This window comes from Acanthochromis polyacanthus, chromosome 5, assembly GCF_021347895.1.
Source record: "Acanthochromis polyacanthus isolate Apoly-LR-REF ecotype Palm Island chromosome 5, KAUST_Apoly_ChrSc, whole genome shotgun sequence".
NCBI lineage: Eukaryota > Metazoa > Chordata > Actinopteri > Pomacentridae > Acanthochromis > Acanthochromis polyacanthus.
Genome location: NC_067117.1, coordinates 33,615,218 through 33,759,396, shown reverse-complemented (window position 1 = coordinate 33,759,396; position 144,179 = coordinate 33,615,218). Strand labels below are relative to the sequence as shown.

At 39.2% G+C, this 144,179-nt stretch overlaps 7 protein-coding genes, 1 long non-coding RNA gene and 1 pseudogene across 11 annotated transcripts in view; 4 read left to right on the top strand and 5 right to left on the bottom strand.

Moving 5' to 3' along the window:
• Nucleotides 1-24,433, bottom strand: part of LOC127533992 (transcription factor HES-5-like) — a 44,301-nt gene extending 19,868 nt beyond the window's left edge. The window contains exons 1-2 of the mRNA XM_051948157.1: nucleotides 24,311-24,433; nucleotides 23,667-24,201 (exon numbers count right to left, since the gene is read on the bottom strand). Coding sequence (XP_051804117.1) covers nucleotides 23,779-24,201; nucleotides 24,311-24,433 — 546 coding nt within the window. The 3' untranslated portion in view covers nucleotides 23,667-23,778. The remainder of the gene's footprint in view (nucleotides 1-23,666; nucleotides 24,202-24,310) is intronic.
• Nucleotides 1-36,518, bottom strand: part of LOC127533991 (transcription factor HES-5-like) — a 42,851-nt gene extending 6,333 nt beyond the window's left edge. Inside the window, exons 1-2 of one of the 3 annotated variants that reach the window (XR_007941895.1) lie at nucleotides 30,297-30,586; nucleotides 29,653-30,187 (exon numbers count right to left, since the gene is read on the bottom strand). Coding sequence is in view for 2 of the 3 variants with exons in the window: in XM_051948155.1 (XP_051804115.1) it covers nucleotides 29,765-30,187; nucleotides 30,297-30,419 (546 nt within the window). In the remaining variant the exon portion in view is untranslated. Of the gene's footprint in view, nucleotides 1-28,801; nucleotides 30,188-30,296; nucleotides 30,587-36,410 lie in introns of those variants that run through there. The other 2 variants (XM_051948156.1, XM_051948155.1) reach the window with 2 other exon arrangements.
• Nucleotides 1-40,063, top strand: part of LOC127534000 (uncharacterized) — a 49,711-nt gene extending 9,648 nt beyond the window's left edge. Inside the window, exons 2-7 of one of the 2 annotated variants that reach the window (XR_007941903.1) lie at nucleotides 14,444-14,567; nucleotides 26,171-26,294; nucleotides 32,156-32,279; nucleotides 38,692-38,855; nucleotides 39,056-39,170; nucleotides 39,631-40,063. This is a non-coding gene — a long non-coding RNA (uncharacterized LOC127534000). Of the gene's footprint in view, nucleotides 1-14,443; nucleotides 14,568-26,170; nucleotides 26,295-32,155; nucleotides 32,280-38,691; nucleotides 38,856-39,055 lie in introns of both variants that reach the window. The other variant, XR_007941902.1, reaches the window with a different exon arrangement.
• LOC127533995 (transcription factor HES-5-like) lies at nucleotides 6,292-6,905 on the bottom strand (annotated as a pseudogene).
• Nucleotides 11,109-12,821, bottom strand: LOC127533994 (transcription factor HES-1-like). The gene is made up of 2 exons (XM_051948163.1): nucleotides 12,586-12,821; nucleotides 11,109-12,476 (listed from the first exon to the last, which is right to left on the bottom strand). The coding sequence occupies exons 1-2, from the start codon at nucleotides 12,706-12,708 to the stop codon at nucleotides 12,144-12,146; spliced, it is 456 nt and encodes a 151-aa protein (XP_051804123.1). The 5' UTR covers nucleotides 12,709-12,821; the 3' UTR covers nucleotides 11,109-12,143.
• Nucleotides 34,775-42,524, bottom strand: LOC127533988 (protein hairy-like). Its single transcript, XM_051948151.1, has 3 exons — nucleotides 42,085-42,524; nucleotides 41,284-41,975; nucleotides 34,775-35,856 (listed from the first exon to the last, which is right to left on the bottom strand). The coding sequence occupies exons 1-2, from the start codon at nucleotides 42,205-42,207 to the stop codon at nucleotides 41,502-41,504; spliced, it is 597 nt and encodes a 198-aa protein (XP_051804111.1). The 5' UTR covers nucleotides 42,208-42,524; the 3' UTR covers nucleotides 34,775-35,856; nucleotides 41,284-41,501.
• Nucleotides 42,525-48,772: 6,248 nt separating this feature from the next.
• On the top strand, nucleotides 48,773-51,217 carry LOC127533987 (uncharacterized). The gene is made up of 6 exons (XM_051948150.1): nucleotides 48,773-48,999; nucleotides 49,144-49,555; nucleotides 49,642-49,752; nucleotides 49,837-49,920; nucleotides 50,041-50,213; nucleotides 50,365-51,217. The coding sequence occupies exons 2-6, from the start codon at nucleotides 49,499-49,501 to the stop codon at nucleotides 50,663-50,665; spliced, it is 726 nt and encodes a 241-aa protein (XP_051804110.1). The 5' UTR covers nucleotides 48,773-48,999; nucleotides 49,144-49,498; the 3' UTR covers nucleotides 50,666-51,217.
• Nucleotides 51,218-60,140: 8,923 nt separating this feature from the next.
• nol8 (nucleolar protein 8) lies at nucleotides 60,141-97,140 on the top strand. The gene is given in 19 exon segments (XM_051948139.1): nucleotides 60,141-60,233; nucleotides 61,098-61,254; nucleotides 62,580-62,642; nucleotides 64,434-64,512; nucleotides 66,421-66,577; nucleotides 70,284-70,458; nucleotides 70,461-70,581; nucleotides 76,860-77,086; nucleotides 81,435-82,783; nucleotides 83,591-83,776; nucleotides 83,847-83,951; nucleotides 84,992-85,082; nucleotides 87,514-87,652; nucleotides 87,734-87,817; nucleotides 89,496-89,776; nucleotides 91,738-91,885; nucleotides 92,230-92,291; nucleotides 94,436-94,518; nucleotides 96,386-97,140. Coding segments are annotated over 18 exon segments (3,531 nt in total). The 5' UTR covers nucleotides 60,141-60,233; nucleotides 61,098-61,133; the 3' UTR covers nucleotides 96,446-97,140.
• A 1,157-nt stretch (nucleotides 97,141-98,297) lies between these two features.
• Nucleotides 98,298-107,893, top strand: gpr37l1a (G protein-coupled receptor 37 like 1a). Its single transcript, XM_022218691.2, has 2 exons — nucleotides 98,298-99,033; nucleotides 103,918-107,893. Exons 1-2 carry the CDS (start codon nucleotides 98,431-98,433, stop codon nucleotides 104,929-104,931), a joined length of 1,617 nt encoding a protein of 538 aa, XP_022074383.1. The 5' UTR covers nucleotides 98,298-98,430; the 3' UTR covers nucleotides 104,932-107,893.
• The last annotated feature ends 36,286 nt before the right edge of the window (nucleotides 107,894-144,179 follow it).

Below are 144,179 nucleotides of genomic sequence, written 5' to 3'. Positions count from 1 at the left end.
TACACTGTCAGTGTGGCATCAGTTGTTGAAAACACCTGAGTGCTGAACTCACTGTGGTTTATCTCTCGAGCTGAAGGGGGAATTTCTCTGCGAATTTTATTGAGTGTCCCAAGAATGGTAGTTTTCCGGCTGCGTAATTTTCTTGCAAGTGAAATTGATGTGAAAAAATTGTCCGTCGTGACAGTTCTGCCCTGATCGAGAAATGGTCCCATCAACTTCATTACCACACTCTCAGACAGTCTCTCCTCTTTGGGACGGCCGGGTTCTTTGCCAACATATGGAAAGACATTGCAGATATACTTTGATTTGAGATCGCAAGCCACCCAAAACTTCATCCCAAATTTATCTGGTTTTGTAGCAATATATTGCAGAAAAGGGCAACGTGTCTTTGATGGGTAAAGCTGTTCATCAATTGTGATGTGCCGACCAGGTCTGTAGAATGTGACGCAGTTCTGTCGAAATGATTCCCATAATTCAGAAATAGCTGCAAACTTGTCTGTCTGCACTCGCTCAGCCCGTGTATTCTTGCTATCAAAACGTAGGTGCCGCATGATGTCTTTGAAGCGGTCTCTAGACATTGTTGCCATAGTCCATTTGTTTCCATACATCTCTGACCAGTTGTCAGACAATGACGGAACCTAAGTCACCCCTCGCCAGATGATAACTGCAATGAAAGCCATTAGTTCTGGAACAGCCATGAACCAATTCACAGTCCCTGTTTCCCTTGCATGCTCAATTGTGCATGCTTGAATGGTACGAAGCATCTGGAGAGTGAGAAAACAGAGGAAGCTTTGAAGGCGAGTTTTGATCCTTTTTCTGGCTTCATGTGTTGGCTCTCCTTCTGCAGCGTAAGGTTCAATAGCAGTGAATTTCAGACATCGTCCAACCTCTTCCTTGCACCACACTGTGCCATCTTTTGCGGTCTCTGTTAGTGCGGTATCCAGCCGACTTTTCTTCTTCTGGGGAGGGGGCGCGTCTTCCTCTGCAAATTGAACAAATTTATATCGTTAGCAAAGAGAAATGTACCAATGTAGTAATGAGTCAAATTATATCACATCTTTTCATTGTTCTGTTTGTCTTTATTCTGAACTCTGTCAGTATTGTGGCCTTTGGTTCAGAAGTTCACATTTTTCGGGCTCCTTCTGTGAAAACATTGATGCCCTCTGATCTAAAATGTATCATTTTTTATCTAGAAATTTGTAAAAATCTTGAAGCAAAAAAATATTCCCCAAAAGAACAAAATCTTTGAAATTAAATGTGAAGTATTCTGAAACAGAAATTTGATGTTTGAGAAATCTTACCCGAAGACTGCTCCGAGTCAGAATCTGCCTGAAGGTCTATGTCCTCTCCATCAAAGTCAAAAGGGCTTGTTTCAGTCAGAAGCATTTGTAAAGCCTGCTCAGTAGTGAATCTCCTCTGCATCTTTTTTTTGGAGAGGTCTTGGAGCAGATGATGAACTGGCAGGTTGTCCACTGGGATCTTGTATTGCATGAGCAATGACCAGAATAGTGTTTTTCAAACTTTTTATACCATTCCCCCATGGGAAGAGGGAGCATATTTCCTCTCACCCCCCACCCACCCCCCGCCCACACACACCTTTCACACCTTCCATTGTTCTCCCAGCAAGAAGCTGCCACATAATTAGCATACTGGTGAGCCCACATTCCAGAGCAGGAGCAGAAGCAGAGCAGGGCAGGAGGATCAAATGATCCCCCTTCAGTCCTTAAAGGAGTACACTAAAGCCTAGTCTTGCTAGCTCTGGTTTCCCACACTCTGTCCTTTCACTGCAGGAACAATAGAAGTGTGCCTCATTATGCATCACATTAGATGCAATGTGTGACCTCTTTTAGGTCGGGGTGGGGGGATGATTAACTTTGACATTTTTACCATAGAAGCACCTGAAACTGATAATTGTACCAAAATCACTGAACAGAAATGGAGTCTTTGAACTAAACGTTTGATGAGATGATTGACTCCATATGAACAGAGTGATAACAGAGCCGGGTTCTGCTCGAGGTTTCTTCCCTGTTAAAAGGGTGTTTTTCCTTGCCACTGTCGCCTTTGGGCTTGCTCTGGGGGTCAGGCATTTGGGTTCTGTAAAGCGTCTTGAGACGAGTTGACTGTAATTGACGCTATATAAATAAAATTGAATTGAATTGAATTGAATAACACTGATAATGCTTAATCATCAAAAATCTTAATAGAACCATGTTACTGTTCTTTGTTCAACACTAAACATGCATAATTGTAAATAAAAATATAAACATTTTGTAATTATATGTCAATCAAATCTAAGAATAATACCAGAAATGTTAATCAATTAACTGATTAACTAGTTTTTTTTACTTCCTCTGCAGCAACCACTCGTACTGTTACTGGCAGCAGGTCTGTCACTGCACATAATCTGCTGCTTTCACCCACCTTTGCTGTGGTTTTTCTTTCTCTTGCTCTTTTTTTAATGTGCTGGTCTTTGCCCACCTAATAGCCCCTGAGGATAAATAAAGTTTTTTTCTGATTCTGAAAATGAAGAACTTATTTTGATCATTATGGAGAGGATAAATTGCACATCATTTCCCCAAATTTCATTTTAAAACAGTGGAGGTTTTTTTTGGTGCTGCATACCACCAGTGGTTAAGGATGCTAATCAAACTCACTTACCACTCAGATCTCCACCTCTCAGACGCTCTGTCCACTCAGAGAATATGTGTGACGTATTAACCCTCCTGTCGTGTTCGGGTCAAATCAGACCGATTTACAACTTAAAACCTTCATAAAAATTGTGTTTTACATCTGATTGCCTCAAGGCCTCATGATATCCTCCATACTATGCAATTAAACACATAAAAAGGATTTTCACCACTTTCATTGAATTTTGAGTGTTTTAATCAACCTTGTTACACCTGTTGTGTTCCCGGTCAAAAGTGACCGCCATAAGAAATGAATGGGTAACCAGAATATATTCGTCCATCAGACAGAAAATATTTCCATAAACCACTCACTAACTCACTCACTCACTCACTCACTCTTCAGGCCAAACAATGTCTTTTGTGGGTACACATCTCTTTCCCGTGCTTATGTGCCGTTCCTCCAACGTGAACCGAAGCAATGAATCAAATCTTCGCACAGACTAGACAGCTGTCTGTTATGTGAACCCATCTCTTTCCCGCGCCTTTGTGCCTAACCCCCACGTGAACCACACCTTCCAGACTAATCAATGTATCAATCAGTGTATCAAAACATTGGCATCAATGTATCATCTTCAAACAGATCCCATATATATAGCTTGATGTCTGCCTTGCACTCCTTTTACTCTGAGCACAATGAGTAGGCGGCTGACCAAGAGGTTCTCTGTAGAAGAGGTTCTGGTCCAGATTTTTGGACAGGATGAAGATGGCACTGAAATTGAGCCAGAGATAGAGGAGGATGTCTCAGAAGAGGAAGACAACATGTATTTTGGTCCAGACTTTGAGGAGACAGACCAGTCAACCGATGGAGAGGGAGAGGCATCTGAAGATCAGACACCTGAGGAGACTTTCCGGTTCAAGAGTGGACACTTGCTCTGGTCTTCAGTCCACCAGGAAAGAGGAAGTGGAGCGAGAGTGGAAAATATCATAAAGATGACGCCAGGGCCAACTTGCTATGCAACATCTCGTGTGGATGACATCAAGTCCAGCTTCTAACTCTTTTTACCAGAGTCCACTGAGGGAATTATAAACAAGCCTGAGATGCTGCAAATGTGATGCCTACATTTGCAAGGCCCACTCTAACCTGAGTGTCACATGCCGCTCATGTGTATGAATTCATGTACCCCCCCCCCCACACACACACACACACACACACACACACACACACACACAAGCACACAAACACAACTTCATGTTGAGTTTCATCTTTGGTTTTAAATTTTTTTTTACAGTACACGTTCATAATTGTAATTTTAATGCAGTTGTTTTATGTCTATTTCCATAAATTCATATTAAATGTCACTTGTTCACAGTTAAAGAATGTTGAATAAAAGTTTTCTGGTGAAAAATTATTTTTGTGCTAGTTTAAAAGCTGTTAAAACAGACCGGTCAATTTTGACCGGGAACACGAAAGTAAGGGGCAGGAGGTGAACACGACAGGAGAGTTAAACAGGATTGTCCAATTTCAATAGTTTTTCCTTTTGACCTTTTAGAGATTGTTGTTGAAAATGTACCAACAATTGATGAGTATCAACAAAATGATCCTTCATCTGATTGAATAATCTGAGTTGTCAGCATCAACCTGCACTCACTGGAAAGAACAACATCTTAGTGCTCTACTGATATTCACTACAAACAATCCTCTTCTTTTATTGACTGGTCTTTTGTTCATTCTAGACAAATTCAGAGAGAGTTTCTGAATCACCTCAGTGACAGGGAAGCTCCTTCATTTGGACTCCAACCAGCAATGAAGGGTTTTAGTAAGACTGAATGTCTTTGTTGGAAAATATCAGATGATTATTAAATGTGACTAGTGATGTAAAAATACTCAGTGTGATGGTTTCTGTGGTTTCCACTTTTCTTCTTCTCGTGTCTTCAAATCTTGTCATTGGTTCCACTCCACAAATTAAATATTCTCAAACATCTTATGGTAAATATCTTGATTCAAGGTTCACAAAATGAAATGACAATGTTCAAAAAGTGATGGTTCTTTATAAAATTGAGGAACAACCAACAGCATGATGGAGGAAAAGTTTTTGGAGTCGGATTCCTTCTAAACCTCTGTCCCTTCAGGGCAAAGGTCTGGATGGATTGTTCCACAGGGGCTCTGTGAGTGAGTTTAATCTGGTTTCCCACACTCTGTCCTTCCACTGCTTTCACTGCAGGAACAATAGAAGTGTGCCTCATTATGCATCACATTAGATGCAATGTGTGACCCTTTTAAGAGGAGGATGATTAACTTCACAATTGTTTACAATAAAAACAACTGAAACAGATAATCTTACCAAAATCACTGTGCAGCAATAGGGTTTAAACTATAAAACTTCACATTGTCTATTTGACAACAGATTGAGTGACAGAATGACGTAACGTCAAAAACACCTCTTGATTAAACTGTTAATTGAATGATGCTGCAATGCTTTGTTTAAAGTACACCTTTATAATAATATATTATTATATATTATATAGTTTAAAATTAGATGTAAATCAAATATAAGAATGATGGTGTTTATCAATGAAATGAAAATGAAAGAAAATGGAGAACACCTGTCATCATTATAATGAGGAGAACTACAATATATGACAACAGGAAGGACAGTTTTCAGCTGACACTGTTTGTTTATTGAACAAGACTCAATGAGCCCCTTGAAGGATGAAGCTCCAACAACAGGTGATGATACATCACAACCAGAACTTGTAGATTTCTACAAGACACAGTGTACTCATACAGAGTAAAGGAACAACTGTCTTTATAAAGACACAAAACTTACAGTGTTTGGGGACAGAACTCACTGTCCTTTGACATTTGTTTTTCTCACTCGAGTTAAAAAAAAACTGACCTTAAAACAGGTCATCATTCCTGATAAACATTAAATTCAGTGATTCACATTAAACTAACTTTCTACAGGAAAAGGATAAAATGTTAATCTTAAAAACAGATAATTTTATAACAGTCACATTAATTGTGGATAAGTTTCAACAAACTGTCTATAAAAGAGACAAAGATGTTTGATCAAAATGGTAGATATTTTGGAAGAGATAATGCACGGTAAATGATTAAAGTGAAAATATTATGATAAACCTTTTAGAAGAACAGGTTTAACATTTGGATCCTCTAACAGATCAGGTTTTCATTCATGTTGACAATGTGCCCATTAAACAGACATGATTTTTTTAAAAATCGCAGTTATCAGTAACAACCAACAAACAGCAAATGGTTATCATAGAAACACCAGACATGAAGTACCACGAGAACTAAAAATAATTGCAGATACAATTCAGATTAGGTTCATGCAACATGCATGATGAGATGTTTTCTTTCTTAATTTGAAAGAATATTGTTGCTGTCATTCTCAAACAATGTTGTCTTCCACAAAGAACAAAAAACAGTAAAGCTTCTGCACATGCAGAAAAACATGTTGATGAAATTCATAGAATTCAGTCCAGTAATCTTTGACCAATGTGGTCTATTCAGCTTGTCTTGCTGCATGACAACATGTTTTCTTTCTTATCTTGAAAAGATATGTTGCTGTCATTTCCTCAGGAAATGTTGTTTTACACAAAGATAAAAACAAATCAAACCTTCTGTACATAGAAGAAGAACAAGTTCATGAATTTCATAGAATCAGTCCAGTAATCTTTGACCAATGTGGTCATTAGATGCTGTCTGGTAGTAAGTCCAGTGTGCAGGTGTCTACCACGGCCTCCAGAGGGCGCTGTTGACTGGACTCTTGTCTTTGGTGATGCTGCTCTGGACTGTGGAGCTGAGAGGAGAGAAGTCAGCCTCTGTCAGGTTGTTTTCAGAGGAAGGCTGCAGCTTGTTGATGTGCTTGAGCAGTGTTCTCTGCTGTTGGTTCTGCTGCTGCATGTGTGTCAGGACACAACTGTCATCTCCAGGATGTCTGCTTTCTCCATCTTGGAGTCTGGCTGCTGTTGAGGAACTCTGGACCCAGGAGAGACTTGAGCTGCTCAATGCTGCTGTTGATTCGCTCTCTGCGGAGCTTCTCCACCAGAGGTTTTCTGAGCTGCAGAGAGAAGAACAAAGTCATGAATGAAAGTGTTCAGGACTGCATAGTGTTCAGCATATAAAGCTGTCATGAATGATGTTAAAGTGTCCATGAATGTCCAATTTACCTTGTGGGTCAGAGTCAGATGTTCCTGAGAATTGGTCATTGCTGCAGTGATTGTAGGTGCCATGGTTGGATGTGTGAGCTGTAGAGGTCTGTGTAGAGAGAATGTGATGTGTGCTGGTTTCATCCCTCCTATTTATAGTCCCACATCTCCATATGAATGTGTGGGTCTTGGTCTGGTTGAGGTTTCCCACAGTGTGAGCCAATCAGAGAGCTCTGTGAGACAATGAGACATGTGGAGCAGCAACATGCTGTCATTAATGCCTGGGGACAATAGTTAGATCTCAGGGGAACAGGTGGAGGACTGGAGGGAGATGGAGGGAGACTGACTGAGCTCTGTGTGGATCTGAGAAAGTGGTGACCCTGTGGAGAGATCAGATGTGCTGCCTGATGCTGGGATCAATGACTTTGACTGAGCACACACTTATAGTCTGATCACACACGTGGAACAAATAACTGTCTATCAATTATGTTCATGACTTTAAGGGTTCTGTGGAAAATTGTATATTTGGTACAAATATTTATGCACAGCTTTGTTGGTGTAATATTAAACATATTCTAAGTAATTAGACATTTCACTTCATGACCTTAGAGCATATATAGAATCTATGGAACATCTATGCAAGATACTGTACTTTGATATGTTAAAAGCATTTTGTATACAGACATCTCATGTGTATAATTTCCACAAATTTTACTTCATATTATCAGTCCTAAACTGTTTTCTTGGTGCTGCATACCACAGGAGAACAGCGTGACATTTCCATGGTGTTTTGTATTTGTGTTTAATTAGACAACGTCATCTTGTCCAGATGCAGCAGGTGTGTCCTCTGTCTTGTGCTCCATCGTTGGTGTGAGTAGAAAGTTGCTCTGAGTTTCCCACACTTAGTGTGTGAATGAAGTGGTCAGTGCAGCACAAAAGGGCTTTGAAAGGAGCTTTTGTGACGGATGCTGGTGGTGTGCTTTAACACAGACACAACCTGACGTCACCAACCATCTGGAGGGAAACTACATGATTGGTTGTTCAATCATTTGATGAAACTTTCAAATCGAGTCAAAACTACATGGGTTGTCAATAATAATAATACTATGTCTGCACCTCCGTATTAAAGCCACGGCAGTGGAAAGTAAATATACTGTAGCTGAACATTCCAGTTTTATGAATGAGGAGGAGAGGTTGAGACAGCTGGTTGTGAAGTGTGCCAAATCCCACTGGACAACAGTCTGCTGCTGTAGTGGTTAAGGATGCTAATCAGACTCACTTACCACTCAGATCTCCACCTCTCAGACGCTCTGTCCACTCAGAGAATATGTGTGACGTATTAAACAGGATTGTCCAATTTCAATAGTTTTTCCTTTTGACCTTTTAGAGATTGTTGTTGAAAATGTACCAACAATTGATGAGTATCAACAAAATGATCCTTCATCTGATTGAATAATCTGAGTTGTCAGCATCAACCTGCACTCACTGGAAAGAACAACATCTTAGTGCTCTACTGATATTCACTACAAACAATCCTTTTATTGACTGGTCTTTTGTTCATTTTAGACAAATTCAGAGAGAGTTTCTGAATCACCTCAGTGACAGGGAAGCTCCTTCATTTGGACTCCAACCAGCAATGAAGGGTTTTAATAAGACTGAATGTCTTTGTTGGAAAATAACAGACGATTATTAAGTCTGATTAGTGATGTAAAAATACTCACTGTGATGGTTTCTGTGGTTTTCAGAAGATTGCTTTTGTCTTGCAGGATGTTTCTTGTCATTTCTTCACATCTTGTCATTGGTTCCACTCCACAAATTAAATATTCTCAAACATCTTATGGTAAATATTTTGATTCAAGGTTCACAAAATGAAATGACAATGTTCAAAAAAGTGATGGTTCTTTATAAAATTGAGGAACAACCAACAGCATGATGGAGGAGAAGTTTTTGGAGTCGGATTCCTTTTAAGCCTCTGTCCCTTCAGGGCAAAGGTCTGGATGGATTGTTCCACAGGGGCTCTGTGAGTGAGTTTAATCTGGTTTCCCACACTCTGTCCTTCCACTGCTTTCACTGCAGGAACAATAGAAGTGTGCCTCATTATGCATCACATTAGATGCAATGTGTGACCTCTTTTAGGTCGGGGTGGGGGGATGATTAACTTTGACATTTTTACCATAGAAGCACCTGAAACTGATAATTGTACCAAAATCACTGAACAGAAATGGAGTCTTTGAACTAAACGTTTGATGAGATGATTGACTCCATATGAACAGAGTGATAACACTGATAATGCTTAATCATCAAAAATCTTAATAGAACCATGTTACTGTTCTTTGTTCAACACTAAACATGCATAATTGTAAATAAAAATATAAACATTTTGTAATTATATGTCAATCAAATCTAAGAATAATACCAGAAATGTTAATCAATTAACTGATTAACTAGTTTTTTTACTTCCTCTGCAGCAACCACTCGTACTGTTACTGGCAGCAGGTCTGTCACTGCACATAATCTGCTGCTTTCACCCACCTTTGCTGTGGTTTTTCTTTCTCTTGCTCTTTTTTAATGTGCTGCTCTTTGCCCACCTAATAGCCCCTGGGGATAAATAATTTTTTTTCTTATTCTGAAAATAAAGAACTTCTTTTGATCATTATGGAGAGGATAAATTGCACATCATTTCCCCAAATTTCATTTCAAAACAGTGGAGTTTTTTTTTGGTGCTGCATACCACCAGTGGTTAAGGATGCTAATCAAACTCACTTACCACTCAGATCTCCACCTCTCAGACGCTCTGTCCACTCAGTGAATATGTGTGACGTATTAAACAGGATTGTCCAATTTCAATAGTTTTTCCTTTTGACCTTTTAGAGATTGTTGTTGAAAATGTACCAACAATTGATGAGTATCAACAAAATGATCTTTCATCTGATTGAATAATCTGAGTTGTCAGCATCAACCTGCACTCACTGGAAAGAACAACATCTTAGTGCTCTACTGATATTCACTACAAACAATCCTTTTATTGACTGGTCTTTTATGAAGATTCACTCTGATGATTCTGTAGTTGTCAGAAGCATGCATTTATTTGTTCTGTTGATCATGTTATGTAATGTTCCAGAGCACTGTGATTAGTTATTTAGTTCCTGAACTTCCCTCTGTGTTCCATGATTAATTTTCATCATTTCCACAGCTGGTGATGTTGTTTGATAGTGGTTGAGTAGAGTTTTAACGTTACCAACGAGCAGAATCCCTGCATGTTCCCTCTCACTCTGTGCGTCTTCAGGACAGAGGTCAGCATCTATTGTCCCTCAGCGGCTCTGTGAATGAGTTTCCTCTGGTTTCCACTCTGTCCTTTTAATGCTGTCATTAGATGAACAATAGAAGTGTGCCTGATCATACATCACATTAGCTGTGAGGTCAGAGGTCTTTAAAGAAGGAAATGATTCAAGTTAACTATTTCACTTTACAGCAGCTAAAAGTGACATTGAGTCTTCTCATGTAAGGTTGTAGCAAAATTTGAAATGTAAATTTTTCTGTAACGGGGAGACAGTTTGATCTGCTGCATTTATGTAGAGCACCACAAGATTTCTAACATGTTATCAAATGTCCTGATAGACCTGCTTCAGAGTCTACCTTGCTTAGATGAGGGATGGATAGGTAGTCAGTGGCAACCTTTTGACACCTGTCAACCTGGTTTAAAACAAGGTTTAATTTGACAAATATGCGAAGAGTTCATTTGCAAAAACACAAAATTCCGTTTTATAAATTTTCAGAAAACTCACTTTTTTATTGTTTACTTGCGATAACAATAATAACACTAATAATGTATTTTTTCTCTATTTTGTCATGTATTTTTCTACTGAGTCAAATCCACTCAACTTCAGTTTGATTGATATTATCTCAAGTAAACAATTAAAAAATGTTTTCAGAAAATTTATCAAAACAGAGTTACCTGTTTTTGCAAATGAACTCTTCATGTGTTGAAAGTTGGGGAAATTCACGAAAACACAAACTTTACGCTTGATAGACTTTATTGAACGAGGCACAGTGAGCCACATCAAGTATGAAGCTCCAACAACAGGTGATGATAAGTCATAATGATAACTTGGTAACATTTCAGAAATGCTGAAAGAACAATCATCTTTACAAACATGAGATTATTTGTCATTCATGTTAAAATGATGATAAATAGTGAGTCACTGCAGCACTCTTAGCTCTGAGAGAAATACTCTGAAGAGAACATGCAGAAATGATTCTGTCATTGTGACACAAGTGTTCAAGAGAAAAAATGACTTTTGAACAGAAAAATGTATTTGACTTCATTGATTTCTTTATTGAGATCAAATCAGTGTGAATGTTTTAGAAAGTGACTGCTGGAGGCAGATAGATGTGATGATCCATCACAACAGTAACTTGGAAACACCTCCAAGACACTGAACTCAAACTGAGTTGAGGAAGAGTTGTCTTTGCAAAAGACACAAACATTCTGAGATGAATCATTATTCAGTCTCACATAAAACATATTTCAAACGAGCAGAATCTGCACTTCATAGCAGAAAACAAACTGACCTTCAAACAGATCAAAGTTAAATCATCACCAAGTGATGTGAGCAAGATAACACCAAGAAAGGTCAACACATTTTCTGAAAAAACAAAGTTAAGTGGCTTGACAAAAAATAATGTGAATAAAATATCCTTTTAGAACAAAGGAAGTATGTGTATTCTGATCTGAAAACAGATCAGGGCTGAATGTTTAAAGGGATTAAAGCATCTAAAAGATGTCCAGATACAGGACAGTTAAATGTTTATAAAATGATACAAGTCAGGAACTAACAAACTTTCTTTCATCGTGTATCACCACAAAGTGATGCACAGTTTTACACAGAGTGGTAGTAAATGAAGATTTGCATAGTTGTTGATTTCACTGATACACCAACAATGACAAATTGTCTTTTTCAATATGAAGAAAATTTTGCCCTGGTTGACTATTTGCATATGAAATATTTATCTCCATGAAATGTGAAATACACATAGATAAATGAATAACCTTCTGTACATACAGAAGAAAAAGTTATTCAGTTTCACAGAATTCAGTTGTAATGATCTTTGACCAATATGGTCTATTCAGCTTGACTGTTGCATGACATGTTTTCTTTCTTATCTTGAAAGATATTGTTGCTGTCATTTCCTCAGGAAATGTTGTTTTACACAAAGAATAAAAACAAATCAACCTTCTGTACATAGAGAAGAACAAGGTCATGAAATTCATAGAATTCAGTCCAGTAATCTTTGACCAATGTGGTCATTAGATGCTGTCTGGTAGTAAGTCCAGTGTGCAGGTGTCTACCACGGCCTCCAGAGGGCGCTGTTGACTGGACTCTTGTCTTTGGTGATGCTGCTCTGGACTGTGGAGCTGAGAGGAGAGAAGTCAGCCTCTGTCAGGTTGTTTTCAGAGGAAGGCTGCAGCTTGTTGATGTTCTTGAGCAGTGTTCTCTGCTGTTGGTTCTGCTGCTGCATGTGTGTCAGGACACAAACTGTCATCTCCAGGATGTCTGCTTTCTCCATCTTGGAGTCTGGCTGCTGTTTGAGGAACTCTGGACCCAGGAGAGACTTGAGCTGTTCAATGCTGCTGTTGATTCGCTCTCTGCGGAGCTTCTCCACCAGAGGTTTTCTGAGCTGCAGAGAGAAGAACAAAGTCATGAATGAAAGTGTTCAGGACTGCATAGTGTTCAGCATATAAAGCTGTCATGAATGATGTTAAAGTGTCCATGAATGTCCAATTTACCTTGTGGGTCAGAGTCAGATGTTCCTGAGAATTGGTCATTGCTGCAGTGATTGTAGATGCCATGGTTGGATGTGTGAGCTGTAGAGGTCTGTGTAGAGAGAATGTGATGTGTGCTGGTTTCATCCCTCCTATTTATAGTCCCACATCTCCATATGAATGTGTGGGTCTTGGTCTGGTTGAGGTTTCCCACAGTGTGAGCCAATCAGAGAGCTCTGTGAGACAATGAGACATGTGGAGCAGCAACTTGCTGTCATTAATGCCTGGGGGACAATAGTTAGATCTCAGGGGAACAGGTGGAGGACTGGGGGAGATGGAGGGAGACTGACTGAGCTCTGTGTGGATCTGAGAAAGTGGTGACCCTGTGGAGAGATCAGATGTGCTGCCTGATGCTGGGATCAATGACTTTGACTGAGCACACACTTATAGTCTGATCACACACGTGGGAGAATATCTTCTCTGATGGAATAACTTGGCAACAAACATATCCAGAATAAATGAAATTTGTATTTTCAGGTTTGTTCTGTGTTTCTCTTGCGGTAAACTTAAAATTTCACTGGTGACATGAAATGTTTGAAGGTGAATAATTTAATCAAATTTTAGATTTTTCACAATTTGCTTTTTAAAACAATATTGTTACCTCATAAACACACAACTTTCTAATTTAATATTATGAGCTGATGTTTATTGTTGGCTTGTCAAATAACTTCAGACAATAATCCTGCTGCTGTCCAGATGCAGTCGAGTCTTTTGACACGTGTCTTGTCGTCAGTGTGAGTAGGAGCTTGATCTGAGTTTCCCACACTGACTCCCTGTGCTGTGGTCAATGAACAACAAAGGGACTTGTGTGACAGATGCTGGCTGTGTGTTGTTATAGAAACAGAGCATTACATCACCACCCATCTGGAGGGAAACGATCCCATTGGCTGGTTCTGACAATTTGTAAAATGTTGAATTTGTTGTGGTTTTCTTTTCTTGAAATAAGATCAAAATGATCTGGCCTGTTGTATTTTTCATTTGTGATCACTGTTGTACATTTTAAACCTCTGGTTGTGATCGTGACTGATTTGTGACCATCAGCTGGTTCCACATTTCAGCTCTGAGGGTGGGAGGATTCCTGGGAGGACAGCAGCTTCCTGAAGTGTGCCAATTCTCTTTGGAGAATTAAGTGTCTGCTGGTGGAGTCTGTGTCATTTCCAGTCATCTCTGTTCTCCAGAGTTTTCCCACACTTGTTGTATTAACATAAAATAGACATGTGCCGCTTTGCAAACTGACTGGAAGGTCCAGTTTGGCACAGGCAGTGAGTGACCTTTGTTAACATTAAAAAGTGGATACACAAGCTCCATGTGAAATTTTCACTTAAGTAATTCATACTTAAAGATCAAATATCATGTTTGGTTCTCTAGTTTAAAACTTTAGATCCCAATGAGTCCATGTTGTTGTCCATTCAGGTCAGAGTTAGTGTGACAGAATGTGGACGTCACACTACGACAGAATGCAGTTGGCTAAGTAAAGCCAGTCATTAGAGTTAGGAGATGGTTCTCTAAACCTTTTATTGCTCTCAGTCAGGAATACAGTGGCCAGATATGACATCATCTGAATCATCCCCAGTTATCACATGTAACGTTTAATAGTGTTGATTTTTGACAACAGGCAGAAGAACAGAGATTGAATCTCTAAACCTCAGATTGTTTTCTCAGATATGTTCCATGTCCTACATGTCAGCATATGTAGTGGAACACTTCAACATTCCATCATCATATCTGTCACACATTTTGGAACATCAGGGACCTTGTGTGCTTTTGTTTTGTGAAAGACATGAAGACATCACATCACGTGTGTTTTGTTTCTCTGTTTCAGACAATCTTGGACAATGTACCTGTGGAGGAGAACTGATCCTAAATTGAGCTCAAGAGCAACAGTGACTCTGCAATCTGAACAGAGGAAAAGAATACAGAGCTGAGAACGAGTGAGAAGGAAAGCTGTAAGTGAACTCCAAGTTTCCCATAATTAGATTTAGAGAAAGTTTTGCATTGCTGCCTGAAGAGTCGTCTGGTGCGCTTTACATCAGACATTTGATTACATCAATGTTTAGGTTGAGATTTACAAGAAATATTTTAGCTGCTACAGAGTGAACAGAATACTGCTGTTAAAAAGCACTTTATTTGTTTCAAGTGTTTGCAAATCAAATGTAAATTATTTTTTGTTCATGTAGCAGTACTTTTAAATCAAAATGCAGAATACACTACGTTTTAAGTTCATTATTTAATTTTACGCACAATAATTAATTGTAGAAAAATCATGCAATTAATCACGTTGGAGATTTTTAATCGTTTCCCAGCAACAATATATATATATATATATATATATATATATATATATATATATATATATATATATATATTCATATTCTATTGAGACATGTTAAAAGCATTTTGTCTGCAGGCATCTCATGTGTATAATTTAAACAACTTTTTCTTAAAAGCAGTCAGTTTTTTTGTTATTTTTTTGGTGCTGCATACCACAGGAGAACAGCGTGGCATTTCCATGGTGTTTTTGTATTTGTGTTTAAATTAGACAACGTCATCTTGTCCAGATGCAGCAGGTGTGTCCTCTGTCTTGTGCTCCATCGTTGGTGTGAGTAGAAAGTTGCTCTGAGTTTCCCACACTTAGTGTGTGAATGAAGTGGTCAGTGCAGCACAAAAGGGCTTTGAAAGGAGCTTTTGTGACGGATGCTGGTGGTGTGCTTTAACACAGACACAACCTGACGTCACCAACCATCTGGAGGGAAACTACATGATTGGTTGTTCAACCATTTGATGAAACTTTCAAATCGAGTCAAAACTACATGGGTTGTCAATAATAATAATACTATGTCTGCACCTCCGTATTAAAGCCACGGCAGTGGAAAGTAAATATACTGTAGCTGAACATTCCAGTTTTATGAATGAGGAGGAGAGGTTGAGACAGCTGGTTGTGAAGTGTGCCAAATCCCACTGGACAACAGTCTGCTGCTGTAGTGGTTAAGGATGCTAATCAGACTCACTTACCACTCAGATCTCCACCTCTCAGACGCTCTGTCCACTCAGAGAATATGTGTGACGTATTAAACAGGATTGTCCAATTTCAATAGTTTTTCCTTTTGACCTTTTAGAGATTGTTGTTGAAAATGTACCAACAATTGATGAGTATCAACAAAATGATCCTTCATCTGATTAAATAATCTGAGTTGTCAGCATCAACCTGCACTCACTGGAAAGAACAACATCTTAGTGCTCTACTGATATTCACTACAAACAATCCTCTTCTTTTATTGACTGCTCTTTTGTTCATTCTAGACAAATTCAGAGAGAGTTTCTGAATCACCTCAGTGACAGGGAAGCTCCTTCATTTGGACTCCAACCAGCAATGAAGGGTTTTAGTAAGACTGAACGTCTTTGTTGGAAAATATCAGATGATTATTAAATCTGACGAGTGATGTAAAAATACTCAGTGTGATGGTTTCTGTGGTTTCCACTTTTCTTCCTCTCATTTCTTCAGATCTTGTCATTGGTTCCACTCCACAAATTAAATAATCTCAAACATCTTATGGTAAATATCTTGATTCAAGGTTCACAAAATGAAATGACAATGTTCAAAAAAGTGATGATTCTTTATAAAATTGAGGAACAACCAACAGCATGATGGAGGAGAAGTTTTTGGAGTCGGATTCCTTTTAAGCCTCTGTCCCTTCAGGGCAAAGGTCTGGATGGATTGTTCCACAGGGGCTCTGTGAGTGAGTTTGATCTGGTTTCCCACACTCTGTCCTTCCACTGCTTTCACTGCAGGAACAATAGAAGTGTGCCTCATTATGCATCACATTAGATGCAACGTGTGACCTCTTTGAGGAGGGAGATCATTGCCTTTCAAATGTTTACAAAAAGCACCTGAAACTGATAAATATATGAAATGAACTGAGCAGCAGTAGAGTCTTCAAAATACACTACCAGTCAACAGTTTAGACACACTTTCTTATTCAGTGTTTTTATTTATTTGTATTATTTTCTGCATTGTAGATTTATCCTGAAGATTAACACTTTTTTTGTTTACAACATAGTTCCATCTGTATTCTTTGATAGTTTTGATGTCTTCAGTATTATTTATTTATTTATTTCAGACACAGTAACGGTCCATATAAAAACAAACAAAACACCAACAGACAAAAACCAACAACAATTATAATCCATATAAGCAGTCTCTCCAGTGACTCCAGAGCTCAGAACTGTACATGACACTGCTCCGCTTTAGATTTATAAAAACATTTATAATTTCATTTTGAGAAACCATCAGTCTTGTTATAAATCTGTGAATAAAATTTCTTATAACAGCGTTTAATGTAGTCACATTATTTAGCACAAAAAGGAAACTGGCACTGTTCCAGCGAGGAACCTTCAATCGGAGCCTAAAAGCATCATTGTTGGCAACACGCAGCTTGTTGTATTTAGCTTTAGTGTAGCAGCACCACAAGTGCACAGTGTAAAGTGGTGTGCAGAAAGCTTTAAACAATGCAATTTTACAATTTTCTGTGCAGAATCCAAACTTTCGCGCCAGCATATTTGCTTGAGCATACAGTTTACAATACTGCCTCTAGATGTCATCATCATCGGAGAGGTCACTCCTGATGATGTGACCCAGGTATTTCACCTTATCCGCCACAGCCAACGGCCCTCCTGACAAGGAGAACTCAGGAAACACTGTCTTTATCTGTTCTTTAGTCTTCACGACCATCACAACGCTCTTATTGGAGTTAAACTTGATATCATACTGCTCCCCGTATTCAGAGCAGACTGTGAGCAACTGCTGCAGGCATGCAGAGTAGGGTGACATAATAACCAAGTCATCTGCATAAAGCAGGTGGTTTAAAAGTCTCTCCCCCATCATGCAGCCTGTCTTACAACTCTTTAATCTATGTGAGAGATCGTCCATGTAAAGGTTAAAGAGCATACACACGTGGACAAAATTGTTGGTACCCCTCAGTTAAAGAAGGAAAAACCCACAATTCTCACTGAAATCACTTGAAACTCACAAAAGTAACAATAAATAAAAATTTATTGAAAATTAAATAATCAAAATCAGCCATCACTTTTGAATTGTTGATTAACATAATTATTTAAAAAAAACAAACTAATGAAATAGGGCTGGACAAAAATGATGGTACCCATAACTTAATATTTTGTTGCACAACCTTTTGAGGCAATCACTGCAATTAAACGATTTCTGTATTTGTCAATGAGCGTTCTGCAGCTGTCAACAGGTATTTTGGCCCACTCCTCATGAGCAAACAGCTCCAGTTGTCTCAGGTTTGATGGGTGTCTTCTCCAAATGGCATGTTTCAGCTCCTTCCACATATGTTCAATGGGATTCAGATCTGGGCTCATAGAAGGCCACTTTAGAATAGTCCAACGCTTTTCTCTCAGCCATTCTTGGGTGTTTTTGGCTGTGTGTTTTGGATCGTTGTCCTGTTGGAAGACCCATGACCTGCAACTGAGACCAAGCTTTCTGACACTCGGCAGCACATTTCTCTCCAGAATGCCTTGATAGTCTTCAGATTTCATCGTACCTTGCACACTTTCAAGACACCCTGTGCCAGATGCAGCAAAGCAGCCCCAAAACATTACTGAGCCTCCTCCATGTTTCACCGTAGGGACAGTGTTCTTTTCTTCGTATGCTTGGTTTTTGAGTCTACGAACATAGAGTTGATGTGCCTTACCAAAAAGCTCCAGTTTGGTCTCATCTGTCCAAAGGACATTCTCCCAGAAGCTTTGTGGCTTGTCAACATGCATTTTTGCAAATTCCAGTCTGGCTTTTTTATGAGTTTTTTTCAGCAGTGGTGTCCTCCTTGGTCGTCTACCATGAAGTCCACTTTGGCTCAAACAACGACGAATGGTGCGATCTGACACTGATGTACCTTGGCCTTGGAGTTCACCTTTAATTTCTTTGGAGGTTGCTCTGGGCTCTTTGGATACAATTCCAACGATCCGTCTCTTCAATTTGTCCTCAATTTTCCTCTTGCGGCCACGTCCAGGGAGGTTGGCTACTGTCCCGTGGGTCTTGAACTTCTGAATAATAGGAGCCACTGTTGTCACAGGAACTTCAAGCTGTTTAGAGATGGTCTTATAGCCTTTACCTTTAAGATGTTTGTCTATAATTTTTTTCGGATGTCCTGGGACAATTCTCTCCTTCGCTTTCTGTTGTCCATGTTCAGTGTGGTACACACCTTTTCACCAAACAGCAGGGTGACTACTTGTCTCCCTTTAAATAGGCAGACTGACTGATTATGAGTTTGGAAACACCTGTGATGTCAATTAAATGACACACCTGAGTTAATCATGTCACTCTGGTCAAATAGTTTTCAATCTTTTATAGAGGTACCATCATTTTTGTCCAGGCCTGTTTCATTAGTTTGTGTTTTTAAATAATTATGTTAATCAACAATTCAAAAGTAATGGCTGTTTTTGATTATTTAATTTTCAATAAATTTTTATTTATTGTTACTTTTGTGAGTTTCAAGTGATTTCAGTGAGAATTGAGGGTTTTTTCCTTCTTTAACTGAGGGGTACCAACAATTTTGTCCACGTGTGTAGGTGACAAAATCCCACCCTGCCTCACCCCATTTGTGACAGAAAAAGGGCTGGATGTTACTCCACCCCATCTGACCTGCATTGTTTGATGTGTGTACCAAAAATGCAGGACCCGGATTAGGTAGGGAGGAACCCCTCAACGCTGTAATTTAGTGAACAGTTTGCCATGGTTAATGCGGTCAAAAGCCTTGGAGGCATCAAGGAAGCACAGAAACATGGTGGAATTTTGCCTTCTGTACTTCCTTACTGCCTCCTTCAGGGCATAAATGCACAAATCAGTCCCATGTTTCCTTTTGAAGCTGAACTGCTCATCAGTAGTAGTACAAAAGCTCTGAAATTTATTCATTAATATAATTTCAAAAACTTTGGATATTACACTGGCCAGGGCGATGGGCCTCTAGTTGTCAATACTAGAGATTTTCCCAGTTTTATCTTTGACTACAGGGACAAGCAGAACAGACAGCATAGAACTGGGCAAAGTACCATGAATTAACATTGCAGTAAAACTCAAAGCAAGTAATACTACAACTCTGTGACTAGCGAATTTTAAGTGCTCTGCTGTAATCTGATCCAAGCCACAAGATTTATTTAATGACAAAGTCTCAATGGCATCAGACACCTCCTCTGTCGTGATGACTACATTGTCAGAGGGGAGATTACCAATAGCAAACTGTTCACTTTTAACACAGTTAAAAAGATCACTATAATGCTTTCTCCAAAGCTCAACTACATTGTCTGGCCCAGACACTCCATCTATAGTGGAGGGCAGTGGAACTTTAGATGCATTCATCACCTGAACTTCTCTCCAGAAATCTTTCACCTCATATTTCAACAATTTTGGGGCCAGAGAATCAGCCCTAAAATTGTTTTCAGATCTCTTAACATATCGCAGCACATATTTAAACTGTTTATCAGCCTGTTTTTTAAGTTCAAATGCTGGACCAGTCCTTGGTTTACCTACAGCAACCCAATTTATAAATGCCTCTATAGCATGTAGATGATGTTTCCTCACATGCTCATTCCATCCTGGTTGGATATTTTGTTGTCTAAGCCTTATTTTACAAAATGGGATACTTGAATCCCTTAGTCCAGCAGCAATTAGATCATACATATTGCACAGATCTTTGCTATGGTTAGGACTACCACAGTTAATATTACCACACATTAAAGCATCATATGGGATAGGGATACTACCCAAGCTCATTTCTGTTAGGTTATGATAATACTGTAGGTCACACTCAGTGAGCTTGGACCACTCCACTTTTCCTTCTCTTGTATGATTCTCAACATGTGTTTGTTTGGGAAGACTCTCAACATTCAGTGTAATACCAACTGGTATGTGGTCTGCTGTTGCCATCCCATACATAATCTCAACCTCTTCTATAGCCTCATGAGCATCTGCAGTACAAATGCAGTGATCCAGCCATGAGGTTGTATTCCAGGCTTCACTGACATAAGTGTCACTGTCACTTGGTAGGAAAACCTTAGTTGACAGATTCAGCTTATTGTCCAAACAAAACTGAATCAAATGTTGACCAAAGAAAGACTTATCATCTGAAATATCTGCATTAAAATCACCCATAACATATATACTTGTACAGTCACTTTCTTCAATAAAAGAACCAATAAAAGCAAGTCTTTGCAAATATTCAGCCTCATTATCATGACATTCAAATGGAGTATAAACATTCAGAATAATATAAGCATTATTATTGCGAGCAACTTTAACACCTATACACCAATCAACATTCAGTCTAATCACATCAATAAAAGGATCATATTTTTTATGCCACATAATGGCCACACCTCCAGGTATTCTACCGTGCACAATCCCCAAACTCAAGTCTGTTGTAGACTCCCCTGCCCCATGGAAGTCAACATTCACAGAGTTCAGATTGCCCAGGTCCTGTTTCGAAAGAAAGGTCTCCTGGATACACAGAACGTCCACGCTCTCTAACAGCTGGTCAACAACGTGCCGTCGGACTTTATCTGCTGTTGTCTGACCCAGGCGCAATCCTCGAAAGTTATATGATGTAACTTTCATTATTTCATTGTCATTCACATCCCAGGTGCATTTAGCATTGTATTTCTTGGAACTGCTTTTGGTTTACGCATCTCATAGAAACGCCGCACAAACGCGCCTTCTGGCCACAAAGCCGGATCGTACATTTCTTTAATATCATCACACTCTGCAGTAATTTTAAACGAGCTATATCGGCTCTGTGCTGTCACAATCTTTGAGCACATAACTTCACGCCCAAGTTTGTCTTTCAAGTAAAGTGACAGTGCGCTCGCTTCTAGTTCAGGCGTAAACTTTGGAGCAAAAACACTCACCATTTTAGTCCGCACAGTTCGAATATTGTTACCCGGGCCAGTACCGACAACAACGCTTCTCTTTTCCCGCTGCATTGGCCTGTTCAACCGGGGTTTGGGTCTCTCCAGCGTAGTAGCAGCCAGTGGTCTGTGGCGTTTTGCCACAGTGGACCAAGTAGCTGCTGTAGCCGCTGCGTTAGCATCCTCCTCAGCCAACCATTCCGTTGTAGGACCATCACGCACGGAACTGCTCCCACTCGGGAGCCCATGCTGAGCGTGTACATCAGACGTGCACTCCGTGTCCACCGCCGGCGTGTCGCCATGGCAGGAGACATGTGGGGCGGCCGGTAACACTGTGAAGCCGGTAGCCTTGCCCGGAGACAGGTCACGCTGCTCCACCACGCTCAGACGCCGGCGTAGGACCTCAGAAGCCGTACAGAGATCAGCAGAAACTTTCACCTGCCCATTCATTCCTTGCTTCAAAGCAGTCACATCCGCACTCAGCTTCTCAATTTTGGCGAGTAAACACGAAACATCAATGCTATTAAATGACACAGGAGGCAACTCATCCAGATGATGCGACACAAAGCGGGGAATGTTGTCACCAAGTTCGTTTAGCAAAGCAAGGCAACTCTTGACATTACTTGCGTCTTTTTGTTCCCCTCTGTGCTGAATATTGCGCTGTGTAGACCCAGGACAGAGTTCAAACAGAGTTCTCTTTGAGTTCGCAATCCATTCAGATGAAAAGTGACTTGTTGTTAAAAGCACCAATTCATCTTGTGCCATTGTCTTCATTTTAACCACTAAAAAATTCAACATCACATCTTCCACAATGCTTTTGCCATCAGCAGTGGTGTATATTTCAGGTTTAATTTTAGCCAAAGACAGAGGCTCTCCACCCTGCTTGTCTCGGCCTGCCGCCATATTGCAGTCATATTAATCTACAATGTAGAAAATAACTAAATAACAACCACTGAATGAGACGGTGTGTCCAAACTTTTGACAGGTAGTGTACATGTGTGATGACTTCACATACTTCATGTGAGCAGAGTGAAATGACATTGATAATACCTGCTCATCAAAAGTCTGAACTGAACCATGTTACAATTATGTGTTTTACACTAAACTTTTATAACTGTATGTTAAAATGTGACACATTTTATAACAACATGTAAGCCAAATATTGAAATAATGATGGAGATTGTTATCAATGAACTGAAAATTCATATTAGGAAGACAATCAGTTTTTCATCATTATTTCAAAGGTAATTACAACTTAAAATGACACGAGAACAGACATTTTTCTGCTGACATTCTTTGTTTATTGAACAAGACTCAATGAGCCACTTGAAGGATGAAGCTCCAACAACAGGTGATGATACATCACAACCAGAACTTGTAGATTTCTACAAGACACAGTGTACTCATACAGAGTAAAGGAACAACTGTCTTTATAAAAGACAAAGAACTCCCAGCATTTGTTTTTTTTCTCCCAAATGGAGAAAAAAAAAACTCATATTGAGCGACTGACCCTAAAACATGTCGTCATTCTCAATAGGAAAGAATTTGAATTGACTTTTAAAATGTCAAAAAATCCATTGTCACTGCATAACTGTGACAGTTTAACATTAAACTAATCTTTTGCAGGAACTGGATAAAATGACTAATCTTAAAACAGATCATTTTCTCATCCCATACAACAGGAAAAGTTTCAACAACTGATTAAAAAGACAACGATGTGTTTAGATCACTATGATCAATATTTAACAAGAGTTAAGAAATATCACAACTGTATAATGCACAGCAAAGCACAAAAGTAGGAACATTTTGACATGAAGCAAACCTTTTAGAATTAAAGGATAAACATGTGGATCTTACAATAGATCAGCTTTTTGTTCATTTTGACAATTTGTCCTTCCAGCAGAAAGAAATAGTTTTATCACAGCGATCAATAACTATTAAAAGATGGCAAAGGTCACCATACAATTACCAACAAATGAAATATGACAGGAGCTAGTAATTGCAAATGCAATCAGATTAGGTTCATGCAACATACATGACAACATGTTTTCTTTCTTATCTTGATAGATATTGTTGCTGTCGTTTCCTCAGGAAATGTTGTTTTACACAAAGAACAAAAACAAATCAACCTTCTGTACATAGAGAAGAACAAGTTCATGAAATTCATAGAATTCAGTCCAGTAATCTTTGACCAATGTGGTCATTAGATGCTGTCTGGTAGTAAGTCCAGTGTGCAGGTGTCTACCACGGCCTCCAGAGGGCGCTGTTGACTGGACTCTTGTCTTTGGTGATGCTGCTCTGGACTGTGGAGCTGAGAGGAGAGAAGTCAGCCTCTGTCAGGTTGTTTTCAGAGGACGGCTGCAGCTTGCTGAAGTGGTTCAACAGTCTTCTCTGGGACTGTGTCTTCACCTCCTCCTTGGACAGGAAATTCATCACCTCTCTGACACAGCTGGAGTAGCCCTGATCCACAACTGCTGTGTTGACTGCTTGATGCTGCTGCAGCAGTCTTCTCAGGAAGCAAACTGTCATCTCCAGGATGTCTGCTTTCTCCATCTTGGAGTCTGGCTGCTGTTTGAGGAACTCTGGACCCAGGAGAGACTTGAGCTGCTCAATGCTGCTGTTGATTCGCTCTCTGCGGAGCTTCTCCACCAGAGGTTTTCTGAGCTGCAGAGAGAAGAACAAAGTCATGAATGAAAGTGTTCAGGACTGCATAGTGTTCAGCATATAAAGCTGTCATGAATGATGTTAAAGTGTCCATGAATGTCCAATTTACCTTGTGGGTCAGAGTCAGATGTTCCTGAGAATTGGTCATTGCTGCAGTGATTGTAGGTGCCATGGTTGGATGTGTGAGCTGTAGAGGTCTGTGTAGAGAGAATGTGATGTGTGCTGGTTTCATCCCTCCTATTTATAGTCCCACATCTCCATATGAATGTGTGGGTCTTGGTCTGGTTGAGGTTTCCCACAGTGTGAGCCAATCAGAGAGCTCTGTGAGACAATGAGACATGTGGAGCAGCAACATGCTGTCATTAATGCCTGGGGGACAATAGTTAGATCTCAGGGGAACAGGTGGAGGACTGGGGGGGAGATGGAGGGAGACTGACTGAGCTCTGTGTGGATCTGAGAAAGTGGTGACCCTGTGGAGAGATCAGATGTGCTGCCTGATGCTGGGATCAATGACTTTGACTGAGCACACACTTATAGTCTGATCACACACGTGGGAGAATATCTTCTCTGATGGAATAACTTGGCAACAAACATATCCAGAATAAATGAAATTTGTATTTTCAGGTTTGTTCTGTGTTTCTCTTGCGGTAAACTTAAAATTTCACTGGTGACATGAAATGTTTGAAGGTGAATAATTTAATCAAATTTTAGATTTTTCACAATTTGCTTTTTAAAACAATATTGTTACCTCATAAACACACAACTTTTTAATTTAATATTATGAGCTGATGTTTATTGTTGGCTTGTCAAATAACTTCAGACAATAATCCTGCTGCTGTCCAGATGCAGTCGAGTCTTTTGACACGTGTCTTGTCGTCAGTGTGAGTAGGAGCTTGATCTGAGTTTCCCACACTGACTCCCTGTGCTGTGGTCAATGAACAACAAAGGGACTTGTGTGACAGATGCTGGCTGTGTGTTGTTATAGAAACAGAGCATTACATCACCACCCATCTGGAGGGAAACGATCCCATTGGCTGGTTCTGACAATTTGTAAAATGTTGAATTTGTTGTGGTTTTCTTGTCTTGAAATAAGATCAAAATGATCTGGCCTGTTGTATTTTTCATTTGTGATCACTGTTGTACATTTTAAACCTCTGGTTGTGATCGTGACTGATTTGTGACCATCAGCTGGTTCCACATTTCAGCTCTGAGGGTGGGAGGATTCCTGGGAGGACAGCAGCTTCCTGAAGTGTGCCAATTCTCTTTGGAGAATTAAGTGTCTGCTGGTGGAGTCTGTGTCATTTCCAGTCATCTCTGTTCTCCAGAGTTTTCCCACACTTGTTGTATTAACATAAAATAGACATGTGCCGCTTTGCAAACTGACTGGAAGGTCCAGTTTGGCACAGGCAGTGAGTGACCTTTGTTAACATTAAAAAATGGATACACAAGCTCCATGTGAAATTTTCACTTAAGTAATTCATACTTAAAGATCAAATATCATGTTTGGTTCTCTAGTTTAAAACTTTAGATCCCAATGAGTCCATGTTGTTGTCCATTCAGGTCAGAGTTAGTGTGACAGAATGTGGACGTCACACTACGAGAGAATGCAGTTGGCTAAGTAAAGACAGTCATTAGAGTTAGGAGATGGTTCTCTAAACCTTTTATTGCTCTCAGTCAGGAATACAGTGGCCAGATATGACATCGTCTGAATCATCCCCAGTTATCACATGTAACGTTTAATAGTGTTGATTTTTGACAACAGGCAGAAGAACAGAGATTGAATCTCTAAACCTCAGATTGTTTTCTCAGATATGTTCCATGTCCTACATGTCAGCATATGTAGTGGAACACTTCAACATTCCATCATCATATCTGTCACACATTTTGGAACATCAGGGACCTTGTGTGCTTTTGTTTTGTGAAAGACATGAAGACATCACATCACGTGTGTTTTGTTTCTCTGTTTCAGACAATCTTGGACAATGTACCTGTGGAGGAGAACTGATCCTAAATTGAGCTCAAGAGCAACAGTGACTCTGCAATCTGAACAGAGGAAAAGAATACAGAGCTGAGAACGAGTGAGAAGGAAAGCTGTAAGTGAACTCCAAGTTTCCCATAATTAGATTTAGAGAAAGTTTTGCATTGCTGCCTGAAGAGTCGTCTGGTGCGCTTTACATCAGACATTTGATTACATCAATGTTTAGGTTGAGATTTACAAGAAATATTTTAGCTGCTACAGAGTGAACAGAATACTGCTGTTAAAAAGCACTTTATTTGTTTCAAGTGTTTGCAAATCAAATGTAAATTATTTTTTGTTCATGTAGCAGTACTTTTAAATCAAAATGCAGAATACACTACGTTTTAAGTTCATTATTTAATTTTACGCACAATAATTAATTGTAGAAAAATCATGCAATTAATCACATTGGAGATTTTTAATCGTTTCCCAGCAACTATATATATATATATATATATATATATATATATATATATATATATATATATATTCATATTCTATTGAGACATGTTAAAAGCATTTTGTCTGCAGGCATCTCATGTGTATAATTTAAACAACTTTTTCTTAAAAGCAGTCAGTTTTTTTGTTATTTTTTTGGTGCTGCATACCACAGGAGAACAGCGTGGCATTTCCATGGTGTTTTTGTATTTGTGTTTAAATTAGACAATGTCATCTTGTCCAGATGCAGCAGGTGTGTCCTCTGTCTTGTGCTCCATCGTTGGTGTGAGTAGAAAGTTGCTCTGAGTTTCCCACACTTAGTGTGTGAATGAAGTGGTCAGTGCAGCACAAAAGGGCTTTGAAAGGAGCTTTTGTGACGGATGCTGGTGGTGTGCTTTAACACAGACACAACCTGACGTCACCAACCATCTGGAGGGAAACTACATGATTGGTTGTTCAACCATTTGATGAAACTTTCAAATCGAGTCAAAACTACATGGGTTGTCAATAATAATAATACTATGTCTGCACCTCCGTATTAAAGCCACGGCAGTGGAAAGTAAATATACTGTAGCTGAACATTCCAGTTTTATGAATGAGGAGGAGAGGTTGAGACAGCTGGTTGTGAAGTGTGCCAAATCCCACTGGACAACAGTCTGCTGCTGTAGTGGTTAAGGATGCTAATCAGACTCACTTACCACTCAGATCTCCACCTCTCAGACGCTCTGTCCACTCAGAGAATATGTGTGACGTATTAAACAGGATTGTCCAATTTCAATAGTTTTCCTTTTGACCTTTTAGAGATTGTTGTTGAAAATGTACCAACAATTGATGAGTATCAACAAAATGATCCTTCATCTGATTAAATAATCTGAGTTGTCAGCATCAACCTGCACTCACTGGAAAGAACAACATCTTAGTGCTCTACTGATATTCACTACAAACAATCCTCTTCTTTTATTGACTGCTCTTTTGTTCATTCTAGACAAATTCAGAGAGAGTTTCTGAATCACCTCAGTGACAGGGAAGCTCCTTTGTTTGGACTCCAACCAGCAATGAAGGGTTTTAATAAGACTGAATGTCTTTGTTGGAAAATATCAGATGATTATTAAATCTGACTAGTGATGTAAAAATACTCAGTGTGATGGTTTCTGTGGTTTCCACTTTTCTTCCTCTCATTTCTTCAGATCTTGTCATTGGTTCCACTCCACAAATTAAATATTCTCAAACATCTTATGGTAAATATTTTGATTCAAGGTTCACAAAATGAAATGACAATGTTCAAAAAAGTGATGATTCTTTACAAAATTGAGGAACAACCAACAGCATGATGGAGGAGAAGTTTTTGGAGTCGGATTCCTTCTAAACCTCTGTCCCTTCAGGGCAAAGGTCTGGATGGATTGTTCCACAGGGGCTCTGTGAGTGAGTTTAATCTGGTTTCCCACACTCTGTCCTTCCACTGCTTTCACTGCAGGAACAATAGAAGTGTGCCTCATTATGCATCACATTAGATGCAACGTGTGACCTCTTTGAGGAGGGAGATCATTGCCTTTCAAATGTTTACAAAAAGCACCTGAAACTGATAAATATATGAAATGAACTGAGCAGCAGTAGAGTCTTCAAAATACACTACCAGTCAACAGTTTAGACACACTTTCTTATTCAGTGTTTTTATTTATTTGTATTATTTTCTGCATTGTAGATTTATCCTGAAGATTAACACTTTTTTTGTTTACAACATAGTTCCATCTGTATTCTTTGATAGTTTTGATGTCTTCAGTATTAATCTACAATGTAGAAAATAACTAAATAACAACCACTGAATGAGATGGTGTGTCCAAACTTTTGACAGGTAGTGTACATGTGTGATGACTTCACATACTTCATGTGAGCAGAGTGAAATGACATTGATAATACCTGCTCATCAAAAGTCTGAAATGAACCATGTTACAATTCTGTGTTTTACACTAAACTTTTATAACTGTATGTTAAAATGTGACACATTTTATAACAACATGTAAGCCAAATATTGAAATAATGATGGAGATTGTTATCAATGAACTGAAAATTCATATTAGGAAGACAATCAGTTTTTCATCATTATTTCAAAGGTAATTACAACTTAAAATGACACGAGAACAGACATTTTTCTGCTGACATTCTTTGTTTATTGAACAAGACTCAATGAGCCACTTGAAGGATGAAGCTCCAACAACAGGTGATGATACATCACAACCAGAACTTGTAGATTTCTACAAGACACAGTGTACTCATACAGAGTAAAGGAACAACTGTCTTTACAAAAGACAAAGAACTCACAGCATTTGTTTTTTTTCTCCCAAATGGAGAAAAAAAAACTCATATTGAGCGACTGACCCTAAAACATGTCGTCATTCTCAATAGGAAAGAATTTGAATTGACTTTTAAAATGTCAAAAAAATCCATTGTCACTGCATAACTGTGACAGTTTAACATTAAACTAACCTTTTGCAGGAACTGGATAAAATGACTAATCTTAAAACAGATCATTTTCTCATCCCATACAACAGGAAAAGTTTCAACAACTGATTAAAAAGACAACGATGTGTTTAGATCACTATGATCAATATTTAACAAGAGTTAAGAAATATCACAACTGTATAATGCACAGCAAAGCACAAATGTAGGAACATTTTGACATGAAGCAAACCTTTTAGAATTAAAGGATAAACATGTGGATCTTACAATAGATCAGCTTTTTGTTCATTTTGACAATTTGTCCTTCCAGCAGAAAGAAATAGTTTTATCACAGTGATCAATAACTATTAAAAGATGGCAAAGGTCACCATACAATTACCAACAAATGAAATATGACAGGAGCTAGTAATTGCAAATGCAATCAGATTAGGTTCATGCAACATGCATGACAACATGTTTTCTTTCTTATCTTGATAGATATTGTTGCTGTCGTTTCCTCAGGAAATGTTGTTTTACACAAAGAATAAAAACAAATCAACCTTCTGTACATAGAGAAGAACAAGTTCATGAAATTCATAGAATTCAGTCCAGTAATCTTTGACCAATGTGGTCATTAGATGCTGTCTGGTAGTAAGTCCAGTGTGCAGGTGTCTACCACGGCCTCCAGAGGGCGCTGTTGACTGGACTCTTGTCTTTGGTGATGCTGCTCTGGACTGTGGAGCTGAGAGGAGAGAAGTCAGCCTCTGTCAGGTTGTTTTCAGAGGACGGCTGCAGCTTGCTGAAGTGGTTCAACAGTCTTCTCTGGGACTGTGTCTTCACCTCCTCCTTGGACAGGAAGTTCATCACCTCTCTGACACAGCTGGAGTAGCCCTGATCCACAACTGCTGTGTTGACTGCTTGATGCTGCTGCAGCAGTCTTCTCAGGAAGCAAACTGTCATCTCCAGGATGTCTGCTTTCTCCATCTTGGAGTCTGGCTGCTGTTTGAGGAACTCTGGACCCAGGAGAGACTTGAGCTGCTCAATGCTGCTGTTGATTCGCTCTCTGCGGAGCTTCTCCACCAGAGGTTTTCTGAGCTGCAGAGAGAAGAACAAAGTCATGAATGAAAGTGTTCAGGACTGCATAGTGTTCAGCATATAAAGCTGTCATGAATGATGTTAAAGTGTCCATGAATGTCCAATTTACCTTGTGGGTCAGAGTCAGATGTTCCTGAGAATTGGTCATTGCTGCAGTGATTGTAGATGCCATGGTTGGATGTGTGAGCTGTAGAGGTCTGTGTAGAGAGAATGTGATGTGTGCTGGTTTCATCCCTCCTATTTATAGTCCCACATCTCCATATGAATGTGTGGGTCTTGGTCTGGTTGAGGTTTCCCACAGTGTGAGCCAATCAGAGAGCTCTGTGAGACAATGAGACATGTGGAGCAGCAACATGCTGTCATTAATGCCTGGGGGACAATAGTTAGATCTCAGGGGAACAGGTGGAGGACTGGGGGGAGATGGAGGGAGACTGACTGAGCTCTGTGTGGATCTGAGAAAGTGGTGACCCTGTGGAGAGATCAGATGTGCTGCCTGATGCTGGGATCAATGACTTTGACTGAGCACACACTTACAGTCTGATCACACACGTGGGAGAATATCTTCTCTGATGGAATAACTTGGCAACAAACATATCCAGAATAAATGAAATTTGTATTTTCAGGTTTGTTCTGTGTTTCTCTTGCGGTAAACTTAAAATTTCACTGGTGACATGAAATGTTTGAAGGTGAATAATTTAATCAATTTTTTGATTTTTCACAATTTGCTTTTTAAAACAATATTGTTACCTCATAAACACACAACTTTCTAATTTATTATTATGAGCTGATGTTTATTGTTGGCTTGTCAAATAACTTCAGACAATAATCCTGCTGCTGTCCAGATGCAGTCGAGTCTTTTGACACGTGTCTTGTCGTCAGTGTGAGTAGGAGGTTGATCTGAGTTTCCCACACTGACTCCCTGTGCTGTGGTCAATGAACAACAAAGGGACTTGTGTGACAGATGCTGGCTGTGTGTTGTTATAGAAACAGAGCATTACATCACCACCCATCTGGAGGGAAACGATCCCATTGGCTGGTTCTGACAATTTGTAAAATGTTGAATTTGTTGTGGTTTTCTTGTCTTGAAATAAGATCAAAATGATCTGGCCTGTTGTATTTTTCATTTGTGATCACTGTTGTACATTTTAAACCTCTGGTTGTGATCGTGACTGATTTGTGACCATCAGCTGGTTCCACATTTCAGCTCTGAGGGTGGGAGGATTCCTGGGAGGACAGCAGCTTCCTGAAGTGTGCCAATTCTCTTTGGAGAATTAAGTGTCTGCTGGTGGAGTCTGTGTCATTTCCAGTCATCTCTGTTCTCCAGAGTTTTCCCACACTTGTTGTATTAACATAAAATAGACATGTGCCGCTTTGCAAACTGACTGGAAGGTCCAGTTTGGCACAGGCAGTGAGTGACCTTTGTTAACATTAAAAAATGGATACACAAGCTCCATGTGAAATTTTCACTTAAGTAATTCATACTTAAAGATCAAATATCATGTTTGGTTCTCTAGTTTAAAACTTTAGATCCCAATGAGTCCATGTTGTTGTCCATTCAGGTCAGAGTTAGTGTGACAGAATGTGGACGTCACACTACGACAGAATGCAGTTGGCTAAGTAAAGCCAGTCATTAGAGTTAGGAGATGGTTCTCTAAACCTTTTATTGCTCTCAGTCAGGAATACAGTGGCCAGATATGACATCATCTGAATCATCCCCAGTTATCACATGTAACGTTTAATAGTGTTGATTTTTGACAACAGGCAGAAGAACAGAGATTGAATCTCTAAACCTCAGATTGTTTTCTCAGATATGTTCCATGTCCTACATGTCAGCATATGTAGTGGAACACTTCAACATTCCATCATCATTTCTGTAACACATTTTGGAACATCAGGGACCTTGTGTGCTTTTGTTTTGTGAAAGACATGAAGACATCACATCACGTGTGTTTTGTTTCTCTGTTTCAGACAATCTTGGACAATGTACCTGTGGAGGAGAACTGATCCTAAATTGAGCTCAAGAGCAACAGTGACTCTGCAATCTGAACAGAGGAAAAGAATACAGAGCTGAGAACGAGTGAGAAGGAAAGCTGTAAGTGAACTCCAAGTTTCCCATAATTAGATTTAGAGAAAGTTTTGCATTGCTGCCTGAAGAGTCGTCTGGTGCGCTTTACATCAGACATTTGATTACATCAATGTTTAGGTTGAGATTTACAAGAAATATTTTAGCTGCTACAGAGTGAACAGAATACTGCTGTTAAAAAGCACTTTATTTGTTTCAAGTGTTTGCAAATCAAATGTAAATTATTTTTTGTTCATGTAGCAGTACTTTTAAATCAAAATGCAGAATACACTACGTTTTAAGTTCATTATTTAATTTTACGCACAATAATTAATTGTAGAAAAATCATGCAATTAATCACATTGGAGATTTTTAATCGTTTCCCAGCAACTATATATATATATATATATATATATATATATATATATATATTCATATTCTATTGAGACATGTTAAAAGCATTTTGTCTGCAGGCATCTCATGTGTATAATTTAAACAACTTTTTCTTAAAAGCAGTCAGTTTTTTTGTTATTTTTTTGGTGCTGCATACCACAGGAGAACAGCGTGGCATTTCCATGGTGTTTTTGTATTTGTGTTTAAATTAGACAATGTCATCTTGTCCAGATGCAGCAGGTGTGTCCTCTGTCTTGTGCTCCATCGTTGGTGTGAGTAGAAAGTTGCTCTGAGTTTCCCACACTTAGTGTGTGAATGAAGTGGTCAGTGCAGCACAAAAGGGCTTTGAAAGGAGCTTTTGTGACGGATGCTGGTGGTGTGCTTTAACACAGACACAACCTGACGTCACCAACCATCTGGAGGGAAACTACATGATTGGTTGTTCAACCATTTGATGAAACTTTCAAATCGAGTCAAAACTACATGGGTTGTCAATAATAATAATACTATGTCTGCACCTCCGTATTAAAGCCACGGCAGTGGAAAGTAAATATACTGTAGCTGAACATTCCAGTTTTATGAATGAGGAGGAGAGGTTGAGACAGCTGGTTGTGAAGTGTGCCAAATCCCACTGGACAACAGTCTGCTGCTGTAGTGGTTAAGGATGCTAATCAGACTCACTTACCACTCAGATCTCCACCTCTCAGACACTCTGTCCACTCAGAGAATATGTGTGACGTATTAAACAGGATTGTCCAATTTCAATAGTTTTTCCTTTTGACCTTTTAGAGATTGTTGTTGAAAATGTACCAACAATTGATGAGTATCAACAAAATGATCCTTCATCTGATTGAATAATCTGAGTTGTCAGCATCAACCTGCACTCACTGGAAAGAACAACATCTTAGTGCTCTACTGATATTCACTACAAACAATCCTCTTCTTTTATTGACTGCTCTTTTGTTCATTCTAGACAAATTCAGAGAGAGTTTCTGAATCACCTCAGTGACAGGGAAGCTCCTTCGTTTGGACTCCAACCAGCAATGAAGGGTTTTAATAAGACTGAATGTCTTTGTTGGAAAATATCAGATGATTATTAAATCTGACTAGTGATGTAAAAATACTCAGTGTGATGGTTTCTGTGGTTTCCACTTTTCTTCCTCTCATTTCTTCAGATCTTGTCATTGGTTCCACTCCACAAATTAAATATTCTCAAACATCTTATGGTAAATATTTTGATTCAAGGTTCACAAAATGAAATGACAATGTTCAAAAAAGTGATGGTTCTTTATAAAATTGAGGAACAACCAACAGCATGATGGAGGAGAAGTTTTTGGAGTCGGATTCCTTCTAAACCTCTGTCCCTTCAGGGCAAAGGTCTGGATGGATTGTTCCACAGGGGCTCTGTGAGTGAGTTTAATCTGGTTTCCCACACTCTGTCCTTCCACTGCTTTCACTGCAGGAACAATAGAAGTGTGCCTCATTATGCATCACATTAGATGCAACGTGTGACCTCTTTGAGGAGGGAGATCATTGCCTTTCAAATGTTTACAAAAAGCACCTGAAACTGATAAATATATGAAATGAACTGAGCAGCAGTAGAGTCTTCAAAATACACTACCAGTCAACAGTTTAGACACACTTTCTTATTCAGTGTTTTTATTTATTTGTATTATTTTCTACATTGTAGATTTATCCTGAAGATTAACACTTTTTTGTTTACAACATAGTTCCATCTGTATTCTTTGATAGTTTTGATGTCTTCAGTATTAATCTACAATGTAGAAAATAACTAAATAACAACCACTGAATGAGACGGTGTGTCCAAACTTTTGACAGGTAGTGTACATGTGTGATGACTTCACATACTTCATGTGAGCAGAGTGAAATGACATTGATAATACCTGCTCATCAAAAGTCTGAAATGAACCATGTTACAATTCTGTGTTTTACACTAAACTTTTATAACTGTATGTTAAAATGTGACACATTTTATAACAACATGTAAGCCAAATATTGAAATAATGATGGAGATTGTTATCAATGAACTGAAAATTCATATTAGGAAGACAATCAGTTTTTCATCATTATTTCAAAGGTAATTACAACTTAAAATGACACGAGAACAGACATTTTTCTGCTGACATTCTTTGTTTATTGAACAAGACTCAATGAGCCACTTGAAGGATGAAGCTCCAACAACAGGTGATGATACATCACAACCAGAACTTGTAGATTTCTACAAGACACAGTGTACTCATACAGAGTAAAGGAACAACTGTCTTTATAAAAGACACAAAACTTACAGAATTTGGGGACAGAACTCACTGTCACTTTTTCCAGTAAAATGATAAAAAATATTGATCTTTAAACAGATCATTTGAAAGTAATCACATCAGGTGGGAAGTTCTGACAGCATATACATGAAAAAGACAAAGATGTTTGATCAAACTGATCAACAGATAAATAATGTGACACCAAGGTAATGCACAATAAAGCATAAAAAATGAGAAGATTGTGAAATGAAGCTAACCTTTTACAAAAAGGATTATTAGATTAATCATTAAACTGATCAACGTTTCATTCATTTTTAGAATTTGTCTCTCAATTAGAAACTAATTTAATCACTTTGATCAAAAGTAATCAAACAACAAGAATTGTGACCATATAAATACCAGTACATGAAGTACAGTAAGAACTAGTAATAAGTGAGTGATATTAAGCAAACCTTTCAGAGAAAAGGAATAAACATTTGGATGTTAAAACACATCACTTTTAAGGAATGACACACACAACAGTGTAGAATGACAAAATATTGTAACAAATCAAATGATAATAGATGATTAATATAATTATCAGTACATGAAGTACAGTAAGAACTAAAACATAATTGCAGATGCAATCAGATTAGGTTCATGCAACATACTTGAAGAGATGTTTACTCTCTGTTTTTTTCTTTCTTATCTTGAAAGATACTGTTGCTGTCGTTTCCTCAGGAAATGTTTTCAAAACACAAAAACAAATGTGTAAACCTTTCTATACATACAGAAAAACATGTTGATGAAATTTCATGGAATTCAGTCCAGTAATCTTTGACCAATATGGTCTATTCAGCTTGTCTGCTGCATGACAACATGTTTACTTTCTCAACTTGAAAGATATTGTTGCTGTCGTTTCCTCAGGAAGTATTATCTTGCATGAAGAACAAATCAACCTTCTGTACATAGAGAAGAACAAGTTCATGAATTTCATAGAATTTAGTCCAGTAATCTTTGACCAATGTGGTCATTAGATGCTGTTTGGTAGTAAGTCCAGTGTGCAGGTGTCTACCACGGCCTCCAGAGGGCGCTGTTGACTGGACTCTTGTCTTTGGTGATGCTGCTCTGGACTGTGGAGCTGAGAGGAGAGAAGTCAGCCTCTGTCAGGTTGTTTTCAGAGGAAGGCTGCAGCTTGTTGATGTGCTTGAGCAGTGTTCTCTGCTGTTGGTTCTGCTGCTGCATGTGTGTCAGGACACAAACTGTCATCTCCAGGATGTCTGCTTTCTCCATCTTGGAGTCTGGCTGCTGTTTGAGGAACTCTGGACCCAGGAGAGACTTGAGCTGCTCAATGCTGCTGTTGATTCGCTCTCTGCGGAGCTTCTCCACCAGAGGTTTTCTGAGCTGCAGAGAGAAGAATAAAGTCATGAATGAAAGTGTTCAGGACTGCATAGTGTTCAGCATATAAAGCTGTCATGAATGATGTTAAAGTGTTCATGAATGTCCAATTTACCTTGTGGGTCAGAGTCAGATGCTCCTGAGAATTGGTCATTGCTGCAGTGATTGTAGGTGCCATGGTTGGATGTGTGAGCTGTAGAGGTCTGTGTAGAGAGAATGTGATGTGTGCTGGTTTCATCCCTCCTATTTATAGTCCCACATCTCCATATGAATGTGTGGGTCTTGGTCTGGTTGAGGTTTCCCACAGTGTGAGCCAATCAGAGAGCTCTGTGAGACAATGAGACATGTGGAGCAGCAACATGCTGTCATTAATGCCTGGGGGACAATAGTTAGATCTCAGGGGAACAGGTGGAGGACTGGGGGGAGATGGAGGGAGACTGACTGAGCTCTGTGTGGATCTGAGAAAGTGGTGACCCTGTGGAGAGATCAGATGTGCTGCCTGATGCTGGGATCAATGACTTTGACTGAGCACACACTTATAGTCTGATCACACACGTGGGAGAATAACTTCTCTGATGGAATAACTCAGGAAAAATATGTTGACCCAGTGTTAATTGTATTGTCATGTTTGCTTCTGTTTGCTTCAACTGAGGTTAAACCTAAAATGTTTCTGGTGAAATCAATATGTTTTGAATTAGTAACTTCTTTTATGGAATATAAGGACAAAACTGTCTGAAATGTCAGAAGTGAAATCAGTGTTTCTAGTTGGCTAATGTAGTGAGATGTTGTGTTTTATATATTTCGAGATTTTTCTGAAAAAATATATTGCCAAACGCTACTATTAGACAGTAGAGTTAGGTGGCCATTAACAGCATGTCAAATAACTTCAGAAAATAATCCTGCTGCTGTCCAGATGCAGTCGAGTCTTTTGACACGTGTCTTGTCGTCAGTGTGAGTAGGAGGTTGATCTGAGTTTCCCACACTGACTCCCTGTGCTGTGGTCAATGAACAACAAAGGGACTTGTGTGACAGATGCTGGCTGTGTGTTGTTATAGAAACAGAGCATTACATCACCACCCATCTGGAGGGAAACGATCCCATTGGCTGGTTCTGACAATTTGTAAAATGTTGAATTTGTTGTGGTTTTCTTTTCTTGAAATAAGATCAAAATGATCTGGCCTGTTGTATTTTTCATTTGTGATCACTGTTGTACATTTTAAACCTCTGGTTGTAATCATGACTGATTTGTGACCATCAGCTGGTTCCACATTTCAGCTCTGAGGGTGGGAGGATTCCTGGGAGGACAGCAGCTTCCTGAAGTGTGCCAATTCTCTTTGGAGAATTAAGTGTCTGCTGGTGGAGTCTGTGTCGTTTCCAGTCATCTCTGTTCTCCAGAGTTTTCCCACACTTGTTGTATTAACATAAAATAGCCATGTGCCGCTTTGCAAACTGACTGGAGGATCCAGTGTGACCAACCTCTTGAAAGTATTTTACTATTAAATTCAAATTTGTATGCAAAAGCTTTATGTGAAAATGAAAATAAAACAATTTAAAATGTGCTTCAAGCCAGATGTTTGGTTCCACGATTGTGTCAGATTCAGATTAAAATTGTTTCAGGAGAAGGAAAACCGGCATCACTCTGTGGCAGAATTCTGTTTCCTAATTTCAGCCCAAAATATAAAGTGGAAGTGATTGTAAAAACGGGTCTTTTCTCAAAGTCAGGAATATGGAGGGCAGATATTGTAACATCTGAAGATGTACTTGGGACTCCAGCAGTTGTAATCACTGAGGAAATAAAGCAGCAGTGATGCCAACACCTTGCAGGTTAATAGCAAATGATGGTCAGGTGCAGGCTGTCAAACCAATTTTTCCATCCCTTTTGGACTCCTAACATTGTGCACAGTAATTTCGAAATAACTCCGAAAAGTCTCGTTTTGTATTATCTAGAACAATGGTTCTCAACCCTGTTCCTCAGGACCCACTATCCTGCATGTTTTAGATGCTTCCCTGCTCCAACACACCTGACTCAAATGATCAGCTCGTCCTCAGGCTTCTGCAGAGGCTTGATGACGAGCTGATCATTTGAATCAGGTGTGTTGGAGCAGGGAAGCATCTAAAACATGCAGGATAGTGGGTCTTGAGGAACAGGGTTGAGAACCACTGATCTAGAATGTTATAGGGCTGCACAGTGTATCAGTGGTTAGCTCCATCATCTTGCAAAGGAAAGATCCCTGGTTCGTGTCCCGGCCTGGGATCTTTCTGGATGGAGTTTGCATGTTCTCCCTGTGCATTGGGGGGTTTTCTCCAGGTTCTCCGGCTTCCTCCCACAGTCCATTGATGATTCTAAATTGTCGGTAGGTGTGAATGTGAGTGTGATTGTTTTTCTCTATGTGTAGCCCTGTGATAGACTGGTGACCTGTCCAGGGTGTCCCTTGCCTTCACCCTAAAGTCAGCTGGGATAGACTCCATTCTCCCCGACCCTAATGAGGATTATGCAGTGTACAGATAATGGGTGGGACAAAACGTTATACTGTTTATTTACACAGCAGAAGGCAAAAAGGTATGTGAATCTCATAATTGTAATTCTTGTGTTTTAATACATCAAATAGGATAATATGTAACTGTTACCAATATCCATCATCAAAAATCTCCTTCTATTAGACATTTTAGAAAAGTTTTCCCTTTGTGTGCAAAATTATTTCCCATGAAAGGTAGGAAGACAATATTTGATATGTTTTGTGTTTATTTTTTCTGTTTCAGACCTGTTTGAATGAAGTCCCTGTGAGTTTGAGCAGATTTTGAAATGAGGTCAGGAGCACCAGTGAACAGAGGCCAAGAAATCAGACCCGAGGACGACTGAGAAGAAAAGCTGTTGGTAAACTCTTAGGATTCCCACAATTTTGTCTGAAAGTAGTTCTGCATGAATGCTTGAAGAGTGAGAGGATCTTGCATTGTTCACTTTGGACTGAATTCACAGATAGTTTGTAAATGACCTGTGTGATAGGAAAGCTCCTTTGTTCTGGCTCCGATCTACAACAGATTGTTTATAATATACTAGATCTCTTCCTGTAGGAAACTAAGAGAGAAAAAATATGACCGGTTATATAAAAAATATACCAAATGTAAGACTTTTGGAGGTTTCCACTGTTTTGAAGAAAGTTATTTTTCTCTCTCATGACCTTTCTTCTTCTCGTATCTTCAGATTGTATCTTTGACTTAAGTCCTCAAATGAAACTTGTCAAACTTCCGATACTAAAGATATTGGTTGTAGGTTAACAAGATGCAGTATCACTGTTCTGAAAAAAGTGACAATGTCTGTTTTTTTAATGATGGAGGAACCAACAGCATGATGGAGAAGAAAGTTTTGCAGTCGGGTTCCTTCTAAACCTCTGTCCCTTCAGGGCAAAGGTCTGGATGGATTGTTCCACAGGGGCTCTGTGAGTGAGTTTAATCTGGTTTCCCACACTCTGTCCTTCCACTGCTTTCACTGCAGGAACAATAGAAGTGTGCCTCATTATGCATCACATTAAATCCAATGTGTGACCTCTTTTAGGTCGGGGTGGGGGGATGATTAACTTTGACATTTTTACCATAGAAGCACCTGAAACTGATAATTGTACCAAAATCACTGAACAGAAATGGAGTCTTTGAACTAAACGTTTGATGAGATGATTGACTCCATATGAACAGAGTGATAACACTGATAATGCTTAATCATCAAAAATCTTAATAGAACCATGTTACTGTTCTTTGTTCAACACTAAACATGCATAATTGTAAATAAAAATATAAACATTTTGTAATTATATGTCAATCAAATCTAAGAATAATACCAGAAATGTTAATCAGTTAACTGATTAACTTTTTTTTTTTTACTTCCTCTGCAGCAACCACTCGTACTGTTACTGGCAGCAGGTCTGTCACTGCACATAATCTGCTGCTTTCACCCACCTTTGCTGTGGTTTTTCTTTCTCTTGCTCTTTTTTAATGTGCTGCTCTTTGCCCACCTAATAGCCCCTGGGGATAAATAAAGTTTTTTCTGATTCTTAAAATGAAGAACTTCTTTTGATCATTATGGAGAGGGTAACTACAACATTTAATGACACGAGAACAGACATTTTTCAGCTGACAATGTTTGTTTATTGAACAAGACTCAATGAGCCACTTGAAGGCTGAAGCTCCAACAACAGGTGATGATACATCACAACCAGAACTTGTAGATTTCTACAAGACACAGTGTACTCATACAGAGTAAAGGAACAACTGTCTTTACAAAAGACAAAGAACTCACAGCATTTGTTTTTTTTTCTCCCAAATGGAGAAAAAAAAAAAACTCAAACTCACAGAAGTAAACTTAAGACCGGCCCTAAAACATGTCGTCATTCTCAATAGAAAAGAATTTGAATGGACTTTTAAAACGTAAAAAAAAAAATCCATTGTCACTGCATAACTGTGACAGTTTAACATTAAACTAATCTTTTGCAGGAACTGGATAAAATGACTAATCTTAAAACAGATCATTTTCTCATCCCATACAACAGGAAAAGTTTCAACAACTGATTAAAAAGACAACAATGTGTTTAGATCACTATGATCAATATTTAACAAGAGTTAAGAAATATCACAACTGTATAAAGCACAGCAAAGCACAAATGTAGGAACATTTTGACATGAAGCAAACCTTTTAGAATTAAAGGATAAACATGTGGATCTTACAATAGATCAGCTTTTTGTTCATTTTGACAATTTGTCCTTCCAGCAGAAAGAAATAGTTTTATCACAGCGATCAATAACTATTAAAAGATGGCAAAGGTCACCATACAATTACCAACAAATGAAATATGACAGGAGCTAGTAATTGCAAATGCAATCAGATTAGGTTCATGCAACATGCATGACAACATGTTTTCTTTCTTATCTTTAAAGATATTGTTGCTGTCGTTTCCTCAGGAAATGTTGTTTTACACAAAGAATAAAAACAAATCAACCTTCTGTACATAGAGAAGAACAAGTTCATGAAATTCATAGAATTCAGTCCAGTAATCTTTGACCAATGTGGTCATTAGATGCTGTCTGGTAGTAAGTCCAGTGTGCAGGTGTCTACCACGGCCTCCAGAGGGCGCTGTTGACTGGACTCTTGTCTTTGGTGATGCTGCTCTGGACTGTGGAGCTGAGAGGAGAGAAGTCAGCCTCTGTCAGGTTGTTTTCAGAGGAAGGCTGCAGCTTGCTGAAGTGGTTCAACAGTCTTCTCTGGGACTGTGTCTTCACCTCCTCTTTGGACAGGAAGTTCATCACCTCTCTGACACCGCTGGAGTAGCCCTGATCCACAACTGCTGTGTTCACAGCTTGATGCTGCTGCTGCAGTCTTCTCAGGAAGCAAACTCTTGTCTTTGGTGATGCTGCTCTGGACTGTGGAGCTGAGAGGAGAGAAGTCAGCCTCTGTCAGGTTGTTTTCAGAGGAAGGCTGCAGCTTGTTGATGTCCTTGAGCAGTGTTCTCTGCTGTTGGTTCTGCTGCTGCATGTGTGTCAGGACACAAACTGTCATCTCCAGGATGTCTGCTTTCTCCATCTTGGAGTCTGGCTGCTGTTTGAGGAACTCTGGACCCAGGAGAGACTTGAGCTGTTCAATGCTGCTGTTAATTCGCTCTCTGCGGAGCTTCTCCACCAGAGGTTTTCTGAGCTGCAGAGAGAAGAACAAAGTCATGAATGAAAGTGTTCAGGACTGCATAGTGTTCAGCATATAAAGCTGTCATGAATGATGTTAAAGTGTCCATGAATGTCCAATTTACCTTGTGGGTCAGAGTCAGATGTTCCTGAGAATTGGTCATTGCTGCAGTGATTGTAGATGCCATGGTTGGATGTGTGAGCTGTAGAGGTCTGTGTAGAGAGAATGTGATGTGTGCTGGTTTCATCCCTCCTATTTATAGTCCCACATCTCCATATGAATGTGTGGGTCTTGGTCTGGTTGAGGTTTCCCACAGTGTGAGCCAATCAGAGAGCTCTGTGAGACAATGAGACATGTGGAGCAGCAACATGCTGTCATTAATGCCTGGGGGACAATAGTTAGATCTCAGGGGAACAGGTGGAGGACTGGGGGGAGATGGAGGGAGACTGACTGAGCTCTGTGTGGATCTGAGAAAGTGGTGACCCTGTGGAGAGATCAGATGTGCTGCCTGATGCTGGGATCAATGACTTTGACTGAGCACACACTTATAGTCTGATCACACACGTGGGAGAATATCTTCTCTGATGGAATAACTTGGCAACAAACATATCCAGAATAAATGAAATTTGTATTTTCAGGTTTGTTCTGTGTTTCTCTTGCGGTAAACTTAAAATTTCACTGGTGACATGAAATGTTTGAAGGTGAATAATTTAATCAAATTTTAGATTTTTCACAATTTGCTTTTTAAAAAAATATTGTTTCCTCATAAACACACAACTTTCTAAGACAATATTGTGAGTATATGTTTATTGTTGGCATGTCAAATAACTTCAGAAAATAATCCTGCTGCTGTCCAGATGCAGTCGAGTCTTTTGACACGTGTCTTGTCGTCAGTGTGAGTAGGAGGTTGATCTGAGTTTCCCACACTGACTCCCTGTGCTGTGGTCAATGAACAACAAAGGGACTTGTGTGACAGATGCTGGCTGTGTGTTGTTATAGAAACAGAGCATTACATCACCACCCATCTGGAGGGAAACGATCCCATTGGCTGGTTCTGACAGTTTGTAACATTTAAATTTCTTCTGATTTTTGTTTTTTGTTTTAGCTTGAAGTGGTTTTACTTGTCATATTTCAGTTTGCAGTCACTCTAATACATCAGGAGCATTTAATGATTATGATGACTGATTTCTCAGCATTAGATGCATCAAAATGTCTTCTTTGAGGTTGGGAGGGGACTCAGGGGACTGGACCTCCTTGAAGTGTGCCAATTCCCTCTAGAGAATTAGGTGCTCTGCTCTCTGTTTTCCCACACTCCGTTTTTTCAGAGAAATTAAGCATGTGCCCCGATGTAACATTTCTTTATAGGGCCTTTTTTTGCTGCAATCACTTGGTTGACCCTGTTCAAAACTATTTACCCATTCACTTAAAATGTATGTACTTAAAAATATGGGAAATTAAAAATCAATAACTCAAGAAAGTATTACGTTTGTGTAGTTTCTCTTATTCACAATCCTCAGCCAGAATATCTGCTTGCATGCTTTTGTCCATTCAGGTCATAATTCATGACAGAATTTTGATACTGTAGATCACTCTCCACACCAATATTCTGCTACTAACCTTGTCTCTGTGCAGCTCTGTCTTGCCATTTTTAACCTGATGCCAGCCTTATTTACAGCCTGACTTCTGTTGACTCCAGAGTCTTAGAATCTCGTGACAAGTGGAAGCAGCCTGCTAACTCAGTTTCCACTAGCTTTACTGGTCATTTTGCATAATTTTCTGGTAATTTTCTATCACTTTCTGATCATATTGTGTCACTTTCTGGTGATTTTTACCACTTTATGGTCATTTTTGCATAATTTTCTAGTCATTTTGCATTACTTTCTGGTGATTTTGCATCACTTTCTGGTAAATTTCCATCACTTTCTGGTCATTTTGTGTCACTTTGTGGTAAATTTCCATCACTTTCTGATTATTTTGCAGAATTTTCTGGTCATTTTGCACCACTTTTTGGTCATTTTGCACCATGTTCTGATTCTTTTACAGTTTTTAGCCATTCTGCATACATTTCCGGTCATTTTGCATCACTTTCTGGTGATTTTTTTTTTTTTTTTACCACTTTCTGGTCATTTTTGCATCATTTTCTGGACATTTTGTGTCACTTTATGGTCAATTTGCAAAATTTTCTGGTCATTTTGCAACATGTTCTGATTCTTTTACATTTTTTCGAAATTTTCATCCCTTTCCAGTCATTTTGCATCCCTTTCTGGTGACTTTTTTTTAACCATTTTCTGGTCATTTTGCACCTCTTTACATAATCTGATTAGAGCAAACTGTTTACTTTGGGAAATTTTTAATTGACACGTGTTGATAGAAGTGAAATATCATTGATTCTAAGCTTTCTGATGGAGCGGTGCCTCTCAAATGATTAAATGATACTTTTATTTTGGTGATTTTTTTAAACTATAACATGCCTTTCAAACCTGATGGTGAGTTTTGGGGTTAAGAGGGTGAACGGAAAAAAAACATCTCAAAGTAAGTTACAGGCACAAAATCAGCACTAAAACTGGTAAATCTTTCCTCAGATCTCCTGGTTGATCACTGTCTTGTACTTGGAGGAGACTTGTCAGATTGCTTTGCAACAAACAATGAAATGAGCCACATTAAATCTAAACAGTCCTCTCAACTGAATTTTCCCTTAGTGTAAATGATCATAAAATATCAAACACTTGTGGAAAAAATGCTGTCATTTTAAAGACAGAAAACCTCAGAGGTTGCTGTTGTCCGCAGCACAGACATGACTTAATGCTGCCGGACACAGTTTGTCCCTCTGAGGTTTCTGGGGTTTGTTTTGATGTCTGACTGGAGGATTCGACTATCAGGAAGTTTACTATAATCTGAAGAAGCTGCTTCAATCCAAACCGTGCAGGAAACCATTGATCTTTGTCGCCCTCTGCTGTCTAAAAACACGTTCATCCTGAATGAGCACTCAGTTGATCCCTTATCTTCAATAACTTCAGTGTATTTAATGAAAACATGCAAAGTTTAACCTTCATATTACGAATATTTTCAGTTAGAAACCCTTAAAATAACTAAAAGTGGCTGCAAAATTTGTTCGTTTTAATCCTTTTTCCATCATTTCTTAGCCTCGGAATCTCATCATTACAGCAGATAGACACATGAAGACATTTTCAGGGATGAAAAAGAATTTTTTTTGCCAAGAATCGTGTCCAGAAAATGATCCTGGTATCAAACAAGAATGCTCCTTTCATTGTCTAGAACTTGTTCTGACCAACCACCTATCACACATATGAGGCTTGAAAGTTTACAAAGAACGCACCTTTTCCCCTAAATGTGTCCAGAATGACACAAAAGTTCTGCAAAGTGACTCAAAAGATGTTCAAAATACCCCAAAAACGCACCCAAAATGATCAGAAATGTCTCCTAAATTGCTCAAATTTGCCCAAAATGATAAAAGTACATATCTATGGAAACAACCAGCACAATAAACACTTATCTTTCAACTCGGCTTTGGCCACAGCTCTTAAAGATTTGAAGCTAAAATTCAACTTGAAAGATAAACAAAGGACAGCACTTAAGTGTTTCATTGAGAAGAAAGACGTATTTGGACTTATGCCGACGGGATATGGCAAATCCTTAATATACCAGTTGGCTCCGCGGCTCCGCTGGTTGGGAAGCTAATGGGACTTAGCCACACAATCCGCCGGTGCTCTCGGAACCACGTCAGCCTATTCGTTGCTTTGATTGGTTGTATACCTACCCAATTGCTGCAGAGGGATTTGATAGACAACCTTTTAGCCCGCCTCCCTCCCTGTCGAGCTTCCCTCGACCCTTGTGCCGTCAGAAACATGGGATCTAGCATGGCTAGGCTAAGAAGCTGCCAAAATACAACCTAAATATAGAAGATCTTTGTACCCACAGCCATCAGGCTTTATAATTCTACAGCAAATAGCAGATGAGTTGACAGACAAATGCATTTCCCTTTTGGGATGAATAAAGCAATCTGAATCTTTAATTAATTCAAACAATATATCATGTGGATTATAATAAGGTCGAATAGCACTTCCACCATGGGGCACACATATATTAAGTTCATAACTTGGCCAAGGAGAATCATACACACGTAACAAAGGTACCTCTGCACTGAGGGAGACGACAGGAACAGGACCACATGCTGGGGGAACATAGCGCCACCTAGTGGATCACAACTAAAATCACTGGACTTGTGGGAGACAAACCCCCCCCAGCCAGAATCACAAAGCAGCTGCCATCAGAAAGACACTGCCCAACAGCTGCTGTCCAACTCACAGGTCATCACATCTGCGCTTAATGTAGTCAAAGTACTCATGGAAAATTCCAAGAGAGTGTAAATTTTTTTTAATAAACACGTAAATAGAATCAAAACAAGTTATAAATCTTTAAAGTAATATAAAACAAGTACCAAATCGTGTCAACATTTATTAAATATATTATTGTTATACAAAACATATATGTACACAAAAATATTAAATGTTACTAAACACAGGTTCAAAATCATTAGAATAGTTGAAAACAAACTGAAATAATCGAAGCAGTATTTTAAAGAATTAGGAGCCGTTTTAATTCAAGTAAGAAAAATCATGTAAATGATATTAAAATCTCGTTACGGGCCATTCAAACACAAGTCAAAAATCATGTCTTGTATCATTAGAAAAGCAAAAATAGATTACAAAAGACCAATTGACATAGAGATACAGAACAAAAAGCAGTCTTGTATCACCAGAAAAGCAAAAGTAGCTTACAACAGGCCAAGCAACATAGAAATACACAATAAAAAAAGCAGTCTTGTATCATTAGAAAAGCAAAAATAGCTTACAACAGGCCACGTGCCATAAAAATACACAATAAAAAGCAGTCTTGTATCATTATAAAAGCAAAAAATAGTCAATAACAGACCAATTGTCATAGAAACGCATAACAAAAAGCAGTCTTGCATCATTATAAAAGCAAAAATTATCTTATAACAGGCCATCTGCCATAGAAATACACAATAAAAAGCAGTTTTGTATCATTATAAAACCCTAACCCTCTACATAAACAATTGATGCCTCCATGTTAAATGACTGAGTTTTGTCTAAATGCTAAAGATCAGACAGCTGCAGCCAGTTCTACAGTTAGTGCAGCAGCAGCACGATATACACACATGGACAAAATTGTTGGTACCCCTCAGTTAAAGAAGGAAAAACCCACAATTCTCACTGAAATCACTTGAAACTCACAAAAGTAACAATAAATAAAAATTTATTGAAAATTAAATAATCAAAATCAGCCATCACTTTTGAATTGTTGATTAACATAATTATTTAAAAAAACAAACTAATGAAATAGGGCTGGACAAAAATGATGGTACCCATAACTTAATATTTTGTTGCACAACCTTTTGAGGCAATCACTGCAATTAAACGATTTCTGTATTTGTCAATGAGCGTTCTGCAGCTGTCAACAGGTATTTTGGCCCACTCCTCATGAGCAAACAGCTCCAGTTGTCTCAGGTTTGATGGGTGTCTTCTCCAAATGGCATGTTTCAGCTCCTTCCACATATGTTCAATGGGATTCAGATCTGGGCTCATAGAAGGCCACTTTAGAATAGTCCAACGCTTTTCTCTCAGCCATTCTTGGGTGTTTTTGGCTGTGTGTTTTGGATCGTTGTCCTGTTGGAAGACCCATGACCTGCGACTGAGACCAAGCTTTCTGACACTAGGCAGCACATTTCTCTCCAGAATGCCTTGATAGTCTTCAGATTTCATCGTACCTTGCACACTTTCAAGACACCCTGTGCCAGATGCAGCAAAGCAGCCCCAAAACATTACTGAGCCTCCTCCATGTTTCACCGTAGGGACAGTGTTCTTTTCTTCGTATGCTTGGTTTTTGAGTCTATGAACATAGAGTTGATGTGCCTTACCAAAAAGCTCCAGTTTGGTCTCATCTGTCCAAAGGACATTCTCCCAGAAGCTTTGTGGCTTGTCAACATGTATTTTTGCAAATTCCAGTCTCGCTTTTTTATGAGTTTTTTTCAGCAGTGGTGTCCTCCTTGGTCGTCTCCCATGAAGTCCACTTTGGCTCAAACAACGACGAATGGTGCGATCTGACACTGATGTACCTTGGCCTTGGAGTTCACCTTTAATTTCTTTGGAGGTTGCTCTGGGCTCTTTGGATACAATTCCAACGATCCGTCTCTTCAATTTGTCATCAATTTTCCTCTTGCGGCCACGTCCAGGGAGGTTGGCTACTGTCCCGTGGGTCTTGAACTTCTGAATAATATGAGCCACTGTTGTCACAGGAACTTCAAGCTGTTTAGAGATGGTCTTATGGCCTTTACCTTTAAGATGTTTGTCTATCATTTTTTTTCGGATGTCCTGGGACAATTCTCTCCTTCGCTTTCTGTTGTCCATGTTCAGTGTGGTACACACCTTTTCACCAAACAGCAGGGTGACTACTTGTCTCCCTTTAAATAGGCAGACTGACTGATTATGAGTTTGGAAACACCTGTGATGTCAATTAAATGACACACCTGAGTTAATCATGTCACTCTGGTCAAATAGTTTTCAATCTTTTATAGAGGTACCATCATTTTTGTCCAGGCCTGTTTCATTAGTTTGTTTTTTTAAATAATTATGTTAATCAACAATTCAAAAGTAATGGCTGTTTTTGATTATTTAATTTTCAATAAATTTTTATTTATTGTTACTTTTGTGAGTTTCAAGTGATTTCAGTGAGAATTGTGGGTTTTTCCTTCTTTAACTGAGGGGTACCAACAATTTTGTCCACGTGTGTATATATTATGTCTCCACAGGCGAAAATCCTGAAAAAGCTCATGAGCCACAACTCAAAGGAGTCCAACATCATTGAGTACAAAGGAGACGTCTTCTTAGAAAATACTCGGCTCCTGGTGTTTGAAAAGTTAGACATCACCCTGTGGGACTATGTGGAGAATTTACCACAGCCGATGCGACTGGAACACGTCCGTACAGTTATTCAGCAGGTGTGACCTTCTATTGTCTCCTTATATTTCTCTCCTTCAGTGGTGCTAGAATCAACATCGGTGGTTCAGGAACCTTTACAACTTCTACTTTAATTGTCATGTGACAGATTTCTTTAACAAACTCCTGATAAATGTTACTTGCAGCTGGCTGTAGCTTTGAATGCAACAAAGAGTGCTGGCATAATCCACACTGATGTGAAGATTGATAACATCATGATGGTGGATCGCGTGAAGCAGCCCTTCAAGGTCAAGATCATTGACTTTGGTTTGGCCAAGTACAGGTCCAAAGCCAGGGCAGGAAAGCTATGCCAAGGACTTGCATATAGGTAGGAAATGCTGATACTTTTTAAACATTGAGAAATCTTTAATTCAGCGCTGTCTCCTTACTGTCCACTGTGTCACATCTTCATTTGATGTTTTTTCCACATTCAGAGCTCCAGAAATCATCCTGGGCCGGCCGTATTCAGAGGCCATCGACGTTTGGTCATTAGGCTGCGTGATGGCCAGGATGATGACTCAAGATAGTTTCATCGGATCAGACTCAGAATACTGGACAGTGAGTAAATTACTGCAGCTGAAACACATTAGAAGCTGTCACAGGATTAGCTTCAGGTCTAACATGGTGTTATGTTTTGTCTGCAGCTCCGACACATGATCCATATGCTGGATCTGCTGCCGCAACATCTCATCGATGCTGGCCGGAGATCACGATTATTTTTTGAGAGAATGCCAAATGGTTGGTGGCGGCTGAAGGTACAATACTTCTACTGTGATTTTACCTCTGACTCACTCAATAAGATAAAGACTTTAGTAAGCATCATTGTTTTCTTCTTTCAGACACCCATAGGTTATTTTGGGACCGATCTCGTCCACTCCAACCCCACAGTTTACAAGTTCGACTCTCTGGATGAAATGAAAACAGTAGGTAGTTTAGGAAGCAGCAGCTAGTTGCTGAAAAGTCCCGTTCATGTATGGTATTCATATTTCACGGTGGAAGGTGATTTGACCACTGTTGGACTTTCAAAATGTTTTCTGCACCAGATGTGCTCTGAGACGGACAACCCAGCAGAGGCTGATGAGAGGAGGGAGTGCATCGAGCTGCTGAAGGCGATGCTTCAGTGGGATGATGACGACAGAATCACCCCCAGTGGTATCCTCAAGCATCCCTTTATCACCAAAAGCTACCTCAGCAGCAGCTCCCCCACCAGCAGTTGGTAAGTGTGTTTCTATTTACTTTGTACACAGGTTGTGAGACATTAGCAGCCCAGCAGGTGACAAAAGACTGATATGGACTTTTGCTGATTTCCATGTTTACATTCTCTGCTTGTCGGATGTAAACCCAACAGTGTATGTTTCCTTTTTTAGCGATGAACCTAGACCCTCCACCAGCCTGTCCATCATGGTTAGTCCTGCTGACCCTGAAAACAGAATTAACCTGACAGGGTTGCTTGATGAGGATAGTGACCTGAAGAGCAGTGAGTATGAGGACAGTGATGATACTGACACTGCTGAAGACGCTGAGGACAGCAAGGATAGTAATGATGATGAAGAAACTGAGGTCAATGAGATGGAGCAGAGGAAAACAAAGAAAAAGAAGAAGAACTGCTTCCAACGCGTCTTCTCTTGGATAAGAAGACGTTTTGCTGCTGCTGTGTGTCCGATGTAATGAACTGAGCAGCACTGTCAAGTGTCTTTCACTGTCACAGTTTTTCACTGTGAAGCGTCTTTAATGCATGGCTTCCCACACTTGAAGAGGAAGGACTGGTCTTTGCAACATGATTCCACTCTTTTCATTTTTATTTAATTCCATAAAATGAAACAGTAGCAGTAGTGATGGCAGTAGTGATACAGCAGTGATGTTGTGATGTAGCGATGTCTCCAAGTACAAATCCAAAGGATTTGTTGGGATTGTGTTTGTTGTTCTCTTGTGCTTTGTCTGTCTGTTTCCTATCTACTATGCTCTTCTCTCTCTCCTTACCCCTCACCCCAACCGGTCGAGGCAGATGGCCGCCCTGTCTGAGCCTGGTTCTGCCGGAGGGTTCTTCCTGAAAAAGGGAGTTTTACCTCCCCACTGTCGCCAAGTGCTTGCTCAGACAGGGAATCCAAAGGAAACTTTGGATTTGTTGGATTTCTCTCTATAATTTTGTCTTTACTTTTCTAATTGAAGTGTCTTGAGATGACACATTTGAACTGCTAATAAAAAGTTATTGAAAATGAATTGAAAGGTTCACCCAAAAAGTGTCTGGATTTTGGTCACATGGTTGATGCTCACAACTGGCCTGAGTCAGTCATGGCTTCTCAGTTGAATTCTTTGGTTTTATACAACTTTCAATAAGTGCAAAACACATAATTTTTTAACATTTTGAATAAAGTGACGACAATGAAATATGACAATTTTAAGCTCATTTATATAAATCAGTTATATTGGTTTATTCCACCCAACTACTTCCTATCGAATTTTGTAAAATTTTAAGTTTTTTTTCCCCTAAAATGCCTTTTTAAGTCTATATAATTTAAAGGTTTATTCCACCAAATATACAATTTTCTCTCCAAGTACTGAAGTGCTGACGATTTATAGGTTATTGCACCTAAAAGAAAGTACTTTCTGTCTTAACAACTAAAGGTTTAAAAAGTTTATTCTGCGCAAAATACTACATTCTTTCCAAGTATGTAAAGTTTTAAAGTTTTTTCTACCGACTACTTGGACTACTTTCTGTCCAGCAGTTTAACTTAGATTGGACTTGCATGTGGGCAGTTTGTGTAATTAGCTTAATTAGTTCATTATAAGGTAAAACAATGATAAAGTCACACTATGGCCTTTGTAGTAAGTAGATTCAAACAGATATATGAAAGGTTGGAGAGGCAAGATAAGTCACACTAGTGAGAATGCTGTGGACTTACTTAATAGATTCACCCTATGGAGACAACGACCAACTGCAAAATTCATTGATATCTTGTTCTTGTAATAGTCTAAAAGTTAAAATAGGGATGAATGGACCCAAATAACATCACCATCCATTAACTGATAAAATTATTAAAAACACTTCTACAGGAATGCATGTATTTTAAATACCAAACAGGCATTAAGTGACATTTTCTTTCTTTCTTATGGCTTTCATCTGAACCTGGGAAAGGCAGTCAGATCAAGGAATGACGTTGTTCCGTTATCTTTTAGCTTCTTGTGCTTTAATTCCCCAAAAAGAGAAGGTACACCTGCAGAAAGTATCAAACAGCAAGACAACAAACGGCGACTCTCTGATGTCCCACTTAAAACGTCTGACTGTGAAAGCAAACAACGTGACAGCTGCTGCGGGTTCAGGAGGGTCAGGATCAGGAAGAGCAGGATTCAAAATTTATGAAAGGACTGCAGAGAGAAGGGGAGGCAGCTTGTGAATGAGCAAAAACATTGAAAAATACTAAGCTAAGATGTGGATGTAGCACGTAACTCCCACTGAAACTGAAAATAGTTGGTTTTATGTTTCTGTCTGCGCATAGATTGAACAAATTAGACATAAATAAGGATGCAAGATATTGGATTAGCAAAATTTCAAAACATTGTTGATGTCCTCATCAAAAAGTCATTTCTACAGTGGAAAGTTACTATAAATTCAAGTAATTTAGAAGTTCCATGCAATTAAAATGAAGATGCGCTAAATCACTGGAAATCAAGAGGAAGGAGAGACAGATGGAATTCCCACAAAAGTCACATTAATTCATGAATCTGTGAAATAAATCTGATTTGCTCACTCATGTTGGATACCATGGCTGTTTCTGCAACATATAAGACCAAATATACTCTTTATTTTTAATAGACATTTGCTGATTACATGTGAAAATGTATCCAATCTAAGCAGAAGGTGAGAAAACCTTTGCAATGGGTCACTTCTGTTGACAAGAACTTGTCCAGCTGATGATGCTCATTCATCTTCATTGACATAGTCCAAGTAATTCACAAGTCTTCTTTGAGCATCAATCTGAAATCAAACCTTCATAAGGCTTGAGTTATTATTGAGTTTAGTCCTGGAGTAGCTCTAACCTCGCTTCAGAAAATCTGATTGTTTAGTCAAGGACTAGACCTATTTCAGGTCTGGGAAACCAACTGTATGTCTGATACTAAAGACAGACAATGACAACCAAAGTTCAGACTTAAAGCAGATGCGGGAAAGCAGCACCAGTCCGAGAAAAGTTTGCTCAGGCCTCTGGCTGGGAAAGTTAATTTAATAAAGATCTACACATAATCAGTCGTGACTTCATTCGAGTTGGAGGAGTCCTGTGCTGCTCACTGGAACATCACGACCTCACAGCAGAGGCTTCATTTGTTTGCTCGTAGCTCCAGGAGAGACTCCTGTGCATGACCAGGAATCCCGCTTCCATATGATCCCATCGATGAAAGCTTCATCAGCAAAGAAACACAAATTACACATTCAAAAGTGCATGACTAAAGAGCAGATCATTAACTGTACTGAACACAAGCAGAATAACAGTGTGAATTCTTACATTAATAGGAATTATTTTGGATTTCTTTTTTGCTGAACAGTTGCAATGATATGTTTGCCCTTCGACCAGTTAAAAACGCAGAACAATGCTACAGCTGATTAAAAAATTAGCACGTTTCTATTGGCTGATGAGAAATTAATTATGCATTGCATTTGCTTAAAGTTAGAAAACTGATTTTTTTTAAAGAAAGAAAAGAGCAGACTTTATATAAAAAAGAGCTGCATTTAAACTAAAGTAAACATGAATTCAGTTATCTTTAATTAGTAAAACTTCTAGTCTCGGTATTTGTTCATTTGTATGCTTGCCTGTTGGCATATTTCTCTGCATGACTTACTGCACACTGATTATTCTACACATGAATAAAATTCTAATCACATTTCTTGATCCTTCCATGAACTTTCTTATGACTTTAGTTACAAAACAGTTCAATCTGATCAGTCTTTGTCAGGATATAAGTTGCTGTATAGACCAACAAGTGTAATTTTTTACATAAGACAAACCTTATTTTGGAAGTTTTGTGCACTTCCTAAAAGTTTTTTCCCCACTGTTCTGGGCTAGGATAACCACTTTAGGTTGATTTAATTTGATAATAAGCTGTATAATGTACAAAACAGGAAAATAAATCCACCATAACTTTTTTTTTTATTTTAAAAGCATTAGTGTACACTGACCAAAACCATAAATGCATCAAGTTCAAAAGCTCATTTATACAATTTATGTTTAGTTTTTGAAAAGGGGGTTAAATTCAACCAATTGTGCACAAGACGTTTTTTAGATGTACATTTCTGGCCAATTCTCTACCACTCAGGTAATCTCCACATGGGCTGAGTATGGCTTTAAAAGACAGCGATCAGATAAAATGACCAGTGCATAGACACTCCTTTGACAAGTAAATATAAAGGAACACCTTAAAATGCAGCTTTATTCAAGTGTCATGACCCGATGGATGACAAAATAAATACAAGAACCATTTGTTGGCTGCTGCATTCTATGTCTGTTTGGACCAAAAAAGACACTTGAATGTCCACAACTTCACCATTTTTTTTAAATCTAAGAAATAGTTTTAGACATCATGGTGGAAGAGACAATCTGCTCTAGAACTACAAATTTTGAGTCACCACGCAGGTCCAGGATTGTTTCATCCATCTGAAAAAGTTGTTAGTGCGCATAACCAGAGAATATGTGCTCAGACTTTGTAGAATGGCCTGAGGGAGGCTAGCCTGTGATCTCTTTTCCCACACTAAAACCTTGATCTAATAGCAGAACAGTATAATCCACTCCCGTCGGCAACTCCTCACATTCATTGGACACTGGCAAGATGGAGGAAGGTCCTTTCCACTCCTGAATCTTGTTTTCAGTGTACAGAGCAGATAGAAGGTTTCAGAGTTTACCAGGAAAATACCAAAGCACAGACACAAAGATGGGAGGCAGGTTTAGGAAAAGGAATTACATCACCGCTGACATTCATCTGGGTTTGTCTCCGTTACCACCCATAATCATCCAATTATCCAATCCTAACTTTCCACACAGTTTGAAACCAAGCTCTTGGAAAACCTATTAGTGTGGCTTTTTTGAGAGTCCAGCGTTTGTGTTGGTGGAGCAGAAGAGTGAGAAGTTTACCTTGGTGTAAAAGTTATCGTAGCATTTCAGGATTAGAAGGGAGCCTCTTTTGCCGTCAGTGTCAGCAGCAGGAATGGACTGAGTATTTCCTTGTTGGAGTTTCCCAAGACTTGAAGCCATGGCCAAGCTTTTGCTGACTTACTGGTTCTGTGAGTACCTGGTGTAAATACTGTCCATACTAACACTGTGGAGTTGTTGCATTGTGCTGAGAAATGCATTTGAGTTGTTCAATAGTTGATTTCCTGGTTTGGCTTTTGGTGTTAAAAGATCCACTGTAAAATGTGAAGCGGATTCTTGAACTGTGATTTTAGTTGTTTGGAACAAACTGGAGCTGAACTGTGTGGGAAACTGACTTTTACCTGACTGGATTGGACTCAGAATTGTAACACACACATTCACCCATTCCTATTTCTTGCTGGTTTGTAAGTATACTTTCTCACTGAACTGAGTCGTGAGGCCTGTGTCACGAAGCAGGTTTAGTGAAAACTCTGAGTTTCTTAACCCTGAAATGAGGAAAACTCAGAGTTTTCCGTTTCACGAAGCGAGGTAACTCTAACCAGGGAATGCGGGGTAACTCTAGCCTGTTTCACAAAGAAGGGTAACTTAAACTCTCGGTCAGTTACCGCAGTAACAGACTCTATGACTCTAACCTGGTCGCCAGCAGGTTTATCTCGCAAAACCTCGAGTTTCTCTCTGTCTCCGCCCTCTTTTAGCCACACACGATGTTTGATTTCCTCATTCATTCAGTCAGTAAGCGAGCGAGTTTTGGCGTAGAACAGCTTTTATTAACGATCCAGTGGAAAAAGGAGCAGCATTACTGCACAGATAATTAAATATTCGTCGGTAGATTGTTATCAGACCGAGCATAAATGTTCTCGCATTTCCGAACAATTATCGGTTTGAGCGGCACCGTTTCGTAATCGTTTCAAGTCCATAATCTACATAAACAACCTAATCCGTCCTTACATTTACATTAACAACCGCAGCCATGCTCTCACATCCAGCAGATATTGTGTGTTGCGCTGCGGTTCTTTGCAAATGAAAGTTTTTATATAATGTCGGAGATGCAGAGCACTACAGTAAGACAACTGTATGCAGGACAATCAGAAAGGTTTTCCTGGCTCTGAAACGACTTTTACTCATCATTGTGGACACAAACCTGTCAGAACATCAAGAGGAGTTCCACAGGATTACAAGTGAATGATGTAGAGATCTGTTAAATTCATTTTAAATCATATTCTGTTAATGACATTGTGCTGCAACCTCAGACTGGGATTAGTCATTTTAATTTCTTTTAGGATTTCCCAGTGTGATTGGCTGCATAGATGCACACACATCCCCATCACAGCTCCCTCACATCATGAATAGGAAGTCCATTCACAGCATAAATGTGCAGGTAGGCTACAGGTAGACTGACTACTGTTTCTAAATGTTAAAGACTGCATCATAGTTCAACATCTGTCATTCTCTGCACTGTCCAGATCATATGTGATGCTGCATACATCATTTCTAATGTTGAGGCCAAGTGGTCTGGGTCTGTTCACGTCTCCTCAGGGTGACCCCTGAGAGGACCTGTGATATTACTGTGGCATGTGTTGTTCTTCATAATATTACCACTATTAGAGGAGAGCAACACCCTGCCCTACAAACTGAAGAAGATGATGAGCCCATCCACCTGCAGCTATCCAGGACAGCAGAGCAGTCAGAGACACCGTATGCAATAATCACTTTAGAGTTTAAGTCACCATCATCACCACCACAGCAAATAAAGACATGATACACATTTCATTCGGTCTTCTTTATTCCCTACAAATAAAAGAGATGGTTCAGTTCATGTTCCAGTAGTTAACATAATTCACCTGTGACCATCACCACCTCTAACCTGTGCTCCTGTTACGATTTGTGTGGTAGAGAACCCAGGCGCAGACACCAACAGAGAGGCTCAGAGGTTATAATGAAACCCAGGGGTTTTATTGTCAAAACACAACTACAATACACCAAACCTTAAACTGGGGAGGCACTACAAAAAACCAAGCAGTAACACACAAAATGGCAACTGGGTTGTACTCACGCTCACTGAAACAATATAACTGGCACCAAGCTGAAGTCCATTCAAAAATAGAGTCCAAAGATATATATATATGTATATAGTTTTTTTTTCTGATTTAAATACAGGGCAAAAGGTGTTTAAATAATGTACAGGACCAAATGATTTATTGTAAAAATACAGATTTTATTTTTTATTTTTATATGTAATGTATAGAATATTACATGTAATATTTTTTCTGTGATTTTACCAGATATTATCAGTAATATAGTAAAATTGGATTAATCATTTTCCATTTTTCCATTCTCAGTATATTTTCTGAATATCTGTAAAATAAAAATACTTTTTGCTGATTTAAATGGTTTTAAAAAGTGTATTTTTATGTCAAATGATGTAAAAGACCAAATGATTGTGAAAATAGAGACTTTCTTATTTTATATAGATTTTCTTCTGCAATTTTGACTTTTTTGTTTGTGTCATTTTCTTTTTTTTACATTCAATGTGTAAAGTAATACCTTTTCTGTGATTTTACCAGATATTGTCACTAATATAATGAAACAGGAAAAATATTGGACCTAAAATATCTGTTTAGAAAATTGTTCACCGTTTTTCTATCCATAGTATAGTTTTCTTATTGCAAATATCTGTAAAATAAAAAATATTTTTTGCTGATTTATATCAGATTTATATTGGATATCAGATCTGAAAATATAAGTTTTAAAAAATTTTTACCATTTTTTGAGAAAATATGCAAATTTCTTATTTCAAATAAGAGCAAATATCTGTAAAATAAGACCTTTATATGCTAAAAGCAGATTTAGTCTTAAAGTTGTGACATCTACAGTGAACGTAAAATTTATTTTGGTTGCAGTTTTTTTAACAGAGTTTAATTGTGCTTTTTTAACTCTAAAGATTTAATGCGTCTGTCTACTGTACTGATGAGGTTATGAGACTCAGAAATGAGAGAGAATTCCTGCAATTCTGATCACTGTGCACTTCAAGATACATCATGATTTTCTCAAACTACTAGGAGTTAATTCTTAGAAATTTAAAGTCTGTAGCAAAAATTCAGACTTTATTCTCATTCTAGTCTATTTTTTTCATTGAAACATGTTTTTTTTTCAGCCTTTTTGCAGTGTCCCTGTAATTAAAAAATGATAAAGGTATGGGCTAATGAGCTAAAATCTTTATTTTTATTTGAACAGTTCATTTATTTATCATAATGGGTTACTGTGTGATGTTCAGGAGATGAGTAATATGTTTATTAGGTTTAGAGTAAAATGGTCTGTTGATATTTGGTATAAACTAACATTACGAATTTACTGTCCAACAAAGGATAGATAGAGCGTGGAACCTTATATGAAGTAGAATTTAAACACAGAGATCCCAGTGTGCCCAGTTACATCAGCTTTGGAGACTGGGAGGTTTAATGCTGCTCCACAGAAAGACAGACTGTGTTTGTTGTGTGATTTAGGTGAAGTTTACAATGAGGTTCATTTTATGTTTTATGTATACGAAGATTTTAGAGAGGTACTTTTCAGTAAGATGTCCTCTATTTATTTTGATTTCTTTTGGTTGGATGACCATGAAAAACTTGAGTTGTGTTTTAGAAGAGGAACCTTTTTCATGGCAGAATTTCTTTGCCAGTCCTGGGATAAATGGCAGCATGTTTAGTTTGACAAGTGAGCAGCAGGATAATGTGTTTTGGATGTTTCACTGTGAGGGTTGTGTGCATGACACAAAAATACAGAAATCAATCAATCATAAAGATAAAACCATTTGGTCCTTCACAACTCACGGCTCTCGGTGCTAAAAGATGCTTCAGTCCTGCAGCAGCCGAGTCCATCCAGTAAAACACAAGCAGGAAGCTGCGTCCAGGTGAGAGTATGACATTTATTTGCATTGGTAGGTGGAGGAGAGATTGTCAGGCGTCTCGTTTCCTGCACTCGTCCACAAGAACACACTGTGACGGTGAGATACCTGAGCGTGGCGTCCGGCCAACACAACACAAACCTCAGCAGAAACAGTGTTTAAGGCAAACTCTTTAGCAGGAACCAGACGACCAGAGGCTGGACAAAGACTCTCAGCAGAAACTACACATGCATTTTCATTTCCTCCTAAAACACTGTAAAAATAAACAAAGAAAAAAAACCTATGTGACATTCTGGGACTGAGAGTCAACACTGATCTGTTCACTGCCTGCAAAACGTGTTCATGTAAAGGCTCCGTTCACCCAAATCACAAGAAAACTCCACGTTAATCAGGTTTTAGTGTTTCCTGTCCGCATTTAAGCAAAATAAAATGCAAAGAATTTAGTTAGTTTACAGATTTTGAGCAATAATCAGAAAAAACAACTATTTCTCTTTTAAAATCACAGCTTTGTCTTCATAAAATATTTTTTCTCACAAAAAAGAAAGAAAATATCAAATTTTTCTTAATTATTTTTTAAAACTTTTTAAAGTCAATTTAACCAAAACTGTTTGGAGCACACACGCGCGCACGCACGCACGCGCGCGCGCACACACACACACACACACACATAGATAGAGATAGAGATATATAGATATATTTATGGTTTGGAGCCTCCCGCCCTCTGGACTCTACCACTTGTCAGAAGTCTGAGGGTGAAACAATTGTTTCTATGAAGAAGATTGTGACTAAAAATGTATCTCTGTGGGCAAAAAATACAGCAAATATATAAATCTCGTTTTGAAACTAACATTGGTGCTTTATTTTTACACAAAATGTATTTTTAAAAAGCTAACAGAGCACAATCAGTCAGAGTCCCCCTCTACAAAGTAAGTCACAGGAAGTAACGGCTGTACTTAATAAGCGCTCAGCAAGCTTACTTAATACTAGCTTATTTATTAGCCTAAATAGTTCTATAGCTAAATGTACATAAACATCTATACTTACTTGAGTTTTTATGAAGCTTTTTGTTAAATCTACTTTCAATCAAATCATTTCGGAACGCTTCAGTCCTGTGGAAACAAGTGCGGAAGGAAATATGAGCCGGACTGCAACCGGACCCGGACAGTAATCACAGTGACACCGGCTGGATACATGTGAGGTAAATATTGTGACTTTTTCTATCCGCGTAAATTATATCGGTAATTTAACGATAACGAGAGATCGGATCAGTTAAATGTAGATTTATGTAGATATTTGAGTTTATTTATATTCTCTTTTAAAAGTGAGGAGCTTCAGGCGGAACTGATGGAGACGTTTAAGTTTAAGAAAGCACGAATTAACACATAATTCACTGGAATTAAAAGTTATATTTTCTGTCAACGCTGTCTGATCATTTTGGAAGTTTAAGTGCTTTAAAATAGCGCCATGATATTTACTCTTTTTGTTTATTTCTATTCATTTTCCACTTTGCTGAATCCACGCAGCTACAGCTCAGATATTAGAACAATACATACTCCAGAGTCGTCTGGAGGTTCTGATGTTCAGTGTTTGTTTACTGTTTTAGAGAGATGTTGGTCCAACTACATGGTCATTATGGAGGCTGTAGTTTTTATATTTAATCAACTGTCACTCATATAAATACAAATAAATAAATAGTAGCAAAATCTGTTCTATTCAAAATAAGTTTAATCAACACAGAATATGAGTAAATTCTGCTTTACAGCTTGTCACCAGTTACACACCTCAGACCACTGAGACATAAAGCATGTAGTGACTTACATGTTTGTGCTCGTAAAGAAAAGTTTAAATGAATCACTCTAGAAAGATTAATTCTTTATATCACAGAAAAACAAATATCTCTTTTTACCCATATGGTCCATCTCTGGGCAAAACTCTGTTTTTGTACGTGTTTGTTTCCAGAGATGTGTGTGTTTTGTGAATGTAATTAAAAATATAAAATATATGAACTGATGAGTCTAAACACATAAAATATTCCTGACGTTGACGTTTGTCGTCTCCACAGTAACACAGTCTCCACAGTTGTCGTGGATACGCAGCGATGCGGCGGCTGTACGTTGGTGGTTTGAGCCACACAGTGACTCAGAAGGACCTGAAGGATCGATTTGGAAAGTTTGGAGACGTGGAGGATGTGGAGCTGCGGACAAGGAAGGACGAGGACGGTGAGGAATGAAACTGACAGAAATCAAATTATTAAATAGCATCAGCATCACTGTGATGGATTATAGCTCTGCAACAACTTTGAAGTCTGTAGGAGAAAAAGCTAAAAACTAATGATGAATATTCATATTAATATTGATAGTAATACACTGCCTGTCCAAAAAAAAGTTGCCACTTGGATTTAATTAAACAAACAGGTAAGAGCCTTCCATTGGGTAATTACTGCAGTGATGAATATGTTTCAGCTGCAACAACTTATTTAACCCAAGCTGATGCAGGGTGAAGCTTCTCATTTCTTTAACAACCATGTAGGAAGACATATCCTGTGGTCATGGAAAGGATGTTAATCTGTCTGAGGAGGGTGAAATTATTGACCTGCATCAAGCAAAGGAAACAACTAAGTAGATTTCTGAAACAACTAAAATCAGGTAAAGAACTGTCCAACGTATTATTAAATCCTGAAGGATAGTGGAGAACCATCATCTTTGAGGAACAAATGTGGTTGGAACAAACTCTTAGATGATCGTAGGAAATCAACAGTAGAACTCACAGCTTTGTTTAATAGTGAAACTAAGAGTTTTTCCACATGAAGGGAACTCAAAGGATTGGGACTAAACAGCTGTAGCTCTAAGAAAAACACATATGAGTGATACTAATCAGAAAAAAAAGATTTCATTTTGCTATGTAGCATAAAGAGCAATGGAAGAAGGTCATGTGATCTTATGAGTCCAGATTTATCCTGTTCCAAAGTGATGGGGGCATCAGGGTAAGAAGAGAGGCAGATGCTCCCAAAGAATGATGTCAGCTGATACCTGAATATACTGAATGACCAGGCCTTTCCATCTGTGGAGTTTTTCTTCACTGATGGCATGGACATGTTCCAAGATGACGATACCAGGATTCATGAGGCTCACATTGAGAATGAGTGGATCAGAGAGCATGAAACGTCGTTTTCACACATGGATTGACCTCCACAGAGTCCAGATCTCAACCCCATTGAGAATTTTTGGAATGTGCTGGAGAAGACTTTGTCTGACTCTCCCATCATCAGATTTAGGTAGAAAATTAATGCATCTCTTGACAGAACTAAATGCTGTGACATTGCAGAAGCTTATCGAAACGATGCCACAGTGAATGAGTGCTGTTCTCAGAGCTGAAGGTGGTCCAGTGCAATATTAGAGTGACTTTTTTGCGTGTATTTAGTTGATAGGCTCATTAGAATCATCACTTGTTATCACTGTGATGAACAGAGATCAGCTGTTGTGTTTCCATCACCTATAAATGGTTTAATTGTTTGTTCCGTTTCCTTAATGCTTCTCTCCTGCAGGAGTTCCGTACAAAACCTTCGGCTACGTCAACATCAACATTTCAGACGCCGACCTGAAGAAATGTAAGTGACCAGATCTGCTCCTTCATCGTCTTGATCGCAACATGTCCAACATTCATCTTTTTACCAAAACTGGAAAACTGACACTTTAAATCCTTTAAATATTTAACTATTTACACTTTTAATTAGTTTCTATACTCATCTCTGCTCTGTTTAAACACTGCCTGCAGTTCAGCCGAAAAGTCTGAATTTTTGTCACGTGACTGTTGATCACAGCTGAGTCATTACAGTTTTTTTCGATTGCTAACACGCATTGGTCGTAACTGAAGTCACACGTTCAAAACTCTTAACAGTCTGCAAAACAGCAGTCCATGTGGACTGAACTGTGAATCACTTTCCATTGCTTTCACACAAAATGCATTCAGTGACCACAGTCACCAAAATTCATGAACTCTTTTCTCAGTTTCTAGTTCACCACCTGCAGAACACTAGACTTTTACAGCACATTTTTCAAATGCTAACACACTTTGTTCAAAACAGTTAAAACCACAATCAAAACAGAATGATGGGGGAAAAACATGGTGAATTTCTGCTGCAGCCACATTGAAATTTATGGAAAATCATATCAAAATATTGACAATAAAAATAAATGTAAAAAATGATGTAATTCCAAACAAAGCTGAGTGTAGTTGTCCGCTGAAAACCGATTCAGGTGATCTGTGTTTGGCCTCATCAGAAACGATATAGAAGGAGACACTCAAAAAGTTTCTACCCACAATGCATCTCCAGAGAAGACATCAGATGTAATGGATGGAAACATGAGTCCAAATGCAGATGACAGGAGGTGAATGTTACAGTATACATGTACATGTTATTGGTTTTTGAGTTTTATCTCTTGATTTCTATTCTGCCCCCTGAATTCTGAGATTCTGCATTTTTTTTGTTTACAGTAAAGTTTCTGTTTTTTGTAAGGTCCCAAAGTACCGATGCAAAGGCACAGAGAAAATACGTCAATGTTGTTGAAGTAAACTGCTGCATTCCTGATTCATTCTTGTTGCAATATATCACAATAATTTAGAGCACTCAAAGTGCAAAGATCTTATTTTATAATAAAATACTGATTTATCTAAAAAGAAATCATTCAAACTTGAAAGATCTCAATTAATTTCATGTAATCCTCTCTGTTGTTAGTATTTTGCAGTTCAGTGTGTTCAGAGTGACAGTGTTTGCTTCCAAAGTGAAACTATTTTCTAGTGTTGTGGTTGAATGAGCTTATTTTGAGACATGAATGAAGTGTTTTTTGGTGAGAAACAGTTTTGGGGATAAGATTTACTGTTTAGCTGAGATACATGATGGAAATGCAGGCTGTGTTCAGAGTTTTGAACATGTGACTTCAGTTTGGACCAATGCTTGTTAGCAATTGAAAAAAACTGTAACAGCTTTACTGTGACATCGAGGAGCTCCGAATTTTTATTTATTTTTTTATTTTTTACAGAATTTGGTTAACGCAAACCGTTTATTCTTGGTGATTTTTTTAAAAAGAGACACATAGAAGAAAGGTATTAAGTTTCCTAACCGAGCAGGGTGTCACAGATGAGTAGTTCAAAGGCTGTCATATTTTTTCTGTTTGTACAGTTTTAGGCTGATAAATGAAGAGATTTTGTCAAGGTTTTTCAAAATTATGTTTATTTAAAACCTCTAACAGGTTTCTGAGCTCAGAGGGTTATAAATACACAGTTATGTCCCATAAACTGTTGATAATGGAAACATTTTCTCTGTTTGTGGCCTCAGAGCAGGTTCAGGTAACTGGAGCTGCTCAGCTTCATTGATTCATCAGTCTTTGTTTCTCTGCAGGTTTAACGGTGCTGAACAAATCCAAGTGGAAAGGAGGAACTCTGCAGATTGAAACAGCCAAAGAGAGTTTCCTTAACAGGTACAGACCCTGAACGCCTCATGTGAGTCAGTTCATCTGAGTTTAGCTGGAGCCTCAGAATAACCTGCAGCTTGTTCAGCTCTTGAGGGTCACAGTTTGAACAGATTTAGTAGAGGTCAGATTCTAATGTAGTTTATGTTTTTATGTATGAGGGTCCAGAATAAGCAGTCAGAGCTTCTCACCTGGAAAAACCCATTCAGCTTTACATCCACTGAAGGTGTCGGAATCTAAACACTAAATCTGTTTTATGTTCATTCTTCCTATAACTAAGTTCAATATTATGGGATGTATCACAGTTTGAACAGGAAATCTGCAGCAGTTTATTTCTATGACATAGAGTAATTGAACTGTCACAATATGATTATGTTTGAAATTATTTTATCACAGAGTGAATCGTGTCTATTAGATGATCCTTTGATCTTCTGTGTCGTCGTCTGTACCTAGTTCTGACCAACCACCTACCACACATGCTGATATGAGCCTTCAATGCACATTTTACCCCTAAACGACTCACAAAAAAAATAAAAATAATTCACCCAACATGGACAAAAATGTCTCATATTATTCAATTTTTCCCCAAATGACAAAACGTCTCAAAAATGATGTAAATGTGTGTAAAATGATCCTTTCATTGTCTCTAACTTATTCTCACCAACCACCTACCACACATGCTGATATGGGCCTTGGTTGTTTTTTGCCATTATGTGAAGGTTTTAAGGCGGTTTAGATGAGTTTGAGCTATTTTACTTCATCTTTGCTGCATTTTAAACTCCTTTCAGACGGATTCAGAATCATTCTGGACAGTCTTATGTCATTTTAGTCTATTTTCGACTAAATTTTGACACTTTTTATTAAATTTCAAAAAGATTTGCAGTATTTTGGACAATGTAATAATCATTTTGAGCCATGTTTGTGTCACTGTGGGAAACTTTGGAAAAAATGTGGAAAAGTTGAAGGTATTTTGTTAAATTTTGGCTCACTGTGTACAAACACAACAGAAGGATAGCAATGATTGTTTCTAGGACTCATAGACATTAAACTGCTGAAACTATGATGCATCCCATAATACTGTTTCTCAAAGTTGGTTATAAAATAAATTGGGATTGTGTTTTAAAAACGTGAACAATTTTGATGTACTTTTTGACATTTTTTGATCCTGCTGGTTCATTTTTAACTCGTTTAAGGCCGGCCTTGATTCATTTGGATGGTTTTTGAATAATTTTGGAAACATTTCAAGGCATTTTGAATAAGTTTTAGGTATTTTGGAGAATTTTTAAGTCATCTTGGACACATTTTGAGTCATTTTGGGCAAGTTTTTACAGTTTTGTGGAGGTTTTAAGGCGGTTTGGATGAGTTTGAGCTTTTTTATTTTTAGACAATCTTTGACTCACTTTGGACAAATTTTTTAATCTATTTTGGTCAAACTAAACAGAAACACATCCAGGGTACCACTGATTGTTTCCAGGACTCATAGCCATTAACTGCTGAAACTATGATACATCCCATAATACTGATGCTCAAAGCTGGTTGTAGAGAAAAAAATGACCAAAAAAACAGATTTAGTCTTTAGATTGTGACACCTGGATGGATGTAAAACTGATGTGGATGCAGTTTTTAACAGAACTCAGGACCCAGTTCTATGTACTTCTACGGCCTGTAACTGAAAATATTTAATAGTATGAAAGTAAAGCACGCCTTTAGTAAGGACACGAAAGTTACTGTGGATTAAAAATCAGCTGATTCTGAGGAGATTTGATGTTTTTTTTCTTTTTTTGTGGATTTTGTTGAGTCGACTCAGTATTTGGTTTAAAATGTATAATTCTATAATTCGGGTTCCAGTGAGCTCCAGAGCCTGAATCCTCGGTATTAACTTGCTGAACGATGACGTTTGACGTGTTCGTGTCTCAGGTTGTCTCAGGAGCGTCAGGCAGCAGCAGATCAGCTCCTCCATAAGCCGGCAGCAGACGACCAGAAACAGAAGCTGCTGGAGTCACTGAGCAAAGCCGGAGTGGAAAACTTCACCATGAAGGCTGCAGTACCAGGAACCGAAATACCAGGACACAAGGTCCAGTCTGAACCTGTTTATACAGTCACATAGCAGGGAGAAAAGTCCAGATAATAGACAAAATCAACTTTACTGTGAGGAACAACCAGCAAGTTAGAGATGAAAAGACGTCACCAAAATTACAGCATTTATCAGAGTCAGAAAGACTCCAGGGGAGTCAAACTCATTTTAGTTCAGGTTCCACATTCAGCCCAGTTTGATGTGAAGTGGTTCAGACCAGTAAAATCACAGCATAATAACCTATAAATAAGCACAACTCCAAATGTTTAATTTGTTTTAGTGCAAAAAAGTACATTCTGAAAGCCTTCTTACTTAAGGAATTATCTTTTTCCAAAATGTCATGAACAACCTGAAATTTATTCAAAAAAATAAGTTCAATTTCAACATTATGCTTCAGTTTATCATTTACACATTACAACTTCCAGATCAGAGTGTCTACAAAGGAGCATTCAGTCACAGCTATCTGGAACTGAACAATGTAGTATTTTATTTACTGATCAAAATGACAAAAAAAACAACAAAAATAAGAGAAAATATTACAAAAATGAGACAAAAAACAAAAAAGTAGAAACAAAATATCAAAAAGTACGATAAAAGACATGAAACAAAGCAAAAAGACAAAAAATTAGTCAAAGTTTCAAAGCAACAAAAAATAGACAACACAAAACAACTACAAAATGACAAAAATGACTCACAAAACAGTGAATAAAGCAACACACAAAATGACAAATATAACAAAAACACAAGCAAGGCAAAATGGAAACAAAACGACAAAAACATGAGATGAACGACAAAACTCAGACGAAAAAAGACAAAAACAAGACAAAATATTGCAAAAATGAGACACAAAATGACAGAACAACAATGAACAATCTAGTATTTTACTGTATGATCAAAACAACTGCTCATGGTCTACAAATTATTTTAAATTTATAGTTTTATTAATTTACAATCTGCAGCTAATGTATTCTCTGTGATTTTTACACTTCAAAAGTCGTTCCATGTACTGGATTGGTCTCTCTGGAGGGCCGGTTTTGGCCCGTAGGCCCCATGTTTGACACCTCTACCAAAGAGTTTCAGCTTTCTGACGGTCTTTGAACTACTCTTCTTCTTTCTATTGCTCCAACTGAATCAAATCTGAGCATAAAGTTGTGATATTCATCAAAATCACTTTATTCTACATGTCTCATTTTAAACTTTGCCTAAAAATAAACCATTTGTTCGAACCAGATTGTGTGAAAAAACAAAAAAATCTGCACTTCTCTTTATAAACGTGAAGCCATGAAAGCATCATCCACTTAGAATGACAAAAATAGTAAAAAAAAGGAAAAATAAAAACTGGAAGTCTTTGATTATTTATTTCATAAATATCTAAAGAAATGGAATCAACATGTCCAACATTTGTCCAAGTGTCCATAGACTAACACAAAAAAACTGAGGCGCTACTTTACTCTAGATATTTAACTATTTAAAGTTTGAAACACATCCTGCAGTTCAACTCAAGACTCTCTGAATTTTTGTCACCTTACTGTTGGTCGTAGCCGAGTCACTGATAGATGCACGGGTGCATCAAGGAGCTCAGAATTTTTTGTTTTTTATAGAATCTGTGTCAAACAAAAAGTGTGTTTTTAGGGAATTTTTTAAATAAGACCTGGAAAATTTTAGTCACATGCCTTTCGGTCAGAGCTGAGTCACTGACGGCTTCAAGGATGTAATGAAAAGCTCTGAAGTTTTTATTTTTTACAGAATCTATTTTGAGCAAAGGGTTGAATTTAGAATACATGTAGAACTAGAAAAGCACTCACAGAGTGCAGACCTCTGCCAAGGATAGAGAGGAAAACAGGAAACCCATGTAGTAAAGGATCATGAGCTGGAATCGAACCTGCGTCTCTGACACAGTTCTGTTTATGAATCACCTTCTTAGGGCCCTGTCACACTCTAGCGTATAGAGCCAGCGTATGAGGAACGTATCGAATATTTCGAAAAATTGTTTTACGCACAACTTTTCAGCGTATGCGGTCGATTTTCGGTTAATGACCGTTAGAGTAACGTGAGCCTAGCGTACCGTCAGCATATGAGTAGGGTACGCATAGCGTATGTCAGCGTATGTGAGCGTAAGTGATGTGATGTGTATTTGAGTTGGACGTATACCGACGTTTGAGTAACGTATATCAGCGTACCTCCGACGTATGAGAAGCGTATGCAGAACGTCAGCCTAACGTATGAGGAGCGTACACAGCAGGTGATGTTGGGACCAACCCTGTCCAGCAGTTCATCATACATTTCTGGAGCCATGCATAGGAAGTTCCTGAAGGCTCTCTGATCTTCATTTCTCAATTCAACCATAAGCTGGTCATAAAGGCCAAATTGACGCCGCCTTCCAATCCAAGGTTTCACCCAGATTGCACGTCTCATTCTATGCCTTCTTCTTCTGTGTCTAGCATACTCAACTGCCAACTGTAACAAATCTTGGTGATGTTGCAGCACAGCAACCTCCATCTCTGAACTGCTGGTACAAACTGATACAGATTTGGAAACGTGAGACTTTATATACCCCCCATACGCTGGAAATACGCATGTAATACGCATGGGATAAGTTGGCTGTATGCTCAGAACACGTTAGGCATAAGTTGAGTACTGTCATTAGAACTACCATCATAACGTTAGCCATTCGTTAGACACACGTCAGACACACGTTCATTATACGCTCTTGTAACGCTAGGTTTCCTGACCTACTCAATTTCAACGTATGAGAAGCGTGCTCGACATATGAGTAACGTACCTTCAGCGTACCTCTAGCGTGTTCAGCGTATGAGGAGCGTACAATTTATACGTCGGCATACGCTGAAAATTTTTGTGCATGTTCAAAAAAATTTTTGGCCGTCAGCGTACATCAGCGTACAGCGACGTACCCCGGCGTACTAGAAACGTATTCCAGCGTACCCCTAGCGTGTTTCAGCGTATGTCAGCGTATCCCCAAAAAGTCCATACGTTCCTCATACGCTGGCTCTATACGCTAGAGTGTGACAGGGCCTTTAACCAGTTGAGGTATCTGGACACCTTGCTCCAATTTGTTGGACGACACTAACCTATGATGTTTTTGTCATATTTTGGACCACATACTACAACATACTAAAAAATTCAAAGTGATCCAGAATCCAGGATCCTTTCCGGATTGCCACCAAAATTAAATCAGCTCTTCCTCTTACCATAGTCTACATCCCCTCAAAATTTCATATGAATCTGCCCAGGCGTTTTTGAGTTATCTTGCTAACAGACAGACAGACAGACAGACACACAAACGCCGGGTGTCACATAACCTCCTTGGCAGAGGTAATAAAATAATTTTGATGGAAAATCAGAGTTTTCTGCTCAGATTTTCAGATGGGACAGACATAAGTAAAGTGCTAACCACACGTGATTAGTTCAAGGACAATCAGAAAGTTGAACATCTGATGATTCTTTTTGTTTTTTTCATCCTTTCTGGGTGTGATAAGTGGTGTAAATTTGTTGATTTTTGTAAATCTAAAGGGCTTTAAAACCTTCTAAAGTTTTAGGGTTTAGAGGTTGGTGAGATTTTAAAACATGATTCATTTTATCTCTTATTTCTGCCTAAATTTGAGCATTAGCATTAGCATTTTGTCTTTATCTGAAGTAGAGAACCATGAATCAGGCGGGAGGTGTTGACCGTCTTCTCTGTTTCCAGGACTGGGTGGTCAGTAAGTTCGGTCGAGTTCTTCCCGTCCTACAGCTCCGCAGTCAGAAAGGCAGCAGAGCTCGAATGCTGAAGTACGATCCGTCCAAATACTGCCACAACATCCGCCGGCTGGACCGCCAGGAAGTAGACGAGTCCACGCCGGTCGCCCAGCTCACCTGGCAGGTGCAGGGGGGGATGATGACATCAGCAAAAAGAGGCAGGGCGAGTTTCCACCATACAAGCCGCCGCAACGGAAGAAGATCCGGACGTACGAGGTCGACTCCCATAATGCAGCAGGAAGAACCAGGTATCTTCATCCATCCATTCTCTATACACCGCTTTATCCTCACTAGGGTTGCAGGGGGTGCTGGAGTCTATCCCAGCTAACTTGGGTGAAGGCAGGGCACACCCTGGACAGGTCACCAGTCTGTCACAGGGCTACTTATACAGACAAACAATCACACTCACATTCACACCTACGGGCAATTTAGAGTAACCAATTAACCTCAGCATATTTTTGGACTGTGGGAGGAAGCCGGAGTACCTGGAGAAAACCCACGCATGCACAGGGAGAACATGCAAACTCCATGCAGAAAGATCCCAGGTCCATTTGAACCGGAGATCTTCTTGCTGCAAGGCGAAAGTGCTAACCACTACTCCACTGTGCAGCCCAAACCAGGTACCTGTGAAGGTCAATTCTTTAGGGTCTTTACTAAAGCTGCTGATGGGTTCTGAAACGATTACTGTAATGCCTCGAGGCTTCATTTAATCCATTCTATACAATGCTGTACGCTCAACAGCCACTTTATTAGGTAAACCTAGGCATGTAGACGTGGTCAAGACAACTTGCTGAGGTTCAAACCGAGCATCAGAATGGTGAAGAAAGGGGATTTAAGTGACTTCAAACGTGGAATGGTTGTTGGTGCCAGACAGCCTGGTCAGAGTGTTTCACAAACAGCTGATCTACTGGGATTTTCACTTACAACCATGTCTAGGGTTTACAGAGAATTGTCCCTAAAAGAAAAAATACCCAATGAGCTGTGTGGACCAAAATGTCTTGTTGATGTGAGAGGTCAGAGGAGAATGGGCAGACTGGTTGGAGTTGATAGAAAGGCAACAGTCACTCAAATAACCACTGGTTACAACCAAAGAAGGCAGAATACCATTTCTGAATGCACAACACGTCCGACCTTGAAGAAGATGGACGACAGCAGCAGAAGACCACACTGAGTGTTACTGCTGTCAGCTAAGAACAGGAAACTGTGGCTATAATTCTCGCAGGTTCACCAAAATTTGCCAGTAGAGGACTTTAAAAACAATGCCTGGTCTGATGAGTCTCCATTTCAGCTGCAATATTCAGATGGACAGAATTTGGAGTAAACAGCATGAAAGCATGGATCCATAATATAACAAAAAATTGACCAAAAAACAACAACAAAATGATTGAAAATGACATAAAAATGAGACAAAAATCGACAAAAAAACGAGACCAAAAATTAGACAAAAAAACAAAAATTGAAAATGGCAAAAAAAAACAACAAAAATAGATTCTTCCTGACAAAAAATGAGACAAAAACACTGAAAGAGATTGAAAATGACAAAAAAAATAGACAGAACATAAAGCATGGATCCATCAGATCATCTCAAACTGATTTCTTAAACATGACAGTGAGATCACTATACTCCACTGACCTCCACAGTCACCAGACCTCAGTCCAGTAGAACCACTGGGATGTGGTGGAATGGGAGATTGGCATCATGGATCTTCAGCTGACACATCTGCAGCAACTGTGTGATGCTGTCATGTCAATGTGGAGTAAAATCTCTGAGGAATGTTTCCAACGGCTTGTTGAAAGTATGCCATGAAAAATTAAAGCAGTTCTGAAGAAGAAAGAGGTCCAACCTTTTACTAGCAAGATGTACCTAATAAAGTGGCCTGTGAGTGCCTGTGCAGCGCTGATGTCTGCCCACATTCCACCAGGACGAATATCTCTGTTGCACAGTGCGCTCACTTCTACTTTTGATGCTGAAATGCCAACAGTGGAAAGCAAAATTCCTCAATTACTCACCAGAATAATCGATAGAAACACTCAATTATTAAAATAATCGACAGCTGCAGCCCGAATCTGAAGATTAATTCTAAATTGTAAGAATGAAAGGCAGTCTCAGTGGAATTAAAATGAGAAAAATTTCATCCACAGCCTTCATAATTCCAAAAAAGGTTTAACAGTATCTGAATGTAGCCGCAAGGGGACACAAGCCAGTGTCTTATTGTGCCGGTCCCAAGCCCGGATAAATACAGAGGGTTGTGTCAGGAAGGGCATCCGATGTAAAACTTTGGCCAAATCAAACATGCGAATCAAATGTATGACTTCCATACCGGATCAGTCGAGGCCCGGGTTAACAACGACCGCCATCGGTGCTGTCGACCTACAGGGTGCCGGTGGAAAATGGACTACCGTTGGTCAAAGAAGGAGGGGAGGAAGGTGTGTTCGTAGGAAGAGAGAGAAGAGGAACACCAAGAGTCTAGGACTGAGAGTAGGGACTTTGAATGTTGGAACTATGACAGGAAAAGATAGAGAGCTGGTTGACATGATGCAGAGGAAGAAGGTGGACGTACTGTGTGTCCAGGAGACCAGGTGGAAAGGTAGTAAACCTAGAAGTTTAGGAGCAGGATTCAAGTTGTTCTGCCATGGTGTAGATAGGAAGAGAAATGGAGTAGGAGTTATCTTGAAAGAGGAGTTTGTTAGGAATGTCCTGGAGGTAAAAAGAGTGTCAGATCGAGTGATGAGCCTGAAGCTAGAAATCGAAGGGTGTGATGTTCAATGTTGTTAGTGGGTATGCTCCACAGGTAGGATGTGAGCTGGAGGAGAAGCAGAAATTCTGGTTGGACCTTGATGAAGTGATGCAGAGCATCCCTAGAAGTGAGAGAGTTGTCATTGGTGCAGACTTCAATGGACATGTTGGTGCAGGAAACAGAGATGATGAGGAGGTCATGGGCAGGTTTGGTATCCAGGAGAGCAATGCAGAAGGACAGATGGTGGTTGACTTTGCAAAAAGGATGGAAATGGCTGTAGTGAATACTTTCTTCCAGAAGAGGCAGGAACATAGGGTGACCTATAAGAGTGGAGGTAGGAGTACACAGGTAGCAGTGGCGGTTTTTCACGGAGGCCAAGGGAAGCCTGGCTTCCCCAAAAAATATGCAAGAAAGAAAAATATAAATAATCTTCACCACTATGTATTTTATGTTTTATATTTTTGTCATTCTTTGTTGTCAAAACACTACATCAGGCATTTCTGCTTTGTGAGGAGCAAAACAGCACCCCTCTTGTCAAGCTCTTTTTCTGCATTACACTACGTCTCTCATGCCCTCTGCACTGTCTGTCTGTTCGGAGGCCAGCTTCGCCTTGCCTCCCTTAGAGAAAAAAACAGCCCGTATTAGCCAGTCAGATTGAAGCAAGGCTCATCGCTTAATGGTCGATGCATCATTAAAAAAACATAAGGGAGGCCAGATCAAATCTGGCTTCCAACCAATCACAAACTGTGATGAACAATAACCACACGAATGCCGCTGTCCCGCCAGGCACCAGCAAGCCCACACAGCAAGTAGCCAGAGAATGGATGGTGACAGGGACCTTGAGTTTCTTGTAAAAAAATGACTTCACAAAACTTCCTTTTGAAGTTCAACTACAAGTCAAAAGGGACGGTATGCCAACTTCAAAGCTCAATCTAGCTAAGTGTAGAGCTAATGGAAAAGCTCGCTCTTTTTGTGAAGCTAACTATGCCAGAAACGAGTGGCTAACGGGAAGTGCCAAGCTTAACCAGCTTTTCTGCTGGCCATGTCTCCTATTTGACCAGTCTACCGGCTCCCTGAACAACCCCTGGAGCACTTAACCTTTTTTTTTTCACTGAAATGAATGAGAAGTCGGTAGAATAAAGGTACTGTAACAGTAGGCTGATTTGTTTACATGAAAATAACAGTTAAAACACCAAATCTAATTTGTTGTTCACACTGGCTTCCTTGGTAATTTTGGTCACGGGCCGCCACTGACAGGTAGACTACATCTTGTGTAGACGGTGTAATCTGAAGGAGATCAGTTACTGCAAAGTAGTGGTAGGTGAGAGTGTAGCCAGACAGCATAGGATGGTGGTGTGTAGGATGACCCTGGTGGTGAAGAAGATGAAGAGGGCAAAGGCAGACCAGAGGACCAAATGGTGGAAGCTGAAAAAGGAAGAGTGTTGTATGACTTTCAGGAAAGAGTTGAGACAGGCTTTGGATGGTCAGGAGGTGCTTCCAGATGACTGGACAACTACAGCAAATGTGATCAGGGAGACAGGTCGGAGAGTACTTGGTGTGTCATCTGGAAGGAAAGGAGATAAGGATACTTGGTGGTGGAATGAGGAGGTGCAGGAGTGGATCCAGAGAAAGAGGTTAGCTAAGAAGAAGTGGGACACTGAGAGGACTGAAGAGAGTAGACAGGAGTACAGGGAGATGCAGCGTAAGGTGAAAGTAGAGGTGGCAAAGGCCAAACAAGGGGCTTATGATGACCTGTATGCTAGGTTGGACAGTAAGGAGGGAGAGACTGATCTCTACAGGTTGGCAAGGCAGAGAGACAGAGATGGGAAGGACGTGCAGCAGGTTAGGGTGATAAAGGATAAGGATGGAAGTGTGTTGACAGGTGCCAGTAGTGTGATGGGAAGATGGAAAGAGTTCTTTGAAGAGTTGATGAATGAGGAAAATGAGAGAGAACGAAGAGTAGAAGAGGTGACTGTTGTGGACCAGGAAGTAGCAAAGATTAGAAAGGATGAAGTGAGGAGGGCATTGAAGAGGATGAAGAGTGGAAAGGCACTTGGTCCTGATGATATACCTGTGGAGGTATGGAAGTGTCTCGGAGAGGTAGCAGCAGAGTTTCTGACTGGGTTGTTCAATAGGATCTTAGATAGTGAGAAGATGCCCGAGGAATGGAGGAGAAGTGTGCTGGTGCCCATCTCTAAGAACAAGGGAGATGTGCAGAGTTGTGGCAACTACAGAGGAATAAAGCTGATGAGCCACATGATGAAGCTATGGGAAAGAGTAGTTGAAGTTAGACTAAGGGCAGAGGTGAACATCTGTGAGCAGCAGTATGGTTTCATGCCAAGAAAGAGTACAACAGATGCAATATTTGCTTTGAGAATGTTGATAGAGAAGTACAGAGAAGGTCAGAAGGAGCTGCATTGTGTCTTTGTAGATCTGGAGAAAGCTTATGACAGGGTGCCCAGAGAGGAACTGTGGTTTTGTATGAGGAAGTCTGGAGTGGCAGAGAAGTATGTTAGAGTGGTGCAGGACATGTATGAGGACTGTAAGACAGTGGTGAGGTGTGCTGTAGGAGTGACAGAGGAGTTCAAGGTGGAGGTGGGACTACATCAGGGATCAGCTCTGAACCCCTTCTTGTTTGCTATGGTGATGGACAGGATGACAGACGAGGTTAGACAGGAGTCTCCATGGACTATGATGTTTGCAGATGACATTGTGATCTGTAGTGAGAGCAGGGAACAGGTGGAGGAGAAGCTAGAGGCGTGGAGGTTTGCCCTGGAAAGGAGAGGAATGAAGGTTAGCCGCGGTAAGACAGAGTATCTGTGTGTGAATGAGAGGGACCTAAGTGGAAGAGTGAGGCTACAGGGAGAAGAGATCAAGAAGGTGGAGGATTTTAAGTACTTAGGGTCAACAGTCCAGAGCAATGGAGAGTGTGGAAAAGAGGTGAAGAAGCGTGTACAGGCAGGCTGGAACAGCTGGAGAAAAGTGTCAGGTGTGATGTGTGATAGAAGAGTTTCAGCTAAAATGAAAGGACAGGTTTACAAAACTGTGGTGAGACCAGCCATGTTGTTTGGTCTGGAGACAGTGTCCCTGAGGAAAAGACAAGAGGCAGAGCTGGAGGTAGCAGAACTGAAGATGCTGAGGTTCTCTTTGGGAGTGACCAGGATGGATAGGATCAGGAATGAGTACATCAGAGGGACAGCACATGTTGGAGGCTTTGGAGATAAAGTCAGAGAGGCCAGACTGAGATGGTTCGGACATGTCCAGAGGAGAGAGAGTGAATATATTGGTAGAAGGATGCTGAGTTTCCCACTGCCAGGCAGGAGGCCTAGAGGAAGACCAAAGAGGAGGTTTATGGATGTGGTTAAAGAGGACATGAAGGTAGTTGGTGTGAGAGAAGAGGATGCAGCAGACAGGGTTAGATGGAGGCAATTGATTCGCTGTGGCGACCCCTGAAGGGAAAAACCGAAAGGAAAAGAAGAAGTTGTTTAGCAGTATCTGGTTGGTTTGTTTCTTCGTAGAAACTGAATTAAGTTCTGATGGAGGCTGTTTAGTTGTCGAAGGCTAAAGGTCAAGTTTTCAAGATAAACAAAACACAAGAAAAATGGATTTTCACATTTAAATGATGAATAAATTCTTGCACCAGTTGGTTTTATTTAAATATTTCTGTGATTCATGTTATCATAAATGTGTTTATGACAGTTAATACTGTCATGTGTGTATTTAGCGATTAATTAATTAAATTGTGGCCTCAGGGTCATCCTGAATATTTCCCCTCTGTCCCCTCTCAGATCTGAGCATCCTGTTAACTCTGTTCATCAAACTGAAGCTCGTCACGTCACCAACGGATTACAACCTCGACCGGCTCAGAGGACGTGGAGACGTGACAGCGACATCGATTCAGACGAGGAGATCCGCAGGCTGGTGGCCAATCAGCAAACCTCCCACGATGCACTGCAGCAGGACGACAATCTGGAGGTGGTCGGACTCGACTACTTAGAGAAGTGTGGACACAAAGGTGCCAGCAGGTTTTTATTTGTTACTGTGGTTCATTTTTTCAATCTAACATCTCTATGGAACCAGAAGAACCATGAAGGAGAGAGAACTCAGACATGTCCTCTGTGACACAGTTAGAATGACACAAATCTGATAAAAGAAAGATTTATTTGATTCCAGTCATCAAGAATAATTGACAATTTGCCCAAAAATTACTTCAAAAAGCCTCAAAATTTGTTAAAATGACTCAGTTTATCCAAAATCATTTAAACTTCTCCAAAATTACATGAAAGTGTCCAAAATGACTCAGATTTTACATAGTGAAAGCCACTCAAAATTTGTCTGAAATGACTTGAAACTCAACATTTGTTCACATTTTTCTTCGCTGCGGTTAATTTTTCACTGGAATCTATAGTCCTGCAGCTCTGTGGACACAGTATGAAGGAGAAAGAACTCGTTGCTTTGACTCCTCATCTTTAAGGTGCCATTTTGTCAGAAAATCTGACCAAAGCTAAATTTAAAATAATGATATTATTCTGCATGTCTCATTTAGACATTTGCCAAATCTGAAGTCTTTGCTTGACCCAGATTCTATAAAAAACTAAAAATTGGGAGCTTTTTGTCACATCCATGAAGCTGTTTTTTACAGCTGTGATCAACATGAACAAAAATGTGCAGTTAAAATGATAGAAATCTGGAAAAAAAAGATGAAAAATGAGTCAAATACTTGACTATGTATTTCACTAACATTTTTTATGAGGGGCCGTACAAGACTTAATTCATTCTCGTCCTCTCACACACATATATTTTCTCTCATACTCACATACATTCTCCTGTGACACACATACATTCTCCTTTCACATACATACATTCTCCTTTGACACACATATATTTTCACTCTCTTACACGCATACATTCTCCTCTCACACACATACATTCTCCTTTCACACACATATATTTTCCTTGCACACACATACATTCTTCTTTCACATACATATATTTTAATATTCACGCACACACACATTCTGCTTTCACATACATACATTTTCACTCATGCACACACATACATTCTCCTCTCACATGCATATATTGTCACACTTGCACGTACATACATTCTCCTTTCACATTCATACATTCTCCTAAATAAATAGACATATATGTATATGTACAAAGAAAATATATGCATGAAAGAGAAGAATGTATGTATGTAAGAGGAGAATGTATGTATGTGCGAGAGAGAATAGTGGAAAAGGAAGTAAGTATAGTGGAAAAGGAAGTCCATCGTTTTTTGCGCTGTGATTGGCTGAAAAGCTCAAGTGGGCGGTGATGTAACGGTTACCATGGCAGGTGGAGAGGAGTCCCGAGCGCTTCAGCAAGCCATTGGGGTTTTAAGAAACATTTTGTCATGGTTGATGCTACAGGTACGGATCCGTACCTGTAGCATCTGTACTAGAGGTACGGACCCGTTAAGGTCACTGAAGAGCTGGCGCCGGTTAACTACTATTTGCTGCACATTACAGGCAGTTTATATGAATGACTTTGACGGCGAACATTGTATAATTTAACCAAAAATACACCGTCTCCTCTCACACTTTAGACATTGCAGTTTTTACGCTTTGAGACGCCGTGTCTAAATTGTTTGAAGTCCAGTTCCTATTAATTAGTTTACCGCGTTCAGTGGTGGAAGCGGCTGACGAACTCCATTGCAAATGTTCCCATTTAATTTCGGGCGCTAATTTACAACATATAGTTAAGGATGTCGAATATGAAACAAACACTCGTGAATGGTGAGGAGCAGCTCTTTAATTCGGCATGAATTAAAAAAACCCACAAACTCGATTTACTGTGATATTTGTTTGTGGTGATGTAAATTAGCCATTCAACAGAGTCCGATAACATTAAAGTGACTGACGTGCAGTGTCTGTGTTGACAGACGTAGAAAATACGTCAGGGTTTTGTTTAGGTTGTTAATATGTAATAGTCTGTCGCTACTTTTGAAGGTAAAAAAATACTTTTCGTTTGCTGACTGTTAGTTCTGCCATTTGTTTTGTTTGCTGTTTGTGCTTTATTAGAACAGGGTCACGTGAATAAAAAGTTTTGCTATTTTTAATAGTAGTGCCGATTTCAACCCCCAAATCGCTGTCAGTGAAAAAGTCAGATAATGATATTTATAAGACATTATGCATGATAGAAAAGAGAACAGCAGAGGACTGACATGACAGGCTCGGCACGCAGATTCACCTCGAATCACGGAAGCGCCTTCATCACTCGGATTACCAAGACGGCTCATTAATATTTATGTACGTCGGATTACCAGCCAATCACAAAGCGCGTTCATCAGCCGACTCATTAATATTCATGTACGTCTCATTAATATTTATGGTAAGGCAAAGTGCCGTATCCGTAGGCCACAGGCTGCGGGTACGGGTCCGTATCTGTAGACACTCCGTTTTGTCATCCCCACAAACGGTCACATATTATTGTCATCGCTTGAGCAGCAGGCGACAGGTTTATCTGCACCAAACTTTACTCACAGCACTGTGGAAAGTGAGATGAGACAACTTTTCAGACCTGCAAACTTCCAAGTCGCTGCAGCGGGACGAGCAGCTAACGCTAACGCTACACGTAATCCTCCAGTTCGGCCTTGTGTAGCGTTAGCGTTAGCTGCTCGTCCCGCTGCAGCGACTTGGAAGTTTGCAGGTCTGAAAAGTTGTCTCATCTCACTTTCCGCAGTGCTGTGAGTAAAGTTTGGTGCAGATAAACCTGTCGCCTGCTGCTCAAGCGATGACGATAATATGTGACCGTTTCTGGGGATGACAAAATGTTTCTTGAAACCCCAATGGCTTACTGAAGCGCTCGGGACTCCTCTCCACCTGCCATGGTAACCGTTACCTGAACATCACCGCCCACTTGAGCTTTTCAGCCAATCACAGCGCAAAAAACGATGGACTTCCTTTTCCACTATACTTACTTCCTTTTCCACTATTCTCTCTCGCACATACATACATTCTCCTCTTACATACATACATTCTTCTCTTTCATGCATATATTTTCTTTGTACATATACATATATGTCTATTTATTTAGGAGAATGTATGAATGTGAAAGGAGAATGTATGTACGTGCAAGTGTGACAATATATGCATGTGAGAGGAGAATGTATGTACGTGCATGAGTGAAAATGTATGTATGTGAAAGCAGAATGTATGTGTGTGCAAGGAAAATATATGTGTGTGAAAGGAGAATGTATGTGTGTGAAAGGAGAATGTATGTGTGTGAGAGGAGAATGTATGCGTGTAAGAGAGTGAAAATATATGTGTGTCAAAGGAGAATGTATGTATGTGAAAGGAGAATGTATGTGTGTCACAGGAGAATGTATGTGAGTATGAGAGAAAATATATGTGTGTGAGAGGACGAGAATGAATTAAGTCTTGTACGGCCCCTCATAATTTTTAAAAGCTTGAAATCAACATATCCAACATTTTTCTAAGTGGGAAAAACAAAAGCTCGACATAAAGTTGATTTTAAACAACTCGTTTCCATACTTGTCTCCTCGCTGGTCTGTATAAACACAACCTGCAGTTCAGCCGAAAACTTAGAATTTTTGACACGACTGTTGGATCTCAGCTGAGTCACTGATGGCTTCATGGATGTGACAAGGAGAGCAGAATTTTAGTTTTTATAGAATCTGAGTTGAGGAAAGAGTGCATTTTTTTGCAGATTTTTTAAATGAATCAAGGAGAAGGGAGTGATTTTGATGAATATTTCAAATTAAAGCTCAGATTTGTTTCATTCCTTGCAGATGAGTAGTTCAGGAACAACCGGAAAACAGCTGAAACTCTCTGAATTTTCATGAATGTGATGAACAGCTCAGAATATGTTTGTTTTGTACAGAATTTGGTTAACGTTAAATGTTTATTTTTCATCAATTTTTAAAAGGAAACACATAAAAAATATAATAATAAGGAAACATTGATGAACTAGAACAATTTTTTAGGGTCAGCTCTGGTTAATTTTCAAGAAGCAACTGAGAATCACACAATTACTTCAAGGACCACGGAGAAGCTGAAAACCTTACTGTTTTTCTAAGGGATAAATGGTGTTAATTTGGCATTTTAAAAACAAACAATAACACACCTTTCAGACCTGCAAGTGGATTTTGGGGTTCAGAAGGTTCATTTAATGAGTAGAAATTGGGTGTTAAAAAAAACAAACTAGAATGCATGAAGAAGAATGCATGAATGCTTTCTTCAGGTGTCACAAGAAATCTTATATTCATTAATTGATTAGGGAAATAAATGAAGATGAACCCTAGTAAAAAAAAAAATTTGACAATCTTTGCAAGAACGAGTTTTTCTTTGTGATTCCAGGTGAAAAAGACGAAGACGACTATGATTCTGCAGATACAGACGAAATCTTTGCATCCAGAAAACCTCCTCAGAACCCAGGAAAACCTCCTCGGACTCAAGAAAAACCTCCTCAGACTCAAGAAAAACCTTCTCAGCCCACAACAGGAAACAGCACTGACAGAAAGAGGAAGAAGAGTAAAGCTGAGGAGGAGGAAGACAGTTCAGATGATGGTGAAGAACATCTCACCTCCAAACTTCAGCGAGGAAACGCCAGTAAACAGAAACCAGGTAAGAAACTGTCGGTCGTACCTGTGGTGAAGCCCCGCCTCCCGGAGTCAGACAGTGATGATGATGAGGAGGACGATGAAGGTGAGGAGTCGGAATCAGCAGCTTCATGTTCAGACTCCGACTATGAAGCCATGTTTTCCAACGTCACCCATCTGGAGATCTCGCTGGCTGATCTGCAGAAGCTGGCCGAAGATGCTGAGCAGAAGTCGGAGACTACGGCTCCCAGAATCCTCAGCGCCGAGCGAGAACCAGACACCAGACCCGCCAAGAAGGGAACCACGCCAGAGGAGATCCTCGCCGCTCTCCTGCAGGACGACAGCAGCGACGACGAACGAGACAAGAAAAAGAAGAAGAAAAGAAAAGAAGGCAAGTCAATGACGCTGCCGGCTTTTAAAGGAACGAAGGTGCTGAACGAGGAATCAGAAAGAGACGAGGAGAAACGAGACCAGGAGGAGGTTAAAGAAGAAAAACTGAACTCTGGAGCTGCACAGATGAACCTCAGAGGAGCAGACGATGAAACCAATGAGGAAGAAGAAGAAAAGGACATAAGTGATGCTAAAGTTTTAGAAATGTCGTCAAGTAAAAGCCCCGAGAAAGATGAAAGTGACTCCTCATCCAGTAGTGATGATGATGATGATGATGATGAGGAAGAAGAGGAGGGTGATGAAGAAGAGGAGAAAACTGATAAATTAATCAAAGAAGAGGTAGTAAACAACATCACTGCTCCAAAGGTTTTAAAAAATTCTTCAAGTCAAACCACTGAGAAAGCAGGAAGTGGCTCCTCCTTTAGTAGTGATGATGGTGATGATGAAGAGGAGGTTGTGAAGAACCAAACTGCTCCTGAAGTTTTAAAAGCGTCTCCTATGAACCCAGAGAAAGCAGAGCCTGACTCTTCATCCAGCGGTGATGATGAAGATGATGAGGAGGAGGAAGATCATCCTCCCGTCCGAGTCGTGCTGGCAGCTGAGGAGGAAGAGGAGCGGCAGAGGAAGGCCAACCTAAGGCGACTGGCTGCCGTCCAGCAGAGACAGAAAGAAGCTGAAGAACACAAGAAGCTGATCCAGGGAGCTTTATCCAACCTGGTGGGTTCAGTCACCATAAACACTAGATATGGAAAAGTTATTGTAGAGACAGATTAACACAATAAAATACATCATTAGCACATTTTTATATCATGAAAAAGTATGGAAACTAGTCCAAAATTATTCAACTTTGATCAAAATGCCTCATATCTTGAAACGTGAGCAGGTTTTCCAAACTGATGCAAAATTTGTCTAAATTTGTCAAAAATAACTAAAAATTCTTTCAAAATGAAAAAAAAGCTTTTCTAACACGTCTCAAACTTTTACCAGAGATTTTAAACTCGTAAAAAATTACTCAAAATTGTCCAAAATGTCTTAAATTGTCCAATATGACTCCAAATTCTTCAAGAATGACTCAAAATTAGTCTGAATTATCATTCAAAAATGATTAAAAAATTGACTCAGAATAATTAGAATTACTCAAAATCTGACCAAAGTGACTTAAAACTTGTCCAAAAGGACTGAAATGTTTTCAACGCGGCAAAAAACATTCCTGACATGAACCCAAAAACCGTAAAATGATCCAAAATGTCTTGAAATCGAGTTGCTCAGAATCCAACCAATATGATTCAAAACTGGTCCAAAAATGGTTTAAACTGGTCCAAAATGATTAGAACTGGTACAAAAATCGTTAAAACTGGGCTAAAAAGGTCACAACATAAAAGTGAGGAGACATAACTGCCTTAAAGTGACAAAATGACACAAATAAGAGTAAAAATAACACAAAAAAAGAAAAATGAGACACAAAACAAGACTTTATTCCGTTTTCAAAGACCGGTTTGTTTTAACCATGAATCTGTTCTTCAGGACGCTCCGGCAGCAGCAGCAGGGAAACACATCGTCTTTGGCTCTGATGATGATGATGATGATGATGATGATGAAGAGCCGTCGAGCATCTCAGAGCGCTCAGCATCCAGGAAGAGTCTGATCATGGACAGCCAATCAGAGGCCAAGGATGCTGGAGATGAGGCAGCTGCAGCCAATCAGGAGGAGGTGAGTGGAGACGGCCTGACTGAACCAGAGCTTCATTGATAAACGATAACGGAGGGTTTGTGTGTTTCAGGCGAGACATTCAGGTCCTCGACTGTTCGATGGCAGCGAGGAGGAGGACGAGGATGATCACAGGTTTGACATCAGGCCTCAGTTTGAAGGTCGAGCAGGACAGAAGGTGAGAAAACAAATTCACTGATCAGTTTTACATTTATTATTTTATTATCATACATATCATATATATATAATTATATAATAATCATATCTAAATCGTATGTAAAAAAAAAAAATCTGTGCACGAGAGCCAAGCGTCATTTCTTAGGAAGTTTAGGGAGGAAAAAAAATCCAATATTGACAGAATGTTTGATAATTTTATATGTAGGTTACAGTTTATTAACCTTCTGAACCTCAGGTAGTTGTTGGGTGTTTTTGCTCGTGGTGTCTACAAGAAAATATAGATGTATGTTCTACGTTCACTTCTATATTTTAGCATTATCATCTATTTCATATATAGATTTTGTAAGTTGAAATTGGTATTAGTGATAAAACAACCAATGAAAGATGCAAAACAATTATAAAAAGACACAAAATGACAACAAAGAGGCACAAAATGACCACTTAAGGTCAAAAATATGGACAAGACAAAAAAATGAATAAAAAATGAAACAAAATGACAGCAAAGACACAAAATGACAATAAACTCAAGAACTCGAAAGAACCACAGAGAGAAGCAGAAAGACTACAAAAAGATGTAAAACAACAAGAGAGACACAAAATGATCAAAAAGAGACACAAAACGATCACTTAAGGTCAAAGCAAAGACAAGACACAAAACAAATACCAAATTAAACAAAAAGATACAAAACTACCACAGAGAGAAACAAAAATGTGAAAGCATCCCTCCTGACGTATAAAACTACTCACAGCCTCCTCCGCTGTACCTGTTCTCATTAAACTATCTTCTGTTTTTACAGTAAAGCAGCCACAGAGATATGTTCTATTATCACTTTTATAATTTAACATCATAATCTAATAGATTTTATATCTTGAAACCTAAAATATTCAGACTAATTTGCAGAATAATTATCTAAAATCTTTGAACTAAAAGAAGTTTTAGGGTGTTCTTTGTCTTCTTTTTTGCTTCTGTCTCATTTTTCTTTACTGCAATCTGAAGTCCTGAACCTCTATTTATGTTTGTTTGTTTGTTTGTTTGTTCAGCTGATGGAGCTGCAGTCTCGCTTTGGGACAGACGAGCGTTTCAAGATGGACTCTCGCTTCCTGGAGGAGGACGAAGATGAAGACGAGTCAGGTGAGGAAGATTTAATTTAACTGAGCTTTAGACTTTAACCGTCTGAACCACCAAACCCACCACAGATTTAAAAGGCATGTTATGTTTTTAAAAACCACCAGAATTACACCACTTATCAGCCAGAAACTGTACTATCATCAGGTTTCCAACAGTTCTTGACTGTTAATCTGTGAGCAAAATGAACCAAATCTGAGCTACAAGTTGTGCTGTTTGACTAAAATTGTGCCTCATTTAAAAATTCACCAAAAACATACTGTTTGCTTTAAGTAGATTCTGAAAAAACTAAAAATTCTGAGTTCCTCTGTTCATCTATGAAGCCATCAGTGACTGAGCTGAGACACGTTACAAAAAAATAACTAATCATTGGTGACTTTCAGTTCCTTCTGGAAAATTAACCAAATTTAACCCTAAAAATTGTGATTGTTCATTAAAATCGCTTCATTTTACATGTTTCCGTTTTTCAAAATTGTGAAAAATAAACAATTAACTTTAACTATATGCTGTAAAATACAAAAAAAATCTAATCTCCTCTGTTTAACCATGAAGCCATCAGTGACTCAACTGAGACCAACAGTCCTGTGATGAAAATTCAGAGTTTCAGCTGTTTAGCAACAGTTCCTGAACTACTCATCTGTAAAAAAGAAAAACAAAACAAAAACATAAATAAATACATATTTAAAAATTAATTAATCACTAAATCTGAGCTTTAACGTAAAATATTTCATCAAAATCCTACATACATGTCTCATTTAAAAAATTAAGAGTTCAGTCCTTGAACTCCTCGTCTGTCTGCTGTTATAGAGGAAAATGATCTAAATCTGGGCTTGAATTTGTTCTGTTTTACCAAAATCATGTATCATTTAATGATACACCAAAAGTGATGCTTTTTGCTCAAACCAGATTCTGTAAAAAACTAAAAATTCTGAGCTACTCTGTTCAACCATGAAGCCATCAGTGAGTCATCTGAGACCAACAGTCATGTGGTGAAAATTCAGAGAGTTTCAGCTGTTTTCCAACTGTTCCTGAACTACTTTTCTGGAAAAAAATGAAACATATCTGAGCTTTAATTTGAAATATTTCATCAAAATCACTTCTTTCTTTCTTTTTGTTTATTTCTTGCACTGTATTCCTGTTTGAAATAAGTATGTTAAAAATAATTAATATATTAAACATAAAATCCCTTCATTCTGCACGTCTCATTTAAATATTTGCCAAAAACACTCTTTGCTCAACCCAGATTCAACAAAGAACTCAAAATTCTGTGTTCTTTGTCTCATCTATGAAGCCATCAGTGACTCAGCTGCGACCAACAGACGTGGTAAAAATTTAGGGATTTTTATCGGCTGAACTGCAGGTTGTGTTTTTACAGAGAAGAGAGGAGACAAGTATGGAAACTAATAAAAAATGTAAATAGTTTAATGTATATCTATGTAGAGTCTTCATAGTTTTTTGTTCAGTGTTGGTGGCACACTTGGAAAGATGTTGGACATGTTGACTCCAAGTTTTTTTTTTATTTATGTAAAATAAACAAGAAATATTTTTTTTCCTGATTTGTCATTCTAGTTCTGTCTCCTTTTTCATGGTCGCTCTGTTTCCACAGAGGTTCAGGACTTTATGATGCAGTGAAAAATTAACCTATAGTGAAGAAAAATGCAAAGAAATATTTAGTTTCAATTCATTTTGGACACATCTTAAGTAATTTTAGGTAGATTCTGAGTAATTTTGGAGAAGTTTAAAGCCATTTTGGACAAACTGAGTCAGTTTTGATGCATTTTTGGAGGAATTTTGGGCAAGTTGTGAATTATTCTGGACTACTATATTCAAAGAAATCTTTCTTTTGTGTGATTTCTGTCATTCTAGTTGTGCATAGAAGACATTTCTGAGTTGTCTCTCCTTCTTCTTGGTTGTTCAGTTTCCATAGAGCTGCATGACTTTAGATTGCTGTGAAAAATTAACCACAGTGAGGAAAAATGAAATGAAACTGCTGTTTGGAGTTCAGAGGGTTGAAACAGTTTGTCAACTAATCTGGAATAAATCTGAGTTAGTTTCTATTTGTAGATGACAGATTGCTGTGTATTTTGTTGAGTTTTCAAAGGTTATGTTTTATTTTTTTCATTTATTCTACTAAAAAAATCTCCTGTAGATCTGAAAACATCTGTACTCGTCTGAGAAATAATTTTCTTCAGAAGGCCTGAAAATATGCATTTAGCACAAATAAAAGAAGTTTACACGGTTTTAAATTAGTGATTATTAAGAAAGCTTGTCGATACATTTCTACTGTGTTTGCTCAGTTCACTCACAGATTTTAAAACACTAGCCAACGTCTCCACGTGGTTTTATCTGTTGAACGGTTTGATGTCAGATGTTTGCACTGAAGCCGAACCTGTGAGCTTCTCTAACTGGTGAAATAATCCCTCTGGCTGTGATTCAGAGACGAAGAAGAGCCCGGTGGAGGAAGACGAAGCTCTGGAGGAGGAGAGGAAGAGGAACCTGTCCATCCTGAACAGCGTCCTCGGCAGCTCTGAACAAACCTGCAGCAGCAAGACGGCCAGCAAAGCCAAGAAGTTCAGGTAGGACTCAAAAAAAAAAAACGAATCAGACTCTACTGATGTTCAACGGCACTAAATGAAGACGTTAAAATGTGTTTGCAGAGACGTGTCGGCGCTTCATTACGACCCCAGCAGAGAAGAACACACAGCGTTCGAGACCAAAACAGATGAAACCAAGAAGGAAAGGTACGAGTTTCTGCTCCGACACTCAGCAGAAGGAATTATAATGTCCAGAGGAGAGGCACGCTGTTCTGTGAGGCAGAATGTAGGACACAAGTCAACTACAAAAATACACAAATCAACCACAAAAATACACATCGTGGCTATAAACAGGAGCAACACTACTACAAAGAGACAAAAAATCTTTACACGGCACACAAACTGATCACAGAGAGAGAAAAACAGCCACAGAAGACACAATATCACCACAAAGTGACAGAACGACCAGTAAAAGATGTAATCCTATCACAAAGACTCAAAATTATTGCAGAAAGACATAAAACCACTATAAAGAGACACAAAACGATTACAACGGGACTGAAAATGATCACAAAGAGACAAAAAAGGGCCAAAAAAAGATGCAAAACGACCACAAAAAGAGACACTGATCAACCACAAAGTGGCCTTTAAAGGCTACAAACAAACAAAAGACACACAAAACAACTACAAATCGAAACAAAGAGCTTCAAAATGACCACAAAGTGACAAAACAACCACTAAAAGATGTAAAACAATCATGGAAGGACTCAAAACAACCACTAAGAGACACAAAATCACTACTTAAGGTCAAATACAAGGACAAGACACACAACAAATTATATAATGAAACAAAACAGCCACAAGGAGACAGAATGACTGCAGAAAGGAACAAAACGTCCAGAAAGACACACAAAATGATCAGAGATTCAAAATGACTATGAAGAGACAAAACGACAATAACAAGACTCAAAATAATCACAGAGATGCAAAATGATCACAAACACAAAATGACCGCAAAGAGACACAACACAATCACAGACACCACAAAGACCACAAAAAGATACAGAACTACCACAGTGAAATAACACAAGGATAGACATAAAATGATCAAAAACAAATTCAGCATGATCACAGAGACACAAAACAATCATAAAAAGATTCAACGTGACTATCAAGAGACATAAAACAACCGCAGAGACCCAAAGTGACCACCTAAAGTCAAAAACAAAGACAAGGAGACACAAAACGATCACAAAAGACACAAAATGACTGTAAATAGGCTCATGAGACACAAAACAACCAAAGAGATAAACAAAAATACCACAAAAAGATACAAAACTATCACAAAGATGCACATAGACACACAAATCCAAAATGAAAAAATAAGCATAGAGACATAAAATGATCAAAAACAAATCAAAAATGACCACGAAGAGACATCAGATGACTATAAAAAAAGCACAAAACATTCACAAGACACAAAGCAACCGCAGAAAGACCACAAAAAGATACAAAACTATCACAAAAATGCACAAAAGAACCACAAAAAGACACAAAATGATCACAAAGAGACACAAAATAATCACGAATAGATTTAAAATAAGTATAGACACAAAATGACCTGAATAAAGTTCCTGCTGTTGTGTATAAATGTGTGCAGCTCACTGTCATATGAATCCTGCTGTTGTCTGATTCTGCAGTTCCTTAATAAAGATGAAAGAAATAAAGTTTTTAAAAACAGATAAAATAAACTGTACGGTGTTTTAGAACCAATACTGGTGCTAAAATGTAGAAAATCTCTCCTTACCTAGACCCCTTCATGACGTGGACCTCCTCAGCTGCACCTGTTCTCATTAAACTATCTTCTGTTTGTTTTTTTTTACAGTAAAGCTGCCAGGAGGAAGAAGAAGGAGGAGGCTCAGAAGCTTCCAGAGGTTTCTAAGGAGATATATTACGACGTTTCTGGAGACCTGAAGGCTGTGTTTGGACAGACGAAGGACGGCGATACGGAAGGAGAAGAGACGACCAACTGGGACCAAGTGGAAGAAGAACAACAGAAAGAAGAGATGACGATATCAGCTGATCCAAACACCGAGAAAGAAGATCCATCTGGATTCAAATTCTCCTTCTTCGGAGACGACACAGAGACCACAACAACAGAGACAGGTGGGTTTAATCTCTTGTATAGTGTAGAAAAGAAATGAGAACATCCCTGTGAAAAGAATGAACGTACAGTAATCAGATTACTGCAAACTTACACAGTGGAGTGTTTACTCCTATGAACAAGTTATATTAACCAGGCTTCATACAAGATATTTAAATCGGCCACAAAAAGACACAACATGACCACAAAGTCAGAAAACAACCACTGCAAAGTATAAAATGACCACAAAGAAACCTAAAATGATGAGAAAGAGACAGAAAATGACCCCAAAATAATATAAAATAACCACAAAAGACACAAAATTATCACAGACAGAAAATTACCACAAAATAAGAAAAAATAACCACAATTGACACAAAATTATCACAGACAGAAAATGACCACAAAATAAGAAAAAATAACCACAATTGACACAAAATGACCGCAATAAGTGACAAAACAACCTCAATGAGACGCAAGATGACCACAAAATGACAACAAAGACATTGAAATTATACACTAAGAAACACAGAACAACTACAAAATGACCACAAAGTGACAAAATGACCACAAAGAGGCTCACAATAAGCACAAAGAGACAGAAATGGCCACAAAAGATGCAAACCGGCTCCAATAGGTGACAAAACAGCCACAGAGACTGAAAACATCTATAAACGTGTACCACTGGTGTAGTATACAAAAGAAGTGTGTACACTGCTGTGAACAGTGTGACCTTACAGTAATCAGATTACTCCAAAGATGAACAGAGTTTTTCTTCTGAGGAATAATAAAAAAACTAATACTTTGGAAAGAACACATTTAAAATTCTTATTGAAAATTCAAAGCAGCAAAAGTGAATCCAGCAGTGATGATTGAAACTACACTGATCACTGCATGAACATGGTTCTAAAATGAGCTGTGAACAGCAAAACTTTCTCAGTTTTGGACCAATGAGTTGTATCTCTGTCTGCATCATGGCTCCACATGGAAAAGAATTAAACAGAGGAACTGAAAAATCTGACTGTGAGATTTCACAAAGATGGAAAATGATCCATGGAGATGAACTAAACATCAGTGAACCACAGTAACCAGGAGGTATAGAAGGAGTCATAGCAGCACTAATCAGGGCTGCAGTGGTCGTCCTCCTAAAATGACTCCACAGACACAGAACTACTTTCACCATCTAGCTGTGAAAAACAGACGGAAGCTGCTTCAGAAGTTATCAATGGAAATCAGAGTTTGTGTGAAGCTCAGTGATGGACACTTCAGAACATCAACCTCTGTGGACGGAGGAAAAGAAATGAACTGTTGTTGCTGTTCAGAGCAAAACTTCCAGAGTAAACTTTGCTAAATAATATGAAAAGAATCTGATTAATGTTGGGATTTTTTGGTCAGATGAAGATGAATTTGTTGGGCTCAGATGGAGTCCAGATGTTTGGTGTGAAGCTGACCAGTTCTGCCACAGTGAATGTTAGTCCTGACAGTGAAGCACGGAGATGGGAGTGTTATGATATGAGGCTGCATGAGTGATAAGGATGTTAGGGAGATGATATTTATAGATGAATGTCTGTGGAAAAACCAAAAAACTAGGTGAATGTTGAAGAGAAATGTTCCAGCAGGAGAACCATGCAAAGAACTGAATCACACAAGAACAAAGTGAAAATGTTTCAAACTTTGTCTTGACTTGAATCCAAAAGAACAACTTTAGGCAAAACTAGAGAGGATTGAGAATAAAGATGGACAAATGAAATATTGAAGGAATCAAAAGTTAGAATCTCAGTAATGAAAGATGAACTCGAGTTCCTACGATGGAGCCTGGAATTTTGCAGAATAGCAAATCTAAGCGTTTAGTTTTGAATGTGACATCAGAGCAGAAACTCTACTGTTCTACTTAAAAGTAATCTGATTACTGCATGGTGAGATTTAAGGGGTTCTGTTGTGTCTCCGGCAGCTCAGTTTCTTAAATGTTTGTGTCTCTGAGCAGCAGAATATAAGGTGGAGATGATTCAGGCTCCAAAGGTGTCGTGGCAACAAGATCCAAGATTCAACGACAGCAGCTCAGAGGAGGACGAAGACGAGCAGGAGGAAGAGGAGGAGGAAGAGCAAAGCAGCTCCAACGCCAAAACTACAGAGTAAGAAAACTTCAGAATAAACTCTTTGTACTGCTGCATGTCAGTGTCAGCTTCATTTATTGTTTAGGCTATGAAAAGATTAAAAAATGACTTGGAATCCTTTGCTTTATTCAACAACTGGTCTAAAACTGAGGTATATTCAGTTTAAAACACACAAAAGCAGCATTTGTTGTTAATGAGAAAGTGCAAAAATGCATAAATTAACAGTTTGGAGATGAAATGTGCCAAATAATAAGTTCATGGATGTTTTAGAAAATTAGTGAAGCCATGGAACACAGAAAGTTTGTTTTGTACAAACGGTTTTAAATCCGTCTGAACTTGTGTGTTTTTGTGTTGCTGCTCAGAGACGAGACGCCTTCAAAGATGAATTTATTCTTCTTCCACCTCGACGACAGCAGATTAACAGGTAGGACAGCGATTTCTAGAAGGAAACGGATTTAATTTTTACTTTCCTCTGAGTTTCTTTAGTGATCAGAGCGCTCTGTGGTTCAAAATGTTTAAATTAAACCTTTATTTGAACTCTCTGAACCTTGAAACTCACCTGCAGGTTTGAAACGAATGTTGTCCTGGAAGAAATCCTCCAAAATTCCATAATTTGTCAGAACTAGAAACTGTAAAAACTCAAAAAAACTGTCATATTTTAAAACTTTACGACAGTCCTTGAACTACTCATCTGTAACATGGAGCTGCTTCTGGAAAATGAACCAAATCTGAACCTAAAATCACTTAATTCTACTTGTCGCATTTAAAAAATTTGCCAAAAATAAACCATTTGCACTGACTTTGAGACATGAAAACATCTTTGTTCATCTTCTGAACTCCAAAACTTGCTAGTATGTTTGGAAGGTGCTATGTTGTTTATTTATTACCAGAATAAACCCATTTACAAAAGAGAGAAACTGTAAAATCATAAAAATTGGTCAGATTTTCAACTTTCAGAGGGTCCTTGAGCCACTCATACACTTTGCATTCAGGAGTAATTCACCAAATCTGAGCCTGAAATTGCAATATTTCATCAAAATCACTTTAATCTACAAGTGTCATTTAAAAATTAGCCAAAAATCAACTGTTTGCTCTAAACGTGTTCTGCTATTGTGAAACCATCAGTGACTCGGCTACGATCAACAGTCAGGTGACAAAAAATCTGAGAGTTTTCAGGTTGAACTGCAGGCAGTGTTTCCACAGAGAGACAGAGAGGAAAATCAAACCTACTGGACGAAAACAATAAATGCAGCATGACTCTAAAACAGTGAACAGAGGAGCAGGTTGTTGGAAGAAACATTCAGCATGGAGAAACGTGAAAAAGTTTGTAGAGGCTGTAAACATGTAAACAGTTAAATATCTATAATATGTGGAGTCTCCAGTGTTTGTACCATCTGTAGGCCTCAAAATTAGACTCAGAAATGTCAAAAAAATTGTCATTCTGGACACCTTTTAAGTCCATTGGACCATTATCAAGTTATTTAAGACAATTCTTGAGTTCTTGAGATTTGGACACTTTTGAGTTATTTTGGACAAATTTTGAGTCATTTTAGATATATTTCAAGTAATTCTGGAAATGTTATGTTACTCTGTGCAAATCATTGTGGTCAATTTTAGACAGAGGGGAACATAAAACTTACTGGATGAATAAATAAATGCAGCATGACTCAGAAACAATGAACAGAGGAGCAGGTTGTTGGAAGATACATTCAGCATGGTGAAACATCTTTCTACAGCTGATGATGAGAGAGGAAAAAATGTCAAGTCTGGAAATATGTCAACAGTTAAATATCTATAATTTGGGGAGCCTCCATTTTTTTCCAATGTTGGTAAAACTTGTGGACACCAGTGAGACTCAAGAGCGGTTTCAAATATGTCTGAACAAACATTGTCATTTCAAACTCATTTTCAGTCATACTGAACATGTTTCAAGTAATTTTGGACATTTTTCGAGATATTTTGGACAATTCCTGAGTCTGAACCAATTTGCATTTCTTTGGACAAGTTTTAAATCCAGCATGGCTCAAAAATGGTGAACAGAGGAGCAAGTTGTTGGAAGAAACATTCAGCATGGTGAAACGTGAAAAGGTCTGTAAGGGCTGTAAACATGCAAATAGTTAAGTATCTATAATATGTAGAGCCTCTATTGCTTCCAAAGTTGGTAACAACTGTGGGCCTCAAAACTGGACTCAGAAATGTCAAAAAAAAAAAAAAAAGTCATTTTGGACGTGTTTCAAGTCAGTTTGGACAGTTTTCAAGTTATTTAAGACAATTAATGCGTCAATTTAGTAGAGAGGAACAGTTTGTAGAGGCTGTAAAGATGTCAACAGTTGAATATCAGCAGTATGTGGAGTTTACTTTTTTCCAGAATCGGTAACACCTGTTGGAAAAATGCTGGAGATGTTTTCCAGGTTTTCTGCAGAAACTCACAGTTTAGAGGATTAACTGTTATCCAGCAGCAGGTTCAATCTTCAGATATGATGTCATAATTGTAATTCTATTTTTCCAGCATTGTTGTGTGTCTATAAAGTGAGTGGATGTGTTCATGGGCGATATTTTCTCCTTCAGAGGGTCCCAGGTTGTTCTGTCGGACGTCTCAGCTGGAGGATCAGAGGGAGCAGTGGGAGGAGAGGAGGACTGAGCTCAGACAGGTACGTTTACCTGGACGCCTTCACAACCTGCCACAAACATCCACGTTTCACCTCAGACGCTTCAATAAAAAGCAGTTGGACTCCTCAGGGTGAAGATTGAACTTCCCCAAGAACCCAGACAAGAAAAAAATCCAATTATTTTTTTATATAAAAGTATAAGTTCTTGGACAGAAAGTAGTACTTTACTGGGCTTTGCAAAAGTTCTGTTACACTGGTTGAGACATTCACGAAAATGAACACAAAGATTTTTTTGGTGCAATAAGATAAAACTTTTGGGTGGACACATTTTTGATTAATATTATCATTAACACATGTATTGAAATATTTGGAAAATACAAAATTATCTTATTGCACCAAAAAATCTTTGTGTTCATTTTGTAAGTGTAACAGAACTTTTGCAAAACCCAGTATGTGTAATAAATCTTTAAAACTTATGTCTTAGGGAAAAAAGTAGTATTTTGGTGGAACAAAACTTTATTGTTCTAAGTATTTGGACAAAATAATATTTTGGGTGGAAAAAACTTGAAGCACTTGGACAAATAGGATTATTTTGTGCAGAACAGACCTTTAAATCTTTAAGTATTTGGACAAAAAGTGGGATTTTGGTGGAAGAACCTGTTCAAATTTGGACAGAAACTAGTATTTTGTGCAGGATAGACCTCTAAACCTTTAAGTATTTGGACAGACAGTAGCAAGATTTATTAGGTATAATAAATCTTTAAAAATATGTATGAAGACAAAAAGTAGTATTTTGGTGGAAAAAAGCTTTAAGACTAGAAGTATTTGGATAGAATGTATTATTTCGGTGGAATAAAACTTTAGCATTTCAAGTGTTTTAACAAAATAATTTGTGTGGGAAAAAAACTTTAAAAGTTGAAGTACTTGGACAAATAGGAGTATTTTATGCGAAACTAAATTTTGAAATTATGTTTGGACAAAAAATTGTATTTGATGAAATAAAGTGTTAAAATTTGGACAGAAAGTAGTATTTTGTGCAGTATAGACCTTAAAAACTACAACTTTTTGGACAGAAAGAAATATTTTGGTGGAATAAACCTTTAAAATCATTAGTGTTTTTGACAAAAAGTAGTATTTTGGTAAAATAAACCTTTAAAACTATAACAATTTGAATAAAGAGTAGTATTTTGTGCAGAAGAAACCTTTATAACTACAAGTATTTTGATAGAAAGTAATATTGTGTACCAAATAAACATTAAAATTTAAGTATTTGTCTCCTCTCTGCTCTGTCTAAACACATCCTGCAGTTCAACCGAGAACTCAACTCAACTTTATTATTTGTCCCTTGAAGGGCGATTTGTTATGTAGCAGCTTATACAAGCGTTCACAATAAGCAAACAGTAAAAACAAATTAAAGGAAATATTTTTGTTTTGTTTTTGTCTTTGAATGTTTGTCACATGACTGTTGGTCTGAACTCAGTCAAGACTTTTTGGTTGTGTTGAGGAGCTCAGAATTTTTAGTTTTTTACAAAATCTGATTAGAACAAATTATTTATTTTTGCCAAACTTATAAATGAGACATGTACAATAAAGTGAGCAGTTCGAGGACCCTGGGAAAGTTAAAAATCCAACAATTCTCTCTGTTTTTAAATCTTTCTGGCTGGTAAATAGTATAATTCTGGGGATGTTTTTTAAGATGAAATGCCCTTTAAGCGTGCAGGAGGTTTTAGGGTTCAATGATCAAACATTTACACGTATTGTATTTGTTTTTAGACACATGAACTCATCATAAGACTATTTTTTTGTATTTTAAACTTATTTACTGCTGACTTCAGACTCCGTGAAAACATCAACTGATTTGAGAATAATATATTCAGTAAAGACGGTTCTACTTTTCTTTTTTCCACAGGAGTACCGCAAGAAACACAAGGATGCCCGCAGGAAGCTGGCATCCTCCCTGAAGAGCTGAGGATTGTGGGAAGTGAAGTCTTTGTGCTTCAGTTGATGCTCACAGTTCTGGACTTCATGAACAGGATCTGATAGCTTTGTGTTTTTGTTTCGTTTTTTTGCAGACTGTATCAGTACATGGAGTGAAAGGCTAAATTCACTCAGATCTATTTAGTTTGTTTCAGTAAATACTAATTAACGATATTCTGCGATCAGAGCTTCTTTTTTAAAACTGATCGCAACCAAACCTGTTGTGATCAAATGAACAGAGAACTAGGCACATGAATAATAAAATTAAATATAAACCTTCTGTTTTTTTACTAATCAAACAATTTCTTCACTTTGTGCATTCCTTTGTCAATTTCTGGTTTAAAAAAATGTTTAAAAATCTACAAAGTTCAGACCAGTTTTTTCATTTTAGCTCTTTTCTTGGGTGATAAGTGCTTTCCTCACCTTCAAACTGGACTTTTTCCTTATTGTAAAAGTGTCTCAGTAGAAGACAGCTGTGTTTAGTTTGTGTTGTTCTGGCGAATAAGCTGTGTAAATGTGTCTGCAGCAGAGGAGGCTGCATTTTCAGGACACTTCTTTTCTATTAATAAGTCCTTTTTTGGTTCAGATAACATATCAGAGCAGTATTTGGGGTGGAATAAACCTTTAAAACCACAATGTGTCTGTTAGAAATGGCTAACTTTGGGTAAAATAAACCTTTTTAATTAATGTGTTGTGGTTTTAAAGTGCTATTTCTGTGGAATAACTCTTTACAAAGATAAGTACTTGGACAAAAAGTAGCGTTTGGGCTGTAATACACTTTTAAAACTCTAACTTGTTCATTAGAAAGTAGTATTTTGTGCAGAATATGCATTTAAAACTATATTTGGACAGCAAGCAGTATTTTGGTGAAAGAAAACTTTACTACTATAAGTATTTGGACCAAATAATAAAACTTGAAATACTTGGACAAATAGGAGTATTTTGTGCAGAACAAGCCTTTAAAACTATAAGTATTTGGAGAAAAATGTAGTATTTTGGTGGAATAAACCTTTAAAATTATAACAACTTGGAGAGAAAATAGTATTTTATGCAGAATAAACCTTTAAAACTAGAAGTATTTGGATAAAAAGTAGTATTTCAGTGGAATAAACCATTAAAGTGTGGATAGAAAATAGTATTTTGTACAAGAGCTTAAAAGCAAAAAGTACTTGGACAAAATGTGGTATTTTGGTAGAATAAACCTTTTAAACTATAAGTATTTGGACAGAAAGCAGTATTTTTATGCAGAAAACTATTATAACTCTATACGTACTTGGATAGCAAGTAGTACTTTGGTGGAATAAAACTTTAAAGGCTTGACATTTGGACATAAAGTTGTATTTTCTGCAGAATAAACTAATAAGACTAATTATTTGGACAGAAAGCAGCATTTTGTGCAAAATAAACCTTTTAAACTATAAGTGATCGGATAAAAAGGTAATACATTGGTGCAATAAACCTTTAAAACTATAACAATTCATACAGAAAGTAGTATTTTAGGTATAAAAACTCTTTGAAACTGCGAGAGTTTGGAGAAAGAGTAGTGTTTTGGGTGAAATAAGCCTTTAAAACTATGTATCTTCACAAAAAGTAGTACTTTTGTGAAGCCATTAAAATTAGAAGTATTTGGATAGAAAGTCATATTTTGTGCTAAATAAACATTAAAATATAAGTAATTTCACAGGAAGTACTAGTATTGTGCTCAATAAACCTTTAAATCTCAAAGTAATTGGATAAAGAGTCGTATTTTTTGCGGAATAATCCTTTAAAACGACGAGTTTGGTACCTTCCTGCTGATCCACCCAGCAGGTGGCGCCCTCTCCTCTCCCCGTGTCCCAGCAGGTCGCTGTGTGCTCGGTCCTGAGGCTGCAGCTGCTCCGGTTCAGTCTCCGGTTCTTCTGGCTGAGTTGAGGGTCTCTCTGTCTTCATGTCTGTGGAACAAACTCACCCCACGGACGAACTTCTTTCCTCTGAAAAATGAGTTCGGTTAGGTGTCTTCTGCTCCCGGTCCTGGTCCTGGTTTTGATCCTGCGCCCCGCGGAGCTCCGGGGGCTTCGGTCCGAGCTGGAGGCGCAGCGGTCGGAGGATGCGGGCGAAGCGGCCACCAAGGCGTCCGTGTCCTCGGAGAGGAGCCCCTTTGAGAGGGTCGCCCGAGGAGCGAAGGGCGGCGGGTCCCGGAGGAGGGAGCCGCCCAGCAGGGACGACGACCCGGGCGGATACTTCACCACCCCGAGGGCTGCCCGGCACACCGCGGTCCCTCCGGGTAACGGCTCCTCGACCTCCAGGAGCCCGGGGCTCCTGAACCCGCTGTTCCCGGTCACCGACGGCTCGTACCTGGCCTACACCGTCATGCTTCTGGCGCTCGTGCTGTTCGCCGCTGGCATCGTGGGGAACCTCGCACTCATGTGCATCGTGTGGCACAGCTTCTACCTGAAGAGCGCGTGGAACTGCGTGCTCGCGGGCCTGGCCTTCTGGGACTTCCTCGTGCTCTTCTTCTGCCTGCCAGTGGTCGTGTTCCACGAGCTCACCTTGACGCGATTGCTAGGAGACCTGTCCTGCAGGCTCGTGCCCTACCTGGAGGTGAGCATTGCGCGTGACGGACAGGTGATCCTCATCAGTCACGTGTTTGGTCTGATTCTGTTTGTTTTATGTTTTTATCAGAACAGAAGGTTTTATATTCAGTAGTACACCTGTGAAAGTACAAATAGTTGGATAGAGAGTAGTATTTCGGTGGAATGAACCTTTAAAAGTGCAAATACTTGGAAAGAAAGTAATATTAAGGTTTTATTCTCAGTAGTATGCCTGTTAAGTACAAATACTTGGACAGAAAGTAATATTTGGGTGCAGGATTTTATACTGACATATTTTATAGGAATGTTTTGTAGACATTTGTTTTCTCCACATCTTCTGTGTTTTTGTTTGTGTGTGGTGCAACTTTTGTGTCTTTTTTTTCTGCCTGTTTGGATTTTTGTGTTTAATTTTTGTGTCCTTTTAAGTCATTTTTGCATCTTTTTAGATAATTTGTGTGTCATTTTTTCCACGTTTTCTATGTTTATTTTTGTGCAACGTTTGTGTCTTTTTGTACTTTCTGCCTGTTATTCTTGGGTTTTTTGTGTCATTTTTGCACCTTTTTGTGCCCCATTATTATCTCTTTCCATCACTCTAACTGTGTCATTCTGCATGCATAGAAAACATCTGAGTTCTCTCTCTTTCTTCATTCTGTTTCCATAGAGGTTCAGGACTTAGATTAGTGAGAAATTAACTCACAGTGAGGAAAAATGCAGCAGGCGCAACAAAAACACCCAGAAACTGCTATTTGGAGTTCAGAGAGTTAAATTAAATGCAGATCAAAGTGTATCAGTTTTGCGTTTCTGCTCCTAGACTCAGATAAAATCCATCATATCCAGACATTTAAAGGTTGAAACCAGCATTCATTCTGTTAGTCTGAAAGAGCTGCAGGTCTGAGATGAATGGAGCATTTGTGTCTTTGTTTGTGCAGCTTCTTTGAACAGTCGAGCTGTTATGAGCTGTTTGGCCTCTTCAGCTGTCTGTTATGAAGCAGAACACAGAACCACAGAGGAACAGATCTGTAGCTTCCAGCAGCTGGAGAGTTTGTTCACAGGAGCACAAGAACAAGATTATTGTTCACGTCATCATCAAAGTGAAGAGTCGTGAAATGTCTCAGTGTTTCTGCTTCAGAAGTTAATTCCTGACTCATAAAGACTTTGCAACTAAACCTGAGAATAGAGCTACAGTCACGGTTATTCTCAAAACAAACAGTTGATTTAGTCAATAATCAAAATTTGGGTTATATGAGATCTTAATTATTTTTACCTCCGCCAGGAGGTTATGTAATCACCGGAGTTTGTTTGTCTGTCCGTCTGTGTGTGTGTGTGTGTGTGTGTGTCCGTGTGTGTGTCTGTTTGTCTGTTAACAGCATAACTCAAAAAGTCATGGACGGATTTTCACCAAATTTTTAACAGGATGTCCGGAAGAGCAAGAGTAAGAATCGATTAGAAGCTGGACAGAAGCTCTCTGTCCAATTGAGAGATGGCCTGGCGGCCATCTCTCAATTGTCCTTCGACCTTCAAAAAATTCCTGGATCCAGACGGTGATTCGGATCACCTCCAAAATCTAATTGATTCTTACTCTTGCTCTTCCGGACATCCTGTAAAAATTTGGTGAAAATCCGTCCATGACTTTTTGAGTTATGCTGTTAACAGACAAACAGACACACACACGGACACACACGGACACACACACACACAGACAAACGGCATGGCGGAGGTATGCGCTCTCCGAGTGCTTTTTTAGTTTACAAATGTTTTTGTGAACTTTTCCTGGAGACGTAAAGCGTCAAGACCACAAAGAAATTCAGTCATTTAAAACAAAACCCCAAATATAATAACTCTCTGAACTCTGAGGTCAATTTTCTTCACTGTGGGCTCATTTTTCACGACAATCTAAAGTCTTGCACCAATGTGAAAACAGAACAACCACGAGGAAGAAGAGAGAAGTCAAAAATGTCTAAAATGACAAAAATTGCAAAAGTTGCAAAATACAAAAAAAGACAGAAATGTACAAAAATGTGCATAAATGGCACAATAGATAAAAAAGTTACACAAAAAATGCCAAAATTGTGTATTAAATAAGCAAAAAGTGCAAAAATAAGACACAAGTTGCAAATAATACAAAAATGGGTGAAAAGGTACAAAAAATGCAAAGATTACACGAAATGATGCAAAACTGACAAAAAAGCACAAAAGTTGCAAAAAACACAAAAATAAGCAAAAAGGTGCAAAAATGGCACAATAGATCTGAAAATGACACAAAAAATGCAAAAATTGTGCAAAAACAGATGCAAAAAATGTCAAAAGACACAAAAAATCCAAAAAAGACATTGAAATTAGCAAGAATTGCAACAAGGACACAGAAAAATCCTAAAATAACATGCAAAAATGACTAAAAAGACACCCCAAACTGAGCTAAAAGGTGCAAAGACAGATACGAAAATGACACAAAAAATGCAAAAATTGTGCAAATAACATGCAAAAATTGTCAAAAAGACACAAAAGTTTCACAAGACACAAAAATGAGCATAAAGGTGCAAAGATAACACACAAACATACAAAAATCACAGGTAAAATGACACAAAAATATAAGATGTACAGAAAACAAATGTCTAAAAAACATGTCTCTATAAATATATGTTAGTATAAAGTCCTGCACCTCCATGGAAACAAAACAACCGTGAAGAACCAGCGAGAACTCAGAAATGTCTAAAAATGACAAAAAATACACAGAAGTTGCAAAAAGACACAAAATGAGCAAAAAGTGCAAAATGGCACAATAGATACAAAAATGACTCATAAATCATGTAAAAGGGATACAAAAAAATACAACATTGAGCAAAAAAGTGCAACAAGGAAAAACTCAGAAATGTCTAAAATGACAAAAAGACACAAAAGTTGCAAAAGAAAATACACAAAAATGAGCAAAAACACAAAGAGATACAAAAAGATGCAAAAAACGTTTTTAAGTTGGTCTCTGGTTGAGCTTTAATCATTTCATGCTGGCAGAGAACAGACCATACTAATAAAAGTGAGGCTGATGTCTGATTAAAGCTCAGCCAACAGTTGGTTTAAAGCAGATTTTTCCTCTCAGAGCCTCTGAAGTGGAATCACAGCTCGTCTTTAACCAGGTCAGGCTGCTCTTTGTTGCTTCTCCTATTTTCATGCTAACGAGTGAATGAATTTCCGGCTAATTAATTAACGTATTTTAAAGTGCTTCAAGCGGGTCAGGCTGCCAGCTGCCCTGTGCTCCGTTAGTTCAGTTATTTTCATGCTAATTAAGGCTCAGTGTTAATTATCCTGAGTTGTGTCTGAACAGTTTGAGGTCTTTAAGCAAAGGGGGGACGGCCTCTAATGATCCTCGGTGTTTCTTAATGTGCAGCGATAACTGTCCTCAGAGGTGTTAAACATGAAGCCTTTTGTTTCTGAGGGTCGTATTCTGAATGTTAACAGAAAACTGCTGTGTTAACTTTGGTTTTCAGACAGTCGTCTCGCCAAACGTTGCCCATAGCGCCACAGAACAAAACTTTAACCCTCTAAAAACCAGCCGGCAGGTTTGAAAATCATTTTATCTTTAGAAAATCACCAAAATGACACCATTTATTTGCCATAAACTGTCAAAACACACTAAACTCAGTGCTGCAAAAATAGAACACTGCCAGAAGAATTTGCGTTTAAAAATATAGTATCTTAAAAATGATATTTTTCACACATTCTAAAAGAACAAATTACTATTTGTAGCAATATAGATTTTTGACATGGACATTTGTTGTTGTTGTTGTTTTTTTTTTACAGTTTTTATGTTTTTTTTTCTTCCTGTCAAGGTGTAAATTAAGAATTTTTGCTTTGACTTTACTAACTGCTTTCTGTAATTATTTTAGAATGAGTAAAAATGAGCACACCGTCAGGACAAAAGAGCTTACGGTGAAGATAAATTAACTTAAAGTGAAGAAAGTTTTGCTTACAGTGAGGGAAAAAAACGTGTCCACAGTGACAACAAATGAGCCTACAAGGAGAAAAACATTGTCCAAAGTGAGGAAATGGTCATCCATGCTTTTATTACTACCAGACTGGATTATTGCAATTCATTGTACCTTGGAGCTAGCCAGTCTGCCTAGCACGTCTCCAATGGGCTAAAAATGCTGCTGCCCGTCTTTTAACCAGTACTCGAAAATATGAGTACATTACACCCATTTTAGCCTCCCTCCATTGGCTCCCCGTGCGTTTTAGGGTTGATTTCAAGGTTCTTTTATTTGTTTTTAAAGCTTTAAATGGTCTGGCCCCTCCCTACCTCTCTGAGCTGCTCCACCCTCATGCCCCCTCACGAACCCTCAGATCAGCTGATCAGCAACTTCTGGAGGTTCCAAGGTCTAGGCAGAAGCTCAGAGGAGATGGAGCCTTCTCTGTTGCTGCTCCCAGATTATGGAATAATCTCCCTTTGCACATCAGAGAGGCTTCCTCACTTTTGTTTTTTAAAACAAAACTTAAGACCTATTTTTATTCACTGGCTTTTAACACAGCTTGAGACTCTGGTCTTGTTTTGTTGTGCTGCTGTTTTAATATGAGTATGTTTTATTTATTGTTTTTAATGTTTAAATGTATTATTTATTGCTTTTTGTACAGCGCTTTGTCTCAGCAGCTGCTGTTTTAAAAGCGTTTGATATATAAAGTTGAGTTGAGTTGAGAAAAATGAGCCTAGAATGAGAGAAAATGAGTTTACAGGGAGGAAAAATTATCTTCCAATGAGAAAAAGTGAGTCTACACTGAGCAAAGATGACTCCACAGTGAGGGAAATGAGCCCACAGTGATTACAAAGGAGACAGGGGTATTATTTGAGCTCAGTGATGTTGATAGGGATGGTAACTGACTGACTTCCTGCCTGTCTCTGTGTCAGGTGACCTCTCTGGGCGTGGCCACCTTCAGCCTCTGTGCTCTGAGCATCGATCGGTTCCACGCCGCCACCGGTCCTGGACCCCACCAGAGCCCGAAGGTGGAGCCCTGCCAGTCCATCCTGTCCAAGCTGGCAGTGATCTTTGTGGGCTCCATGGTGCTGGCGGCTCCAGAGCTGCTGTTGTGGCAACTGCTGCAGGAGACCGTCAGTCTGCCGGCGCTGCCCACCGAGCTGCAGCAGAACCAGGCCTCCGGCTCGCTCATGGCTGCCTTCAGAGCCCGAACCGACGCCTTTAAGGTAGACGTCTGCGTCCGTGAGCCATCGGCGGAGCTCCCAGAGAGCGTCTACTCCCTGGTGCTGACCTACCACGAGGCCCGCATGTGGTGGTTCTTCGGCTGCTACCTCTGCCTGCCGCTGCTCTTCACGCTGGCCTGCGACTTGGTGACGCGACATGTGTTAGCGCAGCGGCTACCAGCTAGCAGTGAGAAGGTGACGGTGCGATGCTCCTCCACCTCGTCCTCGTCCTCCACGTCGATGAAGAAGAAGCAGCACGTGAGGCAGCAGAGGCTTCGTTCCACCGTCATGGCGCTCACCCTCTTGTACGTTGCCTGTAACCTCCCAGAGAGCGTCTGTAACATCACGCTGGCGTACATCTCCGTCCCGGTGTCGGCCGCCCTGCCGCCTCTCACTCTGCCGGCGCTCGGCCTGATCGGGCAGTTCCTGCTGTTTGTGCGTTGCTCAGCGACGCCGGTGCTGCTGCTGTGTTTGTGCCGCTCTTTGGGTCAGGCCTTCATGGATTGCTGCTGCTGCTGCTGCGAGGAATGCCTTCCCGACGGAAACTCCTCGTCCTCCTCCGCCTCCACCGCCGCCACCTCCACGCTCTCCTCGCCCACCTCGCCTTCGCCATCCTCGCTGTCGCCGTCCGGTAAAGAGGAGACGGTGAAGAGTGTGTTGACAGAAGTAGCAGCGTTTGACAGAGCAAAAGACTCTCGGGCAGCGATCGGGACGCCGTGCTGATCCAGAACTGTTAAAACACACTACAGGGTTTATTACAACTGGGTTTGTTTTGGTAATTTCATCCAAGTTTTCTCTAAACTAGTAAAAATGTCCAAACAGCACCAGTCACAGCCCATATGGAAAATAGTTCGATAAGGTTCTAATGTCAGCTTCGTCCAAGTTAAAACCAGATGATTTTATCAATCGTCTGAAATATTTGGCTAAGGGCGTCTTTCTAGATTGTAGTGGTACTCAAAGCACTTCACAGTGTTTCTCATTCATTCACACACCAATTTCCGCAGAACTTCCATGCAAGGTGCTGCTGGCCATAAGGAGCAACTTGGGGTTTATTATCTTGTCCAAGGATACTTTGGCATGAGAAGAAGTCGAGGTTTGAACCACCAACCTTGCGATCAGTGACCAACCTGTACCACCACCTGAGCCACAGCCGACCTTTTTATGAGTCTTTTATATTGTAGAAAAGCAAAACTGTGATCGCTGTTCACCTTTGCTTCTTTTTTCAGCCTTAGGACTGCGTTAACCATCGTGACTGAATGTCGTACTATGTCTTGTTCCCTTGTTTAGTCAGTTTCTCCCAGCAACCCGAACCTGAAGAAAAACTCAGGCTGTCAACCTCTATAGCTGCCCCTGCTCAGAAAAAAGAGAGTCATCGTGCACTCGTACCACATGAAATTCTAATTCGTACACTCCCACATTTTGGAAGTGACTTAAGTCATAACATATCGTTTGCTATGCTACGCTTCCTTTATAGTCAGTGAAAATGGCCACATAAGCACATAAGTGGTATGTAAACACAGCAGAAATAGAAAACAGTCTTCTGGTTTACGTGCAGCCTCAGTAGTGATGTGGGCATCTTGGTGAAGATGGAGCTCAGATAGAAGGTAAAGCTTCGATTTATCGGTCGGTCCATGTTACAACTCTAGCAACAGAAAGAAAATAAGGTTCAGAGATACAAGCAGCTGAAATAACTTTCCTCAACCTCAGAGATCAGGTGAGGAGCTCGAACACCTGCGAGTCACTGCTTCTTCAGCTGAGGTGGTTCAACATCTGGTTCAGATTCTCCAGAGTACCTTCATTTGGAGGTTTTCAGCTGGTTGGGGATCCTGGAGTAAAACCAGAACTCTCTTGGGGGGTTTTATATCCCAGGCCAGATGAGATATAACTATCCCTCCCAGAGAGTTCTGATGATATATCTCAAAAGTTCAAAGACCAGATAAGATATATCTATCCAGAATTCTCTCTGGAGGTTGTACATCTCACCTGGCCTAGGAACATTTGAGATATCTTTCCAGAACTCTCTTAGGGATGGGGTTATACAGTGCTAGTCAAATGTTTGGACACATTTTCTCATTGAGTGGTTTTTATTCAATTATTTCATACGTTGTAGATTAATACTGAAAACTATAAAAGAATTAATATGGAATTATGTTGTAAACAAGTAAGTGTTAGTCTTCAGTATTAATCTAGCGCGACCCAACCCCGAATTAGAGGAAGAAAATATGTGGATGGATCTTAACATTTTTTACATGTGGTTTGCATGACCCTTTTACACATCTCAGAAAACTAAAGGTGCTAACTAGAACCAAAAATGGTTCTTCACAATGATTCCATCAAAGAACCATCCTTAGTTCCACAAAGAACCTTTTAGCAAAAGATTCTTCTTCAAATGGCTCCTTAATATAACCCCAAAGATGCCTCAAAGAACCATCAATAAATGGTTCCTTTAGATCTACAAATAGCGTTCTGAAGAACATTAGCAATGATAGTTTCTTGAAGAAACCACTTACCAAATTGCTCTTTGAGGACTCACTTGGTTCTATTTTGATAGCAGGACTTCATTATTATTATTTTTGAGGAAAAAAAAGTCCAAAGAAAGAATTTGCAGCATTTCTGAGTTCCTACCATTACAACACATTTAATATTTTGGGTTCTTGGTCAACATTTTCTGAGATGCCTGCTTGTGATTGGTTTAACTGTCATGGACATTGTTTTTTATGGCATTTGTCACCCTGATGTTTCTTCCAGAATGAAAATGCTGGGAAGACACAGCTCTAATTTCAAGAACCTTAAAAACATACATGAAATACTTAAAGAAGCAGCTCCTAATTACAGAAGGTCTTCAGCTGGTGGTGGTGCTTTGAAGAACCATCTAAGAACCTTTATTTTTCTGAAAGCAGTGTCTATATTTTTTTAAACTAAACCAAAGTACTTCAACTTCCCAGTCTTGATCAACTCCTCATTTAGTTGACCAGTAGCCTCCAGCAGACGGTTGATGAGTAGCTTCATCCAGACAGTCTGCTGTGGTCTGTCGATGTGAGCGGACCGATGTTACACAAACTCAAGACTATCAAGTCATCAACAAGATCCACATATGTTCAGGTTATAATACATATCTGATAGAAATTATGGACAGAATTATCGAAATGAAACCCAAATGTAATAAACTGTGATGTTGTCTGTATAAAGTTATCGATTAGAGCAGAACTGCGTTGACTAGAGTTAGATGGTTATGTACAGGATAGAGTAAGTTCTTTAAAACGGGGGTGTAGGTGGATTTAGTTCCTCTATTGAAGGACTCATCATTGTTTTGCAGTTTTTTTGTGGTACAATTGTTGTAGTTGTTTATATTTGTCTAATACTCCATCAGGATATTTGTATGATGTTCTCAGTACTGTATAAAGTAGAAGCACTGGATCATTCGGGGATTTTACAATGAAACACAGTGAAACTGAAAATAAAGACTTTTCTGTTTGTTTTTTTTAAGAAAACATGAATTTGCTGTTGCTCATTATTGACTCGTGTTCACCTGATTCACAGCCTGACTGACAGCAGGTTAAAATGGCACGAGATCATTATGAGACTTCAACATTTTTAAACAATGTGAAACTAAAGTTTGGCCCTTTTTTTTTTTTTTACTTGTTTTAGTACTTTTGGTTTAATAAAATGAAAAGTTGCCTCAAAATTTTTTTGCATCAGCTGCAATTCTTATTTATTGTCTGGTTTATACAAAAACAGAGGAACTGTTGATGCTTTTCTTTGTGTTGAGAACTTGATATTCCAGTATTTTAATTAGAAATGGGCTGAGTTCATCCTTTCTATGCCCATTCAGCAGACAAATTCATCCAAAACACCATAAAATCTGTCCAAAATGACTCTGAAATGTTAGGAAAAGACTTCAAATGTGTCATAATTCCTCAAAAAAATAACACAAAACTGTCCAAAATAGCCAGAGATTTGGCCAAAATTGACAAAAATGGTTCAAAATGACTCCAAATTTGTCTTTTAGACTCCAGAATTGTTCAAAAACACCTATCTGAAGCCTCAGGAAGTTCCTGTAGGTGTATCCTTATGGATTGATCCATTTTTCCACTAAAAATATAGTCTTTGATTGACATTTCACCAACTGTTGAGGCTCTAATATCAGTAGAATTTGATGTATGGCAAATTTGGCTAGACAGGCTTCCACTTTTTTGATATATTAACATGCCAACATGCTATTGTGAGGCCATTCGGACCATTTTTGAGTCCAAGTTTTGCTAAATTTTGTGTCCTTTTGGACCATTTTGGGCAAGTTTTGATTCAGTTTTGTTGTATAAATACAGATGTGTCCATATTTCTACTAAAAATACAGTCTTTGGTCAACATTTCTTCTGATACTCATGGCAAGACATGGTTTAAATTTTTTTTGACAAAATGTTAATGTGGACTCATTGGTAGGAACCAGAAGCTGATGTTTATTGGGGTTTATGTGCAGAGTTACAAGCTGCTTTCATCTTTCTTCATGTCAAAATTTAACAATAAATGAGGCTTGTTTTGCCTTAAAAAATGTTCCCATACAGATACTGAAAATCAACTTCTACTGATTATACAGCACACATCACAATACATCTCATGTTAACTGAAACACATCGGGGCAAATACAACCAGGGAACCATAATTTAATGGAAATAAAGGCTGAAAATAAAGTTAACCCAGGTCTGAAAGCATGGAGTTTTCTAAATATTTGACTTAATTTTTGTTCTAAATAACAAATGAACAGTGAACAACATCTGAGATGGTGCAGCAAAGTATTTCCGTGACACAAACTGACTTTCTAATCTCTATTATAGCTGGTGGCAGCAGAACTTACAGGCATGCAGGATCAGTTCAGAGATCAGTTCATGTTAAACTGCAAAGAATAAACAGAAAGAAATGTAGTAAAATGAAAAGAAACTAGCAAAGAAGCCCAGAAGACAGAGAGAAAAGATGGAGTATTATTTAATTCAGTGACCATCGGAGAGGATTGATATTGTTTAGAAAGAGAACGAAGGCTCATATATGTGTGATCTCCAAAGGAAGGAATGCTGCTCAGCAGAACTCCTAACACCCACTGAAGGAGAAGCTCTTCATGCCCGACTGTGACGCTCCTTTTTGTCATTATTCAATTATTGAAGGTCACAGCTTCACAATAACAGTTGGTCTTTGAGTTTCTGCAGACATAATGAACACAGTCGCTCTGTTGCTCTGGGAGAACAGAAAGAATTCCTCCCTTACCAAAGTATTTTCAGGACTTTCTCAGCTTTTTCTTTCACCCTTTGTCATATGTTGACCTAAAATTTGTCAGGCATTTCTTCCAACAGAAAATGTCTACAGCATTGTAGAAACAATGTGGAGAGCCAGACAGTCCTGCTTGGAAATGTAAAACCTAAAGCACATATATTAATATAATTGTTCAAATAGCCACACATCTGTTTAAATTTGATTTCTTTTATACACTATGTCTAGTTAACATGAGAACCATCTTGTTAAAGAACAGTCTAATGTTGCATCAAGAATACAATTAGTTTAGAAAGACTTTACTGAAAATTCAGACCCCAAAGTAGAAACTCGAAGTGAATCCAGCTGTGATCAATGACACTAAACTGAGTCCAGTCAGTCTATCTTCATAATGAGCTGTGAACAGCTCTGCATAAATAACACAAAGTAATAAGTGACAAAACCACCGAAACAACTGCAAAGGTGTGTCCAACCTCTGGTATGCATAAGAAGTGGGTACTCTCCTTTGAACAGTGTAACCTTACAGTAATCAGATTACTCCAAAGCTCAACAGTGGAGTTTTTCTTCTGAGGAATAATAAAAAACAAATACTTTGAAAAGAACACATTTAAAATTCTTATTGAAATCTCAAAGCAGCAAAAGTGAATCCAGCAGTGATGGTTGAAACTACACTGATCACTGCATGAACATGGTTCTAAAATGAGCTGTGAACAGCAAAACTTTCTCAGTTTTGGACCAATGAGTTGTATCTCTGTCTGCATCATGGCTCCACATGGAAAAGAATTAAACAGAGGAACTGAAAAATCTGACTGTGAGATTTCACAAAGATGGAAAATGATCCATGGAGATGAACTAAACATCAGTGAACCACAGAGTCAGTAACAGAGGTATAGAAGGAGTCATAGTAGCACTAATCAGGGCTGCAGTGGTCGTATACTAACGCAACATTTGCATGTCACAAACCCCATTTGTCCTGAATAAACTCAGAGACACACATTTAATCAGATTAAGTCTGAAGTAGTGAACCAAATGTTGTTATTATTATACCAGTATATTATTATATATTATATTATTAGTTGAAGAGAATTTAAGTTTGCCAGAAAAAAAATAGCTAAACAGGAGAAACAAACAAATAACATAAATAAATTGGAAATCTTGCAAATTACAGAAGTTTAGACAATAAAAATGTTGAATAAATGTGTCATCATCACTGTATACTATCTATAAGCATTGATAAATCATATCAGTCATTCCATCTTAATCACTACAGACATATCAATATTGTATATTTTCATTATTATTACATATTAAAGTTCCTTTCGTTATTTTTTTTATAAATGTACAATGGTGGGAAAAAGTTTTCAGACACTCTAAATTTTACACAATCTCAAATATTATCATGAAATATTTGTGGAAAAATCTTTTTAGCGTTTCAAAAGGTGTGGCTGCATTAGACAGACACAAACCAATACAAATGAATTTTTGTTCGTTGTTTACAAGAAAAACTAACTAAACAAAATTCTACCAAAATGACCCAAAACTCAAAAGTTATTATTTTTACGGAACCAATCAATTTTAACTTTTTAAGGATGTATTCAGTATTATAACTGTGGTTGTACCAAAAGAAACTACATTTGAAGACTTTCACAAATATATGGGCTGTCCAAAAACCTTCTTCCACCGCAGTGCTTGAACTGAGAATGGTCCAAATGGCCTCATTACTGCATTTTGACATGTCAAGATATGAACAAACTGGAACCTCATCTGGCCATACCAGCCACACATCAAAATCTACTGATATTAGAGCCTCAACAGTTGGTGAGATGCCGACCATAGTCTGTATTTTTAGTAGAAATATGGATCCATCCATAAACATATACCAAAACAGAACCAAATTTGTCCAAAATGACATAAAATCTGACAAAGTTAATCAAAATATTTCAAAAATGGTCCAAATCGCATCACAGTGGTATTTTTTAACATGTCAAGATATCAGAAAAATGGAACCTTGTCTTGTCATACACTCAGACACTCAAGTCCTCCGACACTTCTCGGCTCTTCTTTGTCTTCTCCATGCTTGGTGTGACACACATAGACACACAACATGAAGCCTGAGTCAACGTTTATACATTCTAACTGGTTTCAGGTGTTATTTATATGTTACTGCCACAGAGTTTAAACGAGCATCACATGCTCAAAATAAAATGATTTATCCACGGTTAAAATGGGCCGGACAATTTTGTCCGGCCCATTTTATAAGGTTTGTGTAAAATTATGTCAGTTGGTGTTTATTCTTCTGCTTTTTCGTGTTTTTCCAATGCACGTGAAGGAAATAAACACTTGTATGCAGGGCCGGACTGGGAAAGAAATTCAGGCCGGGAGATTTCCAATCAGTCAGGCCACTTCCGCCACCGCAAGGGTTGTGTCACGTGGGATAATGCACCAAAATTTTGTTGTTTTCTTCCTTCTAAAAATATGCCTTTTACAGTTATGTTATAGCAATTACAACAGTACTAAACAGACAGTAAGTCTGTTAAACACAACCATAATGACAGCTCCATACAGTAGGGTGCTCCATAATCTTCTCTCCTTCCACTCTCTGGCCTCACTCTCATATCACTGCTCTGTCGTGCGTGCTTCCCCGTTCTCGGGCCATAAAGCAACTAACCACTCATGGCACGTTTCTTCTAAAAAAAAAATGTCACTTTGACCAATCCCTATCCTTCTGATTTAGAGCTCAGAGCACTTGCTTTGTGTGACTGACAGGAGGGTGGGCGTGTACTCTGTAAGGCTTCTAGCGCTGCTGTCTCTGGCCTGTCTGCCAAAAAGCCGATCAACTTTTTTCATTGGCCTGCCAGTTCGTGGCTGGCCTGTCCAGGCAGGCCAATAAGGAGGCAGGCCACCGGGAAAAGTCCCGCCTCTCCCGATTGCCAGTCCGGGCCTGCTTGTATGCCAAAAACATTTGTAACTGCAACAATTTCTGGGAGAAATGCTGTATTTTCTGGAAAAAGTCTAGAGGTGCCAATACTTTCATCTATAACTGTGGATGACTATATTTCTGTACATTTTGGTGCTGAGCTGCTGAAACAATAGATTTGTTTTTACAGTGTATTAACCTGTTATTTTCATATCACAGAGCCCATAGCTGCTGTCATGATGAAGTTGGACGGCTGAGGACTCCTGGAGCCTCTTCAGTCGCTCAGCCTCGGTTCATTCTGTGAGTTTGGCCTCTGAGCTGGAATATTTGTCCTCCCACGTCGCTGTTTCTGGGCCCACCGAGGAGGAGGCAGCTTCAATGAGGCAGCTTTGTTCGGGCGTCCCCCTCTCCGGCTCTCAGAGCGACGTGAACAAAGCCGCATATCAATCGCCGTCCGCAGAGGGAGTTGCTAAGCTACAAACTCCCACCACCTCCCACCAGCTGCCCCGGAGAAAGAAAAGAGGGCCGAGGCGAGGGAGGAAACTTTGCCGATCCGCCCCGATAAGCCAAACTCCTCGCTGCTGTTACCGTGGCAACCGGCCGAGACTCAGCAGCATGGAGGCCTCCAGTCAGAGTCCGGTCCAAAACCAACAAGGGCCTCAGTCTGAACCCTGGCTGCTGGGTTCCACCAACCGGGACGTTCTGGCAGCAAAACAATAAGCAGCAAATAAAAACACCGCAGCTCGACCAAATAAAACACTGATTTTATGGATGAAACGCAATCCTGACTGCAGCATAAACACACATTTAGAACAAAAACAAAAACAAAACTGTGAAAATCTGACAACAAGTGAGACGGAAAAAATGAAACACTGCAATGTTCACAAACTGGTGAAAACAACAGCAAACAGTTGTGAACTATGAAAAGTTTTGCTGATTTTTTTTAAAAAGTACATCAAAACATTGTAAATGAAGAAATTCAATTTTTAGATATTTTTGATGTCTGCATTTACAGTTTTAGGCTTTTTTTAATAGGACACATCCAGAATTAAAATTTAATTTCTTTGATTTTACTGTATGTTATGTGTAATTTAACAAAACACTGAAAATCTGTATGAACAGCTCAATTTGAAAACAAAAATAGAAAAAAATCTGTAAAAATCTGACAGCAAATGTGCCAGAAAAAAATGGAACACTGCAATGTTCAAAAACTGGTGAAAACAACAACAAACACCTGTGAACTATGAGAAGTTTTGCTGATTTGTATAAAATTAAAGCTATGGCAAAACACTGTAAATTAATAAATTCAAATTTTCTATATTTTTTGATGTCTGCATTTACAGTTTTCGGCTTTTTGAGTTTTTTTTATAGGACACACTCAAACTAAAATCTAATTTCCTATGTGCAAACTAACAAAACACAGCTCACTCTTTAAAAAAAACCTCAGCAAAAACTCAGCAAATGTGCCAGAAAATTTTTTTGATACTGCTGTGTTTAAAAACTGGTAAAAAAAAAAAAAAAAAAACAAAAACAAAAACAGCAAATATCTGTGAATTATGAGAATTTTTGCTGATTTCAATGAAGTAAAATTTGCAGCAAAACACTGTAATGGAAGAAATTAAATTTGTACAGATTGTTTGATGTCTGCATTTACAGTTTTAGCCATTTATTGTTTTTTTTAATAGGATACATGCAAATTAAAACAGTTTTCATTATTTATTAATAATTTTTCAGCATTTAATATACATGCTATTTCTTTCAGATAACAGCAATCTGTAAAATATGTTACTGATTTTTAAGACAATAAAAAATGGTCAAACATTATATAAAATCAGATTTTTTAAAATACAGATTTTATTTATGTGGACTTTATTTAGTCACTTGTTTTGTTATTTTATTTCTTTTTCAGTTGTTTGTAATTTAACAAATCAGAGAAAGTCTGTAAATAAACTGTTATATTTGACATATTACAGTCCTTAAACTAATGAATTTTTCTTTCAAATAACAGAATAGAAATGATATAAAAATAGTGGGGCAGATTTAAACAAATAAAAATGTAATTTTATAGTCACTTTTGTCAAGGAACAAATTAATTTTATTTTTATAGGATAAATAAATAAAACAATTAAAAACTTTATTTCTGTGATTTTATCAGATATTACCTGTAATTTACCAGAACAGGGAAACTCTGTATAGAACAGTTATAAAAGTAATTTACCCTTTTAAAATGTTATTTTCATAAGTATTTTACCATTTTTAAGTCCTTAATATATTTTTTTCAAATAACAGAAATACCTGTCTTTGTTTTCTATTTTTGTTTGTTTGCTTTTGGTCAACTTCCAAATAATTTTTTAGCAATTTTACTAGCTATGATCTGTAAAATAAGAATAAAATGTTTACAAATTTTCAGTTTAAAAACTTTCATTTTGTGCAGTGTTGTTTTGCAAACTATAATATTTCTCATGTATTCGGGTCATGTATCTGACGTCCAGTCAGTCCTCTGTGTGACCTGACAGTTTCATCTCTTCAACCTCAGCAGGATCAGGAAACACTCATCCAGATATCACCACGACAACGGCTAACTGCTAATCAGCAATGCTAAGTGTCCACAAATTAAACTCTGTGCTGGTTAAAGCTGCATCAGCAGGAGGCATTGGCAGGCTGATTGGTTGTTAAGGAGACCACAGATGAACCTTCCCTTCATCATTAAAGGAATTAAACTCAATGATTTTTATGATATAGCGCAAATGGTTTTCAGTCTTATCACATTTTAAGATTTGAGGACAAAATGATATTGCAGTAGTTTACCTTTCTCTGTGTTTCTTCAATGTTCCGGTTCTACTGGTGAGCATTAGAGGTGTGTGTTGGAACTTTAACAAAGTCAGGCATGGTAGCTAAGCTATGCTATGCTATGCTATGCTATGCTATGCTATGCTATGCTATGCTATGCTATGCTATGATAAGCTAAGATGAGATAAGATAAGATAAGATAAGATAAGACAAGACAAGACAAGACAAGATAAGATGTGACGAGATAAGATGAGGTAAGAAAGGATAAGATAAAATGTAATGAGTAATATGAGATGAGATGAGATAAAAAGATAAGATAATATGAAATAAAATGAAATGAGATAATAATAATAATAATGGATTAGATTTATGTAGTGCTTTTCAATAAAGGCATACTCAAAGCGCTTCACAATGGATCCATTATTCATTCACTCACACATTCTCACTCTGATGGTGGTAAACTACATCTGTAGCCACAGCTGCCCTGGGGCAGACTGACGGAAGCGTGGCTGCCAATCTGCTCCTATGACCCCTCTGACCACCACACGCATCCATACACCAGTGTGAGAGCAGCACTGGAGGCAAGGTGGGTAGAGTCTTCCCCAAGGACACAACAGCACATGACTAGGACAGAGCAGGAATCGAACCGCCGATCCTTTGATCATTGGATGAATAACTAGACAAGCCCTCAGTAGATGGCAGAACCACACCCATGCATGATGCTCTGTATCAATTTTCCTACGTATATCCCTTCCTATACAAATGATGCAATATGCAGGAAATGTGCTAAGTGACCCCTGTGACCTTGACCTTGATCTGCTGCCCTCTAACTCCACAACTGAGCAGGGGACCTTAGACCGATCTTCAGTGCCAAGTTTGATTATCCTGACTTCAGCACTTGCAGAGATATCTGAACGGACATACACACACACATACTTACCCAGCCAGCCAGCCAGATACCAAAGCGAATGCAGTAACCCCGCTGACGTACACGTCAGGCGTGGTTAATAAGATGTGATTAGATGAGATGAGATAAGTTAAGGGCTGCACAGTAGTGCAAGGCGTAGTGGTTAGCACTTTTGGCGTGCAGCAAGAAGATCCCCGGTTCAAATCCCGGCCTGGGCCTGGGATCTTTCTGCATGGAGTTCGCATGTTCTCCCTGTGCATGCGTGGGTTTTCTCCGGGCACTCCGGCTTCCTCCCACAGTCCAAAAATATGCTGAGGTTAATTGATTACTCTAAATTGCCCGTAGGTGTGAATGTGAGTGTGATTGTTTGTCTGTATATGTAGCCCTGAGACAGACTGGTGACCTCTCCAGGGTGTCCCCTGCCTTCGCCCGAGTCAGCTGGGATAGACTCCAGCACCCCCTGCGACCCTAGTGAGGATACAGCGGTGTATAGAGAATGGATGGATGCAGATAAGCTAAGCTAAGATAGGATAGGATACGAAGAGATGAGATAAGAAAAGATGAGATAAAATGAAATTAGATAAGATAAGATGTGATGGCTTAAGATGACATAAGCTAAGCTAAGCTAAGATGACATGAGATAAGATAAAATGAGATACAATAAGATAAGCTGAGCTAAGATAAGATCTGATAAGATGAAATAAGAAAATATAAGATAAAAATGAGTTGAGATGAGATAAGATGAGATATTTTAAGAAAAGATGAGATAAGTTAAGCTAACACAAGAAATGATGAGATAAGATGAGATAAGCTAAGCTCAGATAAGCTAAGTTAAAATAGGATAGGATACGATGAGATGAGATAAGAAAAGATAATATAAAATGAAATTAGATAAGATAAGATAAGATGTGATGACTTCAGATGACATAAGTTAAGCTAAGATGACATGAGATAACATGAGATGAGATGAGCTTAGCTAACATCAGATAAGATGAGATGAGGTAAGATAAAACGAGACATGTTGAGATAAGATACAATAAGATAAGCTAAGCTGAGCTAAGATAAGATCTGATAAGATGAAATAAGAAAATATAAGATAATAATGAGTTGAGATGAGATAAGATGACATGAGATAAGATAAGATGAGATCACTTAAGAAGAGATGAGATAAGCTAAGCTAAGACAAGATATGATTAGATAAGATGCGATAAATTAAGATAAGATTAGATGAGATAAGACAAGATAAAAAAGATCGTATGAGATGAGATGAGATAAGTTACAGTGTTACAGTAGGAAAGCACCCCAACTGCAGGAACATTTTTTAAAAAGCAAGAAATATTGAAAGATATTGTTAACCCGTTAAACTTCAGTGTCCCGCCTGCGGTACACCTACTAATTTGCATAGGAATTTCAAGAATGTCCGAAGGCTGCAAACGCGATTATACAAACACTATACGTCGATGGAAAGCTTAGATTCTCATGAATCCGCCGGTATAAACCACTTTCAGATGTAATTACCACAGCGGGTGAGAAAAACACATTTTTCCGACAAAAAACGAATATCCATCCATCCTTTCTCTGTACACGGCTTCAACGTACACAGCTCGACTCACATTTCCGGGTTCATTATTACACACAGATGAACATATTCCACAAAAAACGGCCATAATCCAAACTTTTACATCCAGACAACACAAGCCAGTAAACTATTTTGTCCAAAACATGTCCTGAAATCGATATAAAATCCACGAATCGGTCGTTTTCAAGGGAATGCACCTCACGATGCGCGTCCAATATTCCCTGTATTTCTCGTCATATTTTTTATTTACAAATAGAATATTAGCGATTTTTTGTACTGAAAATGGCTGGAATTGACTGAAGCTTATTGTACAGAATCTCCGATATGTAGAGATTCAGGATTATTTTATATGTGCAAAGATACTGATATTTCACAGATTTTTCTTTAATGAGCAAATATTTATATTTAGTTTGAATATTTTAAATGTACAAGTATTCATAATTTAGGTTCAGGTGCACTGATGTTGGAGTCAAATAAGCCAATTTATTCTGAGTGTGGTCATAATGCTAAGCTAAGCTGATCACATTTCAATTCCAGCTCTTTACTGAACACAGATTACAGTCCTCAAAGCTCAGTTTTAAAACAAAATGTAACAATATATTTGTATTAGTAGTAATAATAATAATAATAATACAGTTATATATGTGTATACACTATAAATATTGATTAATTCACTTTTAGTTAAAATTTAAAATCTTGTATCTTCAATGTTTCATTTGTACTTGTAAGTGTTTTTATACTGCTACTTCTTTTGTTTGTTAGTTTCTTAGAGTATTTCTTTTACTGCTACACCAGAAGGAAGCATCTGTCCCTACTTGGTGCCAGAGTCCTGCAGAAACTGTTGGACTGTAGACTTCCATCAGAACCGGATGGTCCGGAAGCTCCCCGTCCTCAGGAAGCAGAGCAGCAGCAGGTCGGGTCGATCCATCATTCAACCCTTTAAGAGGACATGAAAACACGAGGGAAGCCCACAAATAAACTCTGCGGGTCCTTTTCAGTCAAAAACAAACAGAACTTTCATTAACTGAGCAGCACTCAGGCAGACAAAAGACTCAAAGATGCTGTTTCACCAAGAACTCTAGGCGGTTTAAATTAAATCTTTCTATGTTGTTTTTTTTGTATGTTTGAAACAAGGTAAAAAATACTGACAAATCCATTCAGAGATAAACCAGCTGTAACAGGAAGCTTTAACCCCTAATAGAACTTTGCATTGTGAGAATGTTCTGCCAGGTTCTGCTAATGTTGTCTTTAGGTTCCCAGAAAGCTCTTATGCAAAAAGAAGGATAAATTTCTCTAAAGATAAAACATTTGAGAACATTCTTCCTTTGATATCACAAGGAGCACTTTATGAAAGAACGTTCTGTATGTGTTCTCTCAACAACATTCTCAGAACATTGCAGGCAGAATGTTCCACCTTTTGTTAATATTTCACGTTCATTTGTCCTCCAAGCGTTCTCTTAATGTTCCAGTTGAAATCTTGAACCTCACAGGAACATTATCAGTGGCGTGTCATAAAGGCGGAGCACAAATTCTATCGGATGCTAATTTTGAATATTTCCTAATCAGTCAATGGCAGCATCATCCATAGCTGATAAAATAAAGTAGTTTATGTTGTTGTTTAGTGAAGAAGACACACGTTAGGCCTCAAAATCAGATCTAGTTGATACAGTTTGTCTTTAAATGAGATCTGGTTGGACGTCATTAAGCATCAGAAGTCTTTGTCATGGTGTCTGTTGATAGCTGAACCAGCACGCTATAAAATATGGATCTTTTCCGTTTGTTTCCCACCTCCAAAACTTATTTTCTCTTTAAAACTAAGCAATTTGTTTAGACACAAGATAAAGTATTTTATTCACAGACGACCATAGTTAAACCAAACTAAATTAACGGAAAAGTAAAGCATTATGGAGTCTAATTAGAGTGTGGCTGCAGGTCAGGTTTTGTTTTAGTCAGAATCTCAACAGTTTTTGAATCGTACTAATGTGAGGTTATTGTCAGTTATGATAATGTGATAATTCAACAAAAGACAAGTCTTATATTTTGTTCAGCTCATTCATTGTAATTTGTAATCTGAATATTCTGTGTATAATATAATAATATAATCTGGTCTACTTAGCACTTTCGCCTTGCAGCAAGAAGATCCCCGGTTCAAATCCCAGGGTGGGCCTGGGATCTTTCTGCATGGAGTTCGCATGTTCTCCCTGTGCATGCGTGGGTTTTCTCCAGGTACTCCGGCTTCCTCCCACAGTCAAAAAACATGCTGAGGTTAATTGATCACTCTAAATTGTCCGTAGGTGTGAATGTGAGTGTGATTGTTTGTCTGTATATGTAGCCCTGAGACAGACTGGTGACCTGTCCAGGGTGTCCCCTGCCTCCGCCCGAGTCAGCTGGGATAGGCTCCAGCACCCCCCGCGACCCTAATGAGGATAAAGCGGTGTATAGAGAATGGATGGATGGATAGTCTCGGAGGGTTTAAAGCAGCCATAATATCATAAAGAGACCCATTTTAACCCCAGGTCTGCACAGGAAGGTGCATTCTGGCCTGTTACAGCTGTTTGGAGAGTCTTAATGAGATGCTTTAGCTGCTTTATTTCTGTAAATATTTGATGCAAAAATGTGAAGGAGGAAAATGAGGATCACTGATGTGAAGTTCTTGGCCAGTTTTAGTGTTTATTTCCAGAGTTGTGCATCTCTGTTTGGCCACATGGAGGCAGCGTTGCTCCACATCACAACCTCAGACAGTAACAGCAGATTATTGATAAACTGATCTGATTGCTCTGCTGCAGCTCGAAGAAACACTTTGATTTAATCCACATATGAGACACGTTGTAATAATATGATAAATTAAAACAGAGACGGCAGCTGAAATCACATAAGTAGCAGGATTTATGGTTTTCTAATTTTGTTTTAGCCATATTTCTTTTTAAAACTGTCCAAATTACACCATTTATCTGAGAAGAAAAACAGGGAGAATCTTCAGGTTTTCAACTTTTTAAATGTCCCTGAACTAACCATGTGTGGTTCCATCTGGAAACTCAACCAAATCTGACCTTATGATTATGAAATTTGATTAAAATCGCTATTTTTGACATGTCTCTTTAAAAAATTGGCCAAAAAAAACAGTTTGTACCGTCAAGATTCTGCAGAAAAGAAAAATCCTCTGTTCCTCTGCACAACAGTGAAGCCATGAATGATTCAGCTGCTACCAACGGTCAGGTGACACAAATTCAAGGACTTCTGGGATGAACTGCAGGTTGTGTTTACAGAGAAAACTAATTAAAAATATAAATAATCAGATATCTCATAATTAATAGTATAGCCTTCATTTATACCAGTGTCAGTGACACCTGTGAACCTCAAACAAGTTGAAAAAGGTGCTTTCAAACTTCTTCTTCTTCTTCTTCTTCTTCTTTTTTTTTTTACAGATTCTTTTAAAACAGTGTAAATAAAGACACTTCCACCAAATATTGATGCAGAAAAGGAACAAAGTGCTGCATAGAAGTTCACCTGAATGCAAGTAATTAACTGTTTGATGCTCAAAGTTTCCACAGGTCCAAACTAAACCTACTCTGTGTGTAAAACACTACATCCACGCAAACTGCTGCACATCCTCCACATAATCAGAAAGTTCTTCCTCTTGGTATGAATGTCACGGTGATTTCTCACTTTTGCACATCTTTCTGAACATGTTTTATTGTGACTCACTCTCCTCCGTCGCAGCAACAAACTGTAAAACTTGTGCAGCGTTCTGTCCGACAGGCCACAACACTACTGACAGCGGTGAGGATTTTCCATGAAGGCTGGATGTTTATATAGTCATCCTGCAGCTTCCTAACTCAGAGCACCACCACGTCCATATTTAGACTGAACGCACCAATGGCTCTGCTTGTTTATGACAGCAAGACACAAGACACAACCCAGCGGTCCACAGCCCCATATGGAGTCTGATCCTGGTGGGTTCACTGGTTCGTCCTCCACCATGAAGCTATGAGTGTCAGGAGCTCCATATTCTGCATTCTGGTGGATTTTTTGGCACCAGTTCTTCCCTTTTTTTTGCATCAATTAGAATGTAAACACTGTTTGTAGAGTTTATGGTGCAATATTGTCAAATTTCTCTAAAGAATTTGACAATATTGTTTTGGTTTACAGATTTTTACAGTAAACGTCTGTAAACCAAAACAGTTCTGAACCACTGTAAATAAGGTAATCAGGAAAAAACTGTTTATTTCCCCTTTTTTCTCTTGAAAAAGTACATTTGCCTACTCTTGCACAGTTATTTAATGGAAAATACCATAATGTATACAACTTTAATACTGTAATTTTTACTGCAATATATTTCTCGAAAAATTTTTCACAGTTAAATGTACATATTGTTGTGCTGGTAATGGAAACATGCTGTAATATTTTTAAAAAGTAACATGGCAATTTTTACATTTATTTCATGTTAAAATTTGTACCAGTCAAATTGTTGTACTTTTGTGTTAATAACGTGCATATGCTTTAATATTTATGGCTGCTATAACCGCAGTTATTGCATATATGTCACTGCTACTACACTACACTGCTTCTCAATTGATAAGACACTAAATTCCATTCACTGCACACGGCCACCAACTGACTGCACACATTTCTCCAAAACAGGACACTGCTGTCCAAATTTTGGACACTATTCATGGTTTGCACATAGTTTCCAAAACTCTTGCACTCTTTTTGCAAAAGACTGAACACGTTTTTTGCTCATTTGAACACACTTTTTCACTCATAGTGTAGTAGTTGTAAATAGCGACAGAGACTGATTTATGTATGGGTTGATTTAGCACTGATCCACTAGTAATGCCTTAAATAATGGCCACCTGTGATACAAGTGCTCATAGACTTATACAGAGGCTGAATCCAAATCTCTGGACTTCACCGCACTTGCGAACTCACGGACTTTGCGGGAAGTCCGGGAGTGCTGAGGGCTGTCCAAATCCACAATTCATCCAGTCCACAAGGGGCCTCAAGCGGACTTTCTACAGACTTCCAGAGAGTCTGCTTGGGGTGCAGACTTCACCAGTTTGATTACCCACAATTCATTGCAATACGGATGTGACGTTTAAATTTTTCAATTTTTTTATTGCGTCTGGCCTATAAAAGCTGTGCAGTCTGAAGCCGAAATCATGAGCTGAGAAAAATAATGGCGGAAAAAGGACGAAAGCAAGTCCTCCAATGTAAGTAATACCCAAATTAATTAATAGTATAGCATATACATGATAGTTTTTCAAACAGTGTCACGGAAACGACTGAAACGGACTCCAAGTCTGTCTATTAGCTCCATTCATAATGCTGTAGACTCCCGCTCTTACAGACTTTACATGATGACGGTAAAGACGTCACATTACGTATGACTGAAATCCGCGAGGGCTCAGTCTGCAAGTCCAGAGGGTGGAGATATGGATGCAGCCAAACACTAGATGTCTCAAGGCGGAGTCGGCAGCGTCGTCACTTGGCGGCCATCTTAGGACAGGGGACTGCTCTGGCGCGCTGTACTGTAGTCAATGGTAAGGTGGATGATTTCCTCACTTTAACACTCATAACTCGCTCAATTCTTGATTGATTTACAAACAGTTTAGTTTATTACAAGCCTTATTAACGTGGCTATGATTCAGGCTAATGTTGAAATCGCAGCTGTTCGTTTTAAAAAATGCGGCATAGTTGTGTGTCTTTTCTGCCTGGCTACTCAAGGCTGAGAACACAATCTGATTTTCAAATATTAGGTTTTCCTGAGACCAACGTTTTTTGAGAACCTAATCTTTAGGCGAAATTACATTCTTCGTGGTTGTGGTTGTATTTATTTGCTTAAGAGACTTTGATTGAGACCTTACACTTATAACAAAGTTGATTTAGAAATTGAAGAAATGAAACTGAAGAAATGAGGTTAAAGTGGACTTGGTAACTAATACACAATTAGCCTTAAAGTAGAAGTAGATAAAATAATGCAAGTTAAGGAATAAAACATAAAAACTCAAAACAGTTGTGACTAAAAGAAATAATAAAATATGACAATAGAAAATGTAGGCTATTTAAACAGTAAATCTGAAAAATATATTTATAAAAATGCAGGATAAATAAAGATTATAATATAAGTATAAACCATAAATTAAGAATAGTAAGACACTAAATATCCTTTGACTAAAAAGACAGCTAGCAGACAATTTTCATGCCCGAGATTTTGAAATAAATAAATAAATTCAAAAGCTTAACATGATACTGTGCAGCTAGAGATATTGGTCATCAACCTTTAATCTTGTTGTTTTGTTTTTGTTTTTGTTTTTTTAGAAGGCGAGATTAACTTAAAAATTGCCAACTCCATTGTTGTAACTTCAGTTGGTTATGGGACACTGCAAAAATCCTGGAAAATGATTTATTGAAAAGAGTGGGAACCCTGTTATTATTTTTCTTTATTCATTATTTATTTTTTGTTCAAATGTCATTATTTGTTTGTTTTTTTCATTTTAGCATTACTTTTCTTATTTATTCATCATCATTTATTTATTTTGTCTATTTGAGTATTGTAAATATTAAAGATTGACAGTATAATATCTGTGTGTGTATAGCTATTTCTTTATTACCTATCTACTTAATATATTTTTTATATGAATTCAATGGTTTTAATTATTCTTAAGTAAGCAGTAAAAGAAGTACATCTCTGACGTTTATAACAAACCAAGCTGTTCTAAAATCGGTTGAAAATTGAACAGTCTACAGTGATTTTAAAATCCATGTTCCATTGACTTTAATGTTATGAGTGATCGAGCAGCCCTGTCCCAAGATGGTCGCCATTTCGGAACACTGAAGACAGAGTCTTTTCGGATTTTTGGGGTCATAAAGACCAGTGCTAAATTTTCTGTAAGAAAGTGCTGAAACTTCTGTGATTAAAGGTGACCTGTTGTCCAGTGGTTCCAGCATAGAATTGCCAGCTTTTTATTTTCTTTTGTGCTAGAACGAAGAAGAAAACCTCACTGAGACGTTAGTGTTGTAAGCCTCGGAGCCGAGAGCTCGAGAGCCTGAGAGCTGACATGGGGTCGCGCCCCAGTAGAGAGCTACAGATGCCAGACACAGCAGTTGTCAGAGACACGAGGGAAAATACAGGCCTGAGTCCACGAAGTGTCTAATGGAATGGATCCAACGTTTTGGGTTTCCAGACGGAGAATCACTCGGTCCTAATCAAATTGAAAAAACTTGAAACCAAATTACAACAGAAACAGTCAGAATTAAGAAAAAGAAAAGCATTAAAGCAACTGATTTAAATGACATAGAAAAATAAAAATGATGCAGGAACATGGAACCCTAAGGAGCAGTTCGAGGGAAACCGAAGTCTGTGCACAGCCCCCGGAATTAGGTCCGGGGACGAAAGACCTTCGTGGTTAAATTCCACGACGGCCGGTTAAACCCTGCTCAGGCTCCACGGGGTTCCAGGTTGACGGCATCCGAACAAAGCACACAGCACCAGAAACGAGTGGCAGGTACAACACCAAACATTGACACTCAAAGAGAGAGCTAAAGATGTACTAAATGTTAGGAGTAGTGAAGTCCCGAGCCCAGTGAGAGCTAAAAAAAACTTACCATGTGTGAATGTGTTAAACTGTGAGTGTGAAAGGACTGGTCAGTGGTTGTATCAGCAGACAGCCAGAAACCTACCGGTGTGAACATACAGCTGTCGGTTGAAGAATCACTGAGTGTAAGCAGTCATTACGATTTAGGAGGATTTTGTAGAAACTCTAAAACGACTTTCAGCCTTGGGATAGGACCTCCAAGTGGAAAACCGGACCATCTAATAGGGCTGGCCTAGAAGCTTGTTTTCCAAAGGTTGAATTTTGGCTCAAGAAGCATTGTTTCTCACAAATTCTCAATAATAAATTATATATATATATATATATTTCAATATAAAATATAAATAAAGTAGTAGGATTGGATAAAACAAACTAAAATAGGAAATGATCAAGAGGAAAAGCCTTTAGAGGGCGATGCAAAATACATGGAACAAAAATATCCAGGTTCCACATGATTCTTGCCAAATTGAGAAAAGAAATTTAAATTTAATGGCAAATTAATAGTAGGAGGCTGTTTACAAAATTAACTGTAAAACAACAAACAGATAAAAAGAAATTAGAAGAAACCGAAAAACAGCTTCATTATGCAGAAATATGGCTGAAAGAAGCACAAAAGAGAAATACAGCAACAAACAAAAAGGAAGCTGAAGCCTGTGCAGATAAAGTAGAAGATGATAAGATAGTGTACAAATGGACAACAACAACGATGGCCTGGTGCATCGGAAGCCGAAGGCGCCGCGGCAGCTGAAGCACCAGATAAATGACCCCCTCCCTATAACGAAGGTGACAGACCACGACCACAACCGACACGACTTTACCATGACAGATCACGACCACAAGGACTGAATTTAAACATTTACACTGTAATTATAAATAAAAAGGAACAGAAAAAGAAGAAAACACCCAGCATTTTCTATCAAGATGATAATGATCAAAACTGTGAGGTGGACTACAGGGGACCACCAGGAGGACATAGAGACAGGGAGTTTTAGAGGAAGACACAGAGAGAGAGGAGAGGACACATGCTGGACTTGTGGGGGAAAAGGACATTGGTCCAAAGACTGTCCAAACAACAAAAGAAAGAGACAAATGATGTCATTTTTAGGGTCAACCAACTACTATAGAAGTTGGATTCCAGATTATGTTTAGAAAACAAACCTGCTTTGTATACAGGCAGTTATAGTAGCAGCAGCAGTGCATGTATCCACTGATGTAGTATTATATCTGTCCTTCCAGTTTAAAAAAAAAATGCAAAGGATTTATCATTTCTTCAGGGCCTTATGAAGAAATGCTCTTCTGTGTTGCAGAGATGAAATATCAGTAGAGGTTTGACCTCCTCGATCAACTGTAAAAAATTTATTACAGTTTATTTATCACAACATTGTCTTCATTGGGTTAAATTAACTCAGCTTTTATACTGAATACTAGCTGCAATAACTTGATAAGGTAACTTTTATTATGTGTTGGTAGCTTTAGATTTAAAACCTAGATATCAGTTTGTCTTCTGACACAATTGCACTTAATATAAAGTATGGTTTTAGATGCTAAAAATGATGTTATTGTGTTTTTGTTTTAATTAAAAAAAAAAAAAAAAACCTTTCGTACAAGAAGCAGTAGAAACATGACCTGAATTCAGAACATCTGCACTACATGTGCTTCTCTTGTTTCTTACCTTTAATTTGAGTTCAGGATGTCAGATGCAAGCATGATCACAGAAATTACTTTATGGTCTGGTATGCTTTGTAAGAATGATTATAGAAACCTGCAATGGACTCAGTTAAACCGGAATCTAATTTCCAGTTGTTCATACGTTTAGAGATTTGGGATTTTTCAATGACAAGCTTTTATGAAGTGTGTCAGGTAAATATTTCTGTAAGACAAAGACTGTATTTTTGCTGTTAGTTTGTACCACAAAATTTCCCAGCACAAGATGAGAACTCATTGTTTCTAATAGTTTGCTTGCATCCACTTTTACTTCAAGGTCTTTTTTTTAATCTCTGGAATGCAACTCAGCTTAGTACATCTCAAACACTTCACTCTTTATGCAGTATTAAGACCACAAAAACAATTATCACACAGTTCAACAGATCAAGCTAAAATAAAATTTCATGTTGATAAAGCATAGATGTAGTAAAGTATAAGTGTATTATTATATGAATCTGTAGTGAGAGCAGGGAACAGGTGAAGAAGCGTGTACAGGCAGGCTGGAACGGCTTGAGAAAAGTGTCAGGTGTGATGTGTGATAGAAGAGTTTCAGCTAAAATGAAAGGAAAAGTTTACAAAACTGTGGTGAGACCAGCCATGTTGTTTGGTCTGGAGACAGTGTCCCTGAGGAAAAGAGAGGAGGCCAACAGGAAGACCAAAGAGGAGGTTTATGGATGTGGTTAAAGAGGACATGAAGGTAGTTGGTGTGAGAGAAGAGGATGCAGAAGACAGGGTTAGATGGAGGCAATTGATTCGCTCTGGCGACCCCTGAAGGGAAAAGCCGAAAGGAAAAGAAGACGATACTAATGTATAAAGGTGCCCCCATATTTCCTAACGTGTTAATTTATGCAAATGAATAATACCAACACACGATATTCCTAAAATCATCAGGAATGGTACTCATTTTGTAAATCAGGTGATAGGCCAAATGACTCAGAACTTAGACATTTGCTCAAAGAACCACTGTGCTTATCATCTACAAAGTGCAGGATTAGTAAGAGAGAAAAAAAAACGGAACAATAAAAACAGACTTAAAGGCATGGAAGAAACGTACATGGTTTGATTGTGTATTATATGTTTACATTAGTGCAGTTGTGTATGTGCATTACACCAAACCAAACAGGTTTAACACCATTTAAAATAATACATGGCAGACAGTTTGTGTTACTGTGGTTTAAACAACTTGAAATTAATATAGATGAGAAGTGCACGTTAGCAGACTATGAGGAAAACATTACAAGCAAGAGAAATAAAACATGCTAATGATATGCTATGCCAGATGCACCTGTCTCTCAACAGGAGGGTGTCCCACCGGTTCAAGTGGGAGACTGAGTGTTCGTGAAGTCCATTAAGAGAACACACTGGTCCTCACCATGGTGGGAAGGGCCCTACCAGGTGCTGCTGACGATGCCCACAGCCATAAAGATAGCAGAGTGAGCTTCGTGGATTCACCTGTCACACTGCAAGAAACAGAGGTTCCTGGGGGAAAACTCCAACAGTACAGTGAGGGGAAGTCTGACTATAAAGGGGGTTAAACCTTCTAGTGGTTAACCATCTCAAAGTCAGTGAAGAAACCAACAGATCTTCACTGTTTTTAGGGAGCAGAGTACTCTGGGACCCTCATACACGCGTCCACACACTCACTGGACAAAGAACAGGACAAGCACACTGTTAGTTGTCAAATAGGAGGTGAAGTGCTGGTAACCTCTCCCTCCAGATAGGTCATGACTCAACGCATCAAGACTACAGCGTTGCCGGGCCCAACGACTACGGAGGAGCTGTGCTGAGGGAGACGTGGACCTAGGCGTGGCAGACTGTACGACTTACTTTCCTGTGGAAGGTGTTTGGAGCCATCCCCTGTGCAGCGGTTCTCGGTGTGAGGAAGGTTGGGCAAAACCAATCAACCTCACTGCCGTGGAAATCCGTGGCAATGTGGTGGGATGGGTGTCTGAACCTGTTATGAATACACTGCTTCCACATGCGGGAGGGTTCCCCTGCCCGACTGACCACGTTTGGGTTTGCGGCCATGAGGCATATCTATATCTCCCTCAGAGATGGGATGAAGCGTGCTACTTGGCTAAACTACAGCCTGCAGCTCTTGTGATTCCCAAATCAGATGTTACCACCATTCTTAGTGCAACCACACGACAAAGGAAACGTTCTGATCCTTCCACCACTAGATCGCCACCACTAGTCTCAGATGTAAGAGGTTTCTTTATGACATTTTTTTCCCATGTACCGAACAGCATCTCTAGGACACAGGATGAACTATATGAATTTTGAACTTGCCTACCATTCTACTAAAAATTTGTACACCCATTCTCATAATAATGCTGTTACGCTTCATATTCACTTGTTGCTTCATTCCATTTCTCAGAGCACTCATGACTAAGACAGTAAGCAGGACTGTGTCCAAGGTAATGTTGAGCGATGAATTGAGAGCACTAATGGTAGAACATTCATTTGATGAAGGCGATTTTGTGTAGACTACTGTTGATTGAAATCCACCTATGAGTGTAAGTTGATGAAGCTGTTGTGAACATGACCATGTCACAGGAAACCTCACAAGGGGGATGTAATGATGTGTTTACTCAAAACTTTTACAAGATGGGTATTCATTGATGAACCAAGACAAGTCTTTACTGTCATATAACCATTTTCTTATGTGATCAAATATGATCAGAAGAGGGGAGTGTAATGGAAATTTTATTATTTGAAGCCTTATTATTCAAAGCTGCTTTGATATTTTAAAATACACATATTTTCTTACTGCTTGACATCTATAAATGAGGAAATAAGATTCCTATGCCTTTTGCTACGTGACAAGTACAGTTGAACCTTTGATACTGTTGAACTCTCTGTGACCTAGCCAAGATGCTCTGTCTGTGTTTGTTCCTCAAGACACCCCAAATGGTAAATGTCACCATCCACTGAATCCAGCTCTTGGTATCACTTAACGCTCATCCTTCCCCATTTTATGCTTACACTTCTGGTTTTGTGGCGGTTGATAAACCACAGGAAGTTTCTACCTAAGGGGGGCGAGTGGGGTGACTGTCTGTACATTCTGAGATTTGCAATGTTTTAGGAAAAAACAACGTCTGCAACCAGGCAGATAATGAACTCTCTATGGGTGTGTATGTACAACTGAACCTATGAGAATACAGTGTTTCTCCTTTTAAGGCGCACTTGCAGTTCCGCTTTGCTGCAAGCTGCCTGTCTCTTTTTGATGCATCAATAAATGGACAAACGCACTTCTGGACTCCTCAGAGTTTTTATTCATACATCGATCGATCATAGCTGAACTATATATTTTTTCCACAACAAGTACACATGCTGACACTACTTCTACAACTCTAACAGCTACTTATACTACTACTATTGCTTGTACTTTTAGTATTACTACTACTGCTTGTACAGCTATACTACAGCTACTAATCATCATCTGGTATTTGGTTGTCCAACTGTTAGCCCGTGTTAGGGTTTTGCTAGTGGCTAACTAGTTAGCTCTCATAGACTCTCAACAAGATTTAATAATGAAAAAAGAGTCAAAAACTATTCTTACCTGTGGAAAGTTATTCCAAGTTTCCTTGTCTTGATCGTCCGACGTAGTGTGCAACTGTATGCCGCACAATGAGCCGACATTCTTCTTGTTTTAGTTTTCGTGCCATTGACATCAATGGAAAACACTGAAATTTAGCTTAGTGTCTCCGTAGGCACGCCGCTCAGAGGGGCGTGTCGTATCTACTCTTCATATCTATTCAAATGACAGCAAGATTCTCAGAGGGTGAAGCCAGAGAGCAGTGACGTTGTTCTGTCCCGGCTGTCTGAAGTAGGTGAGGAGCAACACAAAAACAGTCCAAACGCTGGTTTCCAGAGGGTTGGATGAGTATTTATTTGAAAGAGTAAGTTTACAACAACACAACATGTGAGGAGGTTAAAAGTAAATAAAAATAAATTAACAGAACTAAAAGTGAACTTCATTCAATTCAATTCAATTTTATTTATATAGCGTCAACTACAGTCAAATCGTCTCAAGACGCTTTACAGAACCCATATGCCTGACCCCCAGAGCAAGCCCAAAGGCGACAGTGGCAAGGAAAACACCCTTTTAACAGGGAAGAAACCTCGAGCAGAACCCGGCTCTATATAGGGGGGACCCATCTGCCTGCTGGCCGGGCGAGTTGAGAGGGACAGAGGAGGGCAAGGGGGAGGGGTGGGAAAGCAAGGAAAACATTGTTGACATTGATGGGCATTCCAACCAGGAACAAAGTAAAAGATCATCAAAACAAAAAAACTCTTCCTGTTCACCTCTTAAAACCCAAAACCACACCACAGTAGCACCCTAAACTAAAACTACCAATGGGTTTCCTGTTTTCCTTTCTGAACAATTCAAAGGTCCCTCTCTATCTCCCCACACATCCACCAACCACTGGAACACATCTCCAAAGTTCTGCTGAAGCTCAGCTTCCCCTCAGAGGAAGTGCCGCCAGATGAAGGAGCCTTTTGAGAGGCAGCTGGCATCGTGATTAGACGGTACTTTGGTCTGATCCAATCCAGCTTCAGCTTCAGAGACGGCAGGCGGGACGAATTAACGGAGGCTGGATGGACAAAGACATACAGCTGAGTACAATCCAGAAAACACCAGAGGAGGAGAGCAGCGGCCCAGGGCCAGAACAAACAGAGTAGCATAGTATGTCTCTGAGTAAACATCATAGTACAGCCTTTGGTTAAAAAAAAAAAACACCATCATATACATCATATATTGTACAAATAACAAGTCAAAGGAAAGAGACATACATTGTAGAATTGTAGTAATTGTATGCTGACTGATTTACTGATTATCAGTACAGTGAACCCTCGTTTATCGCGGGGGTTACGTTTAAAAAAGAACCCTCTATAGGCGAAATCTGTGAAGTAGTCAGCTTTATTTTTTACAGTTATTATACAATACTGTACTTGGGGGAGCGCTGCAGCTGCAGCCAGGTGGACGCCGCGGCGGTAGTCTTGCCTCAGAGAGCGGGCCGGCTGAATCAATTGGAGCAGTTGGGGGTGGGGAAGGCTTGCGCCTGCGCTCTTCTCCTGGGGAGCGCGGCTGCGGTGGCCAGAGACGACTGGGGACCACGTCCACTGTCCGGTTGATGGCGGGGGAAAAGAATAAAGCTGCTCCATCGGCTCCGTCTTTCAGGGTGTCTCACTACATGGAGACCAAGGAGAGAAATGATCCAGCGCTCCACAGCAGGCAGCGCTGGCCTGTATGGCAGAGGAGACGAGGTGCGGAGACTGTTCACGTTGGTCACTCCCTTAGACAATCAGGATGCAGAACACAATGCACTGTTTAAAAAAAGCTGCACTAAAAAAATCCATGAAACAGCAAAGCCGTGAAAGGTGAACCGCGTTATAGCGAGGGTTCACTGTATTTTAGTTTTTACTGATTTATGGTGATAAATACATTTAAAAATGGCACTACTTTGGCTCTGAACCTTTATCTATCTGTGGTCGCTCTGTCTTCTGGAGTGATTTAATTGGTTACACGTCACAAATAAAACTCCTTTAACTTAACATCTGTAAACAAAACAAAAACTTATCAACAAAGTTTTCTGTCAGAGTTTGTGTTCTTCTAAGTTTAACTCCAAGATTTTAAATACCATAATTTCCGGACTATTGAGCGCACCTAAATATAAGCCGCAACCACTAAATTCAAAAGAAAAAAGTTTTGTACGTATATAAGCTGCACCTGACTATAAGCCGCAGGTGTCCACGTTGTAACATGAGATATTTACAGAGAAAGATTTTATTTAACTTGTAATTAAATACATACTTTCTTCCCGAACAGTGCCTGCAACACGGCAGTGAAACACATTGAGTCAGTTCACGCTGCCAACTTCAACGCACTAAGCTAGCGCGCTTAGCTTAGCGCACTAGCGCTAACACTTATCTTTAAGTTTTTTACTGTATTGTATTGTATATCATCGTGGTGCATTTCGCTCTGCCTCCGTTTCCACACTCGTGTCTGCAACACACACACAGCTGCAGCGCTTCTCCTCACGTCACACTCACGCACACACCGTAACCTGCCTAGGTTAAAGGAGAGCAGGCTTGGCCTGCAACAGCTTCATCATATGCATTTCTTCCTGTTTTCCATGATGAGGGTGTGTGCATGAAGTGAAGAATAACTGATCTGAAGAATTTAGTGTGTGTTTGATTTAATTCGAACAGTGTCAATGGTCCACTGTGACCTGTTTGGTAATTTTATTGGTCTGATGTGACGAGGCTAAACTTTATGATGGCATGAAGCTTGCACGTAAAAATCTATACATTAGCGGCATCTTTGTATAAGCCGCAGGGTCCAAAGCCTGAGAACCACCACCTGTGTGGTGGGCAGTGGGGGAGTAGAGTGGAGCAGTGGGGGGAGGTGGGGTGAGTAGAGGGGGGAGGCTGCCGCCCACCTCCCCGCCTGCTCTCCACCCTGACTCCGCCTTAGCTCCACCCATGTGTTCACTTTGTTACGAACAGAAACTACGATGTCAAAGGGACGACCAGTTTATAGCTTTTTATCTGATCTGTAGCTCAGTAAGTTAAGGATTTGCCTATGGTGCTGTGGGTTGCCGGTTAAAGACCAGACCCTTTTTAAAATTTTTGAAAATCCTGACAAACACAAAAGATTACCAGTGGTAGGTCTTGAAGCTACTACCTTCCACTTGGTAGTCTCTCTTCTTACCCCCTGAGCTACTCACTCAGATACTAATTCTTCTTTTTTTGCACATTTATCATCTATTTTTTGCCATTTTCAAGTTTTTTTTTAAACTCGAGGCTCATCTCAACCGTTTTTCTCAGGAGGTTGGACTTCAGCCTTTGTGCTGGAGGGTTGAACCCTCAGTTCCAAGACTTTCCAAAGCCTCCAGACCTCCCGAGTCCTCAGGACCTGGGGCCTCATTTATAAAGCTTGCGTACGTGTAACCGATGTGTACGTGTGTGTGGTCAGGATCATGGAAGTAGCCCAGCTGAATTTTCTTCACACTTTATTCTACAGAAGAAAGGAATACATGTGACTGTCTTCTGCTGAACTGTCTTTCTGCACTCTGCTTCTACAGCAGGTAAACAACGACTTTTTCAGATACATCCAGAACATACATTTTCAATACAAAATTTTACAACAATGAAAATAAATCAAACACAAAGTGAAGAACAATGCCACCTGGTGGCCACATTAGCACAATGTTTCGGGGTGGGGTGACTGAATGGAAATAAAATGTATAACTTATAAATAAAACACATACCTGCAGAAGAAAGGAATACATGTGACTGTCTTCTGCTGAACTGTCTTTCTGCACTCTGCTTCTAAACATATACACAAAGAACAATGAACACCCGAGCTGTGCTGCATGTTTAGTCACAGAGCACGCGTCCTCACTGACAACTCATGCCAAAACAGCACAACCAAAACCATCTATAAAACCTCAAATAATGGTCAGAAGAACACAACACAGCTAGACATTAAAGTAATACACAATGATAAATAATATTCACCGAAGACTACAACATAAAACGCTAAATATATAAAGAAAACAACACGAAATCACAGCAGCTATTTATCCTACGACTTACCCACAGCAGGTAAACAACGACTTTGTGGGACATACGGCAGAAGCTACGGAAGCCCCGGAGGCGCTACAGAAACCCAGGAAGCAAAAGCAGAGCAGAGTGCAAAAAGGCGATTCATATTTACAAAATCAATAAAATAATGGCAAATAAAAAGAACTCATTGAGATAAAATTCAAATATATTCAAAGTAACAGCAATAAACAGGAAATGAAAATAATAATTTTTTAAAAATGAACTTTTAACTCCGTTACACCCACCCCCCCTCTGAATTTTATCAAACATGAGCACTAACTACACAGTATACACACGTGGACAAAATTGTTGGTACCCCTCAGTTAAAGAAGGAAAAACCCACAATTCTCACTGAAATCACTTGAAACTCACAAAAGTAACAATAAATAAAAATTTATTGAAAATTAAATAATCAAAATCAGCCATCACTTTTGAATTGTTGATTAACATAATTATTTAAAAAAACAAACTAATGAAATAGGGCTGGACAAAAATGATGGTACCCATAACTTAATATTTTGTTGCACAACCTTTTGAGGCAATCACTGCAATTAAACGATTTCTGTATTTGTCAATGAGCGTTCTGCAGCTGTCAACAGGTATTTTGGCCCACTCCTCATGAGCAAACAGCTCCAGTTGTCTCAGGTTTGATGGGTGTCTTCTCCAAATGGCATGTTTCAGCTCCTTCCACATATGTTCAATGGGATTCAGATCTGGGCTCATAGAAGGCCACTTTAGAATAGTCCAACGCTTTTCTCTCAGCCATTCTTGGGTGTTTTTGGCTGTGTGTTTTGGATCGTTGTCCTGTTGGAAGACCCATGACCTGCGACTGAGACCGAGCTTTCTGACACTCGGCAGCACATTTCTCTCCAGAATGCCTTGATAGTCTTCAGATTTCATCGTACCTTGCGCACTTTCAAGACACCCTGTGCCAGATGCAGCAAAGCAGCCCCAAAACATTACTGAGCCTCCTCCATGTTTCACCGTAGGGACAGTGTTCTTTTCTTCGTATGCTTGGTTTTTGAGTCTATGAACATAGAGTTGATGTGCCTTACCAAAAAGCTCCAGTTTGGTCTCATCTGTCCAAAGGACATTCTCCCAGAAGCTTTGTGGCTTGTCAACATGCATTTTTGCAAATTCCAGTCTGGCTTTTTTATGAGTTTTTTTCAGCAGTGGTGTCCTCCTTGGTCGTCTCCCATGAAGTCCACTTTGGCTCAAACAACGACGAATGGTGCGATCTGACACTGATGTACCTTGGCCTTGGAGTTCACCTTTAATTTCTTTGGAGGTTGCTCTGGGCTCTTTGGATACAATTCCAACGATCCGTCTCTTCAATTTGTCATCAATTTTCCTCTTGCGGCCACGTCCAGGGAGGTTGGCTACTGTCCCGTGGGTCTTGAACTTCTGAATAATATGAGCCACTGTTGTCACAGGAACTTCAAGCTGTTTAGAGATGGTCTTATAGCCTTTACCTTTAAGATGTTTGTCTATCATTTTTTTTCGGATGTCCTGGGACAATTCTCTCCTTCGCTTTCTGTTGTCCATGTTCAGTGTGGTACACACCTTTTCACCAAACAGCAGGGTGACTACTTGTCTCCCTTTAAATAGGCAGACTGACTGATTATGAGTTTGGAAACACCTGTGATGTCAATTAAATGACACACCTGAGTTAATCATGTCACTCTGGTCAAATAGTTTTCAATCTTTTATAGAGGTACCATCATTTTTGTCCAGGCCTGTTTCATTACTTTGTTTTTTAAAATAATTATGTTAATCAACAATTCAAAAGTAATGGCTGTTTTTGATTATTTAATTTTCAATAAATTTTTATTTATTGTTACTTTTGTGAGTTTCAAGTGATTTCAGTGAGAATTGTGGGTTTTTCCTTCTTTAACTGAGGGGTACCAACAATTTTGTCCACGTGTGTACATCATAAGAAACAGCAGAAAGCCACAAATTACCAGGGGTCAATATCAACAAAACCAACAACAAATGTATCCCGTGAGGATGATGTGGTATGAGAGCAGCGCTAATCCCTCAATCCAGCAACTGTCAACAGGGTGCCTTGTACACCCCACAAGACCCAAACACATAGTGTAGTGCAGGCCCATGACACATGAAAACAGTTGAACAGTACACCATTATAAAAATATAGGCTGTCTGATTACAATATTAGTCAGTCAAAGCATGAAACACAGATTTGCAAACTGCTTTAACATTGAACTTGTCCTGAACAACATCCTGTCTGGACATGGTTTGTATGAGTCTGTTCACTGGATTGACCGGGTGGCCAAATCTAGACCTGACTTGTGTCTGTGTATGAGACCGGTCACAGTGCATATTTGAGGTCTGGTCAGCAGTGTGTACAATGTCTGAGGCATTGTCAGTGGGTGCCATAGTATTGAGGGCAGGGTCTGGCTGTCTCACACTCGTCAGGACGTCCACAGCAGTCACAGGAGCAGAGTCACCAATCACAGACCGATCCGACGTGCAGCTCTCAAGTGAGATTGAGCAGTTTTAGGGGTCAGAGGTCATGCTCGGTAAGTCAGTGACATCTCCATCTGATAGACTTGGTGCAGACAGCTGAGTGATCCATGCTATGGTTCTCCTCTCAGAGTCCACAGGCTCGGGATCAATCAAAGGGCTCCGCTCGTCTTCTGCAACTGCAGGCAAGTTACCATCACTCCCACCAACAACACTTTCACCATCTCCACAAAGAGTCACATCCTGTCTCTCAGACAAGACCCCTCCATCCTCTCTGATGTCATCAGTTTCAAGGGCTGAGGACTCTTTAGCAGACATGGAAGAGGCAGGGTCAGTCATTTCACATGTGGCCTCCACAGGGAGGAAATTTGCCAGCATGAGCAGGTTCCTGTGGACCACCTTCTCCAGTCCAGTGATTGTGTCGCGGATCCTGTACGTGTGCGTCTCTGGCTTAATATCCACCACAGTGTAGGTGGTAGATTCCCAACGCTCAGCAAGCTTCTTCTTACCCCTTTCCTTCCTTTTGGCCAAGAGCACTCTGTCACCAACATCAGTGATGGGTCCCTTTACTTTCCTGTTGTACAATTGAGCATGTCTCCTCTGCTCTCTCGAAGCATGGTCTTGTGCAATCACCATCGCCTCCTTCAGGTCATTGGTGAGACATGCCACATACTTGTCATAAGTCATCACATCAGAGTCATGAAGAACAGCATGAAAGAGAATGTCAACCGGCAGGCGGGGGACCTGGTCAAACATGAGGTAGAAGGGGGGATAACCTGTTGTCTCATGGACTGCACAGTTATACATAAAAGTCAGTGTCTGCAAGCGTTGTGGCCAGTCAGTTTTCTCTTCAGGGGACAGCGCACGGATCATGCCACCCAAGGTTCAATTGAATCGCTCGACACTCCCAATTCCCATTGGATGGTAGGGGATTGTGTGCGATTTTCTGACACCTGAGACCTGCAGAAGCTCACTTATCAGCTGACTCTCGAAGTTAGCGCCTTGGTAGCTATGAATCCTTTCAGGAAAGCCAAACACACAGAAATACCGATCCCAGAGAATCCTTGCCACCTGCTTAGCTGTCTGGTCTTTACATGGAAACGCTTGAGCCATTCAAGTGAAATGATCTGTTATCACCAAGACATCAACAGACCTGTTTCTGGAGTCCTCGGCGGACCAAAAGTCAATACACACCAGTTCTAGTGGCCTGGTTGATATTATGGACTCCAGGGAAGCCCTTCCCTCAGGTTCGTTGGTCTTACTGACGATGCATCACTGACAGTGTCGAACATAGTCTCTCACATCCCTGTCAAGGTGCAGCCAGAAAAACTTCTGTCTTGCCAAGCTGAGGCTCCTGAACTGAGCTTAATGTCCAGCTCCATCGTGCACACCCTGAAGAACCTCAGTCTTGAGTGAGTCAGGGACGACATATTGGAAGCACTTTGCTTTAGTTTTCTGGTCCCTTGAAGTCCTGTATAGCACACCGTTGCACACAGTTAGCCTGTCCCAATGTTTCAAATATTTTGTGACAGAAACAGACTCCTTAAACCTTTCTCTCCTGGAGGGCCTCTGACATCTCTCCACATAGTGCAGAACACGAGAAAGAGTTCTGTCCTTCGACTGCTTGTCACGGAGGTCCTTTTCAGTGTAGGCAGGCAAGGTGTCCTGTCCAGGTGGAATCAACTGAGGCAGATGCTCCAACACTTCAACAGCACGGGCTCTTGGACCAGCATCCCATTCAATGTGTGACAGTAATACAGCAGACACATCTTCCCTTGCAACAGATTGAGTGTGCATTTGTAGCGGACTGCATGTTGACTGGGCATTGACACTCACTGAAAAGGGTTTCTTGTGATCACTGAACGACTGGAAGGCATTCGGGACAGAAGAGTTTGACATGTCTCTGACCTCAGTGAGAAGAACTGCATGAGGTTCAGCAAGCAGCCTGTGGCCAACATTTTCCTTGACAAATGGCACATGGCTCAGGGCATCAGCTACAATGTTTTGCTGACCAGGGACGTACTTGATATCAAAGTCATAACTCGCCAATTTGGCTACCCAGCGTTGCTGACAACAGTCTAGTTTTGGTTTTGTCAGAATATGAGTCAACGGGTTGTTATCAGTCCAGACTGTGAATTTGTGGCCTTTCAGCCAGTGACTGAACTTGTCACAAACAGACCATTTCAAAGCCAAAAACTCTAACCGGTGAGCTGGGTAATTCTTTTGGGATTGAGACAATGACTTGCTGTCAAAAGCAATGGGCCTGGTTCGTGTTTCACCCTCTTGTACCTGAGAGAGCACAGCACCTATGCCATCCAGGGATACATCGGTTGACAGCATGAAGGGGCGAGTGAAATCTGGGTGAGCCAGGACTATGCTGTGAATCAGTGAGGACTTCAGGTGTTCAAAAGCCTGTCTCTGCTCCACTGTCCAGTCAGAGGCACACAATTTCCTCCCTGGCTGTTTATTCTTATGGTGTTTGCCTTTCCTTCTTTCACCCTTCAGCAGATCAAAGAGCAGCTTAGCGATGGCAGAATACCTGGGCACAAAATGCTGATAGTAATTCACCATCCCCAAAAAGGACCTAATCCGCTTCTGAGATGGGGACACGCCATCAGGCTCCATGAGGTCAAAGGTCGTCATGTTTGTGATGCTCTCAACCTTACTAGGGTCTGTTGAAACAGCATTGTCATCTATGATGTGGCCGAGAAACTTGACGGACCTCCTGAGTAAGAAACACTTTTTGGGGGCCAGTTTCAAGTTATGGTCCCGCAGTCTCCCAAACACCATCTCCAGCCGCTGCAAAGCAGTCTCCTCCATCAGGTGCAAGCACCAATAGATCATCCAAATAGCACAACAGACTCAGATAGTTCTGGTCTCCAAAAATGCTGGTCATCATGCGCATGAAGCTCCCGGGACTGTTGCAGAGGCCTTGCGGCAGACGGTTGTACTCATACAGGCCCATGGGAGTGGTGAAGGCCGAGTACTTCCTGTTGTCCTCGTGGAGTGGTATATTGTAGAACCAACAAATATATTCAAAATAACAGCAATAAACAGGAAATGAAAATAATAATTTTTTAAAAATGAACTTTTAACTCCGTTACATACGCACAAAACAGGGCTAGAAAGTGGCATACGCCACTTTCTACGCAAAGGTTGTGATTTATAAAAACAAACTTGGCGTGAGAATGTGCGCACCAGTGCGCCAACCTTGATTCTTGATGCTTGCGTACGCACAAAACGGCTAGAGAGTGGCGTAAATCACAACCTTTGCGTAGAAAGTGGCGTACGCTGTGTACGTTGTGATTTCTAAAAACAAGCTTGGCGTGAGAATGTGCGCACCGGTGCGCCAACTTTGATGCTTGCTTAAGCACATTTTGGAGACAGAGGGAACGGCAGTGCCGGAGGGTGAAGCGGTGAATTGAAGCCAGATTGATCTCAAACCTTTATTTATCATCACATATTAGACTTGTAGAGCCGGATAATCATAAACCCTCATCGTTGTAGATGTTCATATAGTGCGCCATTCGGCCTACGACTGTATTTGCAGAACTATGTTCATATATCAAACTTCCATCTTCAAATGATATAATAGAGCGGTGAGTGGCACTGATTGATTACTAATTTGGAAAAGGCATGTGACAATCAGTCCAATCACTGATCAAGCGGATAAATAGCGGGTGACAGCCGTGCATAATGTGGCACAATGGATGCGCTGGCATTGCTGGAAGATCACGTTAAGAATGGAGAGAGATTTTAGGGATAACGGGGATTTCCTGAACGATGACTGGCTAATAAGCCGATTCAGATTCCCTAGAGCAGTGCTCCTGGATCTATGTGCTGAACTGGGCCGTCTTAGACCGACCCACCCGCCGAAACCACGCCATCCCGGTACAGACACAGGAGCTGACGACTCAGGGGTTTCTGGTGACACCAGCTCCTTCCAGCATTAAGTGGCCGACAGGTATGTATTTTATATGAAGAATACATGCAGTTACATTTGTTGTCTAAATCCTGTCTGGGTTTGATATACAGTTAAATGATGTCCTTTAGGTCTGGGATATCACAACCATCCCTCAGCGCAATAATGCCAGCTATTTTGGATGACATTATAAACATGACCAGTCAATACATCAGGTTTCCTTACACTGTGGGTGAACAGGCCAACGTTAAATGGCAATTTGCAGCGATGTCCGGTTTCCCAAATGTAATCGGCATAACTGACTGCACTGCTGTAAGGGCTCCGAGTGAAAATGAATTTGTCTATGTGAACCGAAAAAAGTACATTCAATCAGTGTACAAATTATTTGTACATCGGACATGATCATAACAAATTTAGTGGCAGGGTGGCCTGGGTCAATACATGATTCATTCATCCTGACGCACAGCAGTGAAAAGACTGCAGGCCGGCACTGCGTAAAATGCTGTGGATCAGCAGCTTATTTATATACAGGTACATTCATGAGTTACTTTGCATTGACCATTCATGGTAAAATGTGGGTGTGTTGTGGGCGGAATGTGAGGTGGATCCACCTGTGCAATCTTCCAGCTGGTGTGTGATTTATCAAGAAATTGCATGCAGCTGTGCGTACGCCAATGGCGATTTTAGGGGGTGGCCTGGGGTGGCCGGGGCCACCCCTGAAATCTCATTGGCCACCCCTGCGGCCACCCCAGATCTGATAGGTAGTTGGTCACATGGGCGTAACGGACGCGGGGTACGCATGGGACATGTCCCCCGCACTTTCCACATCTGTCCCCTCTGTCCCCCGCACTTTTTTCAGCCGTTACAACAGCTAAACCCGTTATTAACATCCAGTAACGTGTTTTCCCGAGCCGTCTTTGAATGCACCATGAGCGCATGCTAACGCAGGTGTTCCACAGGAGACGTGCTGCTGTGCTGAGCAGTGCTGAACGTGCGTCTGGAGTAATGTTTAGCAAACCAGCCAGAGCCAGCAAGAAGCAAAAAACTTTACACAATTTTTTCCAAACAAACCGTGTAAGTTGTGTGACCTTGTTGGATGCAAACAATGTTAGACTTGTTAGCTAAATGATGACAAGGTAAAACGTGGCAATATATCAATATGTTAAACTAGTTAACAATAATTCAAATGTGGTTGCCTCTGTTACATTACTGCTAATTAGTTTATTCTTGGAATAAACCCAGTCCTCTTTCATTTCTGGGCAGAAGATGTGCTCACAATTGCTCTCCATGTATTTAAGTCTTTTGGTCCCAAAAGAGGAGAGTCAGGGAGGAGAAAAAGAATAGGCTATCTATGGTATAAATTTACAACTATTTTTACTGCTTCTCTTTCTAATTCTATCTCAGAATTTTGATTTTCAGATTTTTTAATGATTATTTCCATAACAAAGAGCAGAGTCAGGCAGGAGATGGACCAGAGGCGGCGGCCAGCAGTAATGTTGACCATGCAGGGTCTGCAGAGGTGAAAAAAATATATAAGTGGCTGAGAAAAAAATATGCATCTATGGGTTGAAGTGATTTTGAGGTTAAATTCTACTGCAATTTGTACTCTTCCTAATGCTATTTCAGAATTTTTCTTACCACATTTTTTATGTTTATTGCCATAACAGAAAGAGCAGAGTCAGGGAGGAGATGGATCAGAGGCCAGCAGCAGGGACAAGGATGTAGGGTCTTTACAGGTAAGGAGAGATTATAACTTCCTGAGAATAAGATATCTATTGCAGGGAGAAACCAGGCAGTACTGATCATTTCATGTTCAGTGTTTGACACCTTTGGCTACTCGTCCAGTAGATGTTCAAGGGACATTGTTGTCAACTCAACTAGAGTTTGGCCACTAAAACTTTAGATTTTATAGTTTAAAGTTGTATACTTTATAGTTTAAAGAACTAGCCTAGTTGGTCCCCTGGTATTGTACTGTGGCTGTTAGGGATTATGTGGTTCTTTAGCCACTAAGGACGGTGCAATTAAATGTCAGAGAATGATAAATCGCTCTGAAAAATCTGTCCCCCTCACTTCTGAGATGGTGGTTACGCCCATGCCTGTCTTTATTCCAATAAAACATAAATCATCATGGTAACATATCAATTTAAACTGGCTTATTAGAAAACTATACGGGAAAAATACAGGAAAGAAAAAATAAACCAGCAGTCAGTTGGTGACTCCATGCTTCGTGCGTAAGTTAGGCTACTGTGACACCACGGCACCGTTTCAAACTTGATCGATTACATTGGTCTGGAGAAGCCACAGATGGAAAAGCAGTAGCACTAGAGATGGCATCATGGCTCCAAAAAGGAAGTTCAGGAGTGAGCTGAATATTTGCTGTTAATCATGTGCATGTGTGTTTTAACCCAATTACAAGCTGTGCACGTGATTTGGTAGTTGCCCTGTGCATGTTTTGGGGCCACAAAAAAAATCTTGCTTAGGGCCACCAAAGTCCTAGGGCCAGCCCTGGATACAGAGAACTTCAAATATCTATAAAATATTTTTTTTTTTTTGCTGATTTGAATATAGTGAAAACTGTAATTTTACAGACAGCTGTTCAACAATAAAAGTGCTTTATTTTACAGTGTGTGTTAGGACTATTGTAGAATGAAATGATTTTTAAGCTGATTTACATCCATACAGCACAGATGCTGTAATGGGGTCCAGCAGAGGGCGCTCATGTTCTACACAGCAATAGTCACAGCGGGACATTAACTGTAATACATTAGACACAAGACAAGTGAAGGCAGTGGGATCATTAGCTGCAGCACACTGACTCCTAATATATGATATATAATGTATGAGATGAGTATGAAGGTGTGCAGAGATGCTGCTGACTTGTTACATAAGACCAGTACAGATGTATTATAATAAGGAAACAGCCTCACACTCTGCTGCAGCCTGAGTGCATCCGTCTGCTGAGCCTCTGTAACTGGAGCAGTAATCAGATTACTGTGGTGCTGTGCTGCCCACTGCTGTGGACAGAATGTGTGTGGAGGATAATGGTTCCTGTTCTTGTCTTTCATTCGCAGGAATCAAACTGAGCAGTTGCAGTTGATCAGCAGCTCTCTCTCTCTCCGTCTGTCCTCCATTCATTCTGTCTGTCTCTCTACCTTTCTGTTTGAAGCCGAGCTGTATTTAATTCCCAGTTTCCCTCCCCCTCA

Coding starts and splice junctions, on each gene's coding strand:
- LOC127533994 (XM_051948163.1), bottom strand. CDS start 12,708: ATGAAACCAGCACACATCACATTCTCTCTACACAGACCTCTACAGCTC. Junction 12,477..12,585: donor ATCTGACTCTGACCCACAAG/GTAAATTGGACA, acceptor TTCTCTCTGCAG/CTCAGAAAACCTCTGGTGGA.
- LOC127533988 (XM_051948151.1), bottom strand. CDS start 42,207: ATGAAACCAGCACACATCACATTCTCTCTACACAGACCTCTACAGCTC. Junction 41,976..42,084: donor ATCTGACTCTGACCCACAAG/GTAAATTGGACA, acceptor TTCTCTCTGCAG/CTCAGAAAACCTCTGGTGGA.
- LOC127533987 (XM_051948150.1), top strand. CDS start 49,499: ATGGCCAGGATGATGACTCAAGATAGTTTCATCGGATCAGACTCAGAA. Junction 49,556..49,641: donor CAGACTCAGAATACTGGACA/GTGAGTAAATTA, acceptor TTTTGTCTGCAG/CTCCGACACATGATCCATAT. Junction 49,753..49,836: donor ATGGTTGGTGGCGGCTGAAG/GTACAATACTTC, acceptor TTCTTCTTTCAG/ACACCCATAGGTTATTTTGG.
- gpr37l1a (XM_022218691.2), top strand. CDS start 98,431: ATGAGTTCGGTTAGGTGTCTTCTGCTCCCGGTCCTGGTCCTGGTTTTG. Junction 99,034..103,917: donor GGCTCGTGCCCTACCTGGAG/GTGAGCATTGCG, acceptor TCTCTGTGTCAG/GTGACCTCTCTGGGCGTGGC.